Source organism: Oryctolagus cuniculus, chromosome 9 (genome assembly GCF_964237555.1).
Source record: "Oryctolagus cuniculus chromosome 9, mOryCun1.1, whole genome shotgun sequence".
NCBI classification, from domain to species: Eukaryota; Metazoa; Chordata; class Mammalia; order Lagomorpha; family Leporidae; genus Oryctolagus; species Oryctolagus cuniculus.
Window position 1 is genome coordinate 77,031,131 of NC_091440.1, and position 121,590 is coordinate 77,152,720.

Here is a 121,590-nt window from a genome sequence, read left to right on the forward strand (position 1 = left end):
ATAATCAGACATTACAATGCATGCTAACAATGCAGTTTCTGAATCTTTAGAAGCTGTCCGAAGTTTATATATGTATATATATATATATATATATATATATATTAACTTCAATTCCACTCAATGTGCCATGGAAGACTATAGGGCCTGAAGTAGTATATAGGCAATGCTATCACTCCTTTTCCATTTGGATAAGCTAGGCAGACAGCTAGTCCCAACTTTCACTCTAGAAATCCAGCAGGGTCTCCTACCCTGGCAAGTAATAGCTGCAGCCTCCCGCCCATTTTGCAGACGTTTGATAAGAAGCTTAACGCCCTAGCCTCAGGCCGAGACCTAAGTCTCCTAGGGCCTCGCGGGAATCAGACAGCTGGGGTCCGCCTCCCGCGACATCCGAGCTTCTTAGCCCCGCCCTTCACTCAAACCCCACCCCTTCCGCCCTCTGTCCCCGCCTCCCATGCCCAGCCCGCCAATCGGAAGTGCAGCCGCCGGAACAGGCTGTTGGCAGGGCTGCCTCACCGCGACGCACAACGGGCGAGTGGGCGTTGCGGCCGAGAGGCGGGGAGCGTCTGAGGCCCAGCGGGACGCCGGTGGTCCACACAGGTGCGCCGTGGCGGGGCGGTGGCACGATCCGCGGCCTGCAGGCAGGTGGATTAGGCGCGAGATTCGGCTGCGGTCCGAGGTGAGCGAGGGCTTGCCGAGCTGCTTTCCGTAACCCGCAGCGGGAAGACGGTACCCCTCGGAGGTTCATCACAGGCGCAAAGCCTGCGACACTCTGGGCAGACACCTCGGTTTCCCTTGACGGTGCGGCTAAGGTACTCGTTTAATTTTAGATTCTTGAGTTCCAGTTACGGGTATTTTCGGAAAACTCGCAAGAATTTTGCGTAACGCGTCTTAGGGGGCGGGTTTCTTGGTGTCCATGTTGAATAAAGGCCGGTTGCTCCACTATGGAGTTGGCGGCCTTTCGCAGGTGAAGCCCAAGTCGTTACGAAAGCTCGTGTAGTTGGAGAGACTCAGGTCGCTCAGGGAAATAGAGGAGATTGATTGAGACGTGTAGAATTGGATTCGTTACCGGCCCTTGCGGTGGGTGCCTGGCGTTCAGGAATGAACTTGAAACGCTGCGCCCTGAACCCCTGCATAGTGGGGAGCTGCGTCTGACTGGGTGCAGGGCATCAAAGCCCTTAGTAGGACTCGAAATGCAAAGTAGTTAACACGAATCTAAAGCGATAGATGACCAGTAGTACGGGTGTCCTATAAAAGATCAAAATTCAGAAAAAAACGTGTTAGTCTCTGAGCAGAATCAGTTCTTACTTAAACGCTTAAGAGAATCTAAAAATGGGTGCTGGTTTGAGTGGTCTGTATGGGAACCTAGGATTAGAAACTGAAAGAGGTCTCAATTCCTGTCTAGGTCTGTGTTTTTAGAAATGTCACTGGTTCTGAGGGCCTTATTCTGTATAACGAAGATGATGATGACAATTTTTTTTTCGTAGGTTCTAGTAAATTTTTGAGGCACAATGTTTTGTCAGAGATGCACGAAGTTACTTACTGGTTTTTAACTTCAGTACTTCACATAATTTAAATTTATTAACCACCCCTTTGATTTAGTGACAAAAATTGTTAATTTTAAAGCATTACATTTAAAGCCCTGAATATGTAGTGTACCTTCATCTTTAGATTTGGTGGTTAGAAATTTTTCATCTAAGCCGGCGCCGTGGCTCAATAGGCTAATCCTCCACCTTGCGGCGCCGGCACACCGGGTTCTAGTCCCGGTTGGGGCGCCGGATTCTGTCCCGGTTGCCCCTCTTCCAGGCCAGCTCTCTGCTATGGCCAGGGAGTGCAGTGGAGGATGGCCCAGGTGCTTGGGCCCTGCACCCCATGGGAGACCAGGAAAAGCACCTGGCTCTTGGCTCCTGCCAGGATCAGCGCGGTGCGCCGGCTGCAGCGGCGGCCATTGGAGGGTGAACCAGCGGCAAAAGGAAGACCTTTCTCTCTCTGTCTCTCTCTCTCACTGTCCACTCTGCCTGTCAAAAAAAAAAAAAAAAAAAAAAAAAAAAAAAAAAGAAATTTTTCATCTTAACCTAATTTCAATCAACAACTCCTATGAGGGCAGGATTAACCTTTTTTTTATTTTTTTATTTTTTTTTTTAGTTTAATTTATTTGAGAGGCAGAGAGACATTCACTTTCTGAATGCCTGGCAACAGCCAGGGAAGGGCTAGGGCAAAGTCATGAACTAGGAACAACCCAAGTCTCCAGTGTAGGTGGCTGGGACCCAACCACTTGAGCTCCAGGAAGCTGGAATCTGAAATGGAACAGAGAATGGGACTTAAGACAGTCCAGCATGAGATGCCAGCATCCCAAGTGGCTTCTTAACTGCTGCATCAAGGCCTGCCCCGCCCCCTCCAAAGATGAATGTCTACCTTGTTTTTAGTGATTAATCCTGTAGTCCTGGAACCTGTGCAGTGCCTGTGATGTACTTACATTAGGTTCTTAGGGCTTTTTTTTTCCTAGTTTTTTTTTTCTTTTTAAACTCATACTGGCAAAAATCTAAGATTACTCTTAGAGTAAACGTTACCATCTCTGTGTTAAGCCAAGAAGACAGCAATGGACTTCAACATTGGCAGCACCTTTGAATCACCCGGGAAGCTTAAACATGCTGATTCCAGGCCCCAGTCCAAACCACTAATCAAGACCTTTGGGAGGTAGAGCATGGGCACCCCACTGTTTAAAGCCCCACGGATTACTTTGTTGAATATTCAGGATGAAACCCTTGTGTTAGAGGAAAGAGGTTCTAGAGTGTGTCTGGTTTGTTTGAGGAGAGGAAGTGCTAAAGGGACTCAAGGGATTGGAGCTACATCTGGAAAAATGTAACCTGAGGCATTTTTGGGGATATTATTCGAGAATTTTATCAGCAGGCATGATGAAATTGATTTTTTTTTTTTTTTTTGACAGGCAGAGCAGACAGTGAGAGAGAGAGAGACAGAGAGAAAGGTCTTCCTTTGCCGTTGGTTCACCCTCCAATGGCGCCGCAGCCAGCGCACCACGCTGATCCGAAGGGAGGAGCCAGGTGCTTCTCCTGGTCTCCCATGGGGTGCAGGGCCCAAACACTTGGGCCATCCTCCACTGCACTCCCTGGCCACAGCAGAGAGCTGGCCTGGAAGAGGGGCAACCGGGACAGAATCTGGCACCCCGACCGGGACTAGAACCCGGTGTGCCGGCGCCGCAAGGCAGAGGATTAGCCTAGTGAGCCGTGGCGCCGGCGATGAAATCGATTTGTAAAATGAACATATATTGATTAAGGCCAGTGAGTAGTCTACTAGAATAACTCAGAGGAAGAGTGAGAGCAGCAACAGTGATGATAGAGAAAAGATTGCAGAAATACTAATTTTTTCCCAGAATGTTAATATTTTTGGAATAAAAAATACGATTTTAATTTGCAAACTGTAGTTTTCCTTACCTAGTTGAAGTTATGTTTCAGCAGTGATACATTGCTTTTATTGTTGCAGAAAAATCTATGAGAAATATATTTGATAATTATTAAATAACCTTGATAGCTTAATATTAATGAATGTTTTATTGTTTTTGCTTTTATAGTATGTGCAAATTTCATATTAAAGAAATGGTCTTCATCCTGCTTCATCAATGCCCATAAATTTCTCTTCTTTTCAGACTCCTGTTTTATGCCGAAATGGTAAGTCCCTTATGTTCAAATATGTTTTGGAATGTTGTAGTCCATCCTCTCTATAAAGATGTTTGTATCGTAGGTAAAGAGATACTATCTACTGCAAAAGGGTGAGTGTAAATTCAAATAGTTTTTAGGGGCACAAGTTTCTCATGTTAAAGTTTCTTTTTATTTAGCTATTTTTAATTTAAAAACAAATATAATATATGTGCTTAGAGCATATATTTTAAGCAGCATTGATGCTAACCTTCTAATGGCACATTTCTGTTCATTGACTTAGCAATCACTAAACAACTTCAGTCATAGGCATTTAAATTTGCCATTAGAAAATTAAAGATGAAGAAACGCCACTTTCTAATATTTTTAAAGAAGCAGCAACATTTGACAGTGAGAGAATGAGTACTGAGTACCATGTTGAATAATTCATCCATTCAGATAAACCCCTGTTCTGTAGCACAAACTCAGAAAATCTTCCTTCTTCTTTTGGAATCTTGCCTGTTTGCCCCTACTCTAATAGAAAAAAGTGGAACTATCATAGTGTGCCTCTGACCACAATTTATACTTTGCACCTATATTGCCTGATTATTTCCTTCTGAAGTATTTGAATGAGGTAGGGAATGAATCTCGTGCAAGTACTAGTACACCTTGCTTCAATCCTGGGAATCAATTTCAATGGAAATCTGTTCCTTATAAGATTTTTTAAATGGAGTCAATTGGTATAAATTTCTTTTAACTGAACCTTTTGAGATTACAGCAAATTTCAGACTTTTCTTCACTTACTACATTTAGATGTTTTATAATGTTATTTTTGATCACAGTCTAAAAAAAGGTCAGGTTTTTTTGGTAGTAAGAATTCTCCATCCACAAGCTAGGGTGGCAGGATCACTTGAAACTTCCCATGAATTCCCCCTACCCTTTCGAGATATTGGTAGGTGCTGCTAGTTTATACTACATGTAGTTTATACCACATGTATAGGTTGAATGATTGGAATCTGCCAAATAAAACAGAAAAATTTGGGTCATTTTGTACATAAAAAGTGTGCCTCTGAATGACTATCATTGTGAATGAAAAATTCTATCAATCTATGTGGTCCCATCTCAAAAAATAAAAAATACTGTTGGTATATTTAACTTTATTTAGAACCTAGTACTTTTTATTCAGATGTGCCTTTAATAAAGAGAGCTTCACAAATGAAGAAGACATGGCTTACTTTTTTCATATTTCTCCTTTTTGCCTTAAAATAAGGCACTAAGAAATGGATGAAGGATGAGAGTCTACTAGTAGATATCAGGCCTTACATGTTGTAATAATACTATATTTCATCAATTATAAAATGCAATTTCTTTTATATTTTTAATATTAATAAATTGATGAGTTTTCAGTGACAACTTAGAATTATAATTGGCAGCATATATTTATCTTTCTTAGTTTTAACAAAAAATAATGATGCTTGCTAGTATTAGTGTATTACCCTTGTCCAAAATGCTTGAGGCCAGAAGTATAGTGAGATATCTTGGGGACAGGACCCAAGCTTAAACACAGAATTCATTTATGTTTCATATGTACCTAATACTCATAACCTGAAGGTAATTTCACATAATAATTTTTTACAAGTAACAATGTTTTGGTGTAAAAAGACAGCATGTCTGCTCAAAAAGTTTCAGATTAGGAATACTCAGCCTGAATCTGATGATAAATTAATTGAAATATGGTAATGATAGCCCTCTTTAATTGCATTCTTACTAGGCAGTGAGCTGGAGATGTTTTAAGTTCCTTGCATTTTTATATTTGACATTTCTATCTTGAGGTTAAGTACCACCACAACCTCACAGTCAGCTTGCAGGATTCCTAGCAAATTAGGAGAGTTTAGTTTTTGCTTCACTTTTATTATATACTGTATGTACACTTATTTTCCTGAATGGTACTCTAAGAGTGTTGAAGTGAATAAGTTAATGTTTATAAAGTAGTAATAGCTACCATATCTAGCCCTTCTCTATATCAACCTCACAGGCACTGGCTAGAGACCCATTCTAGTATTTCCATTTAGTTTGTTGTCATAACCAGGTGCTTAAGATTGTCATATTTTTTCTTTGTTATGTATCTCGATCGTATAGTGGGGTGGAGGAGAGAAATAAGGAAAATACATTAGACCTATTTTAGATGTATATTAATGTATATTAAGTGACTTTTTATGAAAATGACTAATACTACCAAATACACTATTTACTTTTTACAGCAACAAGCTTTAGAACTAGCTTTGGATCGTGCAGAGGTGAGGCATGACTAAGTTATATATTGACATAGTGTTGTCTTTAGTTGACAAAAAATTCAGTTTTACAAGATTTGGTGTGTGATTTTTAGAGGAGTATTTTAATATTTTAGGGCAAGTATGCAAATAATTTTTCAGTAATTATGTAAAAGTACCTGATGATGTTTGGATCATCTATTACTGAGAGTCCTCAGAAACAGTAATAATGTTATAAAGATTACTTAAAGAAAATACATAGAATTTTAAAAATTATATTTTCCTGTTTTGATAAGTTTTCTAATTATTCAGTTAATGGGGGAATAGCTAATATATATATGTATATATTTTTTAACTTGCAATTGCCATTTTAGTACATTAAACATATTTTGAGTAACCAGAAAACAAATTGAAGTACATTTCTGGTCTGTGAAATCAGTTATGAAACTGTATGATTATGCTTATATCATAGCAATGAGAATACTGTGTTAAAAATCAATTCAGTTGACATTTCACTTGTTTGTAACATATAGTTATGTAGTTTTTTCCCTACAAGGTATAATTTGACATATGTCACAGACTTGAGTAACTGAATAGCCTGTTTAGCTTTCCAGATCTTTTAGGTATACAGTACTTAAGAAAATTGTTCATGTACAAGCAAAAAGCAAGCTATTTTTATAAACTTTTCTTTTTTTCAGTATGTCATTGAAAGTGCCCGACAGAGACCTCCTAAAAGGAAATACCTATCTGGTGGAAGGTATGAATATCTAATTGGTGACAATCTTGGATTCACTGAAATATAATTATAGCCACTATTTATTGCATTCCTACTAAACACTGAGCTAGAAATTGTATAGGTTCTTTGTATTTATTAGGAATTTCTAAGTTGATGTTAGAAACCTGTAAACCTACCCACTCCCAATTTTGGGGGAGTTGTAGGAAATACAGAAAAGCTTAAAATAGGGAAAAATTACAATAACATGTTTCATAATTATTATATTAATGTTATTTTGTGTATTTGTTTCATCCTTTTTTTTAGAAAATCTGTATTTCAAAAACTCTATGATTTATATATTGAAGAATGTGAAAAAGAGCCTGAGGTTAAGGTAAGTATAAATTTTCTATGGTATTAAAGCTTTGAAATGTTGAGGAGGGAAATTTGGAAGAGTTCCATTTGAAGTAGTTAATGATTTATGTTTGGAGAGGAAACTAACATCTTTTGCAACAAGACTATAGTCAGTCCTGCAGCTGACTCAGAACATCGGTTATTCTGGCCCTAGGCAGAGGTCAGCTGCTTAGCTAGGATGAGGGAACAGTCTTTACTAAGTAACACTATCTCACTGGGAGCTCATAAGTAAGGCGACTTTATGCCTTTCTCTTGTTTCTTCTCCATCTGAAGTGAACTGTAAACTTAGGAAGAAAGTAACCTACTTTATAGTGATTTGCACTGGAAAGTCAAAGCTATTACAGGAGGTATAGGAAATTCTAGTGTGATGAGAAAAGGTAGATTTGGTCACAAAATGAGTTCATGGTTAGTTATGTTTAACTTTTAATTCATTCCTATTTAACATAAATGTATGAACAGTAGAAATGTAATAGAAATTGATTTCTTGATAGCTTTTGAACTCTTTTTGGAAGGGCCTTAAAGGACTCGATGAATTTTTGTTGTCTTTAATTTTAAAATGTATACCATTTTACCATTTGGGCAGAAAACAGTGGAATTTCAATAGTGTGTCCACTTTAAAGTCTTTGAATTAGGAAAAGATGCTAAATTTACAAATAAGTTTTATGATATATATTCTGTAAGTTTTACTCAGATACACTTGACATAAAATAAATTGGACAAGTTTAAAGTGTGTACTTTTTAAGTTTTGACATGAATAAAGTGTATGCTTGTGAAGTCATCACCACACTCAACATAATGTACATTCTGTCACCTCAGAGACACAACTAAGATAGGAAAGATACGTTGCTCCCCCTCTTCCTGGAGGAACGACACAGGACCCTGCGCTGTTTTGTCTGCTCGGCCCTTCCCGGGTTTGCTGCTGGTTCTTCCCGGTTGGCTGCCGTCCCTCCACCTCCGTGGAGGGGCGGGCCCCCCTGCCACTTTCCCCACTTCTGCGGGGGAGTGGCACACCACCGGCCGGCTCTCTAGGGGGCTGCTCAGATGTTATCCGCATGTTCCCCTTAGATGTTCCTGGTGCATGTTGTCTCTCTCCTCCTTTATAGTCCTCTTCCACCAATCCCAACTCTGCTACCCACACGCCGAGTACGCTGCTCTCCTCCAATCAGGAGCAGGATCAGCTCCTGCAGGTTACTGGTCGAACTGGAGGCAGCTGGGTAAAAGTTGTTTACTCCTCTCCCAGCGCCATATTGTGAGAGAGCAGATGCATAGAATAAGTCTTAATTCCAGTAACTTAGTCTAGTCCGAGTTGCTCCCCACAAGATACATTTGTAATGATTCTAAAGTGAGGTTGACAAGCCCCTGTCTACCAATCAAACCTGGCCAACTGCATGTTTTTGTAAATGAATTTTTATTGGAACCTGCCACACAGGTTTGTCTAGGCATTTGAGGTACAAAGGTAGAGTTTGTGCAGTTGCAACACAGGCCACATGACCCACAAACCTAGACACTATCTGAAACTTTAAGAAATTTCCCAGACTCTGGTTTAAGTGAGATCATCTTAGTGGTAGCCAACATGTTTTCCTGAAGAGGTATACGTAACTGTCATAATTTTTCTAATTCTGTCATAAATTATGATGGTTTTGTCTATATTGAAAAAAGTGTTTAATTTCTCTTTGGTTTTGTTTTTTCTTCACATTAAAGTAGTTAAATGTTGTTTACCATTTTTGCCCTTTTCAAGTTGCATAGTGTTTGATTTTATGGTGATAGTCAAGAATTTATAATTCCTCTGTAATTCTTCTTTGCATATGGCTGTGTACATATGTGTGTGCGTATAAAATACTCAAAAACAGATGAAGTTTTTGGGGAGATTTTGCAAAAGTAATATTCTCTTGAACCAGGTGTCTTTTTTAAATAAGATTTGATTAAGTAAATTATTATATCTATTTCAGTGTGTTTTATTTTAAATGATGTACATTTCTAGCCATGGATTTTGATATATGTGTGATATGTTTCCTGATGGCTTTTTAAATGAAAACAAAGTAGCTTCTGAGGAGGTGTTGAATTGAATTCTTAGAAAATTGTCATAACTTCTTTCTCCCTCTTACCAATTAGATATTTTTTAGATTTAATGTTTTCTTGATTAGAGCTGTTGAACTTATTTGGATCTAATTTAGGTTATAAAATATTTAAGAAATGTGCATTTGTTACCATACAATCAAAATGAATGCTGCAAATTTATAAGAAATAGAAATTAATAATGCATCATCTGTGTTTTGTATATTTATATTTAATGGTTTTAATGTTTTATGTATTTATATTTTTCTTTTGTGGATCACCAGTTTTTCTTTCTGATGTGGATGAATGTATATAAAACTTAGTAGCTCAAAATTAAGTTTCCATGAGTGTCCCATCATGGTGGCTATTTTTGTATTATGTGAGAATGCAGAATGCCTCTTTTATAGATTTTTATTTTTTATTTTTGAGATTTTTAAATTTATATTATAGTCAAATGCTTACTGCTCCACTAAATATAGAGTCCAACAAATAAAAGGTAAAAAGCCCAGAGTTGAGCAGGAAAATAGGCAAGGGCTATAAACAGTAACCAAATGAAAAGATGTTGAACTTGATAGTGGCTATCTGCTTGCAAATAGTTCCCATATATTCAAGATCATAATGTGGAGGGAGCAGTAAAATATTCATGTAGGTTTTGTTCAATCATCATACTACTTTTTAAGATTCTACTGGATTATTTTCATGAGCTCTGCCTCTTTTTAAAGCAGAAAATAAGAAGAAATGTGAACTTGTTGGAAAAGCTCGTTATGCAAGAGACTTTGTCATGTTTAGTGGTCAATCTTTATCCAGGAAATGAGGGATATTCTCTGATGCTCAGGGGAAAAAATGGATCAGGTAAGACCCTCCAGAGCACAGCTGCCACAAAGGTTCTGCCCGTGGAGGAGGATGTGCTTTTTTTTAAATAGTTTCTTAACTTGCTAAATGGTTTATCCTTTAGATTAGGGATGACTTAGTAATAAATGTAGATTTAGATCTTAAATTTATCTCCTTGTATTTTTGGTAAGAAGATTAGAAAGTCTCTCAGCTGTGTATAGTTATCCTTCCAGAATATGCACTTGACAGTCAGGTTATAAAAGACATAATTTTTAAATGATTGCCAAAGTTTCGTTTTGTTCTGTTGCTGTTTGTGCTTTAAGATAGCCTAAGCTATTTGAAGGTATGCTCTTTCTTCTGCATTTTAAATATACTGAGTCTGAAACCTTCAAATGTAATCAGACTCACTGCCCTTTGAATAATTCTATTGTAAATATGAAAATAGTTTTAAAATGTAAATACTCTTAGATTTCACTAAAAAGCCATTTAATTTTCATATGTTGATAGTAATATGAGTCCTACAATGAGATGAGTTTACCTAGTTAAGAGTTTTTCTTGCATTGATTAATTGTGAAACATAACGCCAAGACAATTTTCAAATTATCAGTGATTTCCAGTTTAGATTGATCACTGGGTTTCCAGTTAATTTTGACAGTGGATATTTATCATATTCTGCTTATTGACTATGATTTGGGTTATGCCGTTACACTAGATTCATTTCCACAGTGTGTTAGACTTTTTTTTCACTTACTGATCTAATATCTTATATAGTTTAACAAGTCCTTAGCATCACATAATGTGATTCATTTTTAAGACTTAATGAAGGACAGTAGGAGGAGTGCCTTTTGGCTTTTAGTCTTTTTTTTTTTTTTATGAGAAGTCATTTAAATTATGTACATATGCTTTTCAGTGAGCCTAATCATTTTCAGAAGCTTTATTTTATGTTTTAAAATTAAGATTCTGAGACCATTCGACTGCCTTATGAAGAAGGGGAATTGCTTGAATACTTGGATGCAGAAGAATTACCTCCTATTTTGGTTGATCTTCTAGAAAAATCTCAGGTACAAAATATATCTCTCTAAGATGTACTTACATTTGTTTTAGGTGTATTAATATGTATAGATGTTTGTTTGGTTTAAATTTATAGTCATGTATACAAATATACACATATGGCTACCTAGTGTTTTGTGATAAATGATATTGAGTCTTTACTAGTATTCTCAACAATGTTTAGAAGATGAAACGAGACATTATACATAGCTATTTGGAAATTGATTTGCAGATGATATTTAACCTTTAGACATCACCAAAATGTATAGATTTAAGTCAGTTCTTCTCAAATTGCTATAATAATGAGCTCATCAGTTATGTCTCTTTATAGTTAGAAATTATGAAAGAAATGTCTGTATTTATGAAGTGTTTCACTTTTTTTTTTTTTGATAGGCAGAGTGGACAGTGAGAGAGAGAGACAGAGAGAAAGGTCTTCCTTTGCCGTTGGTTCACCCTCCAATGGCCGCCACGGCTGGTGCGCTACGGCCGGCACACCGTGCTGATCCGAAGGCAGGAGCCAGGTGCTTCTCCTGGTCTCCCATGGGGTGCAGGGCCCAAACACTTGGGCCATCCTCCACTGCACTCCCTGGCCACAGCAGAGAGCTGGCCTGGAAGAGGGGCAACTGGGAAAGAATCCGGCGCCCCGACCGGGACTAGAACCCGGTGTGCCGGCGCCGCTAGGTGGAGGATTAGCCTAGTGAGCCGCGGCGCTGGCCCAGAAATTTGCCTTTACATCTGTACTTCTGTTCGTAGCCAGCAGAAGTAGTCACTCCCCTGCCCTTCTTTCCTTCCTCACTGCCTTGACTTAACCCCGGCCACACTGGGTACTTCATTGAGGAAGTAGCTATCAGATGAGAACTCCTGTTTCTTTCTAGCACCAGTTGACCAGCATCTCAGCATCTTCCTCCATACTTTCTGCCTGCTTCCTGTTAATTTGATGAAGTATGGTGTCCTAAGGCATCCTCTCCAGTTGCATTGTAGATCTTCTTCCTTCTTAGGGACCTGCACCTGAACCTCTTCCACTGTTTCTTTCTCCACAAGATACAGAATAAAAGCATACTATACTGTCTCTTAACTTAAAAAAATCTTCTGGGGCCAGTGCTGTGGTGTAGTAGTGTAGTAGGTTAAGCATCCGCCTGTAGCACAGCATCCTATATGGGCACTGGTTTGTGTCCTGGCTGTTCAACTTCAATTCCAGCTCCCTGCTGGTGAACTGTGAAAGCAATAGAGGATGGCCTGAGTGCTTGGGCCCCTGCACCCTGGTGGGAGACTCAGAGGAAGCTCCTGGCTCCTGGCTTCAGATCAGCACAGCTCCATCCATTATGGCCATTTGAGGAGTGAACCGGCGAATGAGAGACCTCGCTCTCTGTCTCTCCCTCTGTCTGTAACTGTGCCTCTCAAGTAAATAAATAAATCTTTAAAAAAAAAAAATCTGGGGCTGACATTGTGGTGCAATGGGTTAAGCCACGGCCTGCAATGCTGGCATCCTACTTGGGCACTGGTAGAAGTCCCACCTACTCCACCTCCAATCCAGCTTCCTGCTAATGTGCCTGGAAAAGCAGCGGAAGATCCCCAAGTGCTTGGGCCCCTGCCACCCATGTGGGAGACCCAGATGGAGCTCTGGTTTACACCTGGCCCAGCCCCAATCATTGTGGCCATTTCGAGGAGTGAACCAGAGTTTCTCCATCTCTTTTCTGCAACTCAGCCTTTCAAATAAATAAATAGGGGCCGGCACTATGGTGCAACCAGTTAAGCTACTGCCTGCAATGCTGACATCCCCCTTGGGTGCTGGCTCAAGTTCCAGCTGCTCTACTTCTGATCCAGCTCTCTGCTGATGCACCTGGAAAAACAGTGGAAGATGCCACTCACGTGGGAGACCCAGAGGAAGCTCCTGGCTTTGGCCAGGCACAGCCTCAGCAATTGCAGCTGTTTGGGGAGTGAACTAGCAGATGGAATATCTATATCTCTGTCTCTTCTTCTCTCTCTGTAACTCTGCCTATCAAGTAAATAAATAAATCTTTATAGTATAGAAATAAATATTAAAAAAAAAAAAAATCCTGGGGCTGGTGCTGTGGCATAGTAGGTTAAGCCTCCACCTACAGCACTGACATCCCATATGGGCACCAGTTCGAGTCCCAGCTGCTCTTAACTCCAATCCAGCTCCCTGCTAATGGCCTGGGGAAGCAGTGAAAGGCGGCCCAAGTTTTTGGGCCCCTGCACCCATGTGAGAGATCCAGAAGAAGCTCCTGGCTCCTAGCTTCTGATCTGCTCAGCTCTGACTGTTGCTGCCATTTGGGGAGTGAACCAGTGAATGGAAGACATCTCTCTGCCTCTCCCTCTCTCTGTTTATAACTCTGCCCCTCAAATAAGTAAATCTTTTTTTTTTTTTTTTTTTTTTTTTTTTTTTGACAGGCAGAGTGGACAGTGAGAGAGACAGAGAGAAAGGTCTTCCTTTGCCGTTGGTTCACCCTCCAATGGCCGCCGCGGCAGGCACGCTGCGGCCGGCGCACCGCGCTGATCCAATGGCAGGAACCAGGAGCCAGGTGCTTTTCCTGGTCTCCCATGGGGTGCAGGGCCCAAGCACCTGGGCCATCCTCCACTGCACTCCCTGGGCACAGCAGAGAGCTGGCCTGGAAGAGGGGCAACCGGGACAGAATCCGGCGCCCCAACCGGGACTAGAACCCGGTGTGCCGGCGCCGCTAGGCGGAGGATTAGCCTAGTGAGCCGCGGCGCCGGCCCAGTAAATCTTTAAAAAAGAAATCCTCCCATGACCCCAGATCTTTCTTAGCATCTGCTCCTCCTGATAACAAAACTGTTCAGAGCATTGTGTCTAATCATCAACTCCTTTGTTTCTTCCATCCACCTCATTTGGCATTATGACATCCATTCTACAGAGGCTACTTTTGTCAGAAGTCACCAGTGATCTTCCTGGCACCAGATCAGTTAGTCACTTTTCTGTCCTCACCTTAACTGGTCTTTTAGCAAACTTCACAGCCTATAATAACTTCCTCCATGAAATACCCCTTTTTTGGTCCTGAGACTTCACATTCCTGGTTTCTCTTCCTTCTGTATTTTTTCAGTCTCTGCTGTCATCTGTTCCTTCCATAGATATGCCTGAGTTTTAGGCATCCGTCCTAAGCCCTCTGTAGTAACATTCTTTTTCTGGAAGATCTTAAACAATTTTGTGGATTTCTAAAATTTGCATAATCCCTTATATTTCTCCAAGCTCCCAATTTTGCATATTTACATATATATATATATAGTAGCTTCCTCAAACTTAACATGATAAAAGAAAACTTTTTATTTCCCAAATTATTTCTGTCACCAGTCTCTTCAGTATAACAGAGGATCTCCTACATTCAGTCCATGAGAAAATGTCAGCTCTCTCTCTTTAAATATTTTTTTAAATTTATTTATGTATCTGAAAGGCAGAGTTACAGAGATGCAGAGAGAGGGAGGCAGAGAGAAGTCTTCCATCCGCAGGTTCACTTCCCAATTGGCTGCAGTGGCCAGAGCTGCACCGATCTGAACCAGGAGCCAGGAGCTTCTTCCAGGTCTTCCCACGTGGGTGCAGGGGCCTGTGCACATGGGCTATCCTCTGCTGATTTCCCAGGCCATAGCAGAGAGCTGTATTGGAAGTAGAGCAGCTGGGATTCGAACTGGCACCTATATGGGATGCTGGCACTGCAGGCAGCAGCTTTACCTGCTACACCACATTACTGGCCCCAACTTACTCTTAAAATATATGGTCATGACATGCCATAGTTACCTTGCTAAACTTCTCCACTTTCATTCTAGAATCCCACAAATCAGTTCTTGAAGCAGCCAGATTATGTTTATAAAACAAAAATAGAAAAACACAAAGCAAATATCCATGCTAAAAGTTCTCTAATGCCCTGCTAACAAAACAGAACTCTGGCTTTCCTGTTTATCTTCATTGCCTGATTCTCATCCTTACTCATTTAACACCTCCAGCCACCTTTGCTTTCTTCCTATACCAAAACTCACCAAACTTATTCCTAGCATAATGCCTTGCCATCTGCTCTTCTTTCTGTCTGGAATGATCTGTCCAATATGTCTGGCCTTTTCTTGTGATTCGGGTCTCAGTGGAAACATCACTCCCTCAGATGGGGTTTTTTGTTTTTTGTTTTTTGTTTTGACAGGCAGAGTGGACAGTGAGAGAGAGAGAGAGAGAGAAAGGTCTTCCTTTACCGTTGGTTCACCCCCACAATGGCCGCTGCAGCCGGCGTACCACACTGATCTGAAGCCAGGAACCAGGTGCTTCTCCTGGTCTCCCATGCAGGTGCAGGGCCCAAGAACCTGGGCCATCCTCCACTGCACTCCCAGGCCACAGCAGAGAGCTGGACTGGAAGAGGAGCAACTGGGACAGAATCCAGCGCCCTGACTGGGACTAGAACCCAGGGTGCCAGCCTGCATGCAGAGGATTAGCCTATTGAGCTGCGGCGCTGGCCTGGGAGTTAGGCTTTTAACATGATTTTTTTTTTTGAGTGGGAGACACAATTCAGTCCACAATATGTATCTATATGTAAATAATGTATTACACGAATTTTTATGTTCATATAACACACACACACATATATAATAATTTTGAAAATAATATGGTGGTTGCCTTTCTTTTCGAACAGAAAAGTCCAAAAGGTGGTAGTCTCCTTAAAAAATTATTTTGTTTATTTGGGAGGCAGAAATAATAGAGAGATAGAGGGAGACAGAGAGAGCCGCAGCGCCGGCCTCAGATAGGTTTTAGTATATAATCTGAATTAGCCTCTTCTTATTTTACTTGGCCAGAAGTATTGTATGAGATTGTAAAGAACATGAAACATTTGACACAAACCCAATTATTTAAGCTTTGTTAAAATGACATTTACTTAACTATTTTTACCCAAAACAGGTTAACATTTTTCACTGTGGATGTGTCATAGCAGAAATACGTGACTATAGGCAGTCCAGTAATATGAAATCTCCTGGTTACCAAAGTAGGCACATTCTTTTACGTCCAACGATGCAGGTAAGGAATGCTCAGTTAAGAAGTGATATTTTGGAATTTTTTTTTTATTTATTAAATGTCTTCCAATGTTTGTGTGCATATACATTAATGTGTTTTTAAATTTTTATTTCTTTTAGACTTTAATCTGTGATGTACATTCAATAACAAGTGATAACCATAAATGGACCCAGGTTAGTTGTTTTGATTTTTAATCCCAAATGGAGAATATGAGATGAAGCAATAAACAAAATTATTTTCTGTTCATATTTATACATGAATAAAATAACATCTTTTGTGAAAACTTTATGAACTTCAGAAATTAGGGATTTTCTTTTTTTTTTTTTTAACTTGAATGGCAATGTTACAATGAGAGGAGAGACAGAGACAGACAGGGAGAGAGACTCAGTCTTACATCAGCTAGTTCACTCCACAAATGGCCATAAAAGCCAGGATTCACATGGTATGCTGGCATCATAGGTGGTGGCTTAACCCACCATGCCACAACATTGGCTTTAGGATTCTCTTTGTTCATACAGTAATTCTGTAAGGAACTGTTAACAGTTACTTCGGCCCTGGTATGCCCAATTTAAATTTATTTCTTTAATCTCTCTCAAACAGAAGAAAAATGCACCTTGGATGCAAGTAGAGAATTGATTTTCAGTTACCCAGAATTCTAAATTCTAAAGCAGGTCTAGCTATCTCCCCCAACCCTCCCCCCCGCCCCCTTAATAATGGATGCCTTGTTATTGGGGAACTTCTGTCACCTCTGAGATAGCCAGTTAATCTTTCAGTTCTGATTGAGTATGTATGATATGCACACAAGAGTATTCATTTCTCTGCCTCTGTAGATAGGAATAATTACTAAACTAGAAGAAAATAGTAATAATGAAAATTATTCTCTTGATGAAATGTGTTTATTAAATCAGATTCTGTTCATCATTAACTTAAGTATTGTGTTTTGGACTAAAATCTTTTCGTCTACAAGAAGATTAAAAGCTATTAAAAGATAAAACAGGTATTTGATATAGTGATTAAGATGCTACTTGTGGCCAGCGCCGCGGCTCACTAGGCTAATCCTCCGCCTTGCGGCGCTGGCACACCGGGTTCTAGTCCCGGTTGGGGTGCCGGATTCTGTCCCGGTTGCCCCTCTTCCAGGCCAGCTCTCTGCTGTGGCCCGGGAGTGCAGTGGAGGATGGCCCAAGTCCTTGGGCCCTGCACCCCATGGGAGACCAGGAGAAGCACCTGGCTCCTGGCTTAGGATCAGCGCGGTGCACCGGCCGTGACGGCCATTGGAGGGTGAACCAACGGCAAAGGAAGACCTTTCTCTCTGTCTCTCTCTCTCACTGTCCACTCTGCCTGTCAAAAAAAAAAAAAAAAAAAAAAAAGATGCTACTTGTTATTCCTGTATACTGTATTGGAATCCTTGGGTTCAAGTCCCAGCTCCCTTCCCAATTCCAGCTTCTTGCTAACATACACTTTGGAAAGTAGCAGGTGGCTCAAGTACTTGGATCCCTGCCACCCATGTAGGAGACCCAGATTGAGTTTGTGACCTCTGACTGATAACGGCCCAGCCTTGGCCTTTGTAGATATTTGGAGAGTGAACCAACAGAAGAAAGATTGATCTCTCTCTCTCTCTTCCAACGAATGAAGATCTTTTTCCCTGCCTTTGTGTTTGTGTATGTGTGTGTCTGTCTCTTTGCCTTTCAAATACTTTTTTTTTAACTTTAAGTTCTTAAAAGAATAATCAGACAAACTCATTCATCACCATTAGAGCTTACTAAGGCATCAGTTTTCTAGCTCTGACTATTGATAAATAAAAGAGAAAATACAGTTTTTATTCTGTCATTCTATATGAATTGTATTTCAAGCAGCCTAATAGTAACTGAGAAAAAATTCCTTACAAAAATTTCAACTAATAGAAATGTAAAAGAAATAATAGGCATAAAAGTATCATTTGTTTGCAAGTCTTAATGAAGTAATGAGTCTAGACAGCAGTCACTCTTGGATGTGAAAACCATTAGATGAAAAGTTTATGGAAAACTTTATAATGAAAAGTGGGACATTTGATTGTTGTGCGATGTATGTGACAGAAAGTACATAATAGCACCAGTGAAGAATTCCTGTCTAGACAAATGGAACCTGGATTAAATCAACCCTTTCTATATAACTAGCAATTTATAGGTAGTTCAAGAAATAAAAGAAACCATTAGATGGGATGATGAGGAAGCAACCAGCCAGATCCAGTTAAATGATTTAATTAGGGTGCAGTATTGCGGCTTAAGCCACCATCTGTGATGCCAGCATCTCCTATGGGCACTGGATCAAGTTCTAGATGCTCTACTCCCGATCCAGCTCCCTGCTAATGCACCTAGGTTTCTAAGTGAGAGACATGGATAAAGCTCCTGGCTTCAGTCTGGCCCGGCCCCAGCTATTGCAACCATTTGAGGAGTGAAACACCAGTTGGAAGATCAATTGCTCTCTCTCCCCCTAATTAAATAAGTTTTTTTAGAAAAGAAGAAAAAGGAGGGGCCAGTGCTGTGGAATAGTACATAAAGCCATAGGCAGCACCAGCGTTCTATATGAGCACCACTCAGAATCCTGGCTGCTCCACTTCCTGTTCCTTGCTGATGGGCCTGGGAATGTAGCAGAGGATGGCTCAAGTGCTTGGGCCCCTGCACCCATGTGGGAGACCCAGCGAAAGCTCCTGTCTCTGGGCTTCGGATCGGCCCAGTAGTGACCGTTATGGCCGTTTGAGGAGTGAACCAGGAGATGGAATATCTCTCTTTCTGTAACTCTGCCTGTCAAATAAATAAATAAATCTTAAAACAAAATCAGTTAAATCCAGTAAATCAGACACATGAGAAAATTAAAGAGGGAAAGAGGTGATCATTACAGAGGTAAAAACATGTGTAAGAGACATAAAAACCAAGTACAGTGTATGGTGGATCTTGTTTAGGTTGAAATTCAAACACACCAATTGAAAATACACTATTGTAGATACCAGGAAGAAATTTAAATCTCAGTTGGATATTAGCGGCCTTTAATCAATTAGCAGTGTATACTAATGAATTCACAAGTGAAATAATACAACATATGAGATGTATTTTAAATTATTCTAGCAAAACAAAGTAGAATAACAAAGGACTGTTAAATGAAATTGAGTGTTGGTAAATGGGTTTTATTACCCATCCCCTATTTTCATGTACATTTGAAAATATTGAAAGAAGTAATTTTTTTTTCTCTTCTACAGAAGTTCTTATTCAGTAGTATTATTAATTCTCGACTTGAAAATTTAATTATAGCTATTAAGATATTTCAGAGATTAAGCAAAATATTAGGATTCAGTAAAGTAAGTTATATAATACTTTATATAAAAGTAAAAAGGCTATATGAGCTTTGGAAGTGGGCATATAAAATTGGTATAGTATTAATATATTATTTTTATTCTTGTGGTTAAGCTGAGTATTGAATGGGATTATTTGCAGTTACTGAAAGTGCTGTAATCCATCATGACCCTGTAAATTTTGCAGGAGCAGAAGATTTTATCTCATTTGCTCATTATTTTAACCTCAATTCTTAAAAGTATTCCTAAAACATAGTAGATACTTATTAAATATTTGTTGAATTAATTAATAGGCACTCTTATAGTTTGACCATTTCATATACTTTACAAATTACTGTATTTTCATTAGAAATTTTTCTATGCTGTCAAGGTTTTAAAGTTAATACATCTATGCTGGACCTTGAAGTACGGTACTTTACTGTAATTCCTAGCAAATTTCCAGGTAATATTTCTAGATTTAAGTGACGAGTATGATTATCTTTTTGAACATCTTATATATATTATTCTTGCTGTTTTCCATTTCAGGAAGACAAACTTTTACTTGAGAGCCAACTGATCCTAGCGACAGCTGAACCACTGTGTCTTGATCCTTCTATAGCTGTAACCTGCACTGCAAACAGACTGCTTTATAACAAGCAAAAGATGAACACTCGCCCAATGAAACGGTAATTGCCTTTACAGACGAATGAACCAAAAGATTCTCCTTTGATAGGTGGCTCTAGATTTTGTTTTTTGTGGTTTCGTTTCCCTCCAGAATATAAGTGCTCTTTTTTTTTTTTTTTTTGAAAATAGGATTTTTAATGACCTTGTATTGCATTTTTATATAAGTTTTATTTTAATGCTCTGCTTTATATTGAAGCAGTGACATTTTCTACAATCTGTAGAGAACTAACTTCCCGTAAGTTTATGTCTATTGATAGTTTATAGTCTCACCAAAAAGTTAGAAACTAGCAGTTGAAAGCCTGGAAGGAGAAAATAATTTATTCGTAACTTTGTGGCAACCAGTTGAACTTTGGTAATCTTTCACAGTTTCGGAAAATATGATCACAGTTTCAGAAATCAGTTTATAACTAAATGTATTTTTTATGACATTGTAATTTAAATGTTTTAGCAATCTGTTCTACTGAATAAGATCAACGGACATGTATTAATTTGGGCTGTAGTTGTAGTTGACTCATCATTAAGTACACTTAATTATTAGGAGTGTCCATTTTGGAACTTCCAGTTTGGAGAGGTTCCAAAAACTTATCTGTTTTCTAAATTCATGATTTTCTATGTAAATAAAATGTTAAACGGAAAAGGTAAAGCTTTGCAATTGTAAGTGCATGTAGGAATCCAGTCTGGTGAAATCTCTTTGTATGTCTGTCTGTATCTCTCCTGGTCTGCTACCATACTTCATCCCAAACCACTGTCATCTTTATCTTGATTTCTATAATAAACTTTTAATTGGTCTTCCACCTTTGCTCCCCTCTGATCTAGTTACTCTGTTAACAAACCAAAGGAAACTTTGTAAAAACATCAAATGCAATCATACTACCCCTTGCTTAAATTCCTCTGAAGCATTGTCCTTCACATTAAATGCAGACACACTGAGGGGATGCCCACATCCATACAGAGTGCCTTGGTTTGTTTCTCAGTTCTGTTCCCAGTTCCAGCTTCTGCTAATGTGGACCCTAGGAAGCAGTGGGTGATGATTAGGCAATTGGGTCCCTGCACCCATCTAGGAGACCAGGATTGAGTTCTCAGCACAGGGCTCTGGGTTGGCCCTGACCATTGCAGAAATATGAGGAGGTGGAGGCTCCCTGTCTCTGCCTCTCTAATTAATTAATTAGAAAAAATGAATTTAAATCCAAGCATCTTATATTGGTCTGCAGAGTCCTCTGCTCTCTGACCTCATCTACTCTTGATGCTAGTCACATCTACCTTTTTTTTTTTTTTTTTAAGATTTATTTATTTAGAAGAGTTAGAGTGAGAGACAGAGAGATCTTCCATCCACTGGTTCAACCTCAGAATGGCTGTAGTGGCTAGTGCTGGGCCAGGTTGAAGCCAGGTATCCCCCGCGAGTAGCAGGGACCAAAACACTAAGGCTACTTCTGCCTTTCCCAGACCCTTAGCAGGGAGTTTGATTAAATAAACATGAACTAACACCTATGTAGGATGCTGGCATCACAGGCAGTGGCTTTACCCACTATGCTACAATGCTGGCCCCCATACCTACCTAGTTTGTTCCTTCTTCAACACCTTTTCAAATTCTTACACTTTTTAATTTTTCATAATCATTCTTTTTCCCCTGCCCTGAGAGAATTTCTCCCCAATATTCGTTCCAAGAACCTCAGAAAAATGGGGACTGATTCCAATGTCTAAATCCCCCTGGAGTTTTTAAGCCATCAGCCTTGTATACCCTGAACCTCCAGCAGTTTGTCAGGGATACTTCAGGTTTCCTTAACCCAGCTGGCTTCCAAGGAGGCTTGTATTGTGAGTCACCGCTTCAGCAAGCCACAATACTCTGCATGTGCCTGATAGTCTCTCCAAATTCGGGAGCAAGAATATGCCATGGGACTCTACCTCGATGTGGCAACTTCCACCTTATAATGTGGTTCTTGCCCCCATCTTTCCACAGCTAGTTTCTTCTTGTCCAAAGAGTCTTTCCCTTTCCTCCCTTCCCTGATGTAGCCCTCTGTGTCACTTACCACAGTCCTGTTTTTCCTCTTGCATATTGCTATCTGAAATATGAAATTATCTGTTAATTTATGAATGTCTTACTCCCTCTGAACTACCAGCTCCAGAGTAATGGGAATTGGGTTTGTCCTGTTCATGTTTATTTCACCAGTACCTAGTGAAATCCATGCTTGGCATGTCATAGTATTCCATAACTATTTAAGAATTTCTTTTATTAGCTTTGTTTAATTCAAGTATCTTTATATTTCAGGTGTTTCAAGAGGTATTCGAGGTCCTCTCTGAACCGGCAGCAGGATCTGTCTCATTGTCCACCTCCTCCTCAGCTGAGATTACTTGATTTCTTACAAAAAAGAAAGGAAAGAAAAGCAGGTCAACATTATGACCTCAAAATTTCTAAAGCAGGAAATGTAAGTATATAATTTTTAAATGAAGCTAATTTTGCCATCATGCTTATCTCAGTTTGGATTTTCAGTGTATTTATTCTGTTTTTAATTTTTCAGTGTGTAGATATGTGGAAACGGAGCCCATGTAATTTGGCCATACCTTCTGAAGTGGATGTAAGTCAGTTCATGAATTGCCTTTATTCATGTAAGGTTCCATATTAGTTTTACCATAGGTTACTTATACCCTGGAAATCAAAGAATCTTAACTTCTTTTAAAAACAAATTGATTGTTTACAAAATCAAGTTTGTTTTTATAATCTATATGTTCTTTAAAAAAAAAGATGTATTTATTTATTTATTTAGAAGGCAAAGTGACAGAAAGAGAGGGAAAGACAGAAAAATCCTCCATCCACGTGTTCACTCCCCAAATGGCCAGAAGTGCCGGGGCTAGGCCAAACTAAGACCAGGAGCCTGGGACTCCAACTTTGGTTCCACTGCTCCATGACTACTGCTGAAAGAAAAATATCCTGAACATATCTCTGAAATTACAGTTTTCCTAAATAAAAAGCTAAAGGAAATGTTCATGTCAGTTTATGGAATAAAAAGAAGAGGCACATGGCCGGCGCCACGTATCAATAGGCTAATCCTCTGCCTGCGGCACGCGCACACCGGGTTCTAGTCCCAGTCGGGGCACCGGATTCTGTCCCAGTTGCCCCTCTTCCAGGCCAGCTCTCTGCTATGGCCCGGGAGTGCAGTGGAGGATGGCCCAAGTACTTGGGCCCTGCACCCGCATGGGAGACCAGGAGAAGCACCTGGCTCCTGGCTTCGGATCAGTGCGATGTGCCGGCCGCGGTGGCCATTGGAGGATGAACCAATGGCAAAGGAAGACCTTTCTCTCTATCTCTCTCTCTCTCACTGTCCACTCTGCTTGTCAAAAAAAAAAAAAAAAAGTAACCATTACCTTTTTTATAAAGCCATTTTGAAGAGGCACTTGCCAAAAAAGTAGCGCTGTTTTTATTATATTTATTTAGTGGCAAAAGAGATTCTGATTGTGTTTTACTATTAAATTGAACTGAACATGTCAAGAGAGTCTTAAACTACTTGAATACAAGTAGTTGGTGATAATAGTGATTCAGGGTTCTTGTGTTAACAAGTGAATTGTATTGTTACATTATTTATTTAGTTTCTTCTCTTCAGTTGCATACTGATTCTATCTTATCTGATGTCTCTTGATTTGGTTATTTAGGTAGAGAAATATGCTAAAGTAGAAAAATCTATTAAATCTGATGATTCACAACCAACAGTCTGGCCAGCCCATGTAAGTAATCATTACCAGTCTCTATTTCTAATGATGTTGTTTCTAATCTGGAATCTGGATTTATTAAATGAAAGTGTAATTGCTGTAGTGCAGGACCTCTTTTTTGGCATTCTTTTCTAGTAGATACAATAAGTTGCGAGAAAGGCCAACTGTTGTTTTTTATAAAGCGTGGTTTCCGTTTTAATTGTAGGAACACATTTCTGCTTTTGTTTTTGCATATTGAAAGTTCACATTGCTTTCTGCTTCAAGTAGACTTTTCTAAGGCTTTTTCACAACAGAAATTGTTCTTTATAACTCTAATTGTAGTAACTTAAGGAGATGTAGGCACAATATGTTAGTTGAGGGCCATGATAACAAATTTTCTGTATGTGTGGTAATAAAAACAGACTACTGAAGTCCCATGTGAAAGAATCCTGTACAGGCCTGCCAAGCACAGGACAGGGGGGCAGCATGAGATTCAGGGGTGCAGGCTGGGGGACCCAGGCAAGTCACTTAACCTTTCTCTATTCTGTTCTTTCACCTCTAATGTGGAGATAGTATACCAACCATAGAGTTGCAGTGAAGATTATGTAAGGCAGTACCTGTAGAGTCCTGAGAACAATATTCAATAAATGTTTACTATTATGACTTTCAGTATTTGTGTTAAGTATAATAATTTATTTAGTGATATATTATAATTACATGTTTATTAATCACCATATATGTTAATACTAATATTAAATGCATGCTTAGTGTATATGTGTTTTAAGTAGAGCACCTTGTGTTTTATTTTTTTGGGCAACTTAAGCATCTCTGTAGAGTTAAATATTCCTATTACCACATCGAATTGGTATGTTGTTTAGTCCCAGATTTTGTTTATTCTGATGGCTTACTTATTTGAGAAGTTATTTATTAGGGGTGGTCTTTCTTTCAGGATGTAAAAGATGATTATGTATTTGAATGTGAAGCTGGTAATCAGTATCAGAAAACAAGGCTGACCATCTTGCAGTCACTTGGTGATCCACTTTACTATGGTAAAATACAGCCATGTAAAGCAGATGAAGAAAGTGACAGCCAGATGTCTCCATCCCAGTGAGTCCTTAAAATACTTGTAACTGAAAAAAGCAGCCCACAGAATTTATTTAACAATGGCTGATAAACCATTAATGAGTAAAACTTTCCCTTTGGGGGGTTCATTTGTTAATTAAATTTACCAATTAGATTTGACAGTGGACCTGAGTAAACTTAAATTGTAGTTACCGTCTTATCTAAGACTCATTTAAAATAATTTCTTTTGTAAAAACCTATAGTACAAGTTGAGTATCCCTTATCCAAAATGCTTGGGACCAGAAGTATGTTAGATTTTGTATTTTTTTCAAATTTTGAATGTTTGCATATATCTACTCAGATACCTTGGGTATGGGATCAAGTCTAAACATGAAATTCATGTATTTTCTGTACACACCTTCTATGTATAGGCTGAACAAAATTTTATACAGTATCTTTTATGCAGCACATTTTGATTGCAACTCATCTCATTGAGATGAGGTATACAGTGTTTTTCTTGTGGCATCATGTCATTGCTCAAAAAGTTTTGGATTTCAGAGCATTTCAGATTTTTCACATGAGAGCTGCTCAATCTGGACAGTTATATTTGTGCTTGCTTTGAAGGATATGCCTGATACCCTTCTAGTGTATTTTTATGTTGGCACTTACGACTGATCTCTGAGCATGAAGTGACTGGACAGTAGTATGTTTAAATGAGAAGCAATTTTACTATAAATGTTAAAGAGACTTAACTGTTTCAGCACTTCATGTAAGGACACAGACTTGTTATTTAATGTAGTTATTAGCCCTAGAAATATTTATAGTTACTTTCCAAAGTATAGGAACTAATATACATATTTAATGCAGGATTTCAGTATATAATTTCATTTTTGTTAGTTTTATTATTAGTTTTGGTTTTTAATGAAATCATGCCATTTTGAAAAGAAAAAAAAGAATTCAGCAGAAAAAGGCAGGGCCCAGATTTGTGTTAAATTTGTTTGTAAAACTTTTATACAAAATACTAATTGAAACTCAAGTAAAAAAAGGATTTTAAAATGTAACCTCATGAATAGGTAAAGCCAATGAGAGGAAATAGTAGCAATCAAGGAATCCTCAGTGAATTTTTTCACATTACTAGTTTTTAATGCTGTAGATAGAATAAAAACAGTAAATATTTTGATTACTTACATTTTAAAAAATCTTCCCTTTATAGATATACATTGGCCATTTATAATTATTAATCTTTTAAAACACAAGGGTAAAAATATATTCTCATAAAATATCAGTGCAATATACTAATTTATTTGACAGGAAGAGAATTGATTTTTTTTGTTTTTATATCAGGGAGTTGCTGCAAAGATGCTGCATGATTTATTACCTTCCAATTATTCTTCCATATTCATAAATTATTTAATATCTATGAAGTTAAAAGTTTGAGCTGCATTAACCAAGACTTTTTTTTTTACATTTTATATTTCAGCTGCTCCACAGATGATCATTCAAATTGGTAATTAAAAAATAAACAAACTCACTATTATAATCTATTACAATTCATATAAATGTCAAACTCATTAAAAAGACATGGTAAAGATGTTTATTTGAATTGGCAACAAACTACCTTCTTTGCCTGAAATATATTCTAACACATAGTCCCACTATGTAGACATTAATAATGACTTCCCATATCAAAGATTAAACTGAGAGAAAGGCCAAAGGTCTTACTCAGGGTAGTTCAGTGATTTTGCTACAGGGCTGACACTTTCAAGGATGTGTATAGCACTTGGTAACTTTCAGCCCAGATTATATTTTGATAAACTGTTCACACTATTAATTCATAATGCATGCAAAGCTTGGTCATTGCTTCATAAGTTTAACTGTATTTTAAAATTTTTTTCCATGACATTCATAGATTTAAAATCAATTTATCAAAGTACTGTGACTAAAATATGGAAGACTGCAAAAGTAATCCCAGGACTCCTTAAGACAACTCTTATCTAATACTTTTCTTTTGTTTTTTGTTTCTTGTGTTTTGTTTTGTTTTGTTTTTAACTTTAGGTTCATTATTGGATCAAAGACAGATGCTGAAAGGTAAAAATATTGTTATCTTTATTTTTTGCCAGAATGGCAAATATGACAGAGTATTAGAAATCAGAATCTGATTTCAGTTGTGCCACTAAATGTGTGAACATAAACCATTTAATATTTATGTACCTCATCTGTAAAGTTAGATCATCGAACAGTAAAATTTCTAAGATTTCCAATTTTAAAATTTCGTTGAGTTTAGGAAAATGTTTGAAAGGGTGTGATACACCAAACTTTTAAGAATGGTTATTTTCATGGGGTGAGATTTTGGAGGACTTCATTACATTTTGCTGGTATGTTTAATTCTTAGGATATTTGGTCATAGAATTAAGAAACAAAAGAATAAGCTTTAAAATTATTTTAAATAAAATTTAGATGTCTACTGTAGCTATCGAAGATGATTTCTAGCTGGTACTTTAATTAGAATCTGAAAGAGGCAGTGATTAATTTCTTTGGCTGCTTAATGTATAAGTAATCCCTGTAATTTCTATATTAGAAGTAAGATATTAAAATTGTATCTTTAGATTAGTAATTACCAAAATATTGTAAACATGAACTTGTCATTACTTTTAACACAAATAGCCTGATTTTAGTTTTTGTATTAAATTTGAAGAACTATTTTTCCCATTAATTATAACTATTCATTTTCTATGTAATATGTTTGTGTTTAAAACAAGGGTAATTAATCCTTACCTATTTTCCCCTAATATTTCAGGGTGGTCAACCAGTACCAGGAATTGATCCAGAATGAAGCCAAATGTCCAATCAAGATGTCTCACAGCTCCAGTGGCTCAGCCAGTTTGAGTCAGCTTTCTCCAGGGAAAGAAACAGAAGTGTGTTTTATTGTTGTTACTTTTTTTGTGCTTATTTATTCTTCAAGGAATCTGAAGATCAAATTGAAGATCAGTGTTCGAGGGTTGCTGGTGTTGTTTAGTTTATAATTGAAACGTAAAATTTTTTAACTTTTTATGGAAGAAATTTTCAGATAAAGCTCTATAAAGTAGACAAAAGTACAATGAATACTTGTATTCTAATCATGTGGCGTCACCAGTTACTTTCCTAGAAACAAATAGATATAAAGGGGTAGAAACTTTGCCTTCATCTCACTTCTTTGCCCTCTCCTTCAAACTCTTTTTTTTTTTTTCTTTTTTTTTTTTTTTTGGACAGGCAGAGTGGATAGTGAGAGAGAGAGACAGAAAGGTCTTCCTTTTGCCATTGGTTCACCCTCCAATGGCCACCACGGCTGGTGCGCTGCAGCCGGCGCACCGCGCTGATCCGAAGGCAGGAGCCAGGTGCTTCTCCTGGTCTCCCATGAGGTGCAGGGCCCAAGCACTTGGGCCATCCTCCACTGCACTCCCGGGCCACAGCAGAGAGCTGGCCTGGAAGAGGGGCAACCGGGACAGAATCCGGCGCCCCGACTGGGACTACAACCCGGTGTGCCGGCGCCACTAGGTGGAGGATTAGCCTATTGAGCTGCGGCGCCGGCCTCCTTCAAACTCTTTATACCCTCCCCTGGTACTCAGAAATGTTTCATCCATCCTTTATAGGTACTGGAATGTATTTCATGGGTCTCATGTGACATTTATTCCTCTGTACCATCTATACTAATCTGTGGCCACTAAGAGTATCTTTTTAGCATTAGAAGTTACATATTTTCATTCTGGAGTTGCAGTGGTGTTAATTTTACCAAGTATGCTTTATGTGACTCTTTTAGCAGCCTGAGACCGTGTCAGTTCAGTCTTCAGTACTGGGCAAAGGAGTAAAACATCGACCTCCACCCATTAAACTTCCTTCAAGCTCAGGAAATAGTTCCTCAGGTATTACAGCTCTTCATTTTCTGTAATCTGGAGGAGGAAGCATTGTACAATGATATTTAATGTCTTTTTAAAACTTTATTAACGTTTTGATATCTACTCCTCATGGAGTTTTGAGTTGTAAATCTGAGAAATAACTTCTGCATTCTTCTAGGTAACTACTTTACACCACAGCAGGCAAGCAGTTTCCTTAAATCTCCAACTCCTCCTCCATCTTCTAAGCCACGAAGTCTTTCTCGCAAGTCTTCTGTGGATCTCAGCCAAGTTAGCATGCTTTCTCCAGCTGCCCTGTCACCTGCCAGCTCATCACAAAGTGAGTCATAACTTAAGTTCTTCAATCAGTCTTCATAAGCTTTTGCATTCATGTTTCTTAAAACAACTTTTTCAACCTGTGAATAGCAAAATCTGAATGTACTCTGTACCCAAAATGTATGAATAACAAGAAGCTTCAGGCAGAGCTCTTGTTGATTGTATGTATTATGTGTTTATTGTAATTGTATTTGTTTTTCTGTATCTGTGTATGCACTCTGTGTATACCTCTCTTGCAGCCTACACATGTCCTTAAAAGAATAACCTGGCAGTTCCATGTGACAATAAGATTCCAAAATATTTTTTATTCCAGTGTAAACTACATTGTACATTTATGTAAACAATGGAGCTGATACCAAAAAAAACAAAAATGTCATAAGAGTCGTTGCTGCAGGTGTTATCGTTGTGTAAGAAGCCGACTAGTTCCAAGGTGGTGATACAATAAACTGAAAACAATTATTTCAAAAACACTCCTACACTCTTTTCTAAATTATTATCAGTTATTAAATGTGATGATGATCATAAAGCATTATTCTGAAGATATTAAAATGTAATTTTTCCTGTTGAATACTTTTTTTAACATCAAGAAGAGTTATATAAGAATACTTAGCATTAGTTTGGGAGAATTTCTTCAAAATAATAAATATCTGAATATTTTAGATACCAATTTGGGGGAAAGCATCCAAGTTTTTGAGAATTTTTTTATAGATAGCTAATTTGTGCTGAAAGCTTTAGTACACTGCACAGTGATAGGATGGTCTTTGCATTAGATGTGAACTTCATCTCGATAGCTCAAAAGGTGTAATTTTTCTGCCTTCTTGTTTTGCACAAAGAAAAATATATAAATTTTCTGAAAGTCTTATTCACACTTCTTATGTTGTGGGTATGGATTATGGTAATCTACTGCACACAGTTGTTACTTTAAGTAAGGGTTGAGTGACAGCTTCTGGACATTCACATTTCTTTCCTTTCTTTCTGCAGGACATGAAAGCTAAAAAAGAAAACACCTCAAGAGCTTTTGGTTTTACTTTTTTGGTTTTTGTTTTTGTTTTTGTTTTTTTTTTATAAAATTGATAAACTGTGCATACTTCATTCACAACAGATTTTTATACATTCTACATTTAAAACAGAAGTACACAGTTACTGTTAAAGATGCAGTATTATCTATCAAATATTTGCTTTGCTATTGTTTTCTTGTAAATTTGTCAGGATAAACGATGTGTTAGGAATTAAGCTTGTATATTTAGGTGCCAAATATGATTGTTAACCATTTGTAATTTATTAAATATGTTCACAGTTTATCTCAGATTATTACACTAAATAAGCAATATTTTTAAATGATGTCTTGAATTAGTGAAATCGTAAATAACAACAATTAACTTGAATTGCTTTTGAACTTTTTAGGCCAAAGGCAGCATGTAGGAAACTAACTTTTAAGTGGTTATTGTGGTAGAATACAAATGTATATTTTTACTGTTACCTTAATAGCATATCTGATGGGATTTTTAGGTGATATACTGCATCCTTAATTGTAATTGAGTGTAGCAGCACTCATGTATCATGTGTAGAAATTAACACTTGCAGTTAACTGCTTAAAAAAAAAAACTGGAACAAATTGTCAGTACTAAGTAAGATTCCATTAACCTTATTTTAAGAAGGACTGGCCATTTATAACAAACTAGCAATTTTTATTTTTCTCAATGAGCAGGATCTGGAACTCCTAAGCCATCTACTCCTACACCAACCCCTTCATCGGCCCCACACCCTCCTGATGCTCAGAGTTCAACTCCTAGTACCCCTTCAGCCACCCCTACTCCCCAAGATTCAGGCTTCACCCCTCAGCCCACTTTGTTAACCCAGTTTGCTCAGCAGCAAATGTCTCTGAGCCAGGCATTGCCTGTAACGACCATTCCTCTTTCCACCATGGTAACATCTATAACTACAGGAACCACAGCCAACCAGGTCATGGCAAACTCTGCTGGACTTAACTTCATCAATGTAGTGGGCTCTGTTTGGTAAGTTTGCACTGGATATTGTTATTTTCTGTTTTTAAAAATAGTTCCATCGATCTACATACATTTTTATGAAATTACGAACGCACTGAAACTATTACTCAAACTGAAAGAGAACAGTTTAGATAGGACAGAAGCTGCCTTACATGTATGTTTGGATTTTAAGTAATACATTTATTATCTGCACTTAGATGATACTTCATATTGACAGCAGCTTAGATTTTCTTGTTAATTGACTTTGTTACCATCTTTTAATCCCTTGGTTAGCATTTTTCCAAACTCTATTTTAAGCCTTGATAAATACATAGACTTACTTTTAGTCAACCTTGCTATCATTTTCTGGCATTTAAGAGCAGCTGAACCTAGAAATTGATATTTAGGACAGAGAAACAACTAAATATATTTGTTTAGTAGTTTGTTTCTTAATTTGAGAAATTATATGACTGATTTTTCCTTTGATATTGCAAGTGTAATGCTTTGTCTTATTCTTCTGCAGTGGGGCTCAGGCTTTGATGAGTGGTTCAAACTCCATGCTGGGCTGTAACACTGGTGCCATAACTCCTGCAGGAATCAACTTGAGCGGCCTTCTCCCCTCAGCAGGTCTGCTACCAAATGCGCTGCCCAGTGCAATGCAGGCAGCTTCTCAAGCAGGTCAGAATGTTGGCATTAAGTAATAACCCCTACACAAATTCAAGTTCACACCAAAGTAAAAGTGTTACTCATTCATAGCATTTACTAAAAATATTTAACATTGTTGTTTCAAGAAGTATCCCAGATATTTCATTTGAAAAGCCTTTAACTGAATTAAGACTATGATGGAATTTAGCAAGCCTGTAAATTTGTGCCAGTTATATCTCTTTCCAAACATTCTAATAAAATTTGAGTCAGCTTACTGTTGTTGATATAATCATATTCCAAGGAAAATAAATACACTTTGAAAATGTGTGTTGTGCAGAAGAGGCAAGAGCATGGTAGTTAGTCTGGATTCTGGAGCCAGACTGCCTCGGTTTGAATAGTGTTGTCCAGCTCACTATTTGTATCATCATGAGAAAGTCCAACTTTTGTGCCTCATTGTTCTCATAATAAAATGGAGAGAACAATATAATTTACCTTATAGATATAAGGATTAAATGGGTAAATGTAGATGAAGTGCTTAAACTGTTCCTGAGATGTGATTAGCCTTCAAAAATACTTTCTGTCTTCATCATTTGTAGTTTTATTTTAGAAGTTATTATTGCATTATTATAACTTGTCCTTGTTTTGATAATCTTGGAGGGAATGTATTTTAATGTCTTAGAGCAATTCAGTTTCTTACTACTGAGGAAAAATTTAACAAGAAAACAACATAGTAAGAAAAATTTACCAGAAACTTTCAATAAGTTATGAGAGAAGAAAATGCAAGATAATTTCAACATGTTATTATGATTTCCTGTTTCCAGTTTATGTTCTTATTTTAACAAGCATAGTTGCACTCTAGAAGAAGCCCTGGAAATGCAGTCAAATCTCCAATTCAGGATAATTTACTTGTAACTCTTCCAGTTGTACTAGTTACACATGGCCCCAGCTGCTATCTTTAGGCCTTAAGATGTTGCTGAATTTTTTTCCTTAGCCTCAGTTTTGTCTGTTCTAAAATTGGAATAAAACTATTGTAACTTTAGCTGATACTTGGAAGAAAATAAACGAAGCATGGAAGTGCCTTTGGTAAGCTAAGAAAGTATTATTCAGATATCATCCAGTTTTAAAGGGAAAGGAGCTAATGAGAATTTTTCCTGCAAAGAACATCAATTATGTTATATTTTAATTGATTTTATGAGGCTTCTCAATAGTATCATGAATTTCCTGCCTCTCTTTTTAATAAAATTTACTAATGCAAAAATAAAAATACTTTAATTAGTATTCTAATTAGTATATCAGTGAGCAAACTATGCACATACTTTGAGAACATGGTTAGCAAACTACAGACCCCAGTCAAGGAAGATTTTTAAATGTCTTTAAATGTTTATTATTATTTTCTTCTACTGGAAAAGCAGAGCTACAGAGACAGAAAGAGAAAAATATCTTCCATCCACTGGTTCACTTCCCAAATGCCCATGACAGCTGGAACTGGGGTGTGCCAAAGCCAGGAGCCTAAAACTCCATCCAGGTCTCCCATGTGGGTGGAAAGGACCCAAGCACTTGAGCCATCATCTGCTGTCTCCTAGGATGAACATTAACACAAAGCTGGATCTAAAGTAGAGGAGCCAGGACTCAAAACTGGACTCTAATAGAAGATATAGATGTCCTAAGCAGTAGTTTAACCCTCTGTGCAACACACATGCCCTGGTTTTTATACTGTAAAAAAGTGATAGAAAAAGAATAAGAGTATGACAGAGTTGACATTTACTGAAAAATTTTGACATGCCCAAGCTTTATGATGACCTCTGCATTGCATCACAGATATTTAAGAGTATGTTCAAAATTAATAGAGCATCTTTTGATTTTGGTTTTGACTCTTACACCCCAATTTAATATATTTATCATTGTGAATGTTAATATTTGTATTTAAAAAATAATGTCAAGCACACTGTTTCTCAGAGTTATGATGATTACAATATGTACTAGGTAACGCTGAGCAGTGTAAATAGATGCTAGTAAGTGAAGTGTGTTTCCAAACTAGAGATAATTTTGTTATTTGAGGAGTTTTCCAAAATTTTGTGGAAAGGTGAAATTAAAGGATAATGTAGGGGCTGGTGTTGTGGCATAGCAGGTAAAGCTCCTGCTTGTGAAGCCAACATACCACATGGGTGCCAGTTGAAGTCCTAGGTGCTCCACTTCCAATCCAGCTCCCTGCTAATGTGCCTAGAAAGGCAGTGGAAGATGGCCCAAGTGCTTGGCTTGGACCCTTGGCACCTGTGTGGGAGACAGGGAAGAAGCTCTTGGCTTTGATCTGGCCCATCCTGGCTTTTGGGGACATTTGGGGAGTGAACCAGTAGATGGAAGATATTCACTCTCTCTCTCTCTCTCTCTCTCTCTCTTCTGCTCCTTCTTTCTCTAACTATGCCTTTCAAATAAATAAAAATAAATCTTTTTTAAAAAAAAGATAATGCAGAATTTTTTTTGCACTTGTGAAGACCCCTCAAATATGTGGTATCCACATGATTCTTGTTTGCTTGTTGTCCATCCAAGCCAACAAAATAGCAAAAGTGCTTTTCTGGTCGTTTTAAAGATATTTTAAAAGTATAGAAAATGAGAACATCTATGCACAGAATACATAAACTGTATTTACATATACTAAAGTATAATGTTCATTTGAAGTAATGTTTTAATTCTGTTGTAACTATGAATTTTATTTAACAGGTGTTCCATTTGGTATAAAAAATACATCAAATCTCAGGCCCTTAAATCTACTTCAGGTAAACTTAAAATTTTTATACTTTGTTTTTTATAAAAGTTATGTGTATCTCTACATATTTGAAACTTTGAGATATATTCAGTGTCTTCTAAGGTTACAAAATTGCTATTGGTTTCTTTGTGTGGTCAGTTGGATAAAGAAAAAGAATTTTATCCTATCTAGGAGTGAGGAGTGTTTGATCCACAGGCCATATAAAGCCCATGAAATTATTTGGTCTGATCCTGACATGAAAACCAATAAATTCAATAAATCTATAGCAGGCTAATTTTTAAGTTGATAATTTATTTTATTTATTTTTTTTTTTAATTTTTTTGACAGGCAGAGTGGACAGTGAGAGAGAGAGACAGAGAGAAAGGTCTTCCTTTTTTGCCGTTGGTTCACCCTCCAATGGCCGCCGCGGCCGGCGCGCTGCGGCCGGCGCACCGCGCTGATCCGATGGCAGGAGCCAGGAGCCAGGTGCTTTTCCTGGTCTCCCATGGGGTGCAGGGCCCAAGCACCTGGGCCATCCTCCACTGCACTCCCTGGCCACAGCAGAGGGCTGGCCTGGAAGAGGGGCAACCGGGACAGAATCCGGCGCCCCGACCGGGACTAGAACCCGGTGTGCCGGCGCCGCTAGGCGGAGGATTAGCCTATTGGGCCACGGCGCCGGCCAAGTTGATAATTTTGTTTGGCCCGTGAATGAGGTCATCATTATCAAAATGGCTGTTGGCAGAAAAAAGGTCCCCATCCCCCAGCCACTACATAGACCATACTTTCATTGGCTCTGGAAGCCCTGCCTGATCATAAACTAGCTTTTCCTCTGGGGAGAATTGCTACCTACCAAGAATACTTGTTTTAGAATAGTAGTAGTAGATATAAAATAATTCCTCCCTAAACAGATATATAAGCAGTATTATTTGCCTATAACATGTTGCATGAAGATTTTAAAAATAGCTATGTTTTTTTTCCTTAAGGAAAGTATGACTTTCTAATTCCATGGCAGGTACCTAATAGTCATTCCATAATTCAACAATTATAGTGTCTATCTAATGATGAAGCTTTGCTTTTCTTATTCATGTTATCACTGTCAACATACATATAAAGAGATAGAAAATGGAGAATTTATGTGATGTGATGTGAACTCAGTTATTCCAGGTGTCATGCTAGGTCCTTTAATTTAAAAAGGGCATCAGATATTAAGCTAGTATAATCTTCAGAGAACTTAAAGACAGATGTGAATGTAAAGATATGAAATAACAGAGCCGTGGATTGTTGGTAGTAGCAATAACAAATCAACCATCTGATATTCAGGAATAACAGAAAACTATTTAGAGCTAAAACCTAAAACACTTAACTTTTTTTTTAAGTTTTTTTTTAAATTATTTATCTGAAACACAGAGTGACAAAGAGGGAGATACAGAAAGATATTCCATCCACTGGGTCTCTCCCCAGATGCCTGTAACATCTGGGACTGGGCCAGGCCAAAACCAGGAGCCGGAAACTCCATCCATGTCTCCCATGTGGGTGTCAGGGACCCAGGCAGTTTGGGCCATCATCTGCTGCCCAGCAGATGAACTAAGAGGAAAATTAATCAGAAGCACTGTCAGGACTCAATCCCAGACACTCTGATATGGGATGTGGGTGTCCCAGGCAGCAGCTTAACCTACTATGCCACAACACCTACCACCCCACTTACTTCTTATACAAATTGGAACAGTGTCTGTCTGCACACTGTAATGCAGAATGATATGCATGTAATATGGACAAGATTATGTTGGTTTGTTTGGACTGTTTTCCTTATTTTTACTCTTAGGATTTTTCTCAGTGTTCACAAGAGTGGAAAGCTATTTTTGAGCACTAATAATGAAGAAGAAGGCCAGAACTATTATATATTCTTTATATTATTCTGCATTTATCATCTGTGATTGAGGAAGGAACATTGAACCTGTGCTATGTCCCAATTTACCTAAGAAAGAGTTGTGCTGGATAGATACTTTTCCAAGGATGCTCCTTTCTTTGATTATACAAACCAGAGATTTTTTTGGCTGATATTTGCTTGGATTTATCTTAAGAAACTCCCAAGTGCTTATAATGAAAACCCCTATAGTTTAAAATAAAAAAACTTTCTTTTCTGGTGTGTTTGGAAATCATTGTTTTAATTTTTAACCTGGAGTTTTTTGGATGTTGGTTTCCTTAAAATTTTTAGTTTTAATTTGAATTAATAGTATATAAATTTAGATAGCTATTAACTTAAAGCAGAAAGATTTATGTTTCAGAGTATTAACATATGTGGGAACTAAAAGTAATAGCACTTGAATTTTTTTCTAAATCTAAAGAGTAGGCAATTAGGCCGGCGCCGCGGCTCACTAGGCTAATCCTCCGCCTAGCGGCGCCGGCACACCGGGTTCTAGTCCCGGTCGGGGCGCCGGATTCTGTCCCGGTTGCCCCTCTTCCAGGCCAGCCCTCTGCTGTGGCCAGGGAGTGCAGTGGAGGATGGCCCAGGTGCTTGGGCCCTGCACCCCATGGGAGACCAGGAAAAGCACCTGGCTCCTGGCTCCTGCCATCGGATCAGCGCGGTGCGCCGGCCGCAGTGCGCCGACCGCGGCGGCCATTGGAGGGTGAACCAACGGCAAAGGAAGACCTTTCTCTCTGTCTCTCTCTCTCACTGTCCACTCTGCCTGTCAAAAAAAAAAAAAAAAAAAAAAACAAGTAGGCAATTTATTTTCTTTTGTTGGTTGTTTACTGATGTTTCCTTAGTGCCTGGAAGAGTGCCTGACACAGAGTAAATATTTTAAAAATAAATATTTCATATAAAAAACAATATGAAATTATCTAATTAATTCTTGTTTAAATTCTAACAGCTTCCAGGTGGTTCACTCATTTTTAACACCCTGCAGCAGCAGCAGCAGCAGCAACAGCAGCAGCAGCAGCAGCAGCAGCAGCAGCAGCTCTCTCCGTTTACACCACCAACGCCTCAGCAGCCCACCACTGCTAGTCCTCAGCAGCCAGGGGAGCAGGTATGGGTGTTCTAGCTTCCACATGCTTTTCCCATAGAATTTTAACATTTTGTTGTATATTGCAGTCATATTTCAAGTGGTTTTAATTTTTTGGAACAAATATTTCCTATGTTGTCTTTCTTATTGATGCCAGTATCCATCAGTTATTGGTTGTCTGCTTCTAATACAACAGCCAAATGATAGCTGATGTCACCACCATCTTGCTTAGTAGAAATCAGATTCAGATAAATGAGTCACAACCACAGAGTGGCAATGCCAGTACTCACACCCGTCTTTCTGCCCCGCTAACCCATGTATTTTCTACATAGTCATCAGTGTTCTATTTTTTGACTAACTACTGGAAAAGAGATGTTCCTATTACAAAGTGTAAGGCAGTGGTAACACAGACAAAAGAAATTGTATGCTTCTGACAAATGAAATTGAATAAGAAATGTATTAAAATATAGGAAACTACAACTGTTTCTGAAGCTTGGCTATACTTTACAATCACTTGGGAAACTTAAAAAAAAAAATTACTGATTGCAGGATCCACACCCCACCAGTCCCTTTGTACACCTTTCTCAGTTGAGTCTTGCTTGGTTGAGGAAAACTCATCTTTTAGTAGATTCCTCAGGAAAGGCATGTGCAAAATCATTTTTCTTTATTCTTAAAACATAAAGGGTTTCTCAACCAGTTATAAAACCCTGGATTTGCTTTCTTTTAAATTTTTTAAAAAATATATAACTGTGGTAAAATACACATAACATAAAGCTTGCTCTTAACTTTTTTTTTTTTTTTTTTTTTTTTTTGACAGGCAGAGTGGATAGTGAGAGAGAGACAGAGAGCAGAGAGAAAGGTCTTCCTTTTTGCCGTTGGTTCACCCTCCAATGGCCGCCACGGCTGGCACACTGTGGCCAGCGCACCACGCTGATCCGAAGGCAGGAGCCAGGTGCTTCTCCTGGTCTCCCATGGGGTGCAGGGCCCAAGCACCTGGGCCATCCTCCACTGCCTTCCCTGGCCACAGCAGAGAGCTGGCCTGGAAGAGGGGCAACCGGGACTAGAACCCCGGGTGCTGGCGCCGCTAGGTGGAGGATTAGCCTGTTGAGCCGCGGCGCTGGCCAACTCTTAACTATTTTTAAATATGCAGTTCAGTATTAAGTATATTCACACTGTTGTGCAACAGATTTCTCAAATGTTTTCATCTTGCAAAATGAAAATTCTATGCAGGAAATAACACCTCATTTCTTCCTCCCCTCAGCCACTGGCAACCATCATTCTACTTTACTATAATTCTATGAATTTGACTACTCTAGATACTTCTTATAAGTGTAATCACCTAGTGTTTGTCTTTTTGTGTGTGGCTTATTTCACTTAACATAAAGTTGTCCATGTCGCACCTGTATCAGAAATTCCATCCTTCTTAAGGCTAAATAATAATTATATGTATCAATTTTTCTTTCATCTCTTAGCAGACACTTGATTGCTTCTTTTTGTGAATATAAAATATGTTCATAAATTGTAAATACTGTAATTTTATTATGATCATTGGTGTACCGTTATCTCTTTGAGATCCACTTTAAAAAAAAAAAAAAGATTTATTTATTTGAAAGAGTTACAGAGAGAGAGAGAGAGACAAAGAGAGCTCTTCCATCTGCTGGTTCACTCCCCAAATGGCCACCTCAGCTGGAGCTGGGCTGTGCAAAGCCAGGAGCCTGGAGCTTCTTCTGGTTCTCTTTTGTGGGTACCCCAGGGGCCCAAAGGCTTGGGCCATCTTCTGCTACATTCCCAGGCACATTAGCAGGGAACTGGATTGGAAGTGAAGCAGCCAGGACTTGAACTGGTGCCCATATGGGATGCTGGTGCCACAGGTGGTGGCTTTAACTACAAAGCCACAGCGCCTGCCTTGAGATCCACTTCTTGTGCCATAGGTGGTGGCTTTAACTGCAAAGCCACAGCACCTGCCTTGAGATCCGCTTTCAGTTCTTTTGGTTATATACCAGAAGTTACATTGCTGGATCTTATTGTAATTCTGTTTTTAAATTTTGAGAAGCACCATACTGTTTTTCCTTAGTGGTTGTACCATCTTACATTCCCACCAATAGTGCACAAGAGTTCCAATTTCTCCAAATCCTTGCCAATGTTTGATTTCTGGTTTTGATAGTTTCTAAGTGTATAGAAGCCATCATAGTTGTTGTGAAGTGGTAAGCTCATTGTGCTTTATATTTGTATTTCTGTAATAATTAGTGATGCAAAGCATCTTCTTATATTCTTGTTGATCATTTTTATATATTTTGAGAAACATGTATTCAAGTGTTTTGCCCATTTTTGTTGTTGAGTTATACATTTTTTTATACATTTATGTATCCGAGCAATATATGATTTGCAAATACTTTCTCCCATTTGTGAGTTGCTATTTTTTGATTGTATACTTTGCACAGAAATTTTTAACTTTGATATAATCCATTTTATCTTTTTATTTTCATCACCTGTGTTTTTGGGGTCATATTGAAGAAATCATTGGCAAATCCAATGTCATAAAGGTTTTCCCTAGGTTTTCTTCTATGAGTTATATAGTTTTAGGTCTCTTTCTTTGAATTTATTGACAATGCTGCCTAATATTAATTTACTTTGTATTTTTTTAAGAAATGTGATGCCAGTCTAATTATCTTGCTCTTTTATTAATCATTTTCCTGAGAGGCCTAAAGATATGAATTAATTTTTCTTTCTTGTCTTATTCTGGGCCCTATTAATGTATAGATTCAAGTTTTATTTTTTCTAGAGCATTCCTTAGATAATGATATTCTAGTTTCTTAAAGTGGAAGTTTCTGGGTTCTCTCTTTTCTAAAATAAATATTTAACATTATGTATTTCCTTCTCAGTATTGCTTAAGCTTGCTTTTCACAAATCTTAATATATTGTGCCTTCACTTTCATTCCATAAAAGTTTTCTGATGTTTCATGAATTCTCAGCTGGGTTATTTAGATGTGTGTTTTATTGCAAGTTTTTCCAGATATCTTTGATTTCTATTTTAAATCCATTATAGTCCAGAGACATTTTCAGTTCTTTTAAGTTTGCTGTATGCAATTCCTCTAGCACTGTGGAAAAACTGTCCTTGAATTATCCTTGGACCTTTTTCAAAAGTCAGTTGGCTATATTTGCATTGGTCTATTTCTTGATTCTCTGTTCTATTGATTGGATGTCTATCCCTCAGCCAATACCACTCCATCTTGATCACTTTAAACCACGTGAAAAGCCTTAAAATTAGGCAGAGGGATTTCTCTCACTTTATTCTTCTTTTTCAAAATTGTAGTTTGTTTAGATCCTTTACCTATTTATAAAAATTTTGGAATTATCTTGTGTATACATGTACAAAAAACCTTGCTGGAATTATTAAAGGAATTGTGTTAAACCTATTAATCATCTTGATGTGAGTAATCTAGTCCATGAATATGGTATGTCTCTAGGCCAAAATCAACAATTGCTGGAGCAATTGGATAGTCATAGTCAAAACAAGCAATGTTGGATCTAAGCCACACACATCATAAAAAATGAATTGAAAATGAGCCATAGATTTAAAATAGAAAAAACTATAAAACTATTAAAAGCACATGAGACAATCTTTGGGGCTTAACGCTGTTTGAGTTCTTTAGACATCACCTGAAGCACAGTCTTTAAAGAAAATAAACTGTTAACTTGGATTTCATCAAAATTAAAAACAGTTGCTCTGCAAAAGATATCCTTTGCTGTTACCTAGAATAAGTGTCCTAAACAACATTTTGTAGTTTTGGCATACCTATGCTGTACATGTTTTGTTAGAGTTATACCTAATTTTTTTTTCCTAGTAATTTTAAATACAATTTTTAATTTTGGATTCCACATGTTATTAGTATTTATTTTTGCATATTCATAATATATTTGGCAATTCTAATGAACTCATTAACTTTAGGAGCTTTTATATAGATTTCTTGAGATTTTGTATATGGACAGTAAAGATATTTGCAAATAAAGACATTTTTCATTTTTCCTTTACAATCTGTATGCTTTTAATTTTATTTCCTTGACTTATTCTGCTGGATATAAGTTCCAGTACTATGTTGCAAAAGGTTTAACAAATTGCTTTAATAAATCTTTATAAGTTGTAGGATATTGTTATTAATACAACCTCAAACAATAAAAAAAACTCCCATTCTAAAAAATAAAATTTTCTTTCAGTTCTTGCTAATTCTAACTACCTTTGAAACCTTTTTCTTGTTAGCATTTTACAAGACCTAATAAAGAAATAGTTTTTCTTATACAGAAAAAATACACTACAGTTTTCACCAGCTCAAAATTGTTTTTCATTTTGTTTTTATTCAGGGTTCTGAACAGGGTTCAACCAGTCAAGAACAGGCCTTATCTGCTCAGCAAGCTGCTGTTATTAACCTTACTGGAGTAGGAAATTTTATGCAGTCACAGGCAGCTGGTAGGTATCTTCATAACTTCATATGCTGAATTTACTTAAAGTTTCTAATCAATTTGGAATCTCACCACTTTTCTTCCTTTGGAAGCAGTAATCAGGAAAAATTAAAGTTGTATTTAATATGTGGAGTATTAAATTTATTCACTTATGGCTGAGCTTTTTACTAATATGAAAATTGAGCTTTGACTTATATTTTAATGACAGTGTGCTTTCCTTATGATGGCAGTTTACTGGCAAAATTTTATAGCTATCCAAATCACTAGGAAGCTGTCAAAGTTGTTTTCAGTGTTTCCATTGGTCATAACTCCAGTTTTCCTGGGCTGCTGAGATTGCATTTTCCTAGGTTGCATAATCTTTTGTCTCATTCTGGTGGGTTCTAGTTGTTTGACATAAATCTTAACGGTTCGTTACATAACTTCTATAAGCCACTTTTATCCTTTGTACAAAAATGAGATTAAATGACTACTACTCACCACTTCCAGCATTAAGTAGTGAACCAACATTCACCTTTAATGAGTATTATTTTGTCTATTGAAAACAGTAACTCTAACTTCATTATTTAATTAAAATCACCAAGCCACATGCATTGGAAAGCTGTGGTAGAGCTGATTCAGTGAATGAACATGTGGTCAACATTTTGAGTTATCACCATGGGGCTTCTAGTGATGCCTTTAGACTCCTATTCATATACAACCCCCATTGCCTGAATTTCCAAGTCCTTTAGGATAGACTAATCAAGGTCTTTACCTTGGAAATATGTAATCCTAACATAAAATTCTAATTTAGAGCCAGTGATTTTCCAAATGGAAATTTGTAACTTTTTATCTTTACCACACAAGTTATAATTTCCTGAGGTAGCTGTAGTATAATTTGGTGGACAGAACAGAGACTGTTCCTATGCCACGTAGGCCCCAAACTTCCTCATTCAGACAGTAAGGTTGAACTTACTATGGTCCCACTCAGCTTGAAAAATAATGCAGTCTCAGCTGCCTTTATTAGCTTGATATCCATTACAATCTTGTTTAAAAAAGCATGTCTATTAAAATTTTTCATTTTGATAGTATGGATTTCTTCCATCCCCCTTTTCCTACTTCATTGGTAATATTTTTAAATTAATGTTCCTCATTTTTCATTGTACTAGAAGTCTTAAAAAAAACAATGTCACTATGAAATTTCACGGAGGTGCAAGGGAGGGATACAGTGCTTTGGCACACAAGCATTCCCTTCCCTTCCCTTTCCATGTCCAGAAAGTACCGTCATCAGTGGTTCCCTCAACTAACAGGAGACTATACTAAATGTACTCTGAAATGTCTGTGGTTTGATACTTAAGATTAATCATACTGCTAACTTTTCTATTTCATTTTCTGTGTTGTCCTTTTCTAACCCTGATAGCCTTCAAACTTTTTGACTGGCCTGCTTTCCCCTTCTCCTCTCTGTAGTGTTGTCTCAGCTTGGCTCTGCCGAGAACAGACCTGAGCAAAGCCTTCCTCAGCAGAGATTCCAGCTCTCCTCTGCCTTTCAACAGCAGCAGCAACAAATACAAGTAATCCAGCAACTTCACTCTGATTATACTTTTAAAGATACTCAGCTCCAAAAGTACCTCAAATATCTTGGTTCAGTTTTATTTTACTGTCTTTTAAGACTCAAATAATTGGTAAATAACATAGAAAATTTTATATAAATCTGACATTTTAGCCAGTCAGCTTGGAGCACTGAATATATTTTGTACATTTAAGCAATATCCTTATAATTTCAAAATTTTTAAGTCTGGTGGCACATTAACATATTTTTCTAGTTTACAGTGTATTTTGAAATAGACAGTTTTAAGTGCCAATTGTCAACTTTCTAATTGTACTGCAGAAAAAGTGTTCCTATTAGTAAATGTCATATTTGTCTATGTAGAAGATGTGTACCATTATTTTTAGGAAGGAAAGTCAGCATATTATAGTTGACTATCTTAATATTCAGGTTGGTTTTACATTGCTATAAACTATCATTATACAACAAAATGGTAACTGAAGTTGCTGAGTTACTGCAATATATAGATTGGCAGGGCAAAGTACCAGAAATAATTTTGACGTTTGCAAAGAATCACTTTGAAAGCCCTCAGCAGGCTACTGTGCCACTGGTGCTGTTTGTGTGTTGTCTCAGTGTGGTATAGTCCCTTTTTGTTATCTCGGTGCTTTCTCCCTTCCAGTTTTGTTGTTTTCATCTCTCAGGAAAAGCACCTGTCCACATCTGCCTGCGTTAATATAACTTGGTACTTCTTTCCCTCCTTTTTGCAGCAGTTGCGATTCTTGCAGCATCAAATGGCTATGGCAGCAGCAGCAGCAGCACAAACAGCTCAGCTACATCATCATCAGCATACAGGCAGCCAGTCAAAAAGTAAAATGAAGAGAGGCACGCCTACCACTCCAAAATTCTGAGTCTTATTTTTTTTTCTTTTTTCTAAACACAAAAGAGCATTGAATCAAAAGGATTGAGTTTCTACTTCATTTTTGGTTTTTTAATGTTGTCAGTATTTTACATTGCTAGATGTAAAAACTTTATACAAAAGCACAACTCTATAATTTTTAAATAAAAACAGGGAAATGGTTTGACATTAGGGTTGGTCTGCCTAAGTCATTGTTTTTCAAAAATTGTTTCATTGTACATAACATATATAGAAGTAACCTAAGAAATACAAGAAACATCTTTCAGAAGATTGTAGTTTGATATTTATTTAGTATAAAAAATTGTGCACAGTATAACAAATACATTTTTTACAAATCTGTTTTGAAAACATGGCTATTTATTTGGGTTTCATACTCTTAATTACTTCATCCATCAGTTTTTTTACTTCTTTATGTCTTGTAACTGCTCGGCTCATACAGTCTTGAAGTTTAGCACCAGTCAGTCCACTTCCACCTGAAAAATGATTGTATCAGCACTTTTAAGATTAGCATTGAAAAAAAAAAAAAGCTGTAACAAGTTAAAAAAAACAAAACAAAAAAAGTTGTATAAAAATTGTAAACCAGTGGCACTGCCTGAAGATTTCTAGGGTATTTTGTTGTTGTTTACTTGAGAGGTATAGAGATTCCATTCACTAGTGCACATGTACATGCACACCCACCACCCACCCCCACTCAGACAAGCCAGGAGCTGAATCCTGAATCCAGACCACCCACACGGGTGGCAGTCACCTAACAACTGAGTCTTCATTGTTTCTCCTCCAGGGTCTGCATTAGCAAAAAGCTGGAATCAGCAACTGGAGCTAGATGAACCCAGTGTCTTAACTGCTAGGCAAAATGCCAACCCCCCCACGTTAAGTTTTAATAAGACTTCCAAGGCTTCTGATGTACGCCATGTTAAGAACCACTAATAATATGAAAATGTAAAGAACTTAAAATAGCAAAGCTAGAGTAAATTCACTATAGGTAAATAATAAGACATCCTACATTCCATTTGACCCTCTCATTTATGTAAAGCTCATACTGAGTTTTCACCAACAGAGGTTTAAGACTGGAGTGGTAGAAACATGCCTGGTTTGTGAAGACAACAGAGTTTGCCTTCCTCATCCATTACGACCGTTAAGGTTCCTGTTGCCAGATGTTCTTCCTCCCCGGTAGGGTCAACTATAAGCAAAGTGCTATTTAAAAAAAAAAAAAAAAAAGTTACCAATTTATAGAAAAAATTTCTTTAAGAATAATAATAAGTATACCACCTGAATTTAACTTAGGGGTAGAATGGACTGATGAGAAACCAGAAGAGTGAAAAGCAACTTCAAATTTAGTACTTGTAAGAAACTCTGCTCTTCAATTTGTGAATACATTAAACTTTCTAGCAAATATTGAAAATAGATTCAGGTAAAGTCTTCAGTGAAAGAACTTAAAATTAACATTTCATATATATAAACCAAGGAACAGCAAGGTGAGCATAGAGTTAATAATCAGGATGTTTAGAAAAGTGGAAGAACTGACTAGAAATAACTCTGCAGGGACAACAGGTATAAATTCAAAGATCCAGGGTGAACTAGGGCATATGGTCAACCACAGGCATGTCCTCAAGAATCAGAAAGCTGAGTAACAATCCATCTTCTTAACTTCAAATACAGAAAGTTTTCAGTAAATATGATTAACTTACTCATCAAACACAGCAAAGGAAGTTGCAACTGGGTGAGTTCTGATATTCAAGTAACTTTTTTTCTTTAAATTAACTTCTGCTAAAGCAGTTTCTTCATTAATAGTAACTTCAGGTAACTGTACTAGAGAAAGGCAAATACAAAGTCACTCTGAGTAGTGTTAAGCAACAAATGATTTCTTCAGTTTATTAACTTTTTTGTCTTCAGTTTAACTTATCCAAAACATTCTTTTTAAAAAGGCATCTTAGAACAATTAAGGTAAATAAAGCAGATATAAACATTGTTTTTCACAATATTTAACATTCTTGCCTAGTGCTTATTTAACTTTTTAAAGTTAAAGAAATCAAAATGAGTTTTAGTAGATAAAACTTTTAGTCATTTTCTATATGCCAGGTACTGTTTTATGCATTTCATGTATTTAATCACTGACACTCTTAGAAAAGTACTATTATCTTCATTTTGTTACAAACAAGGAAACTAAAGCATAGACTGGTAGAGTCAGGATTCAAACTTGAGTCCTTTAACCGCTACTCTGTAATACCACCATGCTAACTACTACTTATACCTTGTATTATCATTTCATCAAAGCAATGATAAATACAAGCCACTGAAATCCTAACTAATGAGTCTACTGATCCTTACTAAGGTAATTTATATGGCCTTAGAGTAAAAACAATAGAATGCATTCTACACCTTGTTGGCAACAAAAGAACTTAGAGAATACTTAGATCTTCACCAAACCTCCTAGAGAGTAGTCACAACTCCCTCCACATTAATGCTATTTGGGGAACGACTGCAGTCCTACCTCAAATAGATGGGGACAGTTGTGGCAAGACTCTAAAAGGCATTCAGTTAAGAGAATATAGAACTTCCCAGTGTATTTGGGAAGTCACAGCAGTAATATATTCATTAATTTTTTAAAGATTTTATTTGGGGAGTAGAACCAAAAACAGAGAGATGTATAGATCTTTTATCCCAATTCACTCCCCATATGGCTGCCACAGCCAGGTCTGAGCCAGGCTGAAGCCAGGAACTCCATCCTAGCTTCCCATAGGTGGCAAGGGTCCAAATACTTGGGCCATCATTTGCTATTTTCCCAGGAACACTGGCAGGGAGCTGGTTCAGAAGCAGAGCAGTGAGAACTCCAATATGGTATGCCAGTGTCTTAAGCAGTGGCTTAACCTACCCTGTCACAATGCCAGCTCCATATTCATTAATTTAAAAACATGAATGATGGCTTATCTTAAGAAAAAACTTTAAAAAGTTTATTGAGCCAGTGGACACTGAAGTTTCACAAAACAGAACATTCTGACCCTTTAGGAAAATAGCCTTTTATAAAAGGCTGCTTACCATTTTTTAAAGCTGCTAACAAAGCAAATGTGCAGGCATCCAAAATGTTTCCATCATAATCAAGGCAAATGAGATCACAGTATAGAACCCAAGCAAGCTAAAACAGAATTTACACAAAAAGAAATTAAAGCCTTCTGAGTAAAACATGCTGTTGGTTTAGACTTAACAACCTCAGAATCCTTGGATAAATATGGAAGATAACTTTTAAAGCTCAAAAACTTTAACAACATGTTTTACCGCTATAAAGTAAAAAGTCAATGGCCAAGTTTGGTTTTCTAACCACTGAACTGTCAAGTGATAGACATCTGTATCTTCCTCAAGGGAGCTAAAGATGTATGAAGGAATTTGTTTTGTTGCTCGGTTAACAGATCAAAGAATGTTTCTGAAAGCCCCAGCTGAAACTCAAAATGTACTTTTTCCCCACAGACACCTTACTATGAGGGTATTTTAAAAAGTTCATGGAGGCTGGTGCCACAGCTCACTTGGCTAATCCTCCGCCTGCAGTGCCCGCACCCCGGGTTCTAGTCCCAGTTGGGGCGCTGGATTCTGTCCCAGTTATTCCTCTTCCAGTCCAGCTCTCTGCTGTGGCCTGGGAAGGCAGTGGAGGATGACCCAAGTGCTTGGGCCCTGCACCCGCATGGGAGACCAGGAGGAAGCACCTGGCTCCTGGCTTAGGATCGGCGCACCGGCCATAGTGGCCATTTGAGGGGGGTGAACCAATGGAAGGAAGACCTTTCTCTCTGTCTCTCTCTCTCACTGTCTAACTCTGCCTGTCAAAAAAAAAAAAAAAAAAAAAAAAGTTCACGGAAAATGGAATTAAGAGCTTATATTTTCAGGGCTGGCGCTGTGGCAAAGCAGGTCAGTGCCTGGCCTGAAGCGCTGGTATCCCATATGGGCACCGGTTTGAGGACCAATTGCTCCAATTTGATCCAGCTCTCTGCTGTGGCCTGGGAAAGCAGTGGAAGATGGCCCATGTCCTTGGGCCCCTGCACCCGCATGGGAGACCCGGAGGAGGCTCGAGGCTCCTGGCTTCCTGATCAGCACAGCTCCGGCCGTTGTGGCCAGTTGAGGAGTGACCCAGCAGATGGAAGACCTCTCTCTGCCTCTCCTCTCTATGTGACTCTGACTTTCAAGTAAGTAAATAAATCTTTAAAAAACAAAAAAAGTTTATATTTTCAGGACTGCTGCCATGGCATGGTGGGTAAAGCTGCTGTCTGTGGCGCCAGCATCCAATATGGATGCTGGTTCAAGTCCCAGCTGCTCCACTTCCAATCCAGCTTCCTGCTAATGCCTGAGAAAGCAATGGGGCATAGCCCAAGTGCTTGGGTCCCTGCACCCAAGTGGGAGACCTGGAGGAAGCTCCAGGCCCCTAATCAGTTCAGCTTCAGAGGTTGCAGCCGTTTAGGGAGTGAACCAGCAAATGGAAGATCTCTCTTTAACTCTGCCTTTCAAATAAAATAAATAAATCTTAAAAAAAAAATTGGGGCAAAAGATTCTGAAATCCTTTTTTTATAACATGCATTTTCCATGAACTTTCTGAAAATCCCCTATACATGAAATATTTAGGCTTTACAATGCTTAATAAGTCAGTTCTCAGTTCTAGTCAACCTAGTTCTAAGTTATCAAACAGACTTGGGATTTACCAAGTGAACTCACCTTAATACATGCTAGCATGATCAGAAATGAATTAAAAAGAACAGAAAATGTTTTTCTAAAAGGAGAAAAACACCTAAGTTTAAAAGGTAATTCCAAACAGGCAATAAGTTAGCTAACCTCATTGTTTCTTTAAGATTTACATTTATTTAGATAATTACAGAGTAAAACAGATTTTCTAAATACATTGATTTGGGGGTGGGGAAGAATTCTAGTATCTATAAGCCATCCATATTTAAAGTTACTGTGATTTACTCTTTTAATTTCCCTGATATTTTTTCCCTACCAAAAACGGTTAGGAATTAATAAACATTCATGGTTTTTCTATTCCTCTTACCTTTCCAGGAGAAATGCATAAGTCTTCTTTCTGAATTATCCGTGAACTTGATGTAATGACAAAGAGTATACAGTAAATGAAAGGTCAAAAACTATCTCACAATGAATAACAGTAAAATCTTATGAGGTCTTACTTTTCAATGACATCTGCAATGAACTGGCTGGCCACCTGGGCCTCTTCTCCAGGTGGTCCAGACCGAAATCTCGACGAACACAGGGGCGGCAGATCCACATTAGGAACTGAAAGAAACATCTGCAGCTATGAACTAAATTTCACCTTCTGGTTTACTCAAGTATTAAAGGCATTATCAATCCCACAGCAAAGGGACTGTAGCCAAGGAGAGTTTCCAAATGGAAAGCACTGTAATATTATAATTGTACTTGTTTTGATCACTACAAGACTGTAGTCTTAGATAAAGTGTACATTTATTGACTTTTTTCTAGCATCTATGTTAAGCTTCAATTCTACACAAAAGTTTTCCTGATTTCTTTTAAAACATCTCAATCTGTAGCCAGATAGCCCCTCTGCTCATATTCACCTGTTCTTTTGCATTTTAAAAATGTTGATTCTAGGGCAGGTAACTGGCCTAGCAATTAAGATGCACATGTCCCATCCTGAAGTACCTGGGTTCCGTATAAAGCTCTGGCTCCTAACTCCAACTTTCTGCAAATGCAGACCCTGGGCGGCAGTAGTAATGTCAGGTAACTGAGTCCCTGCCACCTCTGTGGAAGACCTGGATTGAGATCCTGCTCCCAACTTCATCCCAGACATGTCCCAGCCTAAATTACAGGCATTTAGGGCATGAACCAGTAGATAGGAGCTCTCTGATTCTCAAAAAGGAAAGCTGACTTCATTATAAAGAACAGATGGTCCATAAGAAAAAACTACACAGTGAGGTAAAATGAAGAATATATGGAAACAGAAAAGTGTGCAATGACAGTTTAACTTATACACAAAGTTTCTGGAGAGTATACGTCATTCCTACGTTTCTGAATGGTAGGAATCATTTTCTTCTTCAACTCAACTACCAGGACATAAATACAATTATATGCATTAAATGTGCTAAAGTATTTGCTTTAAAATGAGAATCATTTAACTTACCAACATATCCTTTATCAGGGGCATCTGCTGGTGGTGCTGCAAATTCCTAAGGAGGCAAACAAATGTTTCTTAATGAAGGAGACTACAAAAAATTGTGAAGACAGTTAAGCAATTAATATGGAAGGCTCTACTTAAGACCATCTTGACTAATTAACTTCCATATCCTGAGTATCTAATATGCTTGGGGAATTGAGTCAGAGACTCTAAGGACAGTGATACTGACCTTAACAAGAGCTCTGCAAGGTAAAAAGGGCAGTATACTGTAGTGGACTACACCACAGTGCTCTCATCAGGATTATCTGGGGATCTTTTCAAAAATATGAACTGGCTTTCTGCCTTACCCTTCTTCTCATTCAGTGGCCAAGAATCTGTATTTAATAGCAGACAGTGCACTGCTCAAGAGACAAAGCTCAGCAATCACTGAGTTCAAATGTCAGACCCACACAGATCACTTGAAGACTTTAGGAAGGCTATTTAACCTCTGGGAAGAATATCAGTGCCTACTCCTAGGATCTGTTATTGAGGATTAAATGACGATGTTGTTAAATCCCTGGCATAAAGGAATAAGTGCTCAAACCCAGTTTAGGCAAGAAACCCAGGGTGTAGTGAGTCAAAAAAGCATAGATTTTTGGAGTCAGATTTATGTCTAAGTCCTATTTAGGACTAGGAAGTGTACCTGGACAAGGTATTAAATCTCATCTGTAAAACAGGACATAGAGAACAAATGGCTGGGTATAAACAATAATCTGGAACATAAAAGGTACTCAGTCAATGCTAGCTGTTATTATTTCAAAATTTTCATCTTAGGCAATTTCAATTTTCTACACATTTATGCAGATTACATACCATCACTCACTATTAAAAGGCATCACCAAACACTTCCCTCAATTTCTTAACTGATATATTATTTAAAATTAAGGATGAGGATTGAAAAAGTTGCTTCATTTTAGTACATTTGACAGATTTGCGTAAGAGTCATTAAACTTGAGTCATATGATCTAGTACTCACTGGTAAAAGCTTTTTGAGCAACTAAATACTAAAAAACATACCTGAATGCCTAATCACAGAGGTATAGGTGTATATTACAATTTAATAAATACAGGAAGCTAATTTGGTAGCTCAAATCTCAATGGGACACATGTTAAACTTACTGCTTTAATTCCACAAATTACTGTAGTATTTCCCAGCTTCACTAAAGCAGAACCATCTGCAGTACTAATTGAACCTGAAAAGTAAACAGAATGATTAGTCTCTAAAAGGAAAAGTTACAGAATTACCTAAATAAGTATTAAAACTCTGTGTCTCATGTTTGCCATGTGTAATTATCTTGCTACGTATCTGTTGCTTGCAAAAACTGATTCCAAGTTTGAATAACTGATTTTAAAATGGTATAACAAATTAAATTAATGTTTTTAGAATTATTCACCTATCCTTGAATTTGAATCAATTTTTCAGTCTGAATAGTACAGAAAATCATTGGCCAGCGCCACGGCTCAATAGGCTAATCCTCCACCTGCGGCACCGGCACACTGGGTTCTAGTCCCGGCTGCCCCTCTTCCAGGCCAGCTCTCTGCTGTGGCCCGGGAAGGCAGTGGAGGATGGCCCAAGTCCTTGAGCCCTGCACGCGCATGGGAGACCAGGAGAAGCACCTGGCTCCTGGCTTCGCATTAGTACGGTGCACTGGCCGCAGTGGCCATTTGAGGGTGAACCAACGGCAAAGGAAGACCTTTCTCTCTGTCTCTCTCTCTCACTGTCCACTCTGCCTGTCAAAAAAAAAAAAAAAAATCCCTCGGATATGATAAATTTGGCTCAAAAACCATGTATGTGGTTCAGAAGGCTAAAACTTGCAAATGTCATACAGTTGTAGCTGGAAAACACATCCTCACCTATATTAACGGTTGTGGTTCTGAATTCACCAAGTTCTCTTCCATCAGGGCGACAATTCTCTTTCTAAATAGAAAGTTTACTTATAAGAGATTATGTTATATTGTCATGTGTATTTTACACACACCAGGGGAGACACATTAAACCCCATTAATGCAAATGAATTTAAATTACTTGGAATATGTCTTTAAAAGAATATTACATATTATATATACTGTAATAATATATTATCAAAATAGCACATACATAACCACCTTTACTCACCAGAAATCTTCTGTAATACTCCAAAGGTTCCACAGTTCTGAAACACGTTAATACTGAAGTAAATTAATGAGTCTTAACTGGCAAAGAATTTTAAAATGTGATACAGCATAAACCTCCACAACTTGTAACTAAGTTTCTTTTGCGCATTTTGATGTTCATGTTGCTGCCTGCAAGTATGGGGGAATCTTCAAAAAGTTTTAAAAAAAGTGTGTATTAGAAAAACTACATGGATTTCAAAATTTGGAGCATGAAAATAAATTTTTCTTTTATTTTCCATGAACCTTTTGAAGTAACCTTGTAATTATAAAAAGTATATACCCTTACAGTAGCAATCACACCCCATTGCTGCCTTTAACTGTCTTAAACAAACAGAGCACTGGAATCCAGAGTCCTTTGACATGTCTGAAAGAGGATTAATTTATGAGTTAAAATAATCATTTAATAATCACTTTTGCTCTGAGACAGGGATTCTTAACCTAGTGATCATGAAAAAAGCCACATCTTCATTTATTGTAACTGAAATTCAGCATACACTTTAGCATAGAGTTCAGTTATGACTGCAAACATGCAATAAACCATTATAATAACAGCAGTACCTACAACTTTAGCAGAGATAATGTTCTGATTTTTTACTTTCATGTGCATGTTGAGGTTCATCTTTACTCTGAAATTCCCGGAGTTACTGGACGCCCTACTACTTAAGAAAGCTAATTTTATATCCTAAAGAGTTTATAATAACTTCAATATGATTTGTTTCCTTTGGAACCCAGGGGCTGGCTCAAGTACTTGGGTTCCTGCCACCCACGTGGGAAACCTGGAGGGGACTGTCCAGCTCCCAGCTTCAGACATCTGAGGAGTGGACCAGAGGATGGATAGCTCTATCCATATGTCTCCCAAGTGAAAAAAAAAAAAAAAAAAACCTTAGAAAACATCTTACTCGGAGAGTCAATAGGCTTCAACAGAATAGCACCCAAAAAAGGCTTGAAGTCAAACCTTTTGAAGGACGCACAACCCTCGGAAACACACTACGCGACCCGGAGGACCGGGCACAGGGGGCTCGATGCAACAATCTTTGCGGGGCTACAGAACTGTCCCCCGGGTGCGCGTTCCCTGCACCGCGGGCTCACACGCGCTCCAGTCCCTACATCCCCAGTCTCCACTCAGGGGCACCTCCAGGTCCTCCCGCCTGTCGCCTGCTTTGGCGGGGAAAAAAACGGGACCTTGGCGGGGTCGACTTCCAGGCGAGAAAAATCTTAACTAAGGGTTGGGGAAACCCCCAAGCGCCAGAGTCCACAACTCGGGCCCGCCAGACACTGACACTCACTTGAACCCGGCCGCCATCTTCCCCGCGCGCGCGCCTGCGCCTGCGCCGCTCCGCCCACCGGCACGCGCGCCTGCGCAGAGCTCTCACGTCCCGGCGGTCGCCGGGGCCTTCCCGCAGCCGCTGGAGGTGCGCTTGGCGGCGCGGTATCGTGGTGGCGCTCGCTTGGCCTTGGCCTTCCCGAGCCGGATGCGCCTCTAGGTTTCCTTGCCTTGCACGTATTTTGACGAATCTGGCATCAGAGAAGTGAAAGGGTGTTCTTTAGGAAAGGTTGAGGGTTCAGAATAACGCCAGCAGTTTAAGAGACAACAGCTTATACCAAGGGCTGCACAGTGCGTGCGCAGCTCCCGTGTCTCTTCCCCATCTCAGGCGAGGCCCAGGTGAGGGGCTGCCAGCTCCTGCACCTCGGAAATGCGTGCTGCTCTCCAGGTTACACTGTGCAAGCCCAGGAGCTGGAGCAGTGTGCGTTAATCCACCATGTCCTGCCTCCCAGGCAGGGTTGCCAGGTCCAGTACAGGCCACCCAACTAAATCTGAATGAAGATTGGGAAAACAAGGTTGACCATTCTAGTAGGAGTGCATGTCCTTAGTTGTCAGTAGGAGCTGGGATGAACAGGGCAAGTTTTAGCTATAGACATGGTTGCACAGAGTTCCGAAGGTAATCAACACCACTCTACTGTGCACTCCACATGGTTAAAACGGCCAAATCTGTTTAACCTGAATTTTAAAATAGTAATAGAACCCATACCTCTAAATGCGTGGACTGCACCGTATGCGAGTTACATAGTTCAAGGCCGTTAAAATTATTAGTTGTTGAGCTGAAACTCAAGCGGACGTCTCGTGCACCTGACTTACCGAACGCAGCTCGCCCTGCAGTCTGCGGCCTCTCCGCGGATGCAGCGCCTGGCCCAGCCGCGCGGCGCGTCCTCGCCGTCGGCGCCTGCCCGGGTCGCGGCCGGCCGTGGCCGCGCGGGGGCGCTGTGGGCGGAGGGCGCCCGGCCGCCGCGGCCTCTCTGGCGGCGGGAGGCGGGCCCGCGCGGGCGCACTTCCGCGTGTGTGGAGCTGCGGGATAGGGAGGGCGGCGGAGACGGCCCCGGCATGGAGGATGGCTCCGCTCCTGCTGCAGCTGGCGGTGCTCGGCGTGGCGCTTGCGGCCGCAGCACTCATACTGGTGAGGACAGGGGTCGGGAGCGGCGCGGGCCTGGGCTCCCCGTTCCCCTGCAGCCGCAGGCGCCCAGGGCGTCCGCTCTTTGGGTGCTGCGGCTTCTTGAACTAGTCCGTTTTCTCCCCGCTTGACTCCAGTTCCATCTCCTGGATTTCAGTTCCTCCTGTCCTTGGAACTCTGTGCCCGGGACCCTGTAAACTTTGCCACGTTGGACTCACCAACCCATACACTCGTCCCGGCCTTGCTCGCCCCCTGGTCCGAGACCCCCTGCCCACCCAGCTTGCCAGCCTCGACCTATGCTTCCATCTTCCAGACTTGCTTTTCCTGCACCTGCAGCCTCTGCAGTTCTGCCCTCACCCCACCCCGAGGGCGTTTGGACCCCCTAATATGTGCCCTGTGATCCTGATGGGAATAAATCAATGGAGCAACAATATCCTTCTAAGAACGGATGCAGAGAGAGGCAGAGACTCGAGGCCCAGGCCTTGTCACGTTACCGTCTCTCTAGGGGTCGTTATGCCCCGGAATTAAACGCCAAAATAGCAGAATCCACGCTTTCTTTGCCATTGCTCTGAAAATGCAAAAGCATTATTTAAAAAAAAAATCCATCTCTGAGTGATAGAAAATTTTCCAAATAAACTGTTGCACATAGCTTGGAATGAATCTGCTGTCTAGTTAGCACCCTAGGTATTCAGATTAGCATAGCCAGAAGGGCCACTGGGCCATGTTCCTGGAGGGGCCGCTAGTTTGTAGCTTACGAATGTTTTAGAGAAAAGGCAGTACATACTGACTTCCTTGTTGAAAGGTGTTAGACTAAGAGGAGTCCTCTTTTTTACGAATATTTGGAGATTTCCGGGTTTGTTTGTTTCTTTTTCTTTTCTTGTCCTTTTTTTTTTTTTTTTTTTTTTTTACAGTTTTGGGGGCAGATCAATCCTTTGATGGGCAGTTTGACAGAAGCCCAGCTTGAAGCTGTGTTGCTCTGAATCCACTGCACAGATTAAAATTGTGTGCATTATGGGGTTGTCATGACTATCTTTGATCTTCCTGGCTTGAAGTGATAATAAGAGCTGTCTTTTGTTAAGTACTGTATGTTGGGTATTGGACTAGTTTAGTAGAAATTGTTTCATTTGGTCTTTGAAACCACACTGATATGCGTTATATTAGCTTCATTTTGGTGGTGGGAAACAGGTGGCACAATTGAGCTCATGTTCTCCAGTATAAGCTGGTGGAATATTTTATCTGTAAACCCTAGTCATTTTTCCCAAAAGAGCCTCTTTTTTAAAATATAAGCACAATAAAATGGTTGCATATTTTTACAAAATCTGTAACTTTTATTCTCTTGTTTCAAATACCCCTTGTGTTCCAATGCCCTTCGTTCCAGATATGTCTTAGTATGTTTCTCTCCGTTTTTCCAGTCATAATCCAAACAAGGGCTACACATTGCACTTGACTGATGGGTCTCAAGTCCCCTTAATCTGTTGACGATGCCCTCTCCTTTGTTCCCCTTTCCTTGTCTTTAATAAATGTTGGCATTTGTGCTGTAGAACCCCCACACTCTGGATTTCACTGATTGCGTCCCTATGTTGCCTTCACTGACTCCTCTGACTCCTAAATTTCCTATAAACTGGTAGTTAGGATCTAGACATTTGGTCCAAATGCATATTTAAAGTTTTTTAAAGAGCAAAAGTATGTGAGTGGTGCTCATTATTTCCCCTTGGATCACATCAGGAGACAAAGACTGGATGATTGTCTCTGGTGCAGTCAGCCCAAACCACCAACTGAAAGTTTGTCATCAGCCTAATGGTTTTAGCAGTCATTGTGGATCATTAACTAAATTATTTAAACAATGAAATGGTTCCCTGGCTTCTTACAAAGGGACCAGTTTTTTTTTGTTGTTGGCCTCCTGGTCCAGTGGAAGACCCTTCAGGTTGACTGCTTTATCCTTGTCATTTACCGATGGTGCCTCTGCTCTCTGCTGTGACATGCTGTTCCAACGTCATACATTTTCAGCCCAAGATCTGAAAGAAATGTCCTCTTAAGTGCAGTGGCTACTTTTAGTTGGAAGTTTGATTTAGAGCAGAAATCACAATCTGGACACTAGGGTGCAGAGCACTACTCCATGTGCTCACACTATTAGAAGCATATTGAGTTTCACTACGTACCCAGTGAGATGTTATAAATGGCCATCAGATTACAGATAAGTAGTATTCCAAAGATTTGGAGTTTGTTTTGAAAGAAGGTATACCAATAGAAGCAGTGTTAATAGGATGGTTATTTCCAAAGCTAGCTCCCAAATACATATGAAAGAAAACTTAAAAGTTTTAAACTTTGGAAAATGTGATATTCTGAGTTAACCTTTGGAATAAGAATCAAGATTGTTTCCTTAAGCATTACTGGTCCCTACTGTGAGAGTCTTGAGAAATCTTCTCTTCATATCTGAGTCTGGTCCTGAATGGCAAGTCTGCCCAAACCTTACACATTCTATCTGCAATATGAACAAATGGAAGTGGAGCCTCACTGTGTGTGTGTGTGTGTGTGTGTGTGTGCGTGCTTGTGCATGTGCATGCTTATATACTGGGGATCAGAGATTAGGGTTAAGGGACATCTCAGAGTAGGCTACATGTAGTGTACTGACTGTTCCCTATTACATTTGGGATGACAGCCCTGAGGACTGACAGGTGGTAACGGTCAAAGAGCCTCCTAAGTTATTAGCCCCCTTACTAATGGAAAAAAGCAGTTATTAATTCATACATAGAGTGTGAACTGGGGGGCTGTCCTATCATTTTGAAGTCACCTCCAGACTATTTGTTAATGAACTAAAAACTGAAGGTGAGTATTTCACCAAAAGGAAAAAAAAAACACCATGCAAGTGATTTATTCTAATATAACAAATACAGAAAAGATCAGGATAATGATTTCTTTTTTACATGTCTATTCTTAGATTTCCATCGTGGCATTTATAACTGCTACAAAAATGTCCCCACTTTATCGCCATGAAGAAGAGAAGTTCTTCTTCAATGCCAAAGGCCATAGGGAAGCCTTACCCAGCATATGGGACTCAGCTACCAAACAACTCTCTGTCGTTGTGCCTTCATACAATGAAGAAAAACGGTGTAAGCCCTGTTTGATTTTTCTTGATAAGGGGAATTGGAGAAGAAAAGGCTATTGGAAGTGTTTGACCTCCCTGTCCTTGCCAGAGAGTTGATAGATGCATGCTGTGGTAAGTGCATGTTTGGTAGCTGGAATTGGGAAGAGGGGGGAATGAGTGTCCCTGTGATGCATGGGAGCTGCTGCCGTAGGTCGGGGACTGAAGTGTTCCCGTGGAGTGCTAAGCAAGATATGAATAGAAGACTGATATTCCAGGTGGGAATGGCTACCGGGGAAAGTCCCAAAGGGACTAATTGAATTATTGGATCTCATTTCCATATGCAAACCAAGTGTATGAGGGGTGGGTAAATCATTTTCACAAGTGATTTTTAATATTTCTTTTTTCTTGAAGTGCCTGTGATGATGGATGAAGCCCTGGGCTATCTAGAGAAACGACAGGTATCATGTTTCCTCTTTGAATGTGATGTCTCCATTTAAAGACTACACCAGGTCATCAACTTGAGGACCCCAGGCTAGATGCACTGTGAGAACCGCTGTCCCTGGGCCACTCCACTACTCAGTCTGTTGCTAATCCTCAGCCCTCAACAGGCAAGCCTAACATATAGCCTGCCACCAAGGCAGGCGGGTGACTCCACGACAAATCAGGAATCTGAAATTTCTCTATGCACCTTACTGCTTACTTTTTATCCTCTCTTGCCTGATGCTACATTAAAACTGAATGACAATGTGTAGTCTACAGACTTTGATGATGGCCCAATGAAGTTTTTACTTTTGTGACTTTTTAAGAAAAGTTACTTTTAAAGATCTTATACCTAGGCTAAATTATTTTGTCTTTTTTTTTTAAGATTCAGTTATTTATATATTTACCTGAAAAGCAGAGTGACAGGAGAGAGAGAGAGAAAGAGCGGGGAGATAGGGAGGTGGGGAGAGGTGTCTTCCATAGCTGGTTATTTTTTGTTACTCTCCCAGATGGCCACAACAGCAAGCCAGGAGCCAAGAATTCCATCTGGGTCCCCCAGGTGGGTGGCAGGGGCCCAAGCACTTGAACCATCTTCCACTGCTTTCCCAGGCACATTAGCAGGGATCTAAATCTGATGTGAAGCAGCCAGGATGCTGACACAGGATGCCAGCATCACAAACATGATTTTATTTTTTCTGTACTGCAACACCAGTCACTGTTTTGTGGTTCTTTATCCTCAAGAGTCCCCCTTCACATAATTTTCTCTTCATACATAAAAAGAAAAAGTCATGCACAGCCCTTTTTTGTAGCATCAGCCACTGTTGGAATCTCCTCAGAGATGTTAAAAACTGAGTGAACTTCATGGCTCATTCTCTTTTTCAAAAAATTCTTTGTTTTGGTTTACTTTTTGTGTTTTTTTTTTTTTTATAAAGGGAAGATTCACTGAAAGAGAAAGGGCCATACACCTATATAAACATTAAAGAAAAGAGAATTGAACCCTTATGTGTGAAGATATCACCTCTTGTGTTACATGTAACCTTCACACCAGCCACATAGACTGCCTTGCTTTGTTCTGTTTTGTCCTAATTTTTTGTTTGTTTTAAAAATGTTTATTTATTTGAGAGAAAGCAAGCTCTTATCTGCTGGTTCACTCCCTGGTTGCTCACAACAGTTGGGTCTGGGACAAGTCAAAGTGAAGAACTCAGCCTGGGTCTTCTCTGTGGGTGACTGCTGCCCAACTGCTGGAGCTATCACATGCTGCCTCCCAGGGTCTGCATTAGCAGGAAGTTGGAGTCAAAAACCAGAGCCAGGAGCCAAACCTAAGCACTCTGATAGGGGACACAGGTGTCTTAACTGCCAGGCTAAGCACCCATCCCGTTTGATTTTTTGAATCAGAAAATTAGAGAGTTCAAGATCATAAGGGTAAACAATGATGTAGCCAATTTGGAATTTGCTCTCTCTCTCAATTTAAACCTCCTGAGTTCTTTTCTCATAGGCTTCAGGCTCTCTCAGGTGGCCTGTAGTGCTGTAAGCACTTGCTTCCTGCACCTGTGTAACACAGGTAGCCAGGCAGAGGGTAAGGCACATGGAGTGATTTAGTCAGTATTGCCCTCTTCTTCTCCCCAGTGTCCGTCTCCTTTTTTGTTCTTAGTCTTTTTATTTTGTGTGATTCGTACATCTAGTTTATATATTTTGACACTGAAATTTTTTTTTTAAAGTTATATATTTGGAAGTTAGAGTTATATGGAGAGGGGGAAAGAGGGGCAAGGGAGTCTCGCATCCATCATTTTACAATGCCTGCAACAGCTGGGGCTGGTCCAGGCTACAACCAGGAGCAGAACTTCATCCAGTTCTTTCATGTGGATGGCAGAAACTCAAGTACTTGGACCATCTGATGCTGTCTGCCAGGGTGTACACTAGCAGGAAGCTGGATCAGATGCAGAGCCAGAACTTGATCCAGGCACTCTGACTGGGGATGTGGGTGCCCCAGCAGTGGCTTAACCTGCTGTTAAACGACTGCTGCCCCGTTTTTAAAATTACTTACCGTTGTGTGAGAAACCTGCATGGAAGTTATGCCAAATGGCCTTATTTTATTTTTGCTTCTTACAGAAACAAGATCCTACATTCACTTACGAGGTGATAGTAGTTGATGATGGCAGTAGAGACCAGACTTCAAAGGTAAAATATACTTGAATTTAGAGTTTCCAGTAGATAGACCAAGCTGTTTACACTTGAGAAATCTTAGCTTCCACTTTCCACAGGACCCTGAGACTGTGACACTCTCCATTGTTCCAGTGTGGGTAGTAGTAGAAAAATCAGAGATTTGATTCCTTTAAATTTGGGAAATAAGCCTACACTCCGTAGGCCAGGGAAGCTTCAAATGTCACCAACAAGAAAGGAAAAATACCAACAGCAATTTACTGTGGTTTCCAGAGAACTAACTCCTTGCCTGTCAATTTATGCCGTTTCTAAAGCAGCCATGCACCTGGGAAGCTGCCCTCACATTTACACTGGGTGTCAGATAGTTATTTGGTGTGCCTCATCTGGATTTACCGAGAATGGGCAGTGCCAGTGTTCCAGGCACTATCCCCTTCCACACTGAGTTCCTAGACCTGGAACTGGCTGTCTTCCTTGTTCAGCTTCATTGTGCATTGATTCAGTCTCGCTCCTGTCCTTGATAAATTAATCTCCAAACATCTGATATTTTTAAAAAGATTTATTTATTTATTTATTTGAAAGGCAGAGTTATAGAGAAGCAAAGTCAGAGAGTGAGAGAGAGAAGTCTTCCATCTACTGCTTCACTCCCCAGATGGCCACAGTAGCTGAAGCTGTGCCAATCTGAAGCCAGGAGCTTCTTCCAGGTCTCTCACACGGGAGCAGGGGCCCAAGGATTTGAGCCATCTTCTACTGCTTTCCCAGGCCACAGCAGAGAGCTGGATTGGAAGTGAGGCAGCCGGGACTTGAACCAGTGCCCATATTGGATGCCGGCGCTGCAGACTGTGGTTTTAACCCGCTGCGCCACAGTGCCAGCCCCTGTTTTTATTTTATAATTAAGTATGCCTCACATGTTCTTTCATATTCATGATTCTGTAATAAAGCATTCATTTACAGTACTCTTTACAGTCGTGTTAAATCACAACATAATGGAACTTAATATCATTGTACAGAAAAATATCCATTCACTTCATGATACATCAGTGAATTTTTTGTTAAATGCCAACTGTGTACAAAGACCTTGGCACCAGATGGGCCATAAGAGTATAGGGCCCACCCCTTTGTGGAAGGAGCCTCTAGGGCATTCTGTGACACACCCACAAATTCTGTAATGCAGGTGAAAAGTGGGCCAAAGATAAATTCTATAACGAATTTGAGAGAAAAGGAAGTGGCTTTTGAACTACCTTCTAAGTTAACTAGAAATGTGGGTAAAGTAGATTCTGTTCCACTTATGATGTGGTTATATTCTGATAGATCCATTGAGAGCTGAAAGTTTTATAAGTGGAAAACACATTTAATCCAGCTGACTTCCTGAACATCACAGTGAAACTACACAGCACGCTGTAAAGCAGCAGTGAGGATGCTGTTTTCTGCCAAGAGTGTTTGTATATTTATAACATTCACAGGCTGTACAACTTAAAAAGTTGCCTGCAATAGATTTATTGAACTTTGAGTCCCACCTGGGATGCCTTGGCAGGGACAAACCAAATGATAAGGCCTGTGGGCCAGACTGCATAGGATGGGTTGTGTCCCCTGGTGACCATAGAACTGCCAGAGCTATGACTGCTGCCACTGCCAAGCATCCAAAAGAGGAGTACTCTGTTGATCGCTGCCTGGGGAAAGATCAACGTTTGAAGTATGGTTTCTACTGAATATTCTTTTTATGCTGTCATAACAAAAATTGTAATTCAGAATGAAAAAATTATGCCTTGGCATAAAGGCAGAAGGAATTGGTGGGATGTGTTTTGGAAAGTGCAAGTGCTGCATGTGGAATAGCATGTGTGACGTGAAACTAGTGAACACAAACTCTCTCCATGGTTTGTTGATACATGAGGGAAGTGGCACAGAAAGTAAACACTGGGTATTTGCTGATGAGATTACAGAGCAGCCTCAGCCAGACTGAGGAAGAGCAGTTTTCCTGCAGAGCACTCTTCCTGGCAGCCTTTGATACGTGAGTGGCAGGCTGGTCTCCTGGAAAGAGCAGAGCTGTCCCTTATCAGCAAGCGAGGGAGAGCTTAGCAGTTGGCCCTGGTCCTCCTAAGTTCCATGGAAACTCAAAGCTCGATACCATACTAAGTGTTGTGTGTATACTGACTGCCTGTTACCTTCTCACATCCTGAGGGGTATGGGGAAGATTTTATCTATAGCTCGTATTCCTGAGGAGTTTCAGACTAGGAAGGCAAAAGTTACACATGAAGTATAGTACAAAAGCATATTGGGCCCATACGTGACATCTATAAAATATCAGAGTGAGTCAGTGCACAAAGTGAGCTAAATTCACAAATGGGCAAGTGGCAGCTGCTGCAGTGTTCTGAAGGGCACACTACAAAGCTCTCGTGTGCGTCTGTTTCAAACGGGTGTGGCTTCAAGAATATATGCTTTCAGCCGGCGCCATGGCTCACTAGGCTAATCCTCTGCCTGCGGTGCCAGCACTCCGGGTTCTAGTCCCAGTTGGGGCGCTGGTTCTGCCCGGTTGCTCCTCTTCCAGTCCAGCTCTCTGCTGTGGCCCGGGAAGGCAGTGGAGGATGGCCCAAGTGCTTGGGCCCTGCACCTGCGTGGGAGACCAGGAGGAGGCACCTGGCTCCTGACTTTGGATCAGTGCAGCGCACCAACCGTAGCAGCCATTATGGGGTGAACCAACAGAAGGAAGACCTTTCTGTCTCTCTCTCTCTCACTAACTCTGCCTGTCAAAAAAAAAAAAAAAAAAAAAAAAAAAGAATATATGCTTTCTTCATTTTCTTCATATCATTTAGGGAGCCTTTCATCCCAGCCAAGTCAAATTCTACTTGGTTCTTTCTGTGACTTCAATCTTCCTTGGTTTGGAGTCTTTTGATTATCAAGCTTTGTGGCATTCCAGAGTAAACATCTACAGTTCAAACAAATGTTCTTTGAATAGACAGTTCTTGAACTGTCAGCATGAGCCCAGGGCTCTGACAGTTACTGGAATACAAAGATGTAAGACGACTCTGCCTTGAAGGAGTTCACATTCAATACCAGGGAGATGCACCAAATAATTAAACCACAATGTGTTAGATATTTCTGTCAGGAACTATCATAGACAGTAGCTGAGGTAATAAAAGTATTTGATTATCTCATACACAGGAAGTCTGGACATAATTGATTCTATAGCCAGTAAGCATTTAACCAGCATTAAGTTACTGGGTTAATATTCTTTGAGTTGTTGTACACTGCCTCATCATACAATGACCACAGATTCAAATAACATGTTTCCTGCAGTAAGAAAGAAATAATCAGGACTTCAAGAGTCATTCGTGCATGCCTTTTTCCTTTTTAATTGAGACTAAAAATCTTCAACAGAAGTCCCCCACACCCATAAGCCACAACCTGGTGACATGACCTCTCACATCTGCAAGGGAGGCAGGGAAAGTTGTTGGTAGAAATGACTTAGACCAATCATGGTTCATTCTCTAGGACTCTGTGATTATCACTGTGCAATGAAGAATCAGAGATGTTGTTTGTTGGGTAGGCAGCTATTAATGGTGCCTGCAATAGTGCTACAGTAGGAGTATGCACAGAGGATTGTGGTTGCATCTGCTCATTAAGACTAGGCAGTTCTAGACTGCATGTCAGGCACTAGAAATATTAATCCTTGCCTGCAAGTAGCTCCCATCCTATGGAAAAGGTCTACAATTACATTACATGGTGAGTAAACTTAGGTGCTTTAGGAACACAAATTATTAGAATTTTGCTTGCTTTATGACTGGGGGAAGGTGAGGATGCTTACAGAAGCTAGGAAAAAGAAATGATGTTTGAGCTGTCTTAAGCTAGCCTGCCAGGTGACTAAGTGCTCTAAGAGAAGAAATGGAGTGTGAGAGCATAGTATGCTCTGGAAGTCTCAAATACTGCTGTTGTACAAGCTACTAACAGGGCAGCATCAGGAGCTAAAGCTGAAAAAGTTAGGTGAGGACCAAGGCACAGAGGGGCCTTGGTTGAGAACTTACGCCTGAAACTTTTGAAAGCTACAGGTCATCATTGAAGATATTTGCACAGTGAAGTGTGAGGTAGGGCAATAGCCATAGGTCCACCTAAGCTAGGTCAGTAAGTAGTGGTGAGCATGGCATGGAGTTCCGAGATGAGGTGGCATTTTGGAAATCCATGTGATGAGGTTTAGTAGCCAGCCAATTGTAATGGGTAATAGAGATGGAAGCTATCTCAGGCCTTCAGCCTGAGCAACTTGTAGATGATGCTTTTTGCTGCAATGAGGAATAATTTAAAATGTGCAGGGGTGCAAGGAGCAGGTGGATGAAATTCTGGCATTCTGTATCTAATATACATCTAGATGACATAGGGGAGAAGTCTAGGCTATTGACAGACATTTGGCTTCCATAAACATATCATAAGCAGTAATTAAATCCATGCAATGGCTCCCATTGAGTTTCTATATTGAGAGAAGGTGGCCAGTTGATGCCCCTAAGCTGTACAGTCATACTGTACCTGTGAGAATGATCAACATTTAAAGAACAAGCGAAGGAAAAGGAGTACGTTAGTGGTGAGAAGTAAAAAAGGAGAGGAAGGAGAACAAACATTAGATGAGAATAACCTAACAACTGCCTACAGAAATGATTGTCAAAAGGAGAAGGTGCCTTTTATGGAGTGAGACTAAGGAGAAGGGAAGTGGAAAAGCAAAGGGCATGAGCCACGCTTTAGTGGATTGGAGAATAAGTGGGTTATGAAAAAATGCAGATAGCAAATATAGATCCCTGTATTTGAGTATAAGTCAGTAGTGACAGTTGCTTGTGAGGACATTAAAGTCAAAGTTAAGTTGTTAGCACTTTAGAGGTTTGAGCAAATTCAAAACTGAGGAGCCAGTAGAGGAGAGATTGAAAATTGAGGAGAGCAAGACAAGTTATGGCATGGATGTCTGCCGAGAAAGGAGGGTTTCAGAAAAAAAGGTTTTGGGGGAAATGTCTAGGACACAGCTGGCCTCACTGGCAGGTAAGATCCCTTCCTGAACAGAGGAAGTAAACAAGTCTTATCCAGAGTGGAGGGCCTGATTACAGGTGTGTTCAGTCAGTCAGCACACAACTTTTCTTTTTTCTGACAGCTGGGTGGGTAGAGGGTTCAAGAAGAGAAGAGAGTTGTTGCTTGCTCTGGTGGCTCCTCTGCAGGAAATTGAACTGTAGCTTCAGCCTATTAGGTAAGGGCATATCTTGGAAACAGGAATTCTACAACTCCTCTGGGCCACCAGAACACACCTCATATAATCTCATCGCAAGAAGAGGTAAACTCATATAGCAGTGTTTGAGCCAAAATGAGACACCTTGTTTACATAACTCTCTTGGAATGCAAGTTGATTTTACTTTGATTTTTGTGTAACTTGACAGGTAGCTTTCAAATATTGTGAGAAATATGGAAGTGACAAAGTACGAGTGATAAAACTGGTGAAGAATCGTGGGAAAGGTGGAGCTGTAAGGATGGTAATTATATTTTCAACCTTTCTATCTAAAATGCAAAGGTATTTTGAATAACCTCTTTTCAGACTATAGACCATGCATGTTTACAACTGGCTAGTTGAACACCAGCATTTCAAGGTAGTGATGACTTCTTAATAATTTCATATATGTGTGTGTGTATATATATATTAAATCTAAACATGTCATATCTGTAACTTACTGGATGATTCACAAAAGTATACCTATGTTTATCTTAAAGTTTAAAATGTTATTACCTGCAACTATATGTGTTTTTTTTTCCCCCAGAGAAACCTTTTATTTAAGGAAGACAACCTTCATGCATTTCATAAATACAACTTTAGGAATATAGTGATTTTTCCTACCTTATCCATACTCCCACCCCTCTTTACCTCCCTCTCCTATTCCCAGTCTTATTTTTCACTAAGATTTATTTTCAATTAACTTTATACACAGAAGATTAACTCTGTACTAAGTAAAGTGTTCAACAAATTGTATAAAAAAAAAAAAAAAACTGTTCCTCAACAGCTGAGACAAGGACTGTTCAAAGTCATTGCTTCTCAAAGTTTCAGTTTCACTTTTACAGATTGCCTTTTATGTGCTCTCTTAGTTATCACAGGTCAGAGAGAACATACGGTATTCTCCCTTTGAGACTGCCTTATTTCACTAAGTATAATGTTTTCCAGTTTCATTCATTTTGCTGCAAGTAAACAGATTTCAGGTTTTTTGTTTTTGTTTTTTTTTTAGTGCTGTGTAGTATTCTATGGTGTACATGTCCCATAATTTCTTTATCCAGTCTTTAATTGATGGGCATTTGGGTTGATTCCATGTCCTAGCTATTGTGAATTGAGCTACAATAAACATGGGGGTACGAAAGATAACTCTTTCGTATGTTGATTTCATTTCCCTTTGATAAATTCCCAGAAGTGGTATGGCTGGGTCATATTGTAGGCTATATTCAGATTTCTCAGGTATCTCCAGACTATCTTTTATAGTAGTTTTACCAGTTTACATTCCCACCAACAGAGGATTAGGGGTCCTTTTTTCCCACATCCTCACCAGCATTTGTTGTTTTTGGATTTCTTTATGAAAGCCATTCTAACAGGGATGAGGTGAAACCTTATTGTGGTTTTGATTTGCATTTCTTTGACGCTAGTGATCCTGAGCATTTTTTCAAGTGTCAGTTGGGCATTTGAATTTCCTCTTTTGAAAAATGCCTGTTTAAATCCTTTCCCCATTTCATAATTGGATTGTTTTGTTGTTGTTGAGTTTCTTGATCTCTTTATATTATTCTGGTTATTGATTCTTTATCAATTGCATAGTTTGCAAATAATTTTTCCCATTTTGTAGGTTGCCCCTTCACTTTTCTGAGTGTTTCTCCTTAGTTTGATGTAATCCCTTTTGTCAATTTTGGCTTTCATTGCCCGTGGCTCTGGAGTCTTTTCCAAGAACTCTTTGTCTATGCCAATGTTTTGCAGGATTCCCATAGTGTTTTCTAATAATTTGATGGTATCGGGTCATAGATTTAGGTCTTTACTCCATTTTGAGTAGATTTTTGTGTAAGTTGTGAGGTAGGGGTCTTGCTTCATACTTCTGCATGTGGAGATCCAGTTTTCCTAGCACCATTTGTTGAAGACACTGTCCTTGCATCAGGGATTAATTTTTAGCTCCTTTGTCAAAGAAAAGATGGTTGTAGATATATGAATTGATTTCTGGTGTTCATATTCTATTCCATTGGTCTATCCATCTGTTTTTGTACCATTACCAAGCTCTTTTCATTATAACTGCTCTGTTGTATGTCTTAAAATCTGGTGTTGTGATGCCTCCAGCTCTGTGTTTTTTTGTTTTTGTTTTTGTTTTTTTTTGTATTAAGATTGCTTTAGCTATTCAGTCTCCTGTTTTCCATATGAATTTCAGCATCATTTTTTCTTTTTTTTTATATATATTTACTTGACAGGTAGAGTTAGACAGAGAAAGGTCTTCTCTCTGTTGGTTCACTCCACAAATGGCTGCCACGGCCAGCACTGTGCCGATCCAAAGCCAGGAGCCAGGTGCTTCTTTCTGGTTTCCCATGCGGGTGCAGGGGCCCAAGCACTCGGACCATCCTCCACTCCTCCTCCAGAGTGGCCCTGGGCCACAGCAGAGAGCTGGACTGGAAAAGGAACAACCAAGACCAGAACCTGGCACCCACATGGGATGCCGGCACCACAGGCTGAGGATCAACCAAGTGAGCCATGGCACTGGCCCCACATTTTTTTCTATTTCTTTCTTTAATGTTTTGTAATTCTCATCATAGAGATCTTTGACATCCATGGTTAAATTTATTTGAAGGCATTTGATTTTTTTTTTGGTAGCTGTTTTGAATGGGATTGATCTTAGAAGTTCTTTCTCAGCCTTGGCATCACCTGTCTATATAAGCATGTTGATTTTTGAGTGTTGATTTTATATCCTGCTACTTTACCAAACTCTTCTGTAGGTCCCAGTAGTCTTAGAGGAGTCTTTTGGATCCCCTCTATATAGAATCATGTCATCTGTAAATAGGGATAGTTTGACTTCCTCCTTCCCAATTTATATCCCTTTGATTTCTTTTTCTTGCCTAATGGCTCTGGCTAAAACTTCCAGGACAATATTAATAGCAATAATGACAGTGGGCATCATTGCCTGGTTCCAGATCTCAGTGGGAATACTTCCACTTTTCCCCATTCAATAGGACGCTGGCTGTGGGTTTGTCATAAATTGCCTTGATTGTGTTGTGGAATGCCCCTTCTATACCCAATCTCCTTAGAGTTTTCATCATAAAAGTGTTGTATTTTATCAAATGCTATCTCTGCATCTATTGTCTACATGGTCTATGTTCTTCAGTTTTTTAATGTGATATATCAGAATGATTTGCGAGTGTTGAACTATCCCTGCATACAAGGAATAAGTCCAACTTGGTCCAGGTGAATGATCTTTCCAATATGTTATTGGATTCAATTGAATAGCTTGAAAAGAATTGGAGTCCTGGGCTTTTCTTTGATGGTAGGGTCTTTATTACTGATTCAGTTTCCATCTGGGTAATGGATCTGTAGGTTTTCAGTATCTTCATGGCTCAATTTAGGTAGTTATATGTGTCTAAGAATCTATCCATTTCTCCTGAGTTTCCCAGTTTGTTGGCATACAGCTCTTTGTAGTAATTTCTGATGATTCTTTTTATTTCTGTGGTGTCTGTTGTTAAATTTCCTTTTTCATCTCTAATTTTATTAAATTGAATCTTCTCCCTCCTTTTTTTGGTTAGTTGGGCCAATGGTATGTCAATTTTGTTTATGTTTTCAAAAAACCAGTTCTTCATTTTGCTGATCTTTTGTATTGTTTTTTTGATTCAATTTTGTTTATTTCTTCTCTAATTTTAATCATTTCTTTTCTTCTACTAGTTTTGGGTTTGGTATGCTGTTTTTTTTTTTTTTTAAGATCCTTAAGATGCATTGATAGCTCATTTGTTTGATGCCTTTCCAGTTTCTTGATGTAGGCAGCAATTTCTATAAACTTTCCTTTTAACACTGTTTTTTGCTGTATCTCATAAGTTTTGATATGTTGTGTTCTCATCTTCATTTGCTTCCAGAAATTTTTTGACTTCTCTTTTGATTTCTTCACTAACCCATATTGTTCAGTCTCCATGTGTTTGTATATGTTCTAGAGATTCCTGAGCTGTTGATTACCAGCTTCATTCCATTGTGGTTAGAGAAGATGCATGGTATGATTTCAGTTTTTTTGAATTTGCTGAGACTTGCTTTATGGCCTAGCATGTGGTCAATCCTAGAGAAAGTTCCATGCACTGGTGAGAAGAATGTATATTTTGTAGCTGTAGGATGGAAAGTTCTTTAGATATCTGTTAGGTCCATTTGGTCTATAGTGTTGATTAACTATGTTGTTTCCTTGCTGATTTTCTGTCTGGTTGATTAGTCCATTGCTGAAAGTAGGGTATTAAAGTCCCCCATTACTATTGGATTTGAGTCTGTGTCTCCCTTTAGGTCCCTTAACATTTCTTTTAAATAGCCAGGTTCCCTGTAATTAGGTGCATATATGTTTATGGTAGCCACATCTTCCTGTTCAATTGATCCTTTAATCATTAGATAGTGCCCTTCTTCATCTCTTTTAACAGTTTTTGTGTTAAAGTCTATATTGTCTGATATTGTCTGATATCTTTTTTGATTTCTGTTAGCATGGAATATCTTTTCCATCCTTACACTTTTAGTTTACATGCATCTTTGTTGGTGAGATGTGTTTCTTGTAGGCAGAAAATAGATGGATTTTGTTTTTAATCCATTCAGCCAATCTGTGTCTTTTAACTGGAGAGTTGAGGCTTTTTACAGTCAAGGTGACTTGAGAAGTAATGACTTTGCCCTGCCATTTTTCCATAAATATTCCTTTTTTCACTTGGGTTTTTCTTTGTACTTTTACTAGGAGATTTTCTGCCTTCACCTCCTTTCATATTGATGACCATGTTTCTGTATTTCTGTGTACAGCACATCCTTAAGCATCTTTTGCAAGGCTGGGCAGGCAGTGACAAATTCTATCAATTTCTGTTTGTTATTGAAGGTCTTTATATCACTTTCATTCGTTAATGAGAGCTTTGCAGTATTCTGGGTTTGACAGTTTTTTTCTCTTAAGACTTGGAATATATCTCTCCATTCTCTCCTAGCCTGTAGGGTTTCCGATTAGAAGTCCACTGTGAGTCCAATTGGAGATCCTCTGAAAGAAATCTGGTGTTTCTCTCATGCATATTTTAGAATCTTTTCTTTTCCTTTTGTTTTATTGTGTAGAGTTTGACTTCAGTGTGTCATGTCTATTACGAGTTCTATGTGCTTCTTGTATTTAGATATCCCTTTCTCCACATTAAGAAAGTTTTCTGTTATTATTTCACTAAAAAGGCCTTCTAATCCTTTTTCTCCTTCCACACCTTCAAGAACTCCTAGGACCTATATGTTGAGTAGTTTGATAGTATCCTGTAGATCTCAGTGTTTTTTAGTTCTAATTTGATCTTGTTTCTGGTCTGACTATATAATTTCCTGTGATTTGTCTTCTAAGTGGGATATTGTTTCTTCTGCTTCACTGATTTTGTTATTAAGGCTTTCCGTTGCATTTTTTATTTGTTCTATTCTTCATTTCCAAGTTTATTTTGATTTCCCTTTAAGATCTCAATTTTGTGGGAGAAAGGTTCTTTCATGTCACATATGGATTTCACTAGTTCGTGGATTTGCTTCTGATTACTTCTGAGTAATCCTATGATCAATTTTTTTAATTCCATTTCTGGCATTTCTTAAATTTCTTCATTTTCACATTATAGTATTAAAGTGTTATTCTTTTGGGGGTGTCATGTTGTCTCCTTTATTCTTGTTTCTTGAATTGGTGTGTTTATTATTCGGCATGTGTGGAGATACTTGTTGGTTTCTTCTTTGTTTTTCCCCTGTTTTGGCTTTAATCCTCTATGCATTAGTGGACTGTCCACTTTTTCAGTGAATAGCCTGAGGTATGTGGTGGGTGTGGTGAGGGAACTCTGTTCAGTGCTCCAGGGTGAAAGGAGTATCCCAGGTGACACTCAGAATGGGTATGGTAAATCTCAGTCTCTCTCTCTCTCAGCTCTGTTAATGTAGTCTGAGCTCGCCTCCTCTCCTCAAAGGAGACCAGTGCCTGGGCGCTAGCCCCAGTGGGTATAATATTCATCTGCACTACAAAAGAACAGCACAAAGGATCTGTGCAGTCTTCAGTGTAAGCAAGCATAGATTCCATAGCAGTGGCCCTCACCAGGGAATCAGGGAGCCCTGAGCATGTGGGAGCCTGCGACAGTGACTGCCCGAAGTCCCAGCCATACTCTGAGCCCGCCAGTGCAGCCACAGTGTTCTCACAGTCCCAGCACAGAAGCTTCTCACAGTCATAAGCACCCAGCTCCCGTCACTTCTCCCTGCCAAACACAGATGTCTCCTCTCAGCTGGTTGCTGGGCACATGGACACGAGCTGATGTAGCTGTTATATATGTCCAAAATGGTGCTTGTCCTCTTCAGCTTGTTACAGGTCGTGCATTGTAGGGTGGCTGAGGAGAGAAAAACAAGCCCCCCCACCCCAATTTTTTTCTCCTCTAGTTTTCCAGGAATACTGTTCCCCACAGGGCTCCAAGCCAGATTCCTACCGGGCTCTTGCTGGTGGCTTGGACTGCTGCAGACTGGTCTCACCTCACTCAAGAGCTGGTGCTGAGGTCCTCAGCTCCTCCTGTATGTGTTTTTGATTGTCACTAGATAATGTGACTTCAGTTTACAAAATGCTTTTGTGTATTCAGTTTTACTTATCTGATTGCATGAACTAAGATGAACCTGACATGGATCTATCCTGATGAAATGTACCAAGCCATAGGAAAGATAAGCATTTGAATAACTAAAAAATTAGGTGATTATACCTAAAGAGTGGGGTACAGATGAAGTGCTAAGATATTCCAAGACAAAAGTGTTTATTAAGATGTGTCAGGCCGGCGCCGTGGCTCACTAGGCTAATCCTCCGCCTAGCGGCGCCGGCACACCAGGTTCTAGTCCCGGTTGGGGCGCCGGATTCTGTCCCGGTTGCCCCTCTTCCAGGCCAGCTCTCTGCTGTGGCCAGGGAGTGCAGTGGAGGATGGCCCAGGTGCTTGGGCCCTGTACCCCATGGGAGACCAGGAAAAGCACCTGGCTCCTGGCTCCTGCCATCGGATCAGCGCAGTGCGCCGGCCGCAGCGCGCGGCCGCGGCGGCCATTGGAGGGTGAACCAACGGCAAAGGAAGACCTTTCTCTCTGTCTCTCTCTCTCACTGTCCACTCTGCCTGTCAAAAAAAAAAAAAAAAAAAAAAAAGATGTGTCAGGTAGTAATCAAGAGATGCTCAAAGACCAAAAATTAACATATGTAAATGAAAACAAAAAGTAATGCTTTTGAGGGGTTGGTGTTGTGACACAGTGGGTTAAGCCACTGGCTGCAATTGCCAGCATCCCATATCGGAGTGCTGGTTCAGGTGCTGGCTGCTCCACTTCTAATCTAGCTCCCTGCTAACATGGATGCCTCTGCCATCCACATGGGAGACCCAGGTTGAGTTCTAGACTCCTGGCTTTGGCCTGCCCCAGACATTGTAGCCTTATGGGGAGTGAGCCAGCAGGTCAAAGGTCTCTCTCGCTTTGTCTCTCCCTCTCTCCCTGTCACTTTTTTTTTTTTCAAATAAATAAGATAAATCTTTTTTAAAAATGCTTTTTTAAAGTACTTATTTGAAAGACAAGGAGAATGACAGATCTTCTGTCTGCTGGTGTACTCCTCCAAATTGTTGCTACAGCCAGATCTCAACCATTCCAAGCCAAGAGCTCAGAACTCTATCCTGACCTCCCATTTGGGTTGTAGGGGCACTTGAGCAATCTTCTCCTACCATCTTAGATGCAGTAGCAGGAAGCTGGATTGGAAGCAAAGCAGCTAGGACTTGAAATAGCACTAGCATAAGGTATGCCAGCATTGTATACTACACCAGAGTGCTTGCCTCCAAAATTATGCTTTAAATGACTTAGAAATTTGTTTAATTTTGATGAAAAGAAGTCAAGTTGGGCAGTCCAGGGATTATGCAACAATTTGGTTATGTCATCAGAAACCCAGGCTCCAACTTTTCAGTCCTTCTTCCTCATCCATACAGAGTAACTCCTGGAGGACTAGCCGTTGTATCCCATTCCACACAGGAAAGAGAATGACAGGGATTTTGGTCCTTTCAAGGATATTTCTCTAAAATTCCACCTGTTAACTTCTGCTTATATCTCATGAGCCAGAGGATATCACAGAGCTAGCCAGATTTCCAAGGAAGACTTGAGAACATTTTCTTTCCCAACCCAAACAGGGTTCCATTCATAAAGAAAAAGGAATGGTTCTTGGGTAGATAACTGGCAGTCTCAGTCACATGAGGAAAAGGGCAGACTTGACAAATGAGTTGGCATTGAAGCCAGGCCTCAAGCAATGGTAAACACTGGCTTCCACTTACTGATTGCCTGTTTTCACCTGGAGAGTAGATTGATTAATCATGTCATCCTACTTAGTGTTAGGTCTGATCATTTTCATTTTACAGATGAGGAAGATGAGACTGATAGGCAAAGTCACTTACCCAAGCTCGTGTACATAATGTACAGAGTCAGAATTTGTATTAGGTTAGTTTAACTCTGAAATCCATGCTCTTAATATTTAATCCCCCTGATAACTGTAGAAGATTTGAGATGAGCAAACCAGTCAGCAAAGCCCCAAAGACAGGAGTAGGAACTCTTCAGATATTTATTAGAACAAATGACTTCACTCTGACTGGATCACAGTATATGTGAAAGAGAGAGGAAAAAAAAATAGGATTGATGAAATTTCCTGGTGGGCTTTAATTCTAACATTTTTTTTTTATTTGGCCAACATTTCCCTTTATTAAAGATACCAAAATGAAAATACCCATACTATGTCTTAGCTCAGTGAGGAAACAGACAAATGTTGTAAATGATAGAGGAGAATTATATGCCACATGTCAGCATCACTTTTTGTCTGGTAGGAACAGCAAAGACTTGCCAGAAAAGGTAAATTCTAATTGGAGTCTTCAGACAGGATTAGACATTATCTACATGAAAGTTGGTGGAGGATAGGGTACTTATCAGAGAAAGAATATGACCAAAGTCCCAGCAGTATCAAAGAACATGCCACAACAAAGGACCCACCAGTGGTACACATGATGACTGAAGGTTAAACCCAGAGGGATTGGGTTTCCAAGATGGCTGAATAGGGAAAAGATATGCTTATTTTGGCCAGGGGAAGATAAAAGAGCAAATGCAGAGGAAGTTCATTCCCAGGGGAGAGTTAGAGAGAAGTTTGAAAACAAACAAAGACATAAAAGATCAGTGAATTGAAGTCTGATATTTTGGAAAAAATAAGCAAAATTGATACACCATTGGTCTAACTACAAAAGAAAGAAGACCCAAATTAGTAAAATTAGAGATGAAAAAGGAGATATAACAGTGGATACCACAAAAGTAAAAAAAATCATCAGGAATTACTACAAACAGCTATCTATATATCAACAAATTGGAAAATCTAGAAGAAATGGATAGGGGCCGGTGTCATGGCGTAGTGAGTAAAGCCACCGCCTGCAGTGCTGGCATCCCATATGGGCAGCCATTCAAGTCCCGCTGCTCCACTTCCAATCCAGCTCTCTCTGCTATGATTAGGAAAGCTGTAGAAGATGACCCAAGTTCTTGGGTCCCTGCACCCATGTGGGAGATCCAGAGGAAGCTCCTGCCTTTGGATTGGCGCAGCTCCAGCTGTTATGGCCATTTGGGGAGTGAACCAGCAGATGGAAGACCTCCCTCTCTCTCTCTCTCTCTCTCTCTGCCGCCCCTCTCTCTGTGTAATTCTGACTTTCAAATAAATAAATCTTAAAAAAAAAAAAAAAAGAAATGGATAGATTTCTGGACACATGCGGTCTACCAAAATGGAGTCATGAAGACATGGAAAACGTAAATAGACCAATAACCAAGACAGAGATTGAATCTGTAATAAAGAGCCTCCCATCAAAGAAAAGCCCAGGACCAGATAGCTTCACTGCTAAATCCTACCAGAGTAGGACTAATTCCAGGCTGGCACCATGCCTCACTAGGCTAATCCTCCGCCTGCAGCGCTAGCACCCCAGGTTCTAGTCCCAGTAAGTTGGGGTGCCGGATTCTGTCCCAGTTGCTCCTCTTCTAGTCCAGCTCTGTGCTGTGGCCAGGAAAGGCAGTAGGGGATGGCCCAAATGCTTAGGCCCTGCATCGCATGGGAGACCAGGAGGAAACATCTCGCTCCTGGCTTTGGATCGGTGCAGCGTGCTGGCCATAGCGGCCATTTAGGGGGTGAACCAGCAGAAGGAAGACCTTTGTCTCTCTCTCACTAACTCTGCCTGTCAAAAAAAAAACTAATTCTTCTTCAAACTATTCAAAACAATTGAAAGGGAGGGGAATCCTCTCAGACTCCTTCTATGAGGCCAGTATCACCTTAATTCCAAAACCAATAAAGGATACAATAGGCCAGTATCCCCAATGAAAATAGATGCAAAACTCCACAATAAAATACTGGATAATCAAATCTATATGCATATTAGAAAGATCACTCACCTGGACCAAGTAGCATTTTATCCCTAATATTCTGGGGTGAGTCAACATATGCAAATCAATATGTGTGATACATCACATTAATGAACCAAAGAATAAAAACTGTATGATTATCTCAATATATGCAGAGAAAGTATTTTATAAAATACAGCATCCTTTCATGATAAAAACTTTAAACTGAGTATAGAAGGAACACAACCTCAACACAGTCAAGGCAATCTTTGACCGACACACAGCCAGCATCATATTGAATAGGGAAAAGTTGGAGGCATTTCCACTAAGATCCAGAACCAAACAAAGATGCTCACTTTCACCATTGCTATTCAGTATAGTTCTGGGGGTTTTAGCCAGAGCCATTAGACAACAAAAAAGTGAAAAGGATACAAATTGTAAAGGAGATTATCCCTGTTTACAGATGACATGATTCTATTTTAGAAGAACCAAAAGACTCCACTAAGACTATTGGAACTCAGAGTTTGGTACAGTTGCAGGATAACAAATTAACACAGAAAAATCAATAACCTTTGTATACACAAATAATGAGGTATCTGTACTCCCATATTTATTGCAACTCAATTCGCAACAGCTAAGATATGTAATCAACCCAGATGTCTTATCAACTGAAGACCATATAAAGAAAATGGAGGTTTCCCATTGATAAGCCCACATCCCATATCGAAGTGCTTGTTGGAGTCTTGGCTACTCTACTTCAATCCAGCTCCCTGCTAATATGCACTCTGAGGGAACAGCAGGTGATACCTCAAGTAGTTGAATCTCTGCTAACCACTTAGGAGACCCTGATAATGCTGTCTTTGGCCTGGCCCAGGCCTGGCTGCCATGGGTATTTGGAGAGTGAACCAGGGATATTTCTCTCCCATCTATTTCTCAGTCTTGCTGCCTTTCAAATGAATATAAGTAAAAATTAAAATACTGAGGTAGACATTGGGCACAGCAGTTAAGATGCCTCTTAGGACCCCCACATCTTATATTGGTATGCTTGGGATAAATCCTGGCTCCACTCTTGCTTCCTGCTAATGTGCATCCTAGGAGGCTTCAGGTAATGGTTCTAGTAGTTGGATCCCTGACACCATTGTAGGAAACCCAGATTGAGTTCCAGGCTTTTGGCTTCAGCCTAGTCCAGCCCTGCTACAGGCAGTTGGAAAAGACACCAGTTAATGGAAGATCGGTCTGTCTGTCTCTGTGTTTCCACGTTTCTGTCTCTTCCTTTCAAATAAATGAAAATAAATGTTTAAAAGGTAAAATGCTTTAGGTTCCATAATAAAGAATACTAGGGGCCAGCATTTGACCCACAGGTTAAGCACTCATTAGGATAGCTAGATCCCATATCAGAGTGCATGGATGAAATTCCCAGCTCCATCTCCTGATTCCAGCTTCTTGGTAATGCAGAACCTGGGAGACAGAGGTGGTGGCTCATGTAGCTGGGTTCCATGTAGCATGGGAGACCTGAATTGAGTCCTAGTTCCTGGCTTCATGCCCAGCCCAGCCCTGACCTAGTCCTAACCATTGTGGACATTTGAGGGAGTAAACCAGCAGGTAGTCAAACTCTCTCCTTTTTTTTTTTTTTTTTTTTTTTTTGACAGGCAGTTAGCGAGAGAGAGGGACAAAGAAAGGTCTTCCTTCTGTTGGTTCACCCCCTAAATGGCCACTACGGCTGGCACAGTGCGCCATTCCGAAGCCAGGAGCCAGGTGCCTCCTCCTGGTCTCCCATGTAGGTGCAGGGCCCAAGGATTTGGGCCATCCTCCACTGCCTTCCGGGCCACAGCACAGAGCTGGACTAGAAGAGGAGCAACTGGGACAGAACCAGCGCCCCAACCAGGTCTAGAACCCAGGGTGCTGGTGCTGCAGGCGGAGGATTAGCCTAGTGAGCCGCAGCGCCGGCCCAAACTCTCTCCTTTCTCTCTTTCCCATTTTGTCTCTCCCACTCCCTCTCTCAATCCCTCCCTCCCTTTTTCCCTGTGCATCTTAAGTAACAAAAACAATTTTCAAAAAGAATACTAAGGATCTGTAATATCTATAATCTTACAGTGCATTTTACAATAAATCTGTATATTAGATTTGTTCAGTTTGTCCATAAATATGGTTTTTATGTGCTTCTCTGATCTTTTTGGCACCGTGACACAAATGTCATATATGCATAATGTACGTAATGACTTTTACACTTCTTTATTCTTAGTCATGCAGAATATTTTTACTTAGTTTTCTCTATTTTACTATGTTATTTTCCAAGGTATTAATAGTATGACATCACAATTTTTCAAAATAATGAATAGGCAATAGATATATTTGGGAATGTCTTTTCAGGGGTACCAGTGAATTTTAGCCTCCTTCTCATTCTATACGTAATATTTTATGCTTAGTTGTTTTAAATAAAACAGAACAGACTGAAATGTTACTGACATTATCCTTAATTTTAAGCAACTTTCTTTTTACTTGAAACTTTTAAATACAGGGTGTATTCAGTTCTCGAGGGAAAAAGATCCTTATGGCGGATGCTGATGGTGCCACAAAGTTTCCAGATGTAGAAAAATTAGAAAAGGGACTAAATGATCTACAGCCTTGGCCTGTGAGTATAACAATAGAATTCAATGTTTTGACAAAAATATGTGCACTCTAAAGGAACACTAGAAGAGAATTTGCGTATAAGTTTAAAAGTCAGGGGTTTTTCTTATAGACAGCAGATAATGAATGGCTTATTTGTAATACAGTCCTGCAACACACATGGGAGACCCAGCTTGAGTTCCAGGCTCCCGGCTTCAGCCTGGCGCAGGCCTGGCTGTTGCAGGCATTTGGAGAGTGAACCAACAGAGGGAAAGTATTTCTATCTCCTCTCCTCTCCTCTCTTCTCATTCTTCTCTCTCTGCCTTTCAAATAAAATGAAGGTAAATTAATAAAAATTTAAAACTAGAGTTTTTGATGTGAAATTCCCACATAGGTATTTTAGTCCTGTAGAAGATCTAATCATAGTGTTAGAAATATTCACTTAATATCTGAGATTGACTTATTTTAATATTCTGATGATGTCTCTCTTGATTTCTAATTGCTTCTACCAATTGAGAATTATACATGTTTTAATGAGGCTTTTATTTAAAAATATAACCCAGCTTTACATTTAAAAGCATAGCCATGCAAGTAAAGATGTAAAATGAAACTGAAAATGTTTTTTTGGTGAAACAAAAATAATCTAATCTCAGGGCCAATGTCGTGGCATAGCAAGTAAAGCTGCTACCTACAATGCCAGAATCCCATATTGGTGCCTCATGTCTCAGCTGCTCCATTTCTGGCCCAACTCCCTGCTAAAGGCCTGGGGAAAGCAGTGCAAGATGGTCCAGGTGTTTGGGCCCCATCACCTACATGGGAGACCTGGATGAAACTCTTTGCTCCTGGCTTTGGCCAGCCCAGCGCTGGTCATAGAAGCCTTCTGTGGAGTGAACCAGTGGATGGAAGATGGTTCTCACTCTTTCTCTGTAACCCTTTTAAAACAAACAAATCTTAAAAAAAATAGTAATCGTAATTATAGGGAATAACCTCTCCAAAAAGATTTAGTACAACTTTATGCCATAACTTGAAAAAATGGAAGTTAAAGAAAGAAAATCCTGGTGCCATTCCCACCTTTCACAGATCATTTTGAGCAAAAAGGTAATTGTACAGAATTGTGAGCTTTTCACCAAACACCTTATGATCTGGAAAGAATCAACTTGAAAGAATCAATCAGCATCCTTGGATGACTTCAAACAGTGCCACGTCACACAATGTGCCAGGATTTCAGCAGAATCAGATCTTGCTGGGGTTTGTTATTTTCAGAACTTCAAGCTAAACACAGATCCATACTTCAGTGTAGTGCCATCTTGCCCAGGACACCGGACAGAATCTTCTAAAAGCAGGGAACCCAACAAAGCTGTGTAGAGCTCCACAAAAGGAGACCTCCACAGTAGCCTGGGTATAATACTCAGGCCTTGAAACTAGAGGAGAAAAAATAGGTGTCACAAACCTTAGAATTATACCAGTGAGCATTCCCCTGTGCTTTATGAGAACTGCCAGTGTTAAGACAAAATGAAAAGAATTAAAATTTCATGCAAAGGAAAGATAATCCTATCTGAGAGACCCCATTATTCAAGGAAAAGGATAAAATTAACATGAATATTTTAACTGAAGACAGAATGCTTAGTGCATTAATGCAATTAATGCTTAACGCAGTAAGAGTTCAGCAGCACAGATATTCAAAGGTGAGATGACAAAAAACTATATTAGAAGAAATTACAAAACTAAGGAAACAAATTGTGGGCCAAAAGAAGTTTAATAGAACTATCCGTGAATGAAATCAACCTAGTTTAGCTATTATACAAAAAATTGAACAACAGAAAAAAGTAAACATACTCGCAAAATCCAAAGAACCAGGCTATATAGTAACCAAATGCTGCTTATCCTACTTCCTGAAAATACTTGTTTCGTGGGATGTGAAATATCTTCCAACACCCATCATCCTATCTCAGCTCCCACTCTTCTTTATTTCCATTAGCTATGATTTGGGTTTTTTTTTTTTTAAGATACTAAATGAATTAACTAATTCTATATGTAATATAATATAAAATATAAAATGAATTAAATATATAAATTAAATTAAATATATGAATTAAATGAATCAATCAAATTAATTAAATATAAAATATTAAATGAATTTAAATGAATTAATATAAAATATAAAATGAATTAACTCATTTTAATTCTGTTAAAATATCCATATATCTGTGCCATTCAAAGCAGTAGACACACGTGGCTATTAAAATTAAATAAAAATTTAATTCCTCAGTCTCACTGGCCACATTTCAAATCCTCATGGCTAGTACCTACCTGTTGGGTAGCAGTTTCATCATAGAAAGTTCTTTCCAACAGTTGTGTTCCCATGTGACAGGAAATTACTGGATATGTTATATTTCATTCTTACCAGAAAACCTCTTCATCTGTCATGCTAGCCTAAAAGAAAAATGCTGTTGGTGAGATGTTACTTTGATTTTGTGTTTCTCCTTAGAGGCTAACAGAAACTTGGTAACTTTCTGCTGTGTTACCTCCGATGTTGAGGAGCCAGAGTGAGAGGCTGAGCAGAAGGTTAGCAACTGATTCTATAATTCTTTATTAGGACAAAGAACAATGCATTAAGAAAGATTAGGGAGTTAAAAAAATAAACAAAAAAATGTGAACCTTCCTCTTGTGAATCCAGTTTCCTTTATATTACTATGAAAAGGAAAGGAATTCTGATAATGTCTTTTTTCCTTATAATAATCCAGCTTACTGAATCAGTACTGTCAATGTTAAGATCATTAAAGAATTAAAGCCTATGATTATAATTAAGCTGTTAATTCACATTGTTAGTAATAGTCATAGCTCTCAGGAAACTTACCCTCTGAAGCTAACATGAGTGGAGGTGTTGGAAGGAATTGTCTTAATTATCTAATTCACGTACCAGCATATTTTCTTTGTAAAGGGCCATATAGTAAATATTTTAAACTTTAAAGCCATACAGTCTCTCACAACTACTCAGCTCTACAGTTGTAGTACAAAAGAAGAGCTAGACAGTATATAAATCAATGACCATGACTGTATTCAAGTAAAAGTTTATTTAAACAAAGACATAGCAGACCAGATTTTGGCCACAGAATATGGTTTGCTGACCTTTGATCTAATTTATCTCATGTTGTGAAATTTCATAACCACCAAGTGATCTTGTAGTCTTGGCTTGTATAGCCCTAATGATGCACAAACAGCCCATTTTACCTTCACAGTGATGAAGTTCCTCTTTGCATTCAAGGCGAAGTTGTGTCTTGAATCCGTCCTATCCCCCCCACCCCACCCTTTAGTTGGCTGTATCTTTTGTAACTGCACAATTTCCACTTCTTTGTGATAGCCCTTCAAGAGAGAGTTGTTTCTTCTCTACTTTTGGTTATCAGTAATTCTTCAAATTTTAAAACATAGCAGTTTTTTATTTTCCTGATGGTTTTCCGCTAACGATGTCTCAGTTTGTGTGTATTTGATTATCACATTGCATTGTTCCTTATTTGCCAGCTCTTGTTTATGAGCATCGCATTGAACCCAGCCTCCTCATCCTTTTTCTGGTATATTTGGGGGGCTTTTGTTTGAGTCTGTATTTCTTTTTATTTGCTTTGTTTAGGAGTGGAAGTATGGCTATTTATTCCTTTTTAACAATCAAATTTCAGTCTCTAAAGATAGAGGGTCTTATTCTGTCTTTAATGCAATTACTCTTCCCTTCTCAATTCACTTCAGCCACAAATTAGATAATCATGCCATGCTTATATTCTCCTAACCCCTAGGGTGGTTCTGAGAATAATGTGAAATAATGACAATAATTAGAATTATGAGTTTCAGAATCCATAATTATACAACCAACTCACTAGATGGCAGTAGTTAACTTATGTATCTCTTACAATGTTGTTTTGACTGTAAGTAGTTTTTTCTAATGTTTTCTTCTCAGTGGATTTTACTGGTTTTTTTTTTAATTGCAACAAAAAAGTGAATTGCTACTACTTTTTAACTTGTATCTCCTCTTAGAGTAACCAAATCATACCTATGATCTGATTATTCTTACAAGGTCAAGTTAGAAAAGTTGCTTATAGTTCCTTCTCTGAATACAATTGTTCTTATAAAGTTTTAAAACTAAATGTACGTAATTTAAGTAAAACTTTTTAAGATGCACACATGAAACATAGGCTCTTTACATTTTGTTCCCAAATAATTGATTTGTATAATCTTTTTGTATTTTTAAGATTTATTTATTTATTTATTTATTTATTGGATAGAGAGAGAGTTCTTCCATCTGCTATTGTCTGCAACATTAAGGTCTGGACCAGGCTGAAGCCAGGAGCCAGGGACTCCACCCTGGCCTCCCATACAGGTGGCAGGAGCCAAAGTACTTTGGCTATCTTCTGCTTCCTTTCTAGGCCCATTAGCAGGAAGCTGGATCTGAAGCAGAGTAGTCAGGATGCTGGTGTTGCAAGCCTTCACCTGCTGTGCCACAACCCTGTCCCCTATGTCTTCATTTTAATACGTAAAGCCTTTCTCTTAGGTTTTAGATTTCCTAATCAGTGATTATTCTACCTCTTTTAGCAAAAATAAAATGTGCTTGATTTTGCAGTACTTTTTCTAAGCAAAGCCTGTGATGATCACTTGTTTAGTAGCTTACCTATTTGAAATAGAATCCAAAAATCCCCAAATGTACAAAATAGATGGCAAAAATTCTGTGTTCCAGTAATAATTAAAATAATTATTCAGGCTATGACTTAGACTATGAATTCTTATTCAGATGTAGTTCCAACCAGTTTAGTTTTAGATTTGTAATTCCACAAAGGACTAGAGGTAATGGATATGAAAAAGATAGAGTAAAATTACATTGAGGGAAAACTGTAGGAAGCAGCTATTAACCACATACACAATTCAGTCTGGATTGCTTAATCACTAATAACCCTCAGTAATTCTTTGTCTTCATTGTAGTATTACATGGTCTATAGCAGTATTGTTGCACCCACATTTCATCCTATGTGTAAACATGGATTATTCCATAAAAAACAACAGTTACTACTTACCTTTTTTTTTGGATGGGCCATATGAACAAGTCTCAGAAGCTAGTGCATTTATTTCACATTCTTATTGTGTGAATAAAAAGCCCGACTTCCTAGAGAGACACCTTACTTCCAAAATTGTGTGTCTTATAGACCACAGTTAGACAGGAATTTTGCCAAGATCTTTGTGAAAGCCAAATAAGAATGCAAAAATTAAAGTGCAGCTTTAAAAATGTAAAAATAAATAGACTATATATCAAATTCTCAGGAGAATATATCTCAATAACTGCACAAAATGTCTTTTCCATCAGAGCAGGAGTTTAATGTCAAAAACCTAGCTCAGTGAGTGAGGCCACTCGGCTTGAGAGTCTGCATCCTATATAAGAGTGCTTTTTGCATCTCACCTAATCTACTTCTGATTCAGCTGTCTGCTAATGCACTTGGGAAGCATTTATTTGAAAGGCAGAGTGATAGATCTTGATGAGTGCTTGTTCACTCATCAAATGGCTGCAACAGCTAGAGCTGGGCCGATCTGAAGCCAGGAGCCAGGAGCTTCTTCCGGGGCTCCCACGTGGATAGCAGGGGCCTAGACACTTGGGCTGTCCTCCACTGTTTTTCCCAGGCCATTAGCAGGTAGCTGCATCAGAAGAGGGGCAGCTAGGACTCAAACCAACACCCATATGGGATTCCGGCATCACAGTTGGCAGCTTTACCCACTGTGCCACAGAGCCAACCCATAAATGAATCTTGTAAACAAATAGGAGCCAGTGCTGTGCCTGTGGCACCGGCATCCCATTTGGGTGCCAGTTCGTGTCCCGGCTGCTCCTCTTCCGATGCAGCTCTGTGCTATAACCTGGGAAATCAATAGAAGATGGCCCAAGTCCTTGGACCCCTGCACCTACGTGGGAGAACTGGAAGAAGCTCCAGGCTCCTGGCTTTGGATCAGCTCAGCTCTGTATGTTGTGGCCATTTGGGGAGTGAACCAGCAGATGGAATATCTCTTTCCTTCTCCCTTTCCCTCTCTTTTCCCCTCCCTGCCCTCTTCCTTCTTCTCCCCCTTCTCACCTGGCCTCTCTACCTCTCTATAACTCTGCCTTTTAAATAAATAAATATTTAAATTTATAAAATATAAATAACCCTATACCAAACACCTACTTTGAAAGAAGTCATGATTTCAGTATTTCTTGTGCCAAAATACATTTTTTGATCCCATTTTTCCATGAATGTATGTATGTATGTGGAAAGCAGAGAGAGAGAAAGGAGAGAGCTTCCATCCACTGTTTCACTCCTCAAATGACCACAACAGCTTGAGGGGGCCAGGAGCCAGGAGCTTCTTCTGTGTCTCCCATATGGGTGCAGGGGCCCAAGCACTTGGGCCATCTTCTACAGCTTTTCCTAGGCCATAGCAGAGAGCTAGATTGGAAATGGAGCAGCCAGTACTCAAACTGGTGCCCATATGGGATGCTAGCACTGCAGGTGGCAGCTTTACCTGCTACACCACAGCGCCGGCCCCACCATGAACTTCTTAAAGTACCTTACCTGATATTTCCTAGAATGGAAAACAATAAACCTTCTGTAAAAGATTAAAGAATAAAAATTTTAATATATATAAACCACATTTGATCTCTGTTTCAGTATTATTTGTCTCCTTCCCTCACTCTGCCCTGCTTTTATTTTTTTAAACAACCTTTAGGTGATCAGAAACATTTCTTAGTTCATGGGTCATTTAAAAATAGCCAGCAGGCTGGATTTGACCCACATACATATTTTACTGACCTCCATTCTAGAAGATTAAAACCTTGTTCTTGACAACTATAATTTTTGCTAACCATAGAAAGTCTCAGAAATGTAATGTCTATGTACTGTCTATATAATTTCAAGAGAAAATGCTCTTAATTTATAAGTGTAGTCTGAATCAATGCTCTCTGTTCCAGTAGAAGGTAAGCTTTGTTAGAAGAGTGGCTGTGTAACTTCATCTCCAGTACCTGGAGTAGTGGAAATAATAGGTCCTCAATAAATAGCTGTGAAACAAATGAATACCACTTTAAGTCATTTCTGAAGGGAAAGCCATATGATGTATTAAAAATTGTATTTATAAATGATACCCAAAAGCCAAAATTACAATGTTGGGGTATGTGGCTAGATAAGCCAAATTTGTATAACTTCTCATTTGGATTTTAAGGGGACATTATGAAGAAGTAGATGGGCAACTGATTTTAAAATGCTGCCAATGTGAAAACTAGAAGAAATGGTGTGGCATCAGATGTATAATAGCATTTTTGTTTTGTTTTATTATTTTAATTAAAAATGTCTTCATTATAAAACTATCACTAAGACATTGGAGATTGGAGAAAGATTGAAACAGCATCAAGGATTAAAGTAAGCAACCACATTCTATCAGCCAGAAATAACCAATGTTAATATTCCTTTAATGGGCCATTTCTTCTGAGTATTTATATTTCAACATTTAATGTAATAGGGTTTTGAACTTGATATAAAAGCATAAAGACTCATCTTGGTAGTAAATAATGAAAAAACTTGAGAAGTTACTCAGGTCATGCCCTTATCTCTAAACAGATTTTAAGATGTTTATCCATATTGTATGGATAAATGTTAATGTACTCCTTTTTTCTTATGGCTTTTTATTGTGATTTTGAACATACTTAGAGTGTGTAGTGTAATAAATATCAGTGTATTCATCAGCTATTTTCAACAGATATCTGCATTCTGACATACTTTTTAATGTATGAAAATACAATTTTTTCTTGTATTGAAAATATTTGGGAAAATCTTAACAATTGTTACAATTTAAATGTATTGCCTAGATTGGCTTTTGAACTGTAAGGACCTATTTTGGGGTTTTTGTTTTTAAATATTTATAGACATATGTTGATTTCAAATTTAGTTGTAATCACAACTTGGGAAACTATTTTCTGCCATGTGAAAAGAGCTAATTTTAAACATAACTTCATCCATCTTCCCCTGCTTTCTCAGTCACGTTAGCAGGGAGCTGGATCGGGGCAGAGCAGTGGGGACTAGAATCTGCACTTTGATATGGGATGCCAGTGTCACAAGTGGAGGCCTCACCCCCTATGCTATAACGCTGGCTCTTATTTAAATATTTGTCTCTTCACTTTGGATATGTTTGGGTTTTTGTCATCACTTTGCTGGTCAACAGTTTTTACAAATTTTTCATCTCAAATTAGTCTGTTGGGCTTCATATACTCATGCCTTGCTTGATCATTTTTTTTCGAGGTTTATAGGTTTTATTTTTTTAACTTTTATTTAATAAATAAAAATTTCCAAAATACAACTTTTGGATTATAGCGGCTTTTTCCCCCCATAACCACCCTCTCACCCACAACAATCCCATCTCCCACTCCCTCTCCCATCCCATTCTTCATCAAGATTCATTTTCAGTTATGCCTGAGATCATTTATACAATGACTCAACATTTTACACTTAAACTTTGGATGTATCTTAGTATAAAGTTAAGGAATATATGTTAGTATTCAGAAAAGAGGCTCACGTCCAATTCTGTATGTATGTTTCTGGTCTTTCCGTTCTGGTCCATGGATATGTCTATTCACATTCTGCTACTTTTGTTTTAATTATGATAACTTAATATGTTCTTAAGTCCTTTGGAACTAGTTCTTTTTTTTTTTCTTAAGATTCATTTTCGGCTGGCGCCGCCATTCACTAGGCTAATCCTCCAACTGTGGCACCAGCACCCCGGGTTCTAGTCCCGGTTGGGGTGCGAGATTCTGTCCCAGTTGCTCTTCCAGGCCAGCTCTCTGCTGTGGCCCAGGAGTGCAGTGGAGGATGGCCCAAGTGCTCTGGCCTTGCACCCGCATGGAAGACCAGGAGGAAGCACCTGGCTCCTGGCTTCAGATCGGCGCAGCATGCCGGCAGTAGCAGCCATTTGGGGGGTGAACCAATGGAAGGAAGACCTTTCTCTCTGTCTCTCTCTCACTGTCTAACTCTGCCTGTCAAAAAAAAAATTATTTTCTTTATATGAAAGAGTTACAGAGAGAGGTAGAGACAGAGAGAGAGGTCTTCCAACCACTGGTTCACACCCCACATGGCCGCAATGGCTGGAGCTACGCCAGTCCGGAGCCAGGAGCTTCTTCCAGGTCTCCCACGTGGGTGCAGGGGCCCAAGGACTTGGGCCATCTTCTGCTATCCCAGGCCATAGCAGAGAGCTGGATCGGAAGAGGAGCAGCAGGTACTCGAACCGGTATGTGTATGGTATGCTGGCACTTCAGGCCAGGGTTTTAACCCACTGTACCATAGCATCAGCCCCGGGATTAGTTCTTCGTGCTTTTTAGAATTTTAGAAATTTTATAATTTTCCTGGCCTTTTCCTTTATTTTTCAGTAGTAACTCTAAGATCATCTTACCTAGTGCAGTTAGAAATTATTTGGGTATTATTATTTATGTGGCTTTAAATTTACAGATTAATATAGGGAGCCCTGACTGTTCAGAGATTTCTGACATCTTAGAGCCATGATCATGACATGCCCTTCTGTGTGTTGAATTTTTTTATTTGCTTGTAAACATTTCCTTAGTTTACTTAGATCTTGCCATAGTTCTTATAAAGTTTATAATCAGGGTCCATTGTTGCGGTACAGCAGGTTAAGCTGCCACCTCCAAAGCCAGCCAGCTGCTCCACTTCTGATCTAGCTCCCTGCTAATATGCCTGAGTGCCTGAGAAGGCAACAGAAGATAGTCTCAGTGCTTGGGCCTCTGCACCCACCTGGCAGATCTGATGGAATTCCAGGCTTCTGGCTTCTGGCTGGCCCAGCTCTGGCTGTTGTAGCCATTAGGGAATGAACCAGCAGGTAGAAGGAATATATGTTAGTATATGTGTTTTGTCTTCTCTCTTTCAAATAAATAAATAAATCTTTTTTTAAAAAAAGTTATTTTTAGATTTTTTTCTCTCTGTCTCTCTCTCTTTCACTGTCACTCTGCCTGTCAAAAAAAAATATTATTTAAAAGTATGAATTTAGGGCCTAGTGCTGTGATGCAGCAGGATAAAGCCCTGGCCTGCAGTGCTGGCATTCCATATGGGCACTGGTTCGAATCCAAACTGCTCCACTTCCAATCCGGCTCTCTGCTAATGCACCTGGAAAAGCAGCAGAGGGTGGCCCAATTCCCTGAGCCCCCGGCACCCACGTGGGAGATCTAGAAGAAGCTCCTGGCTCCTGGCTTTGGATCAGCCCAGCTCTGGCCAGTGTGGTCATTTGGGGACTGAACCAGCAGATAGAAGACCTCTCTCTCTCTGTAACTCTGTCTTTAAAAAAATGAATCTTTTTTTTTTTAAAGTATGAATTTAGGGAGAGGGCAGGTGCTTGACCTCTTGTAAGTTAAGACTCCTACATCTCGATCAGAGTGCTTAGATTCAGTGCACACACTGGCTCCTGATTCTAGCTTTCTGCTAATGCAGACCCTGGGAGGCAGCAGTGGTGATTCAGTAGTTAGGTCCCTGCTACTCAATGTGAGAGAGGTCTGTTAAGTTTCTGGCTCCTAGCTTCAGCTTCAGCCCAGCCCCAGCCATCACAGGTATTTGGGAAGTGAACTGGGAGATGAGAGTATTCTCTGATTCTCAAATAGATGAAAATAGGAATTTTGCCATTTATATTTAGCCCTATTCAGTTCAAATTCAGTATTTTCTTAGTAAGTACAGTTAAGCTCCTCAAAACTGTACATATTCTGAACTTATCAATAAACCTTTAAAAACTTTAATTTTAAAAAATTTTTATTTTATTTGAAAGAGAAATTTCCCATCCAATGATTCATTCCCCAAATGCCTACAACAGCCAGGACTGGAGCAAGCTGAAGCTAGGAGCAGGGAACTCAGTCCAGGTCTCCAGAATGGATGGTAGTGACCTAAGTTCTTAAACCATTACTTGATGCCTCCCTGAGTGTGCATTAGCAGGAACCTGGAACCAAAAGTGGAGCCAAGACTCAAATATAAGCACAATGATATGAGAGCTCCAAGTAGCATCTTACCTCCTGTGCTACATGCCTGCCCCTAAAGGATTTTTAATTATCAAGTTTTTTTTAAAAGATTTTAAGAAGCCAGGAGCTTCTTCAGCATGGGTGACAGGGGACCATTACGTGGGCTATCTTCTGCTGCTTTCTCATGTTCACTAGCAGAGAGCTGAATTAGAAGTGGAGCTGCCAGGACTTGAACCACTGCCTATATGGGATGCTGGTATTGTAGGCAGCAGCTTAACCCACTGTGCCACAACACTGGCCCCTTAACTTTCTAAGTTTCTAAAAATGAGATGGTCATGCTGAAAATAAATATGTTTCTATGAGAGAGATATAAATATTGAAAAACTGTTCCACTGCTTTTCTCCTCAGGATCAAATGGCTATTGCATGTGGATCTCGGGCTCATTTGGAAAAAGAATCAATTGCTCAGGTGAGAATTTACTTAACTGCATGAAATAGCAGTATTTTCTTTTCTCTTTTTACATATATGTTTGCTAAGAAATAAGCTTTCTTCTTTAATGTCTTAAAAATGTTGTTCTTTTCAACCTCATTTAAACCGTCATGAAGTTTATGAAACATTGCCATATTTCAGAATAGGCAAACTTTTCCACATAATTAATTTTTGAACCAGTCAACCTGCCTTTATTTTTTTTATTATTGGTGCAGTTATGTACTATACAGATTGAGAATCCTCTATCCAGAATTTCAGAATGTTCCAAAATCTGAAGCTTTTTGAGTGCTGACCGTGAAACCACACGTGGAAAATTTCACACCATGAAACTTTGTTTCATACATGGAAGTATTATATAAAAGTTTCTTCAGGCTATGTGCAGAAAGTATATGTAAAACATAAGTGAATTTCTTGTGTAGACTTGGGTACCTTCCCCAAAGATAATTTCACTATATACATTTTATAATATATATTACATATGTTATGTATAATAAATATTTTATATTATGTAAAATTTGAAACACTTCTGGTTCCAGATATTTTGAACAAATGATACTTAACCATATTTTAAGTGAATTTCATTCAGAGTTTAAATACTTGGTTTTAGCCTTGTTCCTCTTAGAAAAGGACCATGCTTTAAAATATGAAAGATTTGTGATTGCCTGGTTTAGAAAGACCTTTAAAAAATACTGAAGATGTTAAATTCTTCCTTTTATAGATTGTGCTAGAATAACTTGAAGGAAGAATTAATATCCTATTATGGGGCCGGCGCTGCAGCTCAACAGGCTAATCCTCCGCCTAGCGGCGCCGGCACCCCAGGTTCTAGTCCCGGTCGGGGCGCCAGATTCTGTCCTGGTTGCCCCTCTTCCAGGCCAGCTCTCTGCTGTGGCCAGGGAGTGCAGTGGAGGATGGCCCAAGTGCTTGGGCCCTGCACCCCATGGGAGACCAGGAGAAGCACCTGGCTCCTGCCTTCGGATCAGTGCGGTGCGCCAGCCACAGCAAGAGTAGTATTTTTCTTGGTGAAAATTATCTAAGGAGCTTTTTTTTTTAATGTACAAGCAGCCTTCAAAAAGTTCATAGAAAATGGGTATTATGAGAAAGGTATGCATGGATTTCTAAAAAAAGATGCACCAAAATAAACTTATCTTTTAATACCACTTTCTTGCAATCTTTCTGAAATCTGAATCAGATTCTAGAGGTAGGACCAGGAGTCTGCATTTTCAGCAGTTTTCTTGGTGACCATATACACACTGAACTTTGAGAATGAAAGATTGGACCATCCCCTCAAGATGCTGAAATAAGAAGACATAATTTTTTTCAAGGTATACTGATGGCAGAGTCACAAAACTTCTTAGAGATTATGCATAAGTATGGAAACCTATACTCTGCTCTTTTAGAAATAAATTATTTTAACATCCTCAGCATCTAGTCTAGTATCCTGTACACCATGTAGACTCTCACTGGGGTTCAAAAAAGACTTAAATTATTAACCATAGAGATTTTAGCACACTTAGTAATTTAAAATAGAGAACATAAAGATGAGCTGATCCAACTTCATCAGGTTAGTGATACACAAGATTAAGAAAAGGGAAGAAGTGTGTGTCCAAGATGTTCATTATTTATCATTACGAAATGCTAGAAACTAAAATACTAAATCCCACCAATAGGAAATAAAGGCATATCATCTGCCTGGACTATGCAGGTGATAATTCTGATGATAATAGATACTGTTCATAAGTGGGATTTTAAAATTATTAAATAAAATATAAAAATCTAAATTATTAGATTGTATGAAAAAGAGTATTATAAATAAGTGTAACTTAAAAGAATTTTTTACAGAGGTTTTCACATAGCTGATTACAAAGGTAATTGAAATTAATTTAAATTAATTTTGTGTATAAATATTTTCCAAAAATACATAAGCACAAAAAGGATGATCTGCTTGATAAAGGAGAAAGATTAGAGAAATAGGAAGCAAGAGAGAAATTAGCTATTTGAGTTAGTTATTTAATCTAGGAAGGAGAGAGTTGGCACCTGTATTTCTTATATATAGCTATATAGCAATAGAAATGAACCAGGTATTTGAGGTGTTTTGTTTTTTTGTTGTTGTTGTTGTTGTTGTTTTATTGAGAGGTAGAGCTACAGACAGAGAGAGGGAGATACTGAAAGGTAGGTCTTCCATCCAATGGCCAGAGCTGGGCTTATCTGAAGCCAGGAGTCAGGAGCTTCTTCCAGGTCTCCCACGTGGGTACAGGGGCCCAAGCACTTGGGCCATCTTCTGCTGCTTTCCCAGGCCATAGCAGAGAGCTGAATCAGAAGAGGAGCAGGGCAAGACTTGAACTGGCACCCATATGGGTTGCCAGTGCTGCAAGTGGAGGCTTAGCCTACTGCACCATAGCGCCGGCCCCCTGAGTTGTTTTTAATGATATAAATTCTTTTCGCTTAGAACCTCAATTAGTTGAAAACTGTAAATTTTTTCCCTAGAAATAGCATTTTTTTAAAAGATTTATTTATTTATTTGGAAGTCAGAGCTACACAGAGAGAGAAAGAGAAGCAGAGAGAGAGAGAGAGGTCTTCCATCCACTGGTTCACTCCCCGGATGGCCGCAACAGCTGGAGCTGCACCAGTTTGAAGCCAGGAGCCAGGAGCTTCTTCCAAGTCTCCAATGCAGGTGCAGGGGCCCAAGGACTTGGGCCATCTTCTGCTGCTTTCCCAAGCCATAGCAAAGAGCTGGATTGGAAGTGGAGCAGCCAGGTCTCAAACCAGCACTGCAAGCGGAGGCTTTACCCTCTAGGCAACAGCGCCTGCCCTAGAAATAGTATTTGAATGAGACTGGGCTATATCCTAAATCTTCTACTTAGCACAGTTACAGCCAGACATGAAAAAATCTATCCCAGCATCACATATATTTATAAGTTGTCTTGTCTCCTGCTATCCATTCCTCCATCTCTAAAACCTTGTGATTGATTTAGTGCTTTGAGTCCCTGTAGGATTGTTCACTAATCAATGGAAAGAAAGGGTGCCCTGACCACTGACCTGAGATCAGCACTTGTCCACCACAGATGCTCTGTATAACTGCTGCTCAGTACACTTGTGGTTCAAGTCTAGATTATTCTCTTAGAACTATACCTAACTTATAGCAGTCATTTCCAAGAGGCAAGGCATGCATCTGCCGTGGGTCCAGGGAACTATAGCCTGGACTTCCCTTTCTCATAATGTCCTATAAGTAATATAAACCCTTGCATGGTAATGTCTATGGGCAGATCACAAGAATTGATCAAGACAGCAAATAGCAAATCCAGTAGCATATTGCCTAATGTTCACACATATCTTTCCGAAATATTTTTATACATATTCGCAAGTAATTTCACCATTATTTTACTGCTATGTTGGGCGACAAACATGACACTCACTGGTAGAGTATTTTAGTCCCCTTAAAGGTGCTCATGTGTCTGTATAGCAGTGATATTTATATTCGCTAGGTATTCTTGACTTTGTTATTTTAAAGGGATTGAAAATCGAACCCAATAATAATTCTTTATTGCTTTGAAGAGTATTTGCTTAAGTCTTGGGACTTCTTTGAACTTATTTTAGATAGTGAAGTTACCAGTCAGCTTTAAATTTCACCTGAATTCCTTGTTTGCAGTTCATAAACATTAGAGATATGGTTAATATTGAAACAGTGAACTTCTTTTTCTTTCATGTTTTTAAATGTCCATTTTAGAATTGTATAGAATGCTTCTCTATGAGCTTGTTTTCATTTTACTAAACAAGTCTAAACTATGTTTTAGATGTCTTCTGAGTTCTAAGATATTTAAACAAATTTTAAAAATCAAAGCAAAATCCTCTTGTGTGTGGTTTACCTCGTTATTCTTTTACGTATGTTAGAAATCAAGCAACTTAGGGGCCGGCACCGTGGCTCACTTGGTTAATCCTCCACCTGTGGCGCCGGCATCCCATATGGGCTCTGGGTTCTAGTCCCAGTTGCTCCTCTTCCAGTCCCAGTTGCTCCTCTTCCAGTCCAGCTCTCTGCTGGTGGTCTGGGAAGGCAGTGAAGGATGGCCCAAGTGCTTGGGCCCCTGCACCCACATGGGAGACCAGGAAGAAGCACCTGGTTCCTGGCTTCGGATCGGCATAGTTCTGGCTGTGGCGGCCATTTGGGGAGTGAACCAATGGAAGGAAGACCTTTCTCTGTCTCTCTCTCTCACTGTCTAACTGTCAAATAAATTAAAAAAAAAAAGAAAGAAAGAAAGAAATCAAGCAACTTAGAGTCTTTATGTGACCTCTACACATTTCTGCTTTTTTAAAAAGAGCCGTTTTCCTAAAACAAAACAAAATTAGCATCCAAGCAGAAGCAGTTGTTTGTATTTTTATTTGCAAACAAATAAGCTCACTAAAATCACATTAAGAAAAATCAGCTTGGAGCCAGCACTGTGGCTTAGTGGGTAAAGCTGCTGCCTGCAGTGTCGGCATCCCATATGGGTACTGGTTGGAGACCTGGCTGCTTCACTTCCAATCCAACTCTCTGCTATGGCCTGAGAAAGCAGTAGAAGATGGCCCAAACCCTTGGGCCCCTGCACCTTCATGGGAGACCCAGAAGAAGCTCCTGGCTCCTGGCTCCTGGCTTTAGATCGGCGCAGCTCTAGCTGTTGCAGCCAATTGGGAAATAAACCAGCTGTTGGAAGACCTCTCGCTCGGCCGCATGCACGCGCGCTCTCTCTCTCTTTCTCTGCCTCTCCTTCTCCCTTTGTGTAACTCTGACTTTCAAATAAATAAATAAATCTTTTAAAAAAGAGAGGGAGAAAAGAAAAATCAGCCAAGGAGAATAGATTACAGGTATTGTTTTTCTACCTTTAATTTTTTTTCTATCTTTCAATTTCTATTTGTTCCTTTCCTAAGCGTAAATGCTCTTTTGGAGTTTTAATCAGTCAACCAGTAATTATTGGAAGTATTTTATATGGAAGGCACTTGAGCAAGCTGTTGTGAGAATACCAAGGTATTTTAAGATGAGGTTTCTGCCCTGTCTACTTAGAGAGGTAAGACATATGTATTTACATCAAAACATATGCAGTGATTCAAGATCATATATGAGAAATGCTCAATTATCTTTTTTTAAAAAATGCTTGTTTTACATACGTTATAGATAAGTATTTTATTCTTCCTTCCCTCCTGGCCCTGTTTAATACACAAGTGAAATTGTGGTCAGAAGGATAAAGTAAGCTTTCAGGCTTTTTTCCTTCCTAAAAAGCACTTAGTTCCTGTTAGTTTGTGCCAAGGCACATGACTCATTAACAGCTTTAATATATTTTCATTTAACCTGTATTTATAACTTTGTGAGGTAGGCATTTCATTCCCATTTTATAGATGAGGAAACCAGAATTAAAAAGGCCATCATACTAATTAGTAATGCAGCCAGAATTCATATATATCTGCTCAGTTTGGGGCTTTTTCTGTTTTATTGTCCAACTTTGTGGTCCAAGTTGATGAGACTATCAAAAGACATGTGAGTGAAGAATGATACTGAGTATTATAATTTTGAAAAGCAAAAGGAGGAGGGGTCTTTAATATGAGATATGAAATATTCTGCATAGACTTTTAATAGGTTACTTACTTGCATATGTAATGCAACATCCCGTGAGCTTATTACCTTAACTAGAGAATGTTTGAGTAGATCCTATTTTTTATCTTATATATGGAAGTGTTGAGTACAGTAGTAATTAATATCATATTCTTATGTTTTCAATAATTAATAACATATTTTATGTTACTAATCATAATTCATCATTAATAACAATAGTGAGTCCTCAGAATTTAAAACTGCTTAAATTTAGTATCTATGGTATTAAAAAATTTAGTCTTTACAATATATTTAATTAGTTATATGGTGTATTTAATTAGAGAGAGACTGGATTTTTGTTTCAAAACTTTTTTCTAATCTAACCTTTGTGATATTCTCCCATACCCCTTCAATCAATATTCTAATTAACTAGGTATCAAACTGCATGCTCAAATTTTAGTGTTTTGTTTTGCCTATACTTTCTAAAAACCTGGTTTTCTTGTAACTAAAATCTATGTGGGGCAGAGGCATTGAATATGTAGGTATCTGAAGTTCTGCCTGCTCATAGCAGCCATGCAGCAGTTTCTCCTGGGAGATTGAAGCCCTGGACTCTTACCTACTTAGGTCCTGTGACTTTTCTTGTCTGACTGAACCTCCAAAAAATCAGTAGCCATTTCTCCAGCGCCTCTGTTCTGCTGTAAGCAATAGGCATTCTCACTGTGTCTCTTTAATGTGAGTATACTTTGCTGGCGAAGCTAATGGAACAATGGTGTTCATATGTAAGATCTGCCCAGTCAATTAAATATTAAAATACAGTTGTCTGCAGCCAGGTGTTTTCAATGTCTGTGTTACACATAAATAGAAAAGTCATTTATCTTTTGTTTTTGTTTTCAGCGTTCTTACTTCCGTACTCTTCTCATGTATGGGTTCCACTTTCTGGTGTGGTTCCTTTGTGTCAAAGGAATAAGGGACACACAATGTGGGTTCAAATTATTAACTCGAGAAGCAGCTTCACGGACGTTTTCATCTCTACACATTGAACGATGGTAGGTTTCTAACTGGGATGTATCTGGTATATCTTATTACCCAGAAGTTATTCCAGGTAACAAGAAGCAGTCCTGTTTTCTCATAAAAAGACACCCAGAATTAAACAAAATTGACACTTATGCACATAAATCTAATCTGTGTCCTTACATTTTTGCTGTGGTGGATCTTATCTTGAAAATGCTTCAAGCCCACCATATGGTTTAAAGATATATATTCATCTTAATTGTAGTTGATATAAATTGAGAAACCTGAAAACATCCTGTTTGCTTCAACTTCCTTTTTCTTTCCCCCTTAAAAAAGCTCAGAAATCTCAAAGCAGAATAGGGAAACCATTTTCTCTTCTTTTTACAGATGAAAGCTCTCTCCTAAGACCATTTCTTTGACCTTTGCATCCCCTTTCTCAAAAACCTAGCCCTGTGCATTTCTCTCTTGTATATTTAACCTTTCCTCTTGATCACAGTTTTCCCAGAAAGCCTTCCATTGACCCATACTCCTAAGTTTCAAGCTGCAGTCCATCTCTGCCCTCACAGCCAACCTTTTCTTGAAGCAGTGCTGTGTATTAGCTGTCTTCATTTTCTTGCTTCTATTCATCCCTCATCCGACCTTCATGTAGGATGTTTTCCATCCCTCCATCTAAACATCTATTTACCTCCAGTCATTAAACCTGGTGGTCCTGTTAACTGTCTGTCATACCTGACCCGTCAGTGACATTCAGTGGGTTTGCATTGTCTCTAATTACTGATTACCTTAAAAGAGACCCACCCCGGACCTCCCCCAGCTAGCTCTCAGCCTGTTTACTGAATTGCACTGTCACACACAAACTAGAAAACTTGACATTCCCCACTTCCACTGCTAACATTTAATCTATGGCCAAGGCTCATCGATTTTAGTTTTTATATCTTGTTTTGGTTCATCTCAACACCACCACCTAGGACATCATCCTTTTCCAGACTACAAGGCTACAGCCCCCAGTGTCTTTTCAAAACTTGAAACTGATCAATCATATCAACCTCTTCTGCTTAAAGTCCTTCAGTGGCTTCTCATGACTGTTGGAGGCGCTGCATGGTCTGTCTCCTGTCTCCAGCCGCAGACATTCTTCCCTTCCCAGCTTCTTCAGATCATCCTTCATGCAGCTTGCCCTCTCTCCAAGCTAGCTTAGGTGCCCCCAGTTGTATACCATGGCGGTACAATGTGCTTTATCCATAGTACATGTCCCATATGTAGTTTTTTTTATTATTTCTGTAATTATTTAATTTGTCTCCTCTGCTAAAGTATAAACTATACAAGAGCAAGAATCCCATCTGATTTTGCTTATCAGTATATTCTTCTGTGCAATAGAATGTCTAGCACATAATAAGTACCTGAGAAATACTGTTGAAGGAGTTGATAGTTGATGTTACTCATGACTTCTGTGTGAATCCTGATCATGGTGGGCATCTATGTATTCTATATACCCATATTTGTAGTCTCCACCACTTTTGCGCATCTGTTTGTAAAGTTCTGTTGTTTCTTGAAATAGATGTCAACATAACTCCCAAAAATTGCTTTAAGGAAATTTTAATTTCAGAATCAAAACGATCATTCATACATTAAAAAAAATTATTTATTTGAATGACAGAGTTACAGAGAGGCAGAGAGAGAAAAAGGTCTTCCATCCACTGGTACACTCCCCGATGGCTGCAGTGGCCAGAGGTGCACCAATCCAAAGCTAGGAGCCAAGAGCTTCTTCCAGGTCTCCCATGTGGATGCAGGGGCCCAAGGAATTGGGCCCTCTTCCACTGCTTTCCCAGGCCATTGCAGAGAGCTGGATTGGAAGTGGAGCAGCTGGGACTCAAACCGGCACCCACAGGGGATGCTGGCACTGCAGACCGGGACTTTAACCTGCTGTGCCACAGCACTGGCCCCTCATATATGTTTTTTTGAATTGTTTCCTAGATTTAAAAATTTTTAAATAATATAATATAACATAGATTTAGGCTTCAAATTTAGATACATGCATTTGTTATGTTGAAGAATAAAATAAACTGATAGTTAATGGACTCCAAAATTGGAAAATTTAAGAAGCAACTCTGGAAGTAGATTCCTCTGTCTACATTGGAAATCTTTCAGCCTTTTGTTAGGTCCCAAACTAGGCTCAAAAACTAGGTTCTCTGTATTTTGAAAGTTCTCTATTTATAAATCGGGAACATTAATTTTCATCATTGAGGGTCTTTTACTTAAGAAACACATTAAATGTATCTTAATAATTTGCCTTAACACAGTGTTTCCAAAATATTGTCATTTCAGCATACAACCAATATGAAAAAGAAAATAGAGAGATTTTCATTGTGCTTTGTCTTCACATGTGTAACCTATCTAAATTCAAACCAATGTCTTTTGAATCAGTATGCTAATTACATATATTTTCTCCACCAGGAACTTCTGTATAAATTTCAATAATGGCCAGCACCACGGCTCACTAAGCTAATCCTCCACCTTGCAGCGCCGGCACACCGGGTTCTAGTCCCGATTGGGGCGCCAGATTCTGTCCCGGTTACCCCTCTTCCAGGCCAGCTCTCTGCTGTGGCCTGGGAGTGCAGTGGAGGATGGCCCAAGTGCTTGGGCCCTGCACCCCATGGGAGACCAGGAGAAGTACCTGGCTCCTGCCATCAGATCAGCACGGTGCGCTGGCCGCAGCACGCCAGCCACAGCGGCCATTGGAGGGTGAACCAACGGCAAAGGAAGACCTTTCTCTCTTGTCTCTCTCACTGTCCACTTTGCCTGTCAAAAAAAAAAAATTTTTTTTTCAATAATGGTTGTACTAATTTATCTTCTCATCAACAGTTTACCAAGGATTCCCTTTTCTCCATCCTCACCAATATTTCTTATCTTTTGTCTTTCTGAAATAGCCATTCTGACAACTGTGAAGTGATATTTCATTGTGGTTTTAATTTGCATTTCCCTAATGATTAGTGTTGCTGAGGTTTGTTTTGTTTTGTTTTCTCATGTATCTCTTGGTCTTTTAAGAAGTATTCAAGTCCCTTGTTCATTTTTTAATTGGATTAATTGTTTTCTTTCTATAGAGTGGTTTGCATTTTTATATGTTTTAGATACTAACCCCCTTCTCAGATGTGCAGCCTACAATATTTTATCCAAATCCCTAAGTTGTCTCTTTACTCTTTTTGTTTCTTTGTCTGTATACAGCAGCTTTTTAGTTTGATGTAGTTCCACTTACCTATTTTTGCTTTTATTGCCTGTGCTGTGGGGGTCATAACTAAAAAAATTCATTCCCTGATCAGTATCACATAGTTTGCCCCCTACATAGTCTTTTTATGATAGTTTAGTTTCAGACCTTATGTTTACGTCTTTAATCCATTTTTAATGGATTTTTGTATATAGTGTGAGATAAGGGTCACATTTCATTCTTCTGCATGTGGATATCCAGTTTTCCCAATTTAGAACCATTTTAGTTTTTCTCTTTTCTGTTTTTGTTCTTTTGAGACCATCATCCAGCCCTTCTTTTGAATTTTTATTTCTGTTATCAAAATTTTAATTTCCTAGAACTTTTTTTCTATCATTTTTTAAAATCTATTTTTTTGATGACTACAATATGTTTCTCTACTTTTTTCATTGTCTTGTTTGGAACTTTGACCTCTTCTTTTCCTGCATTGTTTCTGTTGCCTCCAGCTTTTGTCACATTCTTTTTTTCCCTAAAGTCTTTCCTTACATCTTTATTCTGATACTAAAACACTCCTCAGAAGCTGTGGGCCTGGGCAGTGCCTCTGGTTGACTGGCAGATTTCTCTAGAGGTTAAACTACTGGAATCATGTCTGGGAATTTCCCAGTTACCATTGTCTTTTGGCCTGGCTGGTTTCCCCTAGTTGGATCATTCATCTCCCACCTAATAGCTGTGACCTCATACAGTGAAGGGCGGGGAAAATCTGACAGACTTCAGTGAGTAGTTCTGCTGGCAAACCCACCTGCATCTCCCGTACAGACATCAGTGAGCCTGCTTCTGTGTTTCTCTCACTGCCATTGTCCACCTTCCCTAGTTACCATTTGTCCAGCTAGCTTACAACTTACAATACCCTTTTTTAATTGTCATCTTATCCTCTTCTTTGTTTGTATGAATTTATTCCATCCGTGTTGCATTAATTTTGATGGCGCTTCAAGAGAGAACAGTAGGGTGCAAGTGAATCTGTTGTATGTAACAGGGTTTCGGCACACTCTTTGTTCTTTATAATATTATCTGTTGATAAGGAAGCAACTGTGCCAGGAACTGAGTAACAAAAGGAAATGTGGTGGCTCTGCCCAAACCACATTAGCAAAAATAAATGAAAGCATCTTAGTCGGAAGATAATGCTTACCCTCCTTTCTGATAGCATAAGGGTCTGGTCAGAGTACTTGGTATTTTAGTGAAAATAGTTGCTTTAGTAATGAATGGAGCATGCTCTTACAACACGGTAATGTTAGCTGCATTTTTTTTGTTCTTGTAATAAATGTGTTTATGTCTTGTAGAGTGTTTAATAAGGGGAGAAAGATATAAGAAACCCTTTCAAGTTAGTGATTTTTTTTAAATATAAAGTGATTTTATTTAATGAGTGCTTATTTCCCTTTCTCTTTTTCGCTCATTCTCCCATTGTTTTGTGACTTTGTTAGGTCACTAACTATATACTGATATCCTTAGAAATATTTAATAATTTGATTCAAGTTATTTAATATAATTAGAACTAGCTTGTCCTATAAGCTAATATTTTAAAGTTAAAAGAGAGAGTTAAGGACTTAATACTAAATATTAAAATTATTTCTTTCTTTCATAAGTGTCACAATTTTAAGTAACAAGTTTTATATGTACAAAGAACTCACTTTTGTAGATGTTTTATCATCTTAACTAAGTATTTTATTAAAGTAAGGAAATGAGTTGTTTTAAAAAATAGTTTTCATTCAATAGAACAACCAAATACTTGGAATTTAACTAGTTTCATAATGGATGATGATAGTATGTGGGGAGAAAAAAGCTCAAATTCAAGTCATCTAAAATCAGAGAAATTAAATACAAGTGAGTTTTAAGCATTTTATTTCTGTGTTAATTACTGGTTTAAAATATTGTGCTTAAAATATGAACTGTGCTCCATGCAGTCCCAAAAAGGGGGGTAGGGTGAGATGGGGGAGCTTTATAACTCAAGGATAAAAAAAAAAAAAAAACAGTAAGGAATTTTAGAGCCAGTTAAGAGTGTGAGGAGAGTTTAAGTGGGGCTTCTCGTCCTAGACATAATGCCAGTGAAAAGAAGCAGTGGGTAGAAAGGATGAGCTGGGGTGTACACTAGGACAAGTAACAAAGTGGTATTTCTAATTCCAATGTACGTACTTCCTTAGATCCAAAGAACATTTCAGACTAAAGTAGCTTTTCACTTTCAATAGCTACCAATACTGTGTTGACAGTACAGAAAAGAGGAAGGGAACAACATTGGATTAGAAAAGAAACCTTGATCCCTCAGTGGTAGAAGAAAATAATCAAGCAACTCTTAAGTGAGCAAGAACATTTTTTTCTAGGGATTTTCAGAATTCTGACTTATCAGCTCTGAATCAGTTGCAGATACTATCAGTTCTGTATCTTGATCTAGTTCAGGTTGGGAATGAAATCCATCAATCTTAAACATTTCTAAAACTAAATTTTCTCTTGGAACCTCCAAGACTACTTTTACCTCTGAGAGTTTCTGAGTTGTGATAAATAAAATGTTTCCCATCTAATTATTATGCAGTGTCATATCAAATTATCTTATTTGCCTGGGAGCTTCTGAACTACTCAGCTTTTAATTATTTGATCTACTGTGAATATTACCTTCAGGATAAGCTTGACATCCACTTTGTCAGCTTCTTTAAAACAATCCAGGGTAGATTTCATTATCCTCTATTTGTGTTTTTAAAAATAAATAATATATTTTCTGTTTTAGGGCATTTGATGTAGAACTGCTCTACATAGCACAGTTCTTTAAAATTCCAATAGCAGAAATTGCTGTCAATTGGACAGAAATTGAAGGTGAGTATCTTGTTTATTTTACTGCTGATCTTCAATCAGTCAAGGGAGGAGGTGTCAGGTGCCATTTGTCCAAGAAAATCATCTCACTTTAATGTTCTCTCCACCCCTCATCAGGGCCTTCTGAGCTCTCTTGACTCAGAGCCAGTTCCATGGAAAGCATCACATACTCATCCCCTCCATCTGGCTTGCTATCTTACATGATTTTTCAGTAGGTTCTTGGGGTCTTCAGTGGGTCTACCATCCTGGCCAAGAAACTTTAATGCCTCCTGCAGTAGACAGGGTCATGGTGCTCTGTGATTAGAAGCAAAGTTAATAGTCCTTCAACATAAACTTTACTGTTTGCATCACCATTTTTAAAACATTGTATTATTTGATCACTTGTGGATATTGAGTACCAGCAAAGCACTATGCGGAGCTAAATACAAAAATACAGGTGTTTTACTCCAAGTGTCCACAATCCATTCAGAATCCATTTTTTTAAACTGTTACCTGTTCCTGTACATGTCTCTAAAAATGCAGAAATCTCTGAAATTTATGACTTGAAATCTATCACAAATCTTAATTCCTATTCAGAAAAGCTTAGACAGCTCTTGATATATAGAATTTAAAATATATTCTAAACTTCTCCTTTGTGTACCGTAGAATGACCCTAAATTCATGAGTGAGATCAGTTAATGTAATCACTAAAGACATTTTCAAAGTCCCCCCTCCCTTGGGTGAGCATGGCCCTCTTTAAGAGTCCCTGTTACAGTCAGCCATTATTGCTATGTAAACTCAGATGTTTATGGATGGAAAGGGGGTTAAGAACCAGTTTTGAGATTTTACAAACTATGTAGTCTAGAATGAATCCAGACCTCTTGGTGTCTTGCTGAATCAAATGGCATTTATAGAAATTTCATTAATCCCCACAATAGTGGCCTACAATCAGAAGGGATTTGGAAACAGGTTAAAGGATTGCTCAGTTGTTAATGATCACTTCTGGTCTATCTGTAGATTGGTGTCCAACACAGACTCTGTAGAAGATGAAGCGGGAGAAAATAAAATCTGTCTCATGTTTAGGGCATATGTTCATTTGTATTATAGGGACAGTTGTGTTATAAACTGTGGAATGAAGGTAATATTTGCCCCTGATTAATAATTTTAATTGGATATGGTTAATGTCTACAAAGTACTTTGATAGACATGTTTTCAGAAGAAAGGGACTTTATAAATTTAAAGTAGTGAAAAAGGTCTTTCAGGACTCACATATAGTATTTAATGATAGTGAAATTGTAATCCATTCTCTTGATAGGTGTTCATTTATCTGCAGGTACAGTACAAATAACAGTTGTAAGGATCCTCTGTGATATGCAAATCAGACATTTAATTCGGCTGGTATTCTGTGTGACCCAAGACAAATGAGTCTAGATGAAATTGTTTTATGTCTGATCATGTTTTTCACCCTTAAGATTGGATTCACATGTAGAAATAATTGTAGTTATCTATTCTGTATTTTAATTGCTTTATATATAATTATTATTCATTAACCAGCACTTGGTAGAGTTTTTGGATTAGGCATTCCTAGGGCCCTCCATGTGTAGCCTGTCCTTTTAGGAGGGCCATCTGAAATTTTCACAATTTAGATTTTCCTAAGTTTCATTTCAGTTCACTATGTTTTTAGAGGAAAACACTTCAGCTTTGAAACTTTTAGTTGTTTTTTTGTCCATGATTTAAGTAAAAGCAAAGTGCTCAAAGGTCACAAAGATCATGTAATGTAACTTCTAAAATATAATTTTAAACTGATGTATTTTCTCCTGAATTTATTTGTTACTTCACGTATTTTTAAATCACAGGTTCTAAATTAGTTCCATTTTGGAGCTGGCTACAGATGGGCAAGGACCTACTTTTTATACGACTTCGATACCTGACTGGTGCCTGGAGGCTTGAGCAAACCAGGAAAATGAATTAGGTTGTTTATAGTCTTTGATTGTATTCTTATGCATCAGTGTCACATTATTTCACTTGAAATTAAAATTTTAAATAAAACTAGAATAAACCTATTGTCATTGTCTGCCTTCTGATAATTTAAAAGGATTAATTACCATAAGTGAAATATTTTTATACTTCTTTTGAGCCAGAGAAAATTTTAAGATGTTTGTAATGAAAGTCAAGTTTTCTTTTGCACTAGCAATTTTGTTTGTTATCACTATGATTCTGAAAAATATAATTTTTAGACCAAATATAGAAGCAGTCAGTATTAAAGTGCCTATTTATTTCTTATGAACTTGAATATAAACCACAACTATGTAAGTTTTTAAAGACTTAAAATTAGTTTATATGTTTGAATATACCACAAATTATCCATGTCACTGAACTCATGTACGAAACTATGAAACTCTAAGAAGTTGTATGTTGAAGGCAAGAACACAGGCTCAGTCACTAAAGTATCATTTCTATTGCTGGCGTTGTGGCATAGAAGGATGCCTGTGACACTGGCATCCCATATGGGTGCTGGTTTGAGTACCAGCTGCTCCACTTCGGATCAGCTCCCTGGTAATGCCCTGGGAAAAGCAGCAGAAGATGGCCCAAGTACTTGGGCCCCTGCTACCTACTTAGGAGACCTGGATGAAGCTCCTGTCACCTGGCTTTGGCCTGGCCCAGCCCCAGCTATTTGGGCCATGTGAGGAATGAACTAGCACATGGAAGATCTGTCTCTGTAACTCTGACTTTCAAATAAATAAATAAATCATAAATCTTTTAAAAAAGTGGGGGAGGGAGGGAGAGAAGTAATCCATTTCCTTTTATAGTATTATTTATTACCTTTCTAAGTTTACTTACATATATTGTACTCAATCCCTTACCTCCTCCTAGAAACCCTGCTCTCCTGAGTTCATGTTATTTTGTCCACCCTTGCGTCAGTGGGATAGTGTGAGAGCAGGCTTAGCAGAAAGTCAGTCATAGTCAGAGTAGGCCTTGTTACCTCTCATGGTTCAGTGATAATGTGGCCACCCCAACCCCAGAGACCCTGAAGACCACATAGTGGGGCAGAACTCCCACCCCTGCCCAACAGTACTAAGTGATTCCCCTACCTCTTTGATATCAGTAGAGGCCACGAGGGGAACCTGTACTTAGACACTTCTACCTGGCAATAACAACAGATGCTTCCTCTTCCCTTCCTGGAGTGGTGTCACAGAAAGCCAGCTAAAACAAAAGGTTTCAGTAAGATCCAGTGTTTCAGAACATCATTTAAAAAGTTAACATTTCAAAAGAAAAATCAAGGACACGAAAAAACTGTAATGAAAAAAGATGCCAACACTATCAAAAAGACATTAAACTTTCAGTGCAATTACAAGTATGCTTGTAAAAATGAAAAAAGCCTCAGCAAACAAATTTCAGCAAAGAAATAGAAGATACAGGCTTAGTAGTCTAAGCCTCCGCCTATGGCACTAGCATCCCATATGGGCACCAGTTTGAGTCTCAGCTGTTCCTGTTCCAATCCAGCTTTTTGCTTATGGCCTGGGAACGCAGAGAAGGATGGCCCAAGTGCTTGGACCCCTGCACCCACGTGGGAGACCTGGAAGAACCTCCTGGCTTCCTGGCTCCTGGATCCGGATTGGCCCAGCTCCAGCCATTGCAGCCATTTGAGAAGTGAACCAGTGGATGGAGGATCTCTCTCTCTCTCTCTCTCTCTCTCTCTCTCTCTCTCTGCTTCTACCTCTCAAATAAATAAATCTTAAAAAAAAGTAGAAGAACCAAAATGTAAATTATTTTAGAAACGAAAAAAATAACATAGCTCAGTGGATGGACTCAGCAGTAGGAAGGAGGGGATACATGAAAGAAGCAGTAAACTGGAAGACAGAACAATCTAATCAACAGGAAAGTGAATTAAAAACCTCTTAGGAACCTGTGGTACTGTAAAATTTCTGCCTTCAAAATTCCTGGAAAGGGGGTCAGGCATTGGGGCATAGCAAGTAAAGTAGCTGCCTGCACTGCCAGCATCCCATATGGGTGCCAGTTCAAGTCCCAGCTGCTGCATTTCTGATCCATCTCACTGCTAATGCATCTGGGGAAGCAGTGGAAGATGGCCCAAGTTCTTGGGCTCTTGCCACTCAGGTGAGAGACCCAGAAGAAGCTTTCTGGCTCCTGGTTTCAATCTGGCCCAGCCCTGCCTGGTTGTTGCAGCCATTTGGCTAGTGAACCAGTGGATGAAGATCCCTCTCTCTCTGTCTTTCAAATAAACAAAAAATAATAAATCTTAAAAAAAAATCCCTGAAAGGACTGAAAATTCCTTGAAATAGATGCTGATTCAAAATCAAAAACAAAAAGCTGAGACAAACCTAAAGATTCTGTTTCTTTCCAATATATCCAAACCAAGACACATCATAGTTAAACTTCTGACAAACATCTTGAAAGCAGCCAGAAAGAAAATCCCATACCAATCTCTTATTTCATGCCCTCTCTGTCACTCTGCCTTTGAAATACATCAATAAGTCTTAGAGGGTGGTGGTGGTGTAGTGGCATGGTGAGTTAAGCCACCACTTTGAACGCTGCAAACATCCTATACCAGAGTGCCAGTCAAAATCCTGACTGTTCTGCTTCCAATCCAGCTTCCTGCTGATATGCCTGGGAAGGCACAGGAGGATTCCATAAGAACTTGGACCCCTGCTACTCATCTAGGACACTAGGATGGAGTTCCTGTCTCCTGGCTTTGGCCTGGATCACACCTGGCTATTGTGGTCATTTAAGAAGAGAAGATTCTCATTCTTTCTCTCTTGCTCACTCGCTCGGTTGCTTTGACTTTCAAATAAATCTTGAGGGAGAAAGGAAGGAGGGGAGATGACAGAAGAAAGAAGGGAAGGAGGGAGAAAAGAAATCAAAGATGCCAATCAATGTAGAGACTAGACTGTTTATAGATTGGAAAACTCAACATAGTAAAGATGTCAGTCTTTAACACAATTCCTTTCAAAAAGCCCAGCAAGACTTTTAGATGTTCACAAGTTAATTCTAAAGTTTGTATGGAAAAGCAAAGGAACTTGAATAGCTAAACAATTTTGAAACAAGGATAAAGCGGAAGGAATGAATCTGTTTGACTTCAAAATGTATTCTACAGCTACAGCAATTAAGACTGTATAGTAGCAATGGAAAAATAGACACAGATCAGTGGTTCAGAACAGAGAACCCAGAAATAATCCATAGAAGAGACAAATATGCCCCCCATTTATTTCTGATGAAGTATTTCAATGAAGGAAATAATCCCTTGAATGACTGGTGCTAAAGCCATTGGACATCCTTTGGCAAAAAAAAAAAAAAAAAAAAAGTCAAAATGAATCATAGGCTTAAATGTAAAATGTCAGACATTTAGAAAGAAAAACATGAAAGAAAAATCTTTGGGACCTAGAGCTAAGCAAAGAGTTGTTATTTTCACCAAAGGCACAATCATAAAAAGTTAAGTTGAACCTGAGTTGGGAGCCAGTCAGGAATCAAACCCAGGAACTCAAATATGGGACACCTCCCTAAACTTATCTTTTAACTGTATTTTTTTTCCGTTAGAGATCAGGATTTCTTTTAAATGTCATATATATTAAAAGAAAAAAAAAGAGCAAATTCGAGAGAAAGCACATGCTACTATCCAATGGTTCACTCCCCAAATGCTCACAACAGTGGAAGCTGCCATGCTAAAACCAGGAGCCAGGAACCCAATCTGGGTCTCCCATGTGGATGATAGGGTCCCAGCCATTTGATCCACCACCACTACTTCACAAATGTGCATTGGCAGAAAGCTGGAGTCAGGAGTGAAGCCAGGACTCAAACCCAAGCACTCCTACGTGAGATGCTGGTGTCCCAAGCAGCGTCTTAGCAACTGTGCCAAGTGCTTGTCCCTAATTCCATTTTCCACAGACATTCTGAAACACCCTTGTAGTGCTCACTTGTTCTTTTTAAAATAAAAGAAGCATTAGAAGATTCTGCCAAATCCAAGCCCTTTCAGGAGACAGATTCTCATACTACCCCAGAATTACACCCACATATGTTTTCACCTATGATTACTTTTCTCTTCCTCCAGGCTGATTATGTAAAAAGAAAGGATGAGGTGTTTGGTTGTTTTTTTGTTGTTGTTTGTTTTTGTTTTTGTTTTTGTTTTAAGATTCTTTTTTCAAGATTTTTTTTTTTTAATTTGAAAGGCAGAATTAGACTAGGGAAACAGAGATATCTTGCACCTCCTGGCTCACTCCCCAAATGGTCGCAACATCCGGGAGCCAGGAGCTTTTTCAAGTTTCTGAGGTAGGTGCAGGGGCCCAAGCACTTGGGCCATCCTCTGCTGCTTTCCCAGGCACATTAGCAAGGAGCTGGATCAGAAGTGGAGCAGCAAGGACTTGAACCACAGCCCATATAGGATACTGGCATCACAGGCAGCAGCTTTACCTGCTATACCATAATGCCAGCCCCAAGACTTGAGATTTTAAAATTTAAAACTCTAATCAATTTCCATATAATTTTTTAAAGTTTCTCCAATAGCTGCCTGTTCATTCTTTAGTTATTAACAAGTGCATGCTAGTTGGGTTTAGCTGCAACTATGTCACATTCATCCTTCATTTTTCAAATGTCCATTTCATAAAAGGTACTTCCATCATAAATAGGATTATTTTTATTTATTACAGGAAATTTGTTAGAAAATTTAATTTCATTAAAAAGTCTCCTAGGCATCATTTTTCTCTCTACACAGGCAACTGATATTACGCTACTTCTATCTTAGTTTTCTTATCAATGAAATAGTGAGGTAGAGATATTAAAAGAGCTGCCCCCCCCCCAACAACAGGGAAATTGGGTGCACTAAATGAAATAATAAGAGCTTCAATGCCACAATTTGCAATTTTATGAAAATGTAAGATAACACATTTGCACACTGCACACATCAGGTCACATCTTTTGGTATCAGACAAATATAGAAGATTACATTTTATTTATGATTTACCTTTTTCTAAAAGTAATTTTGTTCTAAAAGACTTTATTTCTCAACTCAAACTAACATCCTTTAAAACAAAAATAAGTATTAGTATCTGTTTTCTTCTATGCTTGTAGTCTTTTACTTATTTATTTTCATTTTCATTTGAAAGGCAGGCAGACACAGATCCTCCACCCACTGGTTTGCTACCCAAATGCCTGAAACTTTTGTGGCCGGCACAGGCTGAAGCTGGGAGCCAGGAACTCAATCTGGGTTCTCATATGGGTGTCAAAGATCCAAATACTTGAGCTATCACCTGCTGCCTCCTAGGGTGCACATTAGCAGAAAGCTGGAATTGGAAGTGAAGCATGAACTCAAACCCAGGCACTGCAATATGGGATACAGGCACCCCAAGCAATGTCAACTGCTGCACCAAATGTGCACCCCTATTATTTTTTAATTGATAAGTAAATATATATTTATGGAGTACATGATGTTTTTAAATATGTGTTTATTGTGAAATGACTAAATCAAGCCAATCAACATGTGTATTACCTCACATGTTTAACATTTATTCATTATGAGAACACTAAAACTCTACTCTTAGCAATTTTTAAAGTATATAATTAAAAATAAAAATGTTAAAAAATAAAGTATATAATTATATGGTTATTAACCATGGTCACCACAATATGCAACAGATTCTCAATCTGATTCCTCCTCACTAGATTTTATATCCCTGTTTTTTTTTTTGTTTGTTTGTTTTTGTTTTTTTTTTTTGACAAGCAGAGTGGACAGTGAGAGAGAGAGAGACAGAGAGAAAGGTCTTCCTTTTGCCGTTGGTTCACCTTCCAGTGGCCGCCACGACTGGCGCTCTGCGGCCGGTGCACCGCGCTGATCCGAAGGCAGGAGCCAGGTGCTTCTCCTGGTCTCCCACGGGGTGCAGGGTCCAAGCACTTGGTCCATCCTCCACTGCACTCCCTGGCCACAGCAGAGAGCTGGCCTGGAAGAGGGGCAACTGGGACAGAATCCGGCGCCCCGACCGGGACTAGAACCCGGTGTGCTGGCAGCGCTAGGTGGAGGATTAGCCTATTGAGCCACGGCGTCGGCCCCTGTTGTTTTCAATAGAGGCTTTAGAAGCAGATAGAAGAGTCATTAAATGATAGAAGCATATTGTCAAGGAAGAAAGTGATTAGGTTCATTGGTCGAATGCTTAATATTTTAGAAACATTTTATTTATACAGAAAATTATTTGAGATATTCTTTTATTTGTACTGAGGTTGTTTGAATATCTATTTAATTTCTCCTAGAATTACACAAATTAAAGAGCATTGTATGGGTGGAAAATCAGCTTTAGTTGCTTTTGCGGACAATAGCCCATAGAGAATGGCCAAAAGGCAATGTGCTGATCACTCAGCAGTTAACTGAGGAGGAATTAACATGCCTCAGCCAGCAGCCAACAGGCAGGGTCTCACTGGTCTGATGGCTTCAGCCTGTCATTAATGAAAAAGATTTTCCTAATCAGTTGGAGTCAAGGGAAAAAACTTGACTTTAAACTAATGGCTTGGCTTTCCCATTATTGGTAGTAAAGCCCAATTATAACTTCATGAGACCCTAGAATGTTGCCTTTTAACTCAGAAAGTATTGCACGTTCCCAAAACACTTAAAAACAAACGTCTGCTATCCAAAAAGTTGGGAACTCATTTAGTCCTATGAGGATCAGAGATCCCAAAATCAGCCCTCTCAATTCTTCAACATTATGTTTATTTTATATACATTTCAAATTTTAAAAAGCCATTGAAACTGGACTGGAGTCTGTGCCACATATACCACTGAATAATTAAATCCCACACAAAAATAAGAAAAAATCTAAGTCTTTGTTTTAAAAGATTTATTTATTTATTTATTTGGCAAATCAGTATTACAGAGAGGAGGGAGAGACAGAAATATATCTTTCATCTGCTGGTTCACTCCCAAGATGGTAGCAGTGGCCAGTGCTGGGCCAGGCCAGGAGCTTCATCTGGATCTCCAAGTACCTGAGCCATCTTCCACTGATTTTCCCAGGCCATTAGCAGGGAGATGGATTGGAAGTGGAGCAGCGGGGACAAAACTGGTGCCCATATGCAATGCCTGTGTCATGGGTGGCAACTTTATCCACCATGCTACAGTGCCAGCCCCATAAATCTTTGTCTTATACTTACTGTGGAAGTACATTTTGTGAATATTTCTCTCTTGCTTTCTCACCACCCCTTGAACATGCCTGTCTCTTACCGATATGACTATAAATCTGAATCTCCTTCAACTCCATTCTCACCTCTCTTACTTTTCCAAAAAGAAGACCATTGCTTTCTCCAGCATTGCTATGCACTTGGGATATCAAAAATGAGTGTGAATCCAAATTTCTTTGAAGAAACTTCATGCTATTTTCCATACAGCTGTCCCATGTTACATTCCTCCCAACAGTACACAACAGATTCAATTTCTTCACATCATCTTCAACACTTGTTATTTTTTGTTGTATTGGCAACGGTGTGAGGTGATATTTCCTTCTGGCCTTGATTTGCATTTCTCTTATGAATGGTGATGTTGAGAATCATTTCTTTTTCAAAAAATATTTATTTATTTATTTGAAAGTCAGAGTTACATGGAGAGAGGAGAGGCAGAGAGAGAGAGAGGTCTTCCATCCGATGGTTCACTCCTCAGATGGCCTCAATGGCTGGAGCTGCACTGATTTGAAGCCAGGAGCCAGGAGCTTCTTCCAGGTCTCCCACGCGGGTACAGGGGCCCAAGGACTTGGGCCATCTTCAACTGCTTTCCCAGGCCTTAGCAGAGAGCTGGATCAGAAGAGGAGCAGCCGGGACTAGAACCAGCGCCCATATGGGATGCTGGCGCTTCAGGCCAGGGCATTAACTGCTGCTCCACAGGGCCGGCCCCCAGAATCAATTCATGTGGTGGTTGGAATTTGTTCTTTTTTCTTAGGAGATGAATATAATATAAAATAATATAAAATATCTTCTTGTCTACTCAAGTTTTACTCAGTTTTTAATTTAGTTATTTGTGGGGTTTTGTTGTTGCTGTTGAATTATAGAGTTACGTATATATTCTGAATAAAAGGAATTCAAAGAAGGAATTCAGGATCCATTTTTCTCTTCTTTTATTTCTAGTAAATCTTCACAGTTTTGACAGATATTTAATGAGCATTTACTGTATATCAGCACCGAGATATCTGTTGGAAACCAACAAGAACAAAAACCAGACATACTCCACATTCTTTGCAATATTATAGTTAATTGATGGGTATAAACATGTTAAATAATTAAATATGTCAACTTGGAACCATAGTGTTTGTCATGAATGAGAGACAGATGACCTGTCTATAAAACAAATGGTCCAACCAAGTCAGAGAAGATCTAAAAGGCTTCCCCAGGATATAAACACCTAAACTGAGATATAGAGGCAGGCACTTGGCACAGTGGTTAAAACACTCTTTGAGATGCCCACATCCCAAGTTAGAGTGCTTGAGATCCTGTTCTGGCTAGACTTCTGATACCAGCTTCCTGCTTATGTGTACCCTAGGAGGCACAGGTGATGACCCAAGTACCTGACAACCTGCCACTCATAAGGGGACTCTGATGTAGTTCCAGGCTCTTGGCTTCCATCTGGCCCAACCCGTGGATATTGCAGTCATTTGGAACTGTGAACAAGTGGATGGAAGATTCCTGTCTGTCTCTGTCTCTCGCTTTTCAAATAAAATTAAATAATTTGTTAAAAAATTCTGATTTGAATTCTATGATATATATACTTAGAAGTGGAATTGCTGGATCAAATGTTAATTCTGTTTTTAATTTTTGAGAAACCTCCATGCTGCTGTCCATATAGCTGCCCCATTTTACATTCTCACCAACAGTGCACAAGGGGTCCCATTTCCCCACATCCTTTCCAACACTTACCTTCTGTTCTTTTGATAGAGGCCATCTTATTGGATGTGTAGTGATATTTTAATTTGGTTTTGAATTCTATTTCTCTTATGATGAATGATCTTTTTATATGTTTGTTGGTATTTGTGACTCTCTCAAGAATTGTCTATTCAAGTCCTTTGCCTATATTTTAATATGGTTATTTATATTTTTCATGACTATTTTTATATACCCTGAGTATTAACCCTTATTAGATATATGATTTGCAAATATTTTCTTTCATTCTTATTTTATATATATTTTATATATATATATATGAGATTTATTTGTTTGAAAGGCAGAGCAATGGGGGGAAGGGGAGATTGTCCATCCTCTGGTTCACTCCCCACATGACCTCAACAGGCAGGTCTGGGCCTGGCAGAAACCAGGAGCCTGGAATGCCATTTGGGTCTCCCACATGAGTGGCAGAGGCCCAAGCACTTGGGCCGTCATTTGCTGCCTTCCCAGCACATTAGCAGAAAGCTGGATAGGAAGCAGAATAGCTAGGACTTGAACCTGTGCTCCAATATGGGATGCAGGCATCCGTAAGTGGAGGCTTAATCTGCTGCACCACAACGCTAGCCCGACTGTTTTCTCCCATTCTGCAGTCCGTCTTTTCACTCTGTTGCTTTTCACTTTCGGTGTGCAATTTTTAAGTGTGATACCATCCCATTTGTATACCTGTGCTTTTTGTTGCCTATGCTTTTCATGTCATATTCAATGTTCATTCTTGATGCCTCTGCTGCCATTGGAAACTTACAAAGTGAGGCCAGCACTGTGGCATAGCAAATTAAAGCTGCCACTTGGTACTGGCAATCCATGTGGGCAACAGTTTGAGTCCTGGCTGCTCCACTTCCAATTTATCTCCATGCTAATGTGCCTGGGAAAGCATTGGAAGATGGCCCAAGTGCTTGGACCCCTATACCCATATGGGAGACCCAGAAGAAGCTCCTGACTCCTGGCTCCAGATGGGCCCAGCTTGGGCCATTGCCACCATTTGGGGAGTGAACCGGCAGATGGAAGATGTTTCTCTCTCTCTTTCACTCCCACTCTAACTGCCTTTCAAATAAATAAATACTTAAAAACAAAAACAAAAGACAAAGTTTTTGAATAAATTAAGTCAGTGAGGGTCCGGCACTGTGGCGCAGCGGGTTAAAGCCCTGGCCTGAAGCGCTGGCATCCCATGAGGGCGCCAGTTCGAGACCCCCGGCTGCTCATCTTCCAATCCAGCTCAAATAAATAAGATAAATCTTTAAAAAATCAATGAATGCAACATAGTTTTTTTTTAAAGTCAACATAATTAAATGGCAAGAATTATTCAACCAATTGAAATTTCATTTGAGTGCTTCATCATTGCGCTCTTCCTTCCTCTTCTCACATCATTAGCACCTATTCTCTACATCTCAGGAGGGCTTTTTCTTTTTTCTTTTTTTTTTTGACAGGCAGAGTGGACAGTGAGAGAGAGACAGCGAGAAAATTCTTCCTTTTTTCCGTTGGTTCACCCTGCAATGGCCGCTGCGGCCAGCGCACCGCGCTGATCCGAAGCCAGGAGCCAGGTGCTTCTCCTGGTCTCCCATGGGGTGCAAGGCCCAAGGACCTGGGCCATCCTCCACTGCCCTCCCGGGCCACAGAAGAGAGCTGGACTGGAAGAGGGGCAACTGGGACTAGAACCTGGAGCCCATATGGGATGCCGGCGCCACAGGCAAAGGATTAACCTATTGAGCCATGGCGCCGGCCATGGTTTTTTCTTCTTCTTTTTTTTTTTTTTTAATTTGAAAGGTAGAGAGACAGAGAAAAGATTTTCTATCTTCTGGTTCACTCCCCAAATACCTGCAACAACTGGGATGGCCAAGCTGAAATCAAGATCCTGGAACTTAATTTGGATCTCTTGTGTGGGGCAGGGACCTAAGTACGTGACCCATCACCTGCAGTCTCCCCAGGTGCACATTAGCAGGACGCTGGAATAGGAAGGGAAGTGGAACTCAAACCTAGGCACTCTGATTTGGAATTTGAGCTCCCAAGTGGCATCTTAACTCCTTTGCAAAATGCTGGCCCTGCAAAACATCTTGAAGAGTTATCTGCACACACACGTTCAGGACAGCATTATTCATAATAAATACAAGGTAGAAGCAATGCAAGTGCTCATTGACAGAGGAACGTATAAAGAAAATGTGGGGCCGACACTGATGTAGCAGGTAAAGCCACCACCACCTGCAGTGCCAACATCCTATGTGGGCGATGGTTCAAGACCTGGCTGCTCCACTTCTGATCCAGCTCTCTGCTCTGACCTGGGAAAGCAGTGGAAGATGGCCCAACTGCTTGGGCCCCTGCACCTGTTTGGGAGACCAGGAGGAATCTCCTGGCTTCTGGCTTCAGATCGGCCCAGTGCTGGCCATTGTGGCCATTTGTGGAGTGAACCAGTGTATCGAAGATCTCTCTCTCTCTCTCTCTCTCTCTCTGTCTCTCTCTCTGTCTCTCTCTCTCTCCATCTACCTCTCTGTAACTCTGCCTTTCTAATAAATAAATCTTCTTACAAAATGTGGCATGTGGCCGGCGCCGCGGCTCAATAGGCTAATCCTCCGCCTAGCGGCGCCGGCACACCGGGTTCTAGTCCCGGTCAGGGCGCCGGATTCTGTCCCGGTTGCCCCTCTTCCAGGCCAGCCCTCTGCTGTGGCCAGGGAGTGCAGTGGAGGATGGCCCAGGTGCTTGGGCCCTGCACCCCATGGGAGACCAGGAAAAGCACCTGGCTCCTGGCTCCTGCCATCGGATCAGCGCGGTGCGCCGGCCGCAGCGCGCCGGCCGTGGCGGCCATTGGAGGGTGAACCAACGGCAAAGGAAGACCTTTCTCTCTATCTCTCTCTCTCACTGTCCACTCTGCCTGTCAAAAAAAAAAAAAATGTGGCATGTAGAAACAATAGAATATTATACAGCCTTAACAAAGAAGGAAATCCTCTTACATGCTACAATAAGGATGAACTTTGAGGACATTATTAGTAAGTGGAGTAAGTCAGTCACAAAAGGACAAATACCATCTGATCCCATATGAAATGTTTAGTCAAACCCATAGAAAGAAAAAATAGAAAGGTAGTTCCTAAGGGCTGGGGGAGGAGAGAGAAGGAATTCAGTGGGCACAGAGCTTCAGTTTCGCAGGATGGAAAAGCTGTAGAGATCTGTTCCTGCACAATGAAGTGAATATACTTAAGAGGACTGAATTATGCACCTGAGAAAAGATGATGAAAAAAGTCTATCTCTTCTAGCTCCTAAAGTGGTTTCTGAATACTGTATTGCTAAACAATTCTAATGAATGAATTTGATTAATTCCAGTAGTAACCTGAACTTAATAAAATAATAAAGGTACATTTCAAAATTTTTTAAAAGTGAGAAACAAGGAAACTCATTCAACTACTTACTTACTAAAAGGTCACTGGATGAGGCAGGCATTTGGCCTAGAGGTTACAATGCCTGCCTCCCAAATGAAAGTGCTTGGGTTTGAGTCCTAACATCATTCGTGATTTCCAGCTTCCTGCTAATGCAGACCCTGGGAGGCAGGCGGTGATGGCTCAAGTAATTGGGTCTTTGCCACCCAGGTGGGTGCCTTTATTAAGTTCCAAGCTCTTGACTTTGGCCTGGCCCAGCCCTGACTGTTGCAGGCAATTGGGGAGTGAATAGATGGTGGGAACGCACGCTCTCTCTCTCTCTCTCTCTCTCTCACTGTCTCTTCTTCTTTTTTTTTTTAAATATTTATTTATTTACTTGAAAGTCAGGGTTACACAGAGAGAGAAGGAGAGGCAGAGAGAGAGAGAAAGAGAGGTCTTCCATCTCTGGTTCACTCCCCAGATGGCCACAATGGCTGAAGCTGCACTAATCCGAAGTCAGGAGCTTCTTCCAGGTCTCCCACACGGGTGCAGGGGCCCAAGGACTTGGGCCATCTTCTACTGCTTTCCCAGGCCTTAGCAGAGAGCTAGATCAGAAGAGGAGCAGCCGGGACTCAAACCAGCTCCCACATGGGGGGCCGGTACTGCAGGCAACGGCTTTAGACCCACTACGTCACAGCAGCAGCCCCACTCTCTTCTTTTCTCAAATAATAATAGAAAAACAAAAACAAAGACCACTGACTCCCGCTAACGTTAGAAGAACAATGAAATCAAGCGGTGAGTGTGAAAGCAGAAGCTAGATTTGGGGAAATTAAGATGGGTAGTAGGAAGGAGAGACAAATGTCACCTCATTGCAAACTCTGGTGGAGGAAGAAAGGGCAAAGGTTGCATAGGTTTGGAAAAGCATTTTATTGCCCCCAAAATAGGAAAGCTCTGATTTGATTGAAGCTATGACCTTAGTTATTGTTTCTCTCAAGAGATGCCGAACAGACCAGACAGCGGGTAAAACTCAGAGGTTGCAAACTGCTAGTCAGATTTGGCTCACAAATGTTTTCTTTGGCTTGCACCTTAAAGAACAAAACAAAGTCTGGGTTGGTTGGCAGCATTTTTTAAATTGTAAGATTTTCCCTAAGATTCTGGATGTCTGTTATCTCTGGAAGCCATGCCCCCACGGTCACATGGCCACAGCTGGCTGGAGCTACCTACCAGCAGTCCTTCTGAAGGACATCTGCTCTCCGGTACCCATTCTTCCTTGTTTTACGTACCTGGCCAACTTCATACATTGATGTTTCCTGCCTGTTCCTGGCCAGCACTGTTTGCAATCTTGGTTTTACAGAGGAAGTTAGTGGAGAAGTTGTGACAAACGGGAGTATGGGAAAGCAGAAAGATAAACAACAGAACTGAGTCATCTTTTCACCTCTGGGACCATTCCTTGGTCTTTCTTAAAGGCTTTATTACTTTTCTCTCCCACTGTCTTTGTGTGACTTCATTCTTCTGTTATTTCCCCATACTCTTATTTTTTTGCTTATTTTTGTTTTATATGAAAGGGGGAGAGATAGAAAAAGAGAGAGAGAGAGAGTAGAATCTTACATCCGCTGGTTCTCTCCAAATGCCAGGAACCTTGAACTCAATCTGGGGCTCTCATGTGAATGGCAGAGACCCAAGTACTTGAGCCATCTTCTGTTGCCTCCCAGGACAAACATTAGCAGGAGCTGGATCAGAAGGGAGTAGCTAGGTCTTGAACTAGCTCTCCAATATGGTGTGCTGCTGTCAAAAGTCACATAATAACCTTCTGTGCCACCGTGCCCTCCCCAAGAGGGTGATCTTGTCTCATGGTTTTACCCTCAAAGCGATTTCCTGTTTCTTGGTACCTATTTCTTCCAAAGATAGTATCCTCCCTCCAATGTTGATTCTCGTTTCTTCCAGTTCTTTGCCAAGTTTTATTGATTTTTTTCTTCAACTTATGCATAACATGCTTCTCCTCCCTGCTTTTCTAGAATTCCCCACTCTGCTGTTACAGCAGCTCACTGCGTCTGCCTCAATGGTTGCACTGGCTTCCCAATGGGTCTCCTTCCTTGTGACCTCTACCAATGTTTCTCCCCTACCATTTCTGCTTCATAACCTAGAGACTACTCCACCTAGAACATCACTGCCACCTTCATATTCTGTTCAAAGATTTGTCAATTCTACTTTGGGTTCTAGGAAGACAGTGAGATACAGAAGTTAAATGCAAGGGCCAGCGCTGTGGCATAGCAGGTAAAGAAGCCGCCTGTGGTGCTGGCATCCCTTATGGGCACCGGTTCGAGTCCTGGCTGGAGTCCCAGCTGCTCCACTTCCAACCCAGCTCTCTGCTATGGCCTGGGAAAGCAGTGGAAGATGACCCAAGTCCTTGGGCTCCTGCACCTGCATGGGGGACCCAGAGGAAGCTCCAGGCTCTTGGCCTTGGAAAGGCCCAGCTGTGGCCATTGTGGCCATTTGAGGAGTGAAGCAGGAGATGGAAGACCCTTCCCCCCCCATCTCTCTCTCTCTCTCTCTCTCTCTCTCTCTCTCTCACACCCTCCCTTCCTCCTTCTGCCTCTCAAATAAATAAACAAATCTTTAAAAAAAAAAAAGTGAAATGCCTGCACTTTGGACTCAGGCAGACTGGAGTGTGACTTTTGAGTCAGGCTTTTGGAAGTCTGAACCTCAGGTTCTCCAGCTATAAAATGCAGATAATAATTTTCAGCCCACAAGATGCAGTGAGAGTGGAAAGAGAGGATGTGGAAGTACTAGCCGAATTCCCTGTAGGGAGAATCTCACAATAGGAGATGACTCAGTCAAGACAACCTATCACTCTCTTACCTCAGTCCCTTAGCATTTATTCAGTGCTCCACTGCCATGTGACATGATTATTTTTTAAAAGCCAATTAGTTTCTCTAACGATAACCAAGCTTTGTTTTTATTACGCCGTGGGGTATTGTGCACACAGTAGGCACTCTGGATCCCTGTGACTGTGGCAATTGTGCCTGCATCACAGCGCCTGACCAAAGGGTAGGGCGGCGCTGACGTCCAGCCCACACTCCTGCGGGGCTGGGGCTGGCACCCAGGCGGAGTAGGAGCAGGAGTGCAGGAGGTGGAACGGATACTTTTCAAGGCCGGGCTGAAACTTCCCTGTGGAGACATTCCCCACCTTCCCAACACCTCCTCTGCGTCCACCTGGCTCAGGTGACGTACACAGTTGTGTGACAATTGTTGGTATGGGTGTTTCTTGCCAAGTCAGACTTAATTTACCGAGGCTCAGGGCTCTGTGTCCACATCGTTGATCTGGGTCCTGGTGCTCAGAAAAGTGTTCAACAATGGTTATGGAATGAAGATGACGTTCAATGAAGATGCCTCCAGGAGGAGGCAGTGCAAGTGCAGTGTTAGAACAGTCACAGCTGAAACATAGGAGGACACTGGAGTAGGAGGGAAGTGCAGCCTACACTTCCTAGTCGTGGCTCTAAGTGGGACCACTACAATGTTGGCTCAAAGTAAGGGGCAGTATCTGTACCAAGCAGAATCTATACATCAGTGCATGACTACAGACTCGGACACAAAGTTTCATGCTGAGCAAGTGCACAGACCTGAGCATCTCAGAAGGAAGCTGTCCTCCCTACTGCTTTATCGGCTGAAGAAGCTCAAGTTCAGCCAAGTCTTTATAATCCCTCGGAGAGGGGACATGTTAGTTTTGTTATGGTTTTGAGGTCTTGAACCAAACTGAAATAATAATAAAAAATGTATCTGAAAGGCAGAGAGATAGAGAGAGCATTTCCAACTATTGACTCATTTCCCAAATGCCTGCAAAATCTAGGGCTGGGTCAGGCACAAGCCAGGCACCTGGAACTCCATCAGGGTCTTCCACGTGGGTGACAGGGGCCCAGGTACTTGTTGCTTCCTGGGACGTATATTAGCAGGAGATCAGGACCTAAAATTACGCACTCCAGTACAGGATGTGGGTGTCCCAAAAAGTGCTTTAACTGCTGATCTAAATTCAAAATTTAAATTTTTAAAAAATCATTTGAGAGTCAGAAAAGAGAGAGAGCACGAGTTTCCACCCACTGGTCATTGCCCAAATGGCTGCCAAGGCCAGGGCTGGACTAGGCCAAAGCCAGGAGATAGGAACTCAATCCAGGCCTCCCATCTGGGTATCAGGGATTCAATGACCCGAACCATCACTGGTTGCCTCCCAGGTTTCTGCACTGGCAGGAGCTGAAGTTGGTAGCTGAAACCAGGAGTCAAACCCAGGCACCCCAATACGGACCTCCCAACTGGTGCTGTTTCAACTGCTAGGCCAAATACCCACTCCTGAGCCACAATTTTACCAGAGTTTCCACCA

The 121,590-nt window shown here is 39.5% G+C and overlaps 3 protein-coding genes across 44 annotated transcripts; 2 read left to right on the forward strand and 1 right to left on the reverse strand.

Moving 5' to 3' along the window:
• The first annotated feature begins 436 nt into the window (after window positions 1-436).
• On the forward strand, window positions 437-44,560 carry SUPT20H (SPT20 homolog, SAGA complex component). Of its 38 annotated transcripts, none has more exons than XM_008273563.4 (26): window positions 437-597; window positions 3,662-3,683; window positions 5,912-5,947; window positions 6,619-6,677; window positions 6,960-7,026; window positions 9,824-9,953; window positions 10,890-10,993; window positions 15,892-16,008; window positions 16,125-16,178; window positions 19,856-19,995; window positions 22,260-22,416; window positions 22,510-22,566; window positions 23,639-23,710; window positions 24,624-24,781; window positions 26,217-26,243; window positions 26,792-26,824; window positions 27,534-27,651; window positions 28,533-28,635; window positions 28,787-28,945; window positions 30,650-30,956; window positions 31,450-31,604; window positions 34,290-34,345; window positions 37,185-37,340; window positions 41,676-41,781; window positions 43,218-43,321; window positions 44,064-44,560. In XM_008273563.4, the coding sequence occupies exons 1-26, from the start codon at window positions 452-454 to the stop codon at window positions 44,202-44,204; spliced, it is 2,784 nt and encodes a 927-aa protein (XP_008271785.3). In that variant the 5' UTR covers window positions 437-451; the 3' UTR covers window positions 44,205-44,560. The 38 variants fall into 38 exon arrangements, with proteins under 38 accessions (XP_008271785.3, XP_051687737.2, XP_051687733.2 ...); XM_051831777.2 differs by having other exon boundaries at window positions 30,887-30,956; XM_051831773.2 differs by having other exon boundaries at window positions 9,827-9,953.
• On the reverse strand, window positions 44,473-53,952 carry EXOSC8 (exosome component 8). 2 transcript variants are annotated; one of them, XM_002720605.5, is made up of 11 exons: window positions 53,813-53,952; window positions 52,489-52,525; window positions 52,227-52,290; window positions 51,492-51,565; window positions 50,340-50,385; window positions 49,372-49,477; window positions 49,239-49,284; window positions 47,249-47,345; window positions 45,901-46,021; window positions 45,300-45,406; window positions 44,473-44,685 (listed from the first exon to the last, which is right to left on the reverse strand). In XM_002720605.5, exons 1-11 carry the CDS (start codon window positions 53,827-53,829, stop codon window positions 44,570-44,572), a joined length of 831 nt encoding a protein of 276 aa, XP_002720651.1. In that variant the 5' UTR covers window positions 53,830-53,952; the 3' UTR covers window positions 44,473-44,569. The 2 variants fall into 2 exon arrangements, with proteins under 2 accessions (XP_002720651.1, XP_017205657.1); XM_017350168.3 differs by lacking the exon at window positions 52,227-52,290 and having other exon boundaries at window positions 52,489-52,541; window positions 53,813-53,946.
• Window positions 53,952-105,026, forward strand: ALG5 (ALG5 dolichyl-phosphate beta-glucosyltransferase). 4 transcript variants are annotated; one of them, XM_002720603.5, is made up of 10 exons: window positions 54,820-54,979; window positions 57,912-58,083; window positions 58,470-58,516; window positions 60,648-60,716; window positions 66,098-66,190; window positions 78,797-78,910; window positions 90,284-90,343; window positions 96,816-96,967; window positions 102,902-102,987; window positions 104,820-105,026. In XM_002720603.5, the coding sequence occupies exons 1-10, from the start codon at window positions 54,914-54,916 to the stop codon at window positions 104,933-104,935; spliced, it is 975 nt and encodes a 324-aa protein (XP_002720649.3). In that variant the 5' UTR covers window positions 54,820-54,913; the 3' UTR covers window positions 104,936-105,026. The 4 variants fall into 4 exon arrangements, with proteins under 4 accessions (XP_051687757.1, XP_051687758.1, XP_002720649.3 ...); XM_051831797.2 differs by lacking the exon at window positions 57,912-58,083 and having other exon boundaries at window positions 53,952-54,979; XM_008273561.4 differs by lacking the exon at window positions 60,648-60,716.
• Window positions 105,027-121,590: the final 16,564 nt, after the last annotated feature.

Coding starts and splice junctions, on each gene's coding strand:
- SUPT20H (XM_008273563.4), top strand. CDS start 452: ATGCCCAGCCCGCCAATCGGAAGTGCAGCCGCCGGAACAGGCTGTTGG. Junction 26,825..27,533: donor TCAAAGACAGATGCTGAAAG/GTAAAAATATTG, acceptor CTAATATTTCAG/GGTGGTCAACCAGTACCAGG. Junction 30,957..31,449: donor AATGTAGTGGGCTCTGTTTG/GTAAGTTTGCAC, acceptor ATTCTTCTGCAG/TGGGGCTCAGGCTTTGATGA.
- EXOSC8 (XM_002720605.5), bottom strand. Junction 51,566..52,226: donor AACCACAACCGTTAATATAG/GTGAGGATGTGT, acceptor TTTACTTTTCAG/GTTCAATTAGTACTGCAGAT. Junction 44,686..45,299: donor CTGTTGTCTTCACAAACCAG/GCATGTTTCTAC, acceptor ATCATTTTTCAG/GTGGAAGTGGACTGACTGGT.
- ALG5 (XM_051831797.2), top strand. CDS start 54,703: ATGCAGCGCCTGGCCCAGCCGCGCGGCGCGTCCTCGCCGTCGGCGCCT. Junction 66,191..78,796: donor AAGGTGGAGCTGTAAGGATG/GTAATTATATTT, acceptor TTTTAAATACAG/GGTGTATTCAGTTCTCGAGG. Junction 78,911..90,283: donor ATGATCTACAGCCTTGGCCT/GTGAGTATAACA, acceptor TTTTCTCCTCAG/GATCAAATGGCTATTGCATG.